Source organism: Girardinichthys multiradiatus, chromosome 12 (genome assembly GCF_021462225.1).
Source record: "Girardinichthys multiradiatus isolate DD_20200921_A chromosome 12, DD_fGirMul_XY1, whole genome shotgun sequence".
Classification (NCBI taxonomy): Eukaryota; Metazoa; Chordata; class Actinopteri; order Cyprinodontiformes; family Goodeidae; genus Girardinichthys; species Girardinichthys multiradiatus.
This window is the reverse complement of record NC_061805.1, coordinates 10,208,482-10,347,139: the sequence shown is the minus strand read 5'-3', so window position 1 is coordinate 10,347,139 and position 138,658 is coordinate 10,208,482. Positions and strand designations below refer to the sequence as shown.

The window sequence follows — 138,658 nt, the reverse complement described above, 5'->3', positions numbered from 1 at the left end:
AAAATTGACTTCTATAGTCTTACAAAATCAGCAATCTCAAAAACGTCACTGTTTCTGCGGATGCTTTTTCACAAACGTTTGAACCATTGTTATGTTATTTACACAGAAACTGATGAATATCCAAACAGGAAAGGTAGGTAGGAGGCGGTGTGCCAACAGTGATATTCCTGTGTGAAACACATACTGAGAACAAAACATTAAAAAAAAATGCTGGTCAGAGTCACTACTCAAAGGTTACCTATTATACTTTCTTTGAAACATTTGAGATAGGTGTACGGGCTTTACAAAACATGTTCACTACATTTTTCGCACAAAATCATTCTCAGATAATGAGATTTCACTTCCCCTTTTTTGAGCTCCTTTCAGAATGAGCTGTTTTAGAACTCAGGCACTTTTATACAAATTAGCTGTATTTGGCGTAAGGCAGTGTGAAAACCAGAAAAAGTGTGCTCACTTATACCACTTTAATATTTAGCTTTCTACAGGGATTCAGGTTTGTTTCAAGATTAGTTGGTCCCAAAGGCTGAAGCTAAAAACTAGTACCTGACCAAGACTAAAGCAGACTTCTAGTGTTGTAAAACAACTCATTTCATTTTCAGATTTTTATCATGAGGGTCCCGGTACATTTCTTCATTCATCTTTCCTTCAGTTACAGGAAACGTCGCATTTGGCATGGTGTTTTAGTTGCAGAAGCATTCTTCCTCCAAACATGGTGTGTCCAATGACATCCAAATAGTTCTGCTTTGGCCTCATGAGACCAGACTATGTTCTTTTAGAATTACACTGGCTAGTCTAAATCTTCTGCAGCAAACTTTAAACAAGCCTTTAAATATTTTTTCTTCAGCAATGAAGTCTTGCACAGTCTCATACAATCTTATAGCAGTTTGTAAACCAGAAAACCGTTGTCACATTTGCATTGGTTGGTTTTTTATACAGACGCTGATGATCATTTCCACTACAAATGGGGGTCGAAGATGGCACTGCACCAATCATCTTCCTGGAGGAATTAAATACAGTGAACTGAACATGTAAAGCGCTTCTAGTCAAAGTATTTCTTTGAAAGTAAAGCTGTGAAAAAAAAATCTATAAAATAGCATTTACAGCTATACATTTTTTCTATTAATACTAATTTTCGTTTAAATCAGACAGTATAGTGTATTAATTTAGAATAGATGCAGATGAGTTGGCCCCAGGTTGAAGCTAACAGCAATCTGAAAGGGGCTAAAACCAAAAGTAAATATCTGTTGCCTGTCACCCCGACAGGCAACAGATATTTAGGGAAGGACCAACGTGCAGGCAAGAGCTGGACAGCAGCATGTTAAAGGAAAGCTTCTTCTTTATTCCAAGGTTTTTTACAAAACTTAACAAAAACGTAGCATAGTCGAAATCCTTAACGTTTCCAAAAAACAACGCAAGACGTAGCAAAATCATTGCAGGTGTACAAAGGTGCCAGGCCAAAAACTCACAAGAAGTCACTCTGCAGGAGCGAAGCAACAAAACCTAGACGTGGAAGGGAACGGAGTAGTAACGGAAGGAACCAGCGAAGAACAATCAAAACCAGAGAGCTTATAAACAGAGGGGAGTGAGGTATGAACCAATGAGAAACAGAGGCAGGTAATCAGAGGAGAATGGAAAACAGGTGTGAACCAGGCTGCAGAGAACTGAGGGAATATGAATGGTAGCTTAGAGGACCAGGCTATAAAACAAAAGGGAACATGAGGGAAGCTAGGCAATAACATAACCAAAGGAACTTGACTACAAAAACAAAACTATAAATAACAAAACTCAGGGAAACAGAACTAAGCAAAACTATGGACAAAGATAATAAACCAAAAGAAACATAAGAACCTTGAATAATGATTAACTAAAGTAAACAGAGAAATTAGAATATGTGCGAACCAAAAGTAAACAATAACTAAAGCTAACCTATAAGGGAGGCTGGAACTATAGAAACTAAACCGAGGAACTAAACTAGAAAAGAGAACAAATACCTAACATAAATAAACACAGAGATACTAAATGAGCAACAAGACTAAAGAATCCAAGGAGAACAAGAAACCATAATAATAACAATAATAATAATAATAATAATAATAATAATAATAATGAGAAAACCATGCAAAGTAATAAGAAAGCAGCCATAAAGAAAACTTACTGAAAAGGAAAGAAAACAACAAAACACTGGGAGGCAGTAGAAGGAAATAAACAAACAACCATGACTAGAAAACCAAACTAAAGTCAAAACACAAAACCACAACTAAGACCAAAATGTTGCACCTCAACATTGCCTTAACTCCGATCTCAGAAATACAGGCTTATGTGGGAGGAATAAATGCTGCAAGAAACTGACTCGATGCTATCTGCTGGGTTTCCTTAGTTAGAAAAACCTTTTAACAAATAATAAATAATAAACTGAATTTGACAGCACTGTTTGATAGGATTAAATGGAATGCATGTACCTGACTTGAAATCTGTATGATTCGATTGTATTGACTTTGCAAAGAGCCTTGAGACGACATGGATTGAGAGTGGGCGCTATATAAATAAACTAAAATGAACTGAATATTGCTGTTTACGCAAAGACTATTTCACGAACTTTTAAATTGTTATAACCTTTACATTGGGTTGCTATTTTAATTGAAGCAGCTGATAAATGAATGTAGGAGGTGGTGTGCCACTAATGATCTTCCTGTGTGGAAACATGTACTAAGAATGGAGCATGTAAAGTGCTTCTAGTCAGAGTAACAACCAAACAGATAAGTAAGGGTGTATAAAAAACAATTAAGTAGTGGGTACTTAAACTCCTTTAATATTTTTTGACAACTGTCCCTTTAAGAAGTTCATGTGTGACTAAAGCACTTAAGTCTTCAATTTCAAGAAGGCCTCTCTTACGTTCTTCTCTAATTCTCCTGATCTGTTCTCAGCTTCCTGTTTCTTATTTTCATTTGGGCCTCTCTTCGCACTCCAACTTTGGCTTATTGCTGTAACATCTCTATCTCTACTAACCCATGCTGTGCCTCTTACCAGATGTTTTTAATCTGAATGTTGGTCCCTTTTTAGAAAACTTGTTATCTCTTCTACTCTCATTTCCTATTCCTCTCTGTGATTTCTGCCCCCTTGCTTTAACTTGTGCTTTTCAAGTTATGTTTACATTGAAGTGCACCTTCCAACAGTTTGGTGGTCATGTTTCTCTTTAGCAGATTATCTAAGCTTCCTAATTAATGCTCTTCTTTACTGTTTTCAGGACTCCATCTTCCTGATTGTCAGCACGATGAGTCAGCAGTTTTCTTTCCACCCTGCATTTATTGTATTTCTGGCTTAGCTTCAGTGATGAGGTGCACAAAGCTCTTTTGTACCCTGTTCCAATGTGAAAAGAGCAAAAGTACCAAAATAACAAGTATCAATGAGTTGTCCCCCACAATCTTGACTGATTACTGCAGAAAACAATAAGAATTTTGTTGCTGCTTCAACTTTTTGCACAGATGATAATCAATGTGCAAAACCAGAAAGCAGCAAAAGCAAATGTGGTTTTGACTACGTAATACTCCCAAGTAACTGGTTTGATGTGAAAATGAGACAGCAGAGTGGCCCAGGAAATCAAACTTATTGACTCTAGCAGGAAAACCAAAACTTGTGGCAATATATAAAACATTAAGTCTGCCTTGCCTTTATGTAGTTTTATTATAGTCAATAATATAAAATATCTAGCACTGAAAGGTCCATCTTACAATGAGTCCTTTTCCATTTCCCAACTGCCCCACCACTACATTTTGCCAGTTCATACCGAAGAGCAGCTACTATTGGTCCAATTCCATTTATCCATATATTTTCTAAATGTTGTTTTTAAATTAGGGATTATGCTTAGTTTCCTAGTTAGGTTTAGAGGTTTGGGCCCGAGAGCAAATATTTTGGTGCATATCTGTACCAGAAAAAGACGTGACAGTCTGCAGTTGGATACGTTAGTCTTTTAGCAATGTGGGGAATGTTGAAGGGCAAGGAGTCAGGACTATTGAAAGAAAAAATTGTATTTTTGTAAGTTAAGCTATGCAAATTTATTATCAGTTTCCTTACCTGTATTGTAGTAGACATGTGCAATATTGATATGTTTGTTGAAAAATGAAGAGCAGTGGAAGGCCAACAGTGAGTGCAGAATATTAGCTGATTTTAGCTTTTCAAAACAACTTAAATTGAAAATATTTACCATGGGGTACATCAGCAGATAGTGACCCATCCAGTCCACCTGGATAGTTTACTAATAATTACGAGAACTGGAAAACCACAGGAATGTACCTTCTTTGGTACTTCTGCATAAATGGCAGCCAGTCGCAAAATCCAAAGGTTTACTCAACCCTTGGTTACATCTGGCTAGCTGTTATTCTTCCACTGAGTATTTCTTCACTTCAAACTCACTATGATATGATATTTCTCTTCCACAGGTGAGGGAACAATTGCTAATATTAAATTACTATTATCATTACTACCATTATTATTTTATTATTTAGAACTGGACGATTTCAGAGATCTTAGGGGTTCAGTTTAAGCGAGGCATGAGCTGCTCCAGCAAATACTCTCATGATCATTTAGTATTTTTTTCTGTTTAGCAGCAGTTTTTGATATGAGCGACACGGCTCATCACCAAGAGTGCCAGTCTGTCAGGGAGCGGCGTGAGCACTCGGAGGGGAGAAAAACAACTAGTCTTCTGTCAGTTACACCATGAACAAGTTTTATTTTGCTTATTTAAATGTCCCATCTGTGGGGAGTGGGCGCCACCCTGTGTGGTGCTACAGTGTAAGCACTGTGTGTAAAGATATCTGTGGACCCCGTCTGACTGGAGTTGAAACCAGATTTGCAGCTTCCTCTGCACTAGATAACAGGTCAATTAACCGTAATTTTAATGAATCTGGAATCCTGCATCTTTAGTTCAAAACCTAAAATACTTCGACTGGTCAAACCTGAGCTGGATAATTCTACCCTTAACAGAGATCACCTAAAACACAGACATCTACAAAACGTTTATTCAATTTGTGAAAATACAAACAAAAAAAAACAAAAAAACTTTTTCAATGGGTTTTTGGCATCAGGACAGTTTTGGCAACAAAAGTATTAACAGTAAAAAACATTTGCTAATTGCCAATACTAGTTGCATTAACTTTGTGTCTTTTAATGTAAAACTGATTTGATGAGAACTGATGATGTCTCAACTTTAGTGGAGTGATGTCCAAAGAAACATTTAATTTTAGGGACAAGAGATACTGATAGGGTTAAGAGTAGAAGCAGAGGAAACACTAATGGGATTTGTCTTTTAGGTGTAGATGATTTAAATAAAATGCTTTTAAATATAGAAATAAACAGGGGTGAAAGTGAGCCGGTACGGTCCGGTACTGCGTACCACTAAAAGATTCTGCGGCGGTACGCGGTACCAGGAAGAGGGAGGAACGGCTGTATGCTATGAAGCCCTCATCCAGAACCAGTTACGGCTGCAAAAATTCACAAGCACACAAAGAATATCAGATCCGCTACCAAAAGCCAGTCTAAAACATAAATATAGCTTTTTTTCCCCTCATTCCACATTGTTTCTGAACTGTTCTGCTATACTGGAGCCTCAATGCTCTTGCTTTGCTTCTCTCCCCTCGAAACCTGAGGTTTTTGTGAACGGCCAGCCTTTAAACGAGCACCGCTACGTTTAATGTCTGTCTGCTCGCTGCTAAATAGCCCAGTTAAAAGGAAAGGGAGAGTAACTAGTTATGGTTCATGTTATTTTGCTGAATTACAACAACACAATTACACTGGTGGTGCACAGACATACAAAAACACCCCTTGAATTAGGACAGGACGAACAATAAATCACTTACCATCTACAGACTTTTAAATAAAAATCAAGAAAACAACTGAACTTTCTAATTTTTAATTTGAATGAAATCAAAACTTGACCACAATGCAGAGAACAATAACTTCTTTGTTCAAAAGAAGACGGAAACTGAAGATGAAAAGTTATGCATCAGAAAATGGTTTATCATTGCTTCAGACATGGCAGCTCTTTAACAATTGATATATATATATATATGCATGCATATATATATATATATATATGCATGCATATATATATATATGCATGCATATATATATATATGCATGCATATATATATATATGCATGCATATATGCCCCCAGTGCCTCCCCAGCCCCCCCTCTAGCTCCGCCCATGAGTACAGGCAAGAATTTAATACTTTCACCCCTGGATATAGACATATATATATATATAGTGTGCTCTCATTTACTGTTTTAGATGCACAATCCAAAAATATCAGTAATGTTGAAGAAGTAATAGGATTTTTTTCTTCACCCAAATTAGCTGCATTTGCTCATCTTCCTGGAGAGCTCACACGTCTTTTTCCCCATGCAATGAAACATGCCAAAGTCAAACAAAATATGCCTTCATATGAGTACTTGACGATAACCACTCTCCTAATTGCACAAACACACACAGATAAATGCAAAGTCATAAGAGCATATCAGTTAAGCTGTTTTCTCAGGTTCATTAATTTGATTTCTCCTCGTTTGTCTTTAACTTCAGATTACATACATTTCTGTTCATAACTGCACAGAAATGTCTCATTCTGAATGAAAATCCAGTGCTGATTTACAGTAAGTACCAAAAAGGTAATCCCAGTGGGTAAAGTAGGGGGCGAAGTTGATGCTCTGTTTCTTGTGATGGGTTTGGTGGTAAGGGGCTCCTCCCATGTAGGGAAGTAGTTTGTGTAGAGCCCAGGGCAGGTTGTAGCCACAATGGTCCTCCACTGCCAGCCAGCTGTTGAGGAAGTGAAAGAGGGTTTCACTGAGAGGGTGGCAGCCCAGCAACCAGGCACTGCTCAGAGCAAGCAGCAGCAGTGACAGGAGTTCAGCTGAGCTCGCATCCTGGGCTGCTAAGGCAAAAGGCACATGGTGCTGGTGATGCATCTGGTGGATGGTGCGATACAACCAGGGAACCCTGAAGAGGAACACAAACACTGTAAATGTACTGTTTGTTTCAGCACATTTGTGGGAACATTCCAAGGATAAAATCTATTCAACAATCCATTGTGCTGTGCTGGTTAGATCTCAGTGCTACCTTTGACACCCATGATCACAACATCACATGCTTAATTTTGCAGGCACTGTTTTCAAACTGGTCTAAGCCACTGTCATCTAATAACTTTTCAGTTTACATGTGATTGATCAATTCAATTCAATTCAATTTTATTTATATAGTGCCAATTCACAACACATGTTGTCTCAAGGCACTTCACAACAGTCAGGTACATATATTCTAATTAATCCTACAATTGAACAGTGGAGTCAGATTCAGTTATTTATTCAAATTGGATAAAAAGTTTTTCTGTCTAAGGAAACCCAGCAGATTGCATCCAGTCAGTGACTTGCAGCATTCACTCCTGGATGAGCATGTAGAGACAGTGGACAGTCACTGGCGTTGACTTTGCAGCAATCCCTCATACTGAGCATGCATGTAGCGACAGTGGAGAGGAAAAACTCCCTTTTAACAGGAAGAAACCTCCAGTAGAACCAGACTCAGTGTGAGCGGCCATCTGCCACGACCGACTGGGGGTTTGAGAGAACAGAGCAGAGACACAAAAAGAACAAAGAAGCACTGATCCAGGAGTCCTTTCTATGGGAAGGAAAAGTAAATGTTAATGGATGTAGCTCCTTTAGTCGTTTCACCTAGAAAGAAAGAACAGATAAACTCTGAGCCAGTTTTCAAGATTAGAGTCTGAAAGAGAGCACATAGAGTTAGTCACAGTAAAAGCTCAGTCAATCGCCATGTCTAGGAGAGAGAAAGGGTTAAACACTAAAAGACAGGGCTATGTGTATCATTGGTAGAGAGTGAGCATTAAATTGTTGCCAGCAGAAGCGCGGACGATTCCCCTCTCCAGAAAGGTGTCACAGGTAGACACAGAGTCAGGCCAGGTGTAGCTTCTAGGAAGAGAAAAGAGGGAGAACATAAAGTTAAAAGCTGAAATAACAGCAAATAATGCAAAATTGGAGAGTAGTGTAAGAATGTAGCAAAGAGGGTGAAAGTGGTCATTATGTCCTCCAGCAGCATAACGACACAGATAGTTTTAGTTCAGATTAATTAGTTAAACGGCGCTTATTTACAACAATGCCGTCTCAAGGCACCTCACAAAGGGTCCCACTGATGGTCATTGTTATACTAAAAACTACAAAGATTGGGATACCTCCCTCTGTCAGACTGATTATAACCATTGGAAAGGAGAAGGGGTCATACAGGTAGCAGAAATGGAGGGTGTGTTTGCACCTCAACCATAACTGAGCCGGTTTAGGCTAAATCTGACTCCCCCTTACTCCAACCAACAGAACAGGGAGGGAGGAAGGCTCCCTCCATGATAACCTAAGCCACTCTAACTATAAGCTTTATCAAAAAGGAAAGTTTTAAGCCTAGCCTTAAAAGTAGATAGGGTGTCTGCCTCACGGTCTAAAACTGGGAGCTGGTTCCACAGGAGAGGAGCTTGATAGCTAAAGGATCTGCCTCCCATTCTACTTCTAGAGACTCTAGAAACCACCAGTAAACCTGCAGTCTGAGAACAAAATGCTCTGTTAGGAACATATGGAACAATCAGATCTCTGATGTATGATGGAGCTAAATTATTACGGGCTTTATATGTGTGTAGGTTTTGTACACGCCAAAGTAATGTACGGTGATCCACAGGGTTCTGAACTTGTTTCTATATATAGTTTCTATATTTTCATGTGTTGCATATTTTGTTTTAAAAAGTCTTAGAAATTTGATATTTAAATAAATTCTTAATTTGGACTTCATATATATATATATATACTATATATGCACTATACATACAGTACATATACACTCGCCAGCCACTTTATTAGGTACACGTGTCCAACTGCTCGTTAACGCAAATTTCTAATCAGCCAATCACATGGCAGCAACTCAATGCATTTAGGTATGTAGACATGGTCAAGACGATCTGCTGCAGTTCAAACTGAGCATCAGAATGGGGAAGAACGGTGATTTAAGTGACTTTTAACTTGTCATGGTTGTCAGTGCCAGACGGGCTGGTCTGAGTATTTCAGAAACTGCTGATCTATTGGGATTTTCACGCATTTCCATCTCTAGGGTTTACAGAGAATGGTCCGAAAAAGAGACAATATCCAGTGAGCGGCAGTTCTGTGGGCGTAAATACCTTGTTGATGCCAGAGGTCAGAGAAGACTGGCCAGACTGGTTCAAGCTGATAGACAGGTAACAGTAACTCAAATAACCACTCGTTACAACCAAGGCATGCAGAAGAGCATCTCTGAATGTACAACACGTCGAACCTTGAGGCGGATGGGCTACAGCAGCAGAAGACCACACCGGGTGCCACTCCTGTCAGCTAAGAACAGGAAACTGAGGATACAATTCGCACAGGCTCACCAATGGACAATAGAAGATTGAAAAAACATTGCCTGGTCTGATGAGTCTCGATTTCTGCTCCGACATTCAGATGGTAGGGTCAGAATTTGGTATCAACAACATGAAAGCATGGATCCATCCTGCCTTGTATCAACGGTTCAGGCTGGTGGTGGTGGTGTAATGGTGTGGGGGATATTTTCTTGGCATGCTTTGGGCCCCTTAGTACCAATTGAGCATCGTGTCAATGCCACAGCCTACCTGGGTACTGTTGCTGACCATGTCCATCCCTTTATGACCACAGTGTACCCATCATCTGATGGATACTTCCAGCAGGATAACGCACCATGTCAACCTCTAAACAGGTGTACCTAACCATAGTGCGTGGATGTAATTGTCAGGTATATTGCCTGTGCAATGTAAGCAAGTAATAGTCAGTGCAAAACCCATTCTGAACATCTATTGACCTGTATAGTATACTCTACTCTATGAACGATTTTGTATTGTATTCATTGTAAACTGGGGTTACTAGTTATTTTAAAAGTCCTTAAACCTATCTGATACCAGAATTTTTGGTCAAAGTTGGCTGATAAAATCCGCCTCACATTTCATAATATTAAGGGATATTGATTCATCTATCTATAGTACTATTAAAAACCTCCAGTTTTTTGTTTGCCGAGAAATGCAAATTTCACAGATCTTCTGTTATGTTTTTGTGTTTTGTCCTAGAGGTTGGACAGGTTCGCTCAAACCCAGATAAGGTAATAGCAGTTCTCGAATGGCCAGTACTTGACTCCCGCAACAGTTATGTGTCCTGGGGTTTGCAAACTTTTACCAGAGTTTTATAAAGAACTATAGCCAGACAGCCGCTCCCCTTATTGCCTTAACCTCCTCCAATACCACATTCACCTGGACGCAGGAAGCAAACACAGCTTTTCTAGCCTTAAAGGGAAAGTTCTTTCAGGCTCCCATCCAGGTTCATCCTGACCCCTTCAAACAGTTCATTTTGGAAGTTGACGACTAACAGGAGTGGGGGCAGTTCTGTCCCAGAATTCTCAAACAGATGGAAAACTACACCCTTGTGCCTTTTGTTTCCCACGGACTCAGCAACACCGAACAAAACTGGGGACAGAGAACTCTTAGCAATAAAGTTGGTCCTAGAGGAATGGTGTCACCGGCTAGGGGGAGCTGAACATCCTGTTTTGGTCCGGACAGATCATAAAAACTTAGCTTACCTGCAGTCAGCCAAGCGGCTGAATTCTTGCCAGTCCCGTTGGTCCTTGTTTTTCTCTTGTTTTGATCTGTCCATCTCTTACAGACTGGATTCTAAGAATACTAAGCCTGATGCCCTTGTGATAGGTTAAACGGTACAGGTTAGAAAAAGGTTAATAGAATTTATAGTCTCACATTTTCTAATTATTATTTTTGTTAGAATTCCATTTCAAATGTTGCTAATGCACTAGAGAAGGTTTAAATACTATGTACATTAAATACAATTAATTAAGAATTAAAAACCATCGCTAATATGGTACAAGAGTTATTCTATGTGTACTAATTACAGTTCAGTAAAAGTTTGATGATTCTCAGATCAATTGCTTTTGTTAGAACTGGTTGTGCGCCTGCGCAAAGAAGTGTGGGAGGTCTTTTGAATAAAGCATAATGGAGTAAAGACGTCGGCTGCGTCTCTGACCTTCATTTTAGCTCAAACGTTACCACTTACCTCTCCAAACACATCGGAGCAGAGGCTGCAACACCCTCTCCCGACAGTTATCTGCAGATGACTCAGAGAAGGAACCTGCGCCTATTCTGCCCCTCAATTGGACTATTGGTTCACTTACATGGGAGATTGAAGATCTTGTTACTCGAGCCCAACGTGATGAACCCAATCCAGGAACTGGACCACCCAATTGAACCTTTGTGCCTTCATCTGTCCGCCCTTGACTCATACACTGGTTCCACACTACAAAATCTTTAGCCCATTCCAGAGCCAGCAGGATTCCCGCATTGATCTCAAGAAGATTTTGGTGGCCATCATTGCACAAAGATGTCAAGGAGTATGTTCATGCCGGTACTATCTGCACTAGAAGTAAGTCTAATAATCACCTCTGGTCTTCTCCAGCCCCTTAGCATTCCTAGAAGGCCCTGGTCCCACATCGACCTTGACTTTGTGACCAGCCTCCCTACCTCGCAAGGTATGACCACCATTATTGACCGTTTCTCTAAAGCCTGCCATCTTGTTCCTCTAAGGAAGCTACCATCCGCCCTCCAGACAGCTAAGCTACTCACCAAGCACATCTTCCACCTGCATGGCATCCCCCAGGACATACTTTCATATCGAGGACCCCAGTTCATCTCACAGGTTTAGAAACAGTTTTGCTTAGCTCTCTGGGCTAAAGAGTCATTAACTTCTGGCTACTGTCCACAATCAAATGGACAGGCCAAGAGAATGAACCAGCAGCTGGAGTCCACTCTCAGATACCTCACTTCCACCAGCCCAACAGACTGGTGCTCATTTATCCCTTGGATAGAATATGCACATAATTCACACAAATCCTCTGCCACTGGCTTCTCGCCCTTCGAGGTTTCCATCGGCTATCAACCACCCCTTTTTCCTGCAGACGAGGAAGAAATTGCAGTCACCTCAGTCTGTCACCACATCCGCCGCTGTAAGAACATCTAGGGATCGACCATTCAAGCTCTTCACCGCACTGCAGAATAGAACAAGAAATTCGCTGATAAAAGGCACAGGATGGCTCCTGAATATCGCCCCGGTCAAAAGGTCTGGCTGTCATCTCAAGACATTTCCCTCAAGTCCATGTCGAGGAAGATTTCTCCCTGTTTCATCGTGGCCTTATGAAATAGAGTCTGTGGTCAGTCCCATTGCGGTCCATCTTTGTCTGCCTTCAAGTCTTCATATCCATCCGACATTTCACGTCTACCAGATCAAGCCCGTCATGACCAGCTTTTCTTCCAGTTCAATTCCTGACTTCTGGATTAAGTGTGTTTCCTGACTCCTGGATTAAGAACCTTCTGGATCTAGATTCAAGCCTCCAGTTACCTTCTCCGGACAAACTTCAAGCTGGCAACTTCCTGGCTCTGCGATCAACCGGCCTCAATCATAAGCGAACCCTGTTCACCCTCCAATGTGCTCTCGTGCAAGTACCTCCACCCAGCGCTCCACACCACCATCTCACACACCACGGACTGTGCTTGACCTGACTTTCCAAGAACCACCTTCGAGTATCCAGAGACCAACTTACCTTGGATTAACTTACCTCCTCAGTCATCTCCGGTCCTGTGCTCCCAGACTCCACATTTCTCTTTCTCCCTGGCGGTTCAGTCATCTCTTCCTGTAAGCGACACATATTACTTTAGTAACTATATTCATATCATCACTCTGGACTTACCTGTTCTCCCCTTCTCTGTGCAGTTGGTGATCTACCGGTCCTGGTTCTCTCGCCATAATCACTCCTGTGAAAATAAACCTCTTTAAATCTGTGAACTTCTCCTGAGTGTATTTCTGCATGTGGGTCAAATCCGTACCTAGAATCATGACATTTTTAATGGTTTTATCAAACAGCTCAGGAAATGGAGGGGGCATCGGCTGAACAATTGCTACTAATAACTTTATGTTCTTTTGCTATAGGTGATACTCTTGTTCATGTCTTTCTGCTTATAACTCTGTCTCTTTCCTAGACAAACTGTCATTCGCTGTTTTTCACCCCATAGATTTTACTACTGCATCAAAGCTTCTATGTGTAGCCGTGTTTCTTTTCTAGAAAAGGCCACTAATGGAGCTACTGTTGCCATGAACGCTTCGCTTTTTAATATAGAAAGTACTCATGCACCAGTGCTTCTGTATTTTTTTGTGTTTGTATGCTCTGTCTTCTCCAACCCTCTGTTTGTGCAGCTGGAAGTTTCTTCCCTTCTGTTAAAGGGAAGTTCTTCTTTCCACTGTCGCTACATTCTCATTCAGGAGGAGGGATTGCTGCAGATTTAATGACACGATAGAATTGGTTGGATTTAATTTTTACCAACTGGAATAGTAGGCTCACCATTTTTGTTATTTAACTTTTTTATGTATATTAACAGATTTTGAAAAGCAATGTTTTAAATATTTGATAACATGTTTGAAGGCTCTGTATTTTGCATTATTATAAAATATAACTTTCAGAGTAATTTATCCATTTTTTACTTCCTTCATACAGATAGCATAGCTGATATGGATACACAGTAGAGTGAACCGTATCTAGAATGACGGATTAATCTGCAGATTATTCCCACTGTTTTGTCATGCCACATGCTGTTTGTGTGCTGAAACTTGGCACATACTCTGTAAACTTTAAATCACTGAAACAAATACAGCTGTATTTCCAATTAAACAACCAAAACATCAGTTGCTGAAAAGTTTTAATCTCAGGTTCATTATGTAGGATCTGTACCTGCATGCACTATTATGTTGTAACATGTTGCCTAAGCTAGATAGACTGTGACACGCAATAGTTTGCTGGCGTCCTGGCAATAGGCTTAACTATAAGTGGAGTTTCGAATAAAATTCTGCTTAGGTCCCAATAAGAGCAATTAGATTCTAACCAAAATCAGACAATTTAAAGGTTGTCTGGATTTAATCTGTGATTGGCCTGATGGAAAATAAACATCTGATATTTTCCATTGAGTGAATACACAAGATACACATTATTTACTACCAGGTTGCAGCAACACTTTTATGTGTAGAAGACTTATTTAGCCATTTTCTATATGTAAGACGTTTAAAAATTAAGTTAGAGGGATGTCAAAGCCTGTAAGAAGCTTATGGTAAAGAACAACCTGTATTTTCTACTGAAGAATGTTGCCTGTTCATTCAGACTTCCACAAAAGGGAGTATTACATATTACAACATATTACAGCAAAATATGCTGTTTTTTCTGCTCGAAGAGTTCAAATCTGTCTGTCATGGAACACGGTGGTAAAAGTCTACTTAAGGCTTTACCACCGTATAGTAACACTAGATAATAAAGGATTTAACAATCTGACATATGGAAGTAAATTGGAGATTTTTTTCTTTTAAATATTAACTTGGACCATTATTAGTTATATTAAAATAATCTTATAGAAAAGAAAAGTTTAGAGAGCTACCCTCTATTTTGGAAAGGAGCAAGAGCAATAAACTGTGATTCCCTATACAGATACCTTGTCCCATAACCTAGAGGATTTTATAGTATTTGTGGATTTTCAGTCAAAGTAAGAGACAGCTCTGTATCGCTGGGGGCTTGTTGAGAAAATCTTTGTTTATTCACTGATGAATGTTCAATTTGATCAGAAAGCAAAAATAAAGTAGTAAAATTGATACTGGCAGGTCAGAGCGATGGGGAAAAAATGCTGAATGGAAATCAGCCACAATATCTTTGATAGGTGTAACTCTAATCCCAATACAACCTTGGTCCAATTCTGCTCTAACATTTAATGGGAGTGCAGGTGTGATTTTGAATAAATGAAATAGGAAGTGTCATAGAAAATCCATTTAAGGCCTACCATTAGCTCTAGCCTCCACCATTCCACAAACTCTATCCCCTGCCATATCAGAATTATTACTGGTGCAACCTAATGTTCCATTTGATTCAGAGGCGCCTGCATTTAACTTATTTTTTTTACTCGTTTGTTTTCTTTTGACAAGATTGAAGTGATTCAGGCTACACACAATTCACCCTATATCACAGTGGGCTTATTTTAAAACCATATTTCTTACCTGTGCATAGAGTAGTGCCATATGAAAAAGAGCGTGTCAAATAGCAGGAAGCATGCCACCACCTCCACAAACAGCTGCCAGCAGGACGGGGCCAGCTCCGGTAAGTTGGGGCTCCGCAGCAGCTGGAGGAGCGCCGCGGCGGGCAGCACCGCTGTGGTGTATTTGAAGAGGATACTGCAGAAGCACTCGAACCACCGGCGCAGGGACGGCGGGGGGCCCGAGCCCGCCGCGATCCTCCACGAGCGGACGCGCTGACACACGCTCCCCAGCGCGTCCAGCACGAAGAAAGGTGCGCAGAACGCCAGGTGAGTCAGGAAGGCGCAGGATGCGGCCAGGTAAGGAGAGAGCACGATCTGCTGCTGCCCCACTCTCACGCTCTCCCACAGTCCCTGCAAGAGGGGCCCATGTGCATCCCCGAGTTCTGCGGTGGGTTCGTTCATTACGGTGTCCACGTCTCGGTCATCTACTTCATCTTTCGTGCGCCGTTGCCTCTTCCGGACAATGTGATTTAGGTTTTCTCTGTATTCTTTCTTCAGCTGCTCCCCTCACTGCAACACAGACTCATTCTTCAGCAGCACACCAAGTCATTCTACACTGGGGTAGGAGGGGCCTTGGGGCCAACACGCTATGATTACACATGTCTGCCATTAACAAGTTTTTGTGGTAAATTCCCGTATTAGTACTATGTAAAGGCACCAGCGTAAAGACAGAGTTGGTATCTGGAAACGTAGGGGAATTCAGACTATGGAGGCGAGGTCAGAACAGGACATGATCTGCTTATGACAGAACATTTATTCACAGCCTTCTGAACATAGCAAGTTTCAGGAAATAAATCCTCCTCTATAGGGTGACAGAAACTTACTTAGACCATACCTGCAAACAGTTTCTACACCACAGGTACTTTCTATTAACTCTATTAAAATAAGTTCTTGAGAAAACCTTTACAACTGCTGTGTTGAGGTAGGGGGAAAGTACATTAAAACAGATGTTTAATTCTGTGATGTGATTCAGATTTACAAAGTGAAATCTGCTGAACTGCTCTTCTGCTGTGTTAGGAATAAACTTTATTAATATGACTCACAGCTGTTTTTCCCATTTATACCATAGTGATATAAAATACAAGTTCTAATGTTTCCCTGTTTTTAGAATAGGATAAGAAGCTCATAAACACACATTACAAGGATAAATGGCCCAAGGTTTGTCATAAATGACCTGAAGCTGGGGCACTGGGTTTGATAGTGGAGCAGCCGGTATAACTGGTTTGATTAGAAAGCTACAGCACACTTAGATTAAGTATGGACACCCACCACTACACAACCTAACAGATAGACACCACAATGGTGACACATAATCTACTGATAATCACTGAGGGAGGGCACATCCATTGCATTGGAGAACCAGATATAAAACTATATGTGACCTTCCATCGAGGCTCTTCGTCATCCTCTAACAGACGGCGACGGTCCGAGACGGGAGCCTCAGCGCTGATCTCTGTAAACATTCCTCTGCATTAATTTAGATTAAAAGAGCTCATAGAAACTGATCCTTTAAGAGTCAGTGTTAGATAAAGTGTGTGATTGCTTCTGGGGACCAAGTACAGGAGGAGCTCCGAGGCATCTGACCGCCAACAGGTTGCGGTAGCTCGGACAGCTGTAAGTACATGTTTATAGGAATTGTGCTAAATTTAGTTTTATGTTCTTTGTGCTGCACGATTATTTCATAATCAGAGCAGTCACTGTGCTCACCCACTCATAACCCCCACAAATTTTCCTCAGAAGATTAAAGCACATCTGACACATTCCTGGCTGGTTCTCTGTCATTTACCTATATTACCTATATTTTCTGTGTTATTAAAATAAATGACAATTAGATGTGGAAAAAAACAGCTATCACTCCTGATACAATTGTGTTGAAAGCCTTAACTAAATTTAATGTCATCATTTGCTATTTTAGCAGGATAAGAATACAAAATATATGGCCAAACCAACACAGAAATGGTTCACCATAGAGACACCAACCTTCTTGAGACCTCAGTCCTATAAAACATCTGTTGGCTGAGCTGAAGTGAAGAGAGCACAAAAGAGTACCTAGACTTCTGAGAGGAACAATCAAAGACTCTGACTGCCGCCTGTTTAAGCTACTTATTCGACAGAAAATTATTACGAAAAAAACCATGAAATGTTTATCTTCTACCTACAGTTATATCTATGTTTTTTCTTTATCTTTAACTGTCTCTCCATATTTCTGACTTTTTACCACCTCTTTCATCTGTTTCTGTCTCTTTCCATCTCTTTCTTTCTTTTCTCTATCTATCATGTATGTATTTAATTGCCAAGCTCAGTCTTATAGATCCAGGGGGATAATGTCACCTCTGACAGAAAGGATAATGATAGAAAGTAGAGTGGCAAGGACGCAGGGACAGAAATCCTTCACGACGTGATCTATTAAAACGAATGACATTAATTGTTAAAACATACTATTACTACATCCCGTGATCCTCTTGGGTGGGGCGGGACGCCCCCCTTGTTAGGGGAAACGCTGCAGAAGCTTCCTCAGATTAGAAGTAATTCCGCCGCTGGTCTTGCACACTGCATCACAAATATTGCAGTGAGCGTAATCTGCATCGCATTTTGAAAAGTGGAGCCATACTTTCCAGCGCCTTTTATCAGCCATGCTTGCTTTGTTGACGGTACCAGCGGCTAGTGACGTCATTACGCTCTTGTGCGTGCAATGCTGTGTTCATGTCCGGCATGGAAAGTCGCCCTCCCTTCCACTCCCTCAATGTCACAATGATGCGTTTAGGTACCGAAACATGGTACCGTTTGATTTGACGTGAATCGGTATTTGGTAGTACCGACGGAATTCACTCGGTACCTATGAAAGTACCGAATTCGGTACCCATCTGTTATGGATGTATGATTCTGTGGCCTTTTCTAATCATCTCTTTGCTGCCCTAATTAAATATATCTGCCCTTGTTGCTTATCTGCCGCACCGCTCACTGCTACAGCTTACACAACATAACTGTTGATATCAGATAAGATGCAACACATAGTCAAGGATAAACTGATACAAGAGGATGACACCTTTTAGGAGGGTTAAGAACAGGCACAGATAAAAGTAGGACTCACGCTCCATTCTTTGCTCCTCTCGGTTCATCCCTAAGATGGGCCAGGTGTTACGTCGATTCGCGTTTCCCCATCAGATACGGTTTCCCCAGCGTCTCCTTGCCGCTCACGCGTCAAAAAAGGCGCGTGCTTGTTGCAGGCTCGGAACCGTCGCGCTGTGCTCGCGCCACAAGGGAGCTACGGTAACCCTGAAAGCTCAAATGTCGTGTTTCAGAGAAGTCGATCTACATTTGTTGAGCTAGTGTGTTGTTATTAGATAAACTAATATATCATCATTTTATTTATATATATATATATATATATATAGATAGATAGATAGATAAATAGATAGATAGATAGATAGATAGATAGATAGATAGATAGATAGATAGATGTAAATATAACGACACATATTTATATACACACACACAGACGTATATATATATAGATATATATATATATATAGATAGAGAGATATATATATATATATAGAGATATATATATATCTATATATATATCTATATATATATCTATATATATATAGATATATATATATATATATATATATATATAGAGAGAGATATATATATATCTATCTATATATATATATATATAGATAGATATATATATATATATATATATATCTATATATATATCTATATATATATATATAGAGAGAGAGAGAGACTACAGATATCTATACTGTTGTGATCCTATATGGTCCTATAAATGTACTATAAACCCCGTCAGATTTCCCCTGTATTAAACAGGGGAAACGCATCCTGATGGCCCAATATCACCCATCTGTATTGATTTTCTGTTTTCTGCCACTTTAAAAGATTAACCTCTAATGTCTAATTGTGATTTCTTTTGGCATATCCATATCATCTTGGATAATTTGTTGGATATTTCAAAAATATTCTATACATTTAGGTAAAACAGCATCCTTTATCAAGTCATGGACTTCTTCCAAGTAATGTTTTAGTTGAATACATCTGACCGGTCTATATTTTTATTTTTTTATTCTTTTTAGTCAAGGTTGTTCTCGAATTATGGTTTACAATTTTTTTTAATTTTATTTAAACACATCAATACAATTTTCTTTAATACGTTTTCTGTATATTGTACTTCAAGAAAGATCCCCAGTCACTGCTTCACAGTTTTAAAGCAGACGCATTTTTTTTTCTTACTTTTAATATTTAGAGCTTGAAATTTCCTATTTGTTTCAGAAACTACACGAATCTTGATTCTATGTATAAATCTGGGGAACGCCAAATACCACTAGAAAGAACGTGAAAATTCGATAATTGACGAGGTTCATTCACATCGATAGACACTGGTGGCTGCGTGACCAATTAGCTATTATTGTACATTTGAAAACCTTTTAACGTTGCTTATGTAATTTTGGTACCTTGGTAAATTTCGCCCGACTCTTAAAAGTAGCAAGAAATGGATCCATTAACATTTAGCAATGTTTTCCAGTATTTATCGCTTGGAAGCTACCCTGAAGGCTCTTCTAAGAGTCAAAAATATTTGATAAGACGGGCAGCTGACTTTGCAGTTGATGGTGAGTACCATATTTTCCGCACTATAAGGCGCACCGGATTATAAGGCGCATAGAATAGAAGCTACTGCAGTCAAACGTTTGACTGGGGTTGCGTTATGCATCCACTAGATGGAGCTGTGCTAAAGAGAATGTCAACAAAACAGTCAGATAAGTCAGTCAGTCAAACTTTATTAATACACTACAAACCAGCGTTCTGATAACTCCATTCACTCTCATGGTAAGGTCTCCTCTACATAGAATTCTATTGAATAGAGCCAACCGCACGTTAGGAATGCATTGGAGTCTATGAAGTTGAAGTTGAAATCAAACGTTAGTTAAAACGTGAAAGGGAACTTTTCCCTGATTCAGTAAACACGTAAAAGAAACAGTTTGATGCACTAAATCAAACATTAGTACTGTTAACCTTTCCTGTTTCTGTCCCCTGACCGTAGTCTGATGACACAGGGGAGACGCTTTCTCCAGGGCCGAAGTTACTAGTTTCCTCGGGGTTAACTCCCTCACTCATACGTTGCTGAGTTGAGCAGGAAGAAACAGCATCAAAACACTGAGTTGTTGACGAGATTCGGGGTTCTTTTTAATGACTTTGCAGCACGTAAAAACACAGGGCTTACAGACTCATACACCGCTGCTCCGGTCGCCGTCTCTACCCACCCCACACACACAATAATACCGACGTCACTCCTTCACTCTTGATTCTCAGCTACGGCAGCACACAGCGCCACCTCTGTCCGGAGGAGTAATGTCAACATCTTCCACACACACACAAAACATACACCCCACACACTGAGCTTCTAATCACATATAGTTCAGGCAATTCCTGCAACAGTACATTCAAACGTTATACACACACAAGTGGTGTTGGACTAGGAGTAAGCACAGTACAGGTGTTTACCGCTATTACTTCGGCGACGCCCCTGACTACGGTAGCCGTAATGCTGCAAGCGGTGCGGCTTTGTAGTTTACCAGTCGTACTGAAACATTTTGACAGAGCGCCGTGTACAACCAGTATGGATCAACCAATTGATCTATATATAAGGCGCTCCGGATTACAAGGCGCACTGTCATTTTTTGAGAAAATTAATGGTTTTTAAGTGCGCCTTATAGTGCGGAAAATACGGTATATGTTTTCTTAAAATTAACTGTTGGAGAAAGGCCTCTAGTCTTTTCCTTACCTAATTTATACAGCAATAAGTTCTTTCGGGTATGTTGAATTGTGTTGCACCAATTGCATAGCCTTATTTCCTTTTTAAGCATACATTTGAATTATCTATAACACCACAGAGCCACAGTAAAAAACGAAATTCAATAATTACTTCAAGGTATTAAGCCTGTCGCAATAAGCAATTAAGAAATAAATCGCATTGAAAATCTGTATGTGGGTTAGAAAATTATTACCCAACATGACATTTATGTCATTTCTGTCTTTCTATCTATAGCAAACGCATCAAAGTAAAAATATAATTGCATATTTGAAGATTGTTACAGAATACTTACTGTTTATGTTTTTTGCACAACACCAACTACATCAGGAACCCCCATTCACATACATTCATATTGAAGTAGGTTTTTATTTGTTGATTAAGCACGGAGTTTGCTTTGTTTGAATTTTTTTCTCAACTTGTGATATTTTGACAGGTGGAGTACTGTATTACTGCAAGGGAAGCAGTCAGTCAAAGCGGAAGGTTGTGAATGCAAAAGACGAAGTGGAACAAATATTTAAGGAGTTTCATGCCAGTGCTTTTGGTGCCCACTGTGGCATAGTTAAAACCAGAGATGCTATCACCAGAAGGTTTTACTGGCCAGGCATCACAAAAGACATCGATAAGTGGATATGTATTTCTTATAAATCAAGGCTCACAAACAGAAAACATTGTGACCGTTACATTGTTAATGTACAATATTTTAAAGGGTACACTGTAAACCCGGATAAGTAGAATCTACTTAAAAAAATCAAGGTAACTCGTTGCCTTAAAAAAGTTAAGTAATGAGGCATTAGTTGTATGAGTGAAGTGAACTACGTTCAATGAACTTGAGCCCCTATTGGAATGGAATAGAATATTTAAGTTGCTTTTACTAGTAACCAAGTTATAGTAACTGAAGATATCTAGTTTAAACAGTAATTTTCCACCAGTTAATTTAACTCAGCTTGTTAAGCAGGAATTGCAAAATACATACAACTGCAACATTTTATTGAATAATTGTTTTTATTGAACATTTTCTTTTTAGCATCAAAAGAAACAGTCATGGCCCAAAAGGCTTTTAGTGAGCATATTCTGATCTGTAAAAAAAAATTTGTCTAATGTATTGGCACACAAAGCTCACTCACTTCCACTCATTACAACATCATACTGTGCCTCTTCAAATTTGGCAGAGATACAGGCAAGATAAGCCGAAGCCCTACTGAAAACTGGCATTTTAACGTTTCGAAATAACAAATTTGTCTATGAAGAAAACAAAAAAGGGGTTGAGACTGAAAAAGGAGAGAACAGGAGGGTAAAAAACAACAGAGAGCAGATAACAGCCATACTCTCCCCTCCGCCTCTACCCCACACCATCATCTTGGCATTTGTGAAGTTAACAAAAAATGTTTTTTCAGGATAACAAAAAGTGAATGATACAGAACAATGTTGAAAAATAAAACTAACAGTAGATGCCCCATCTAGAGCCCACACTTTCCCACCTCTACCTTCCCTCCTCGTGACCCCCCCTTGCTTTCTCTATCCCACACATATTGTTTTTCAGTCCTGCCCTCTCTCCTTACATCTATACATTCCCTTCTATCAAACTTTTAATTAACAAATGGCCAGATTTATTATTTCCTTTTTCTTCTTTTACGGCCAGTTGAAAATAAATAATTTTACTGCCAATTGATCAAAAAAAAAAAAACCTGACATGTAAAAACTTGTGGAGAAGAGATCCTGGATCTTACATTGCAAGCTGATTCTTAAGTGTTTGAAGTTTAGGTTTCAGATCTGTCTTACCCAATTTCAGAAGTACCTGTTGAAAAAAATCAAAACTGTTCTTCATGTACTTCGGGTAGTTGAGATGGAGTGCATAGGTAAGTCCAAAGACAATGTACACGGCCTGGGGAAGGCTCTCAGCATCCATCACAATTTTTCCCTCCAAGATGATTCCCACCGAGGATGCGTTGTGGTGAAGGGACTGCTTTTGTGGAGTGATGTATTCCTGTTCATGGTAGAGGATCCCCACAGGGATATCATTGTATAAACCCTCATCATCAACGTCCTGAAAAAAGGAACAGTGCATGACCACGTCAACATCTTGTTATAAACAGCCTTTATAGGTACACAGCCCAAAGTCTGTCCTGTCCATTGTCCACCTACTGCCTTGTTCAGAAATTACTACAGAAAATCAGTCAGGACAGGTGCAAAGAGAATTTTTTTAGAAAAAAAAACAACATTTTTTTTAAATAAACACCTTAAAATGATATGTATGGGAGGGATAGAGATGGAGAGAGAGGAAGGCAGGTTAAGAACGGGGGAGATATAAAAAGCAGGTGGTAAGAGGAGAAGGGAGAAGAGGTAGTAAACGAGGGGAGGGGGAAAGAAGGGAGAGAAAAATCATAGTTGCTTACAACGCAGGCCTTGAAGAAGGTGGAAGGATCATCGCCGAGAATTACAGGAAGCCCCCTGAGGACAAGGCATCTGATTTCTGTCACATTCAAAGTCTGGTAGATTGAGGGAGAAGAGAGGACATCACAAAATTAAAATAGGGTTTATATGTTACCCTGAAAACTATGAGCACACATCCATCTATCATCTATAGCACTACTCTATTAAAATTGGGGGTGGGGGGCTTCTAAGACTTAAATATAGAGGTGCAAATTACCAAACCTTCGTTTGTTGCATCATGTCAGCCAACACCTGCCCTGTGAGGTCCCTCTTTGTCTTGAAGATTTCCATGAGCCTGGGACTATGATGGTCAAGGGCCTCGTAGAACTCCTGCTTCAGACTCTTACCAACCACCCTGCTGAACTCCAGACACACCTGAAACATGCAAAAGAAAAAGAAAAAACATGTTCATGTTCAAATGAGCTGACATCATAATGTGATCTCTTGATGCAACAACTCCGACTCCAATATTACACTTTAATACAAGTTTGATGAGCTCCTCTGGTGACATTGGGATTATTTTGTAAATGCGTGGCCATAAATTAGTACTGTAATCATTTCCATGCAGACTGTTGATCATTGCTTAAGCCAACAAACATGAACATGTCATTGTAATTCAATTCTATATATGAACTTAATTCCAAGTTGTCCATACTTTTTGGCTAAATCAACAATCATCGGTGTGCACAGAAATGAAAACAATAATAATTCATAGCCATGCAGTAAATTTTAAAAATCCAATGTCACCAGAGGGGCCCTGTAGACACAGTATGTGAGACAAGTCTACAGGTCTACCTGTTGTTCAGTAAAGAGAGCAGGCCAGCGTTCACATATCTGTGTGATGGCAGGCTTGTCCTTTACAACTTCACTCCTTCGAAGAGCAAATGTCAGATCCATCTTCTGCTTGATGAGGGCTCCATTTGGGGTTTTCTTTTTCATTTCATCCACCATGGTCTGTCGAGCAGTTGGGATCTTTAAACTGTAAGCTGAAGTTGTAGTTTAATTGAACATATTTAAGTGACCTAATCAAAAGGTCGACTGTATCAGGCTTTGTTGCCAGCTCCACCTTCCGTATGTCTGCTTCAGTGATGATAACTCTTACAAGCATTCTCTGTTGCACTGCCATCTGATGATAAAGAGAGATATTGTTCAGCACAAAATAAAACGTTTGAGAATTACCATTAGTTTTCCACCTATTCTGTATACTGACAGGGGGAAAACATCATTAAGCTCTGACAATGGAACCACACACAGAGGCGTGGTTATATCGGAGTAGCAAACTTCGTATGATCTAAGGTGCTCGTGGTACCATGCACTCATTACTCTGCAGACACACAATATTTCTGTGTGAACTGCAACTATCTTAGTGATCTGCCTAAATTCAGGGAGACCTGAGCAGGATCCAGAAGAGACTACCATATCTGCCTTGTATGTAACTCCATCCACACAAACGGACGACGCTACAAGAACTGCTGCTGGCTTTTGGATTTTCGGACTTAGTATCCTCTCAACATTCTCAGGAAAAGATGAGACAGAGACAGTAGTGACCTTTTCCATCTCGATTGAAGGTTTGAAAAATGAACATGAGTCCAAATGATAGCTGACTGCTCTCTGGTGTTTCACAGCAAGTGTAAGGGCTATATTCCTGTAGTTCTGAGCATCACGGATAACCTTTTTAAAAGATTTGTGCTTGCCCTCAAACGCATAGTCCAGACATCACACAGTGGACCAAATGCCTTAATGAGCAAAGTGTAGTGTTCAATGTAGAGGTGTTTCGGTCGTAATCTAAACTCTGGGAAAGTAGACTGCAGTAATTCTCTGTGCTCTGCTATCTTGCACTCCAGGAAGTACAGTGTCTCTTCAGTAAACTTGGGAGCAACTACTAACTCCACAATATCTTTGACAAGCATGAGAACTTCCCATGCCTTTTCCTCTGGAGGAATACACTCACCAACAAAAAATGGTAAAAGCCTAATTAGGCACCAGTTCTCATGCGCATTTCCCCCGATTGTGCGTTTTGTGGAAAAGCCCTTCGTGGCTGTGGTCTATCAGTTTTGTCCGTAAATGTGTATGTAAAGGACCTGATAGCCTGATTCAGTGTTCCTAGACTAAAATATCCCTTGGAAATCAGATATGAAAGGCACAAAGACAACTCCATGGGGACTATGCCCTCCAGAAGATCATGCATGAGGTCAGGAGGGTAACCTTTAACAACATGAAAGTGCTCCAATTTTGCAGTGAAAGGGCACTCTTTTTTCACACCATATGTTCTACCGAGTTCTGGGTCTTCCATAACTTCCTGCACTTGTCTGTCATGCCTGTCTTTGTCTCTGAGCTCAAAGGCACCAGAGCGGACCTCTTGTTCTTGAGTTTCACTTCTACTTGCCATACAGAATCTGCAGAACGTATCAACAGAGAAGCTCTCATAGAATCCTGCCACTGCATGAGCACTTAGGTTGTCAGCAGCTACATACAAAACAGTTCCTTTCACACTTGCACCCAAGGCCTCTATATAAACACCATCCTTTTCTAGTGACATAAGATCATGTATAAGTGGGTCCAGGACTTTAGCATAACCAAATTCTTTTACAGTGGTTGTGTTGCATATAAGAGCAAGTTGGATAGAGTTGAGTGATGCTCTATATTTTGCTGGCATATTGGCAATTACCCAGTAGGCAGCACACATCTTATGCTTCTTCTTCGACGTTCCTAACGGATTGGCAACTTCAAAGTCATCAATATACAGCCCAATGGCAATTGTGAACTCATCAATAGTAAGAATACAATTTTCTCTGAAGTATGCACCGTCTATATGAGATTTATATTCATTTGGAACATGTATCTCTTCAGACATTGCTTTGTCCAACACATCTGTCCTGCTCAGCAACTTCTGCAGCATTTGCTGTATAGGAACATATACAACTGATTTCTTATCTTTGTCAACTACATACTCAACATGCATCACCAGGGGAAATTCTTTAGACACATAGGATGCTTTCTTTTTGGTTGTTGCTAAGGAGCCATCTTTGCCGCAAAATGTTGTCATAACATTGGTCTCAGAAACAGCAGTGCTCACTTGTTTCACAACTGACTCATCTATCTCAGAATCATACTTCTTGAGAATCATCTTCACCTTGTGATGCAGAAGTGGCTCAGACAAATAATGTATATCACAAAGCTGTTTGATAACTTCTTGTACAGAGCTCTCAGGTACATGGAGGATAGTCCCCCATGTGTTCAATTGGCATTTGCTCATTTGGAAAACCACACTCTATTTTCATCACGTATTTCAAAAATAACTATTTCTTTCTTGAACATCTTCAAGTTGTCCTCTCTATGTGCTTTACTTTTATGTGCATTGAAAGTTGAATACACACTGCTCTCAAATATACAGCCTGCATACGGACACTGAACCTTTTGGTTAACTTTCAAGTGTCTGCTTCAGAGGTGGCTGAAAAATTCAGCTTCAGAGCAGGGCTCAGTGAACTCACAATTGACAGCAGACTTTTACAGCTTCATATTGTCCTGGTTGTTCCTCATTAGTTTTAGAGTGTGTGCTTTAAGGCTGTTTAAGGACTTGAATGTACACAGACAGTCCTGATGCAAACAAGGGAATGGTACTGTCCTTGTGTAGCTTCCATGTTTTAGGCAGTAGTGTTTAAATAGCTGCGCCCTCTTCCCACAAATAAAACCACAATATTTACACTTCCAGTCCATTTTTCTGGTTAAAATTACGTGAACTAAGTAAAATTGCAGTTAGCTAACAGTATAAAGCTTCTCAAGATGAGTAGTTGAAATTGCTTTTCCAACCGAACAGGTTAGCTGACAAGCTAACATTAGCTAAGTAGCAAAACAGAGTTCCAACTAACTGTTTTGAGGCTGAATTTGGTTCTTTCACTCACTGCTTCAAATGTCCGTCGAATGACTTGTTTGTTAAAACTTCACTTGCCGAAAATATCAAAATCGCTGAATTCTTTGTCTCTGTTCTGTCCCTAAAACCTTCAGAGCTCCTCAATGCCAGCTCCTCCCGCTCCACTCGTTCAAAACCGGTCGAAACTGGATTTTTCGCGGGCATGTGGGTGACGTGAAAGGCAAAACTTGATGATATTGAGTTGTTTGAGCTCAAACACATAATTACAATAAGCTACGCCATCAAAAAGTGCAGTTTACTCAGAAATATTAATTAATATAAAGAAATTACATATATTTAAGTAATACTAATTCAATGTGTTTAAGTAAAAACAATTGATTGTACTTAAAAACATAATTACACTAAAAAAGGACATAAAAAATTCAGCTTAATCAAAATAAACAAGTAATGTCAGTAAATTAGACCTGTTTAAGTAATATGAACTAAGTCTCTTTGAGTTCAAACAAAATCTGGGTTTACAGTGTACATTGTTACAACAAGTCATTGTCTAGTTAGTAGATGGTGTTGAACACAAATGTAATAGGTGGATGTGGAGAGTAGTTAATTGGTGGATGTTTAATGAACTTTCATACAAGGAGATGACAGCGAGAACAAGGAGCACATGGAGAATAACTAGGCTTATGTGAGAAGTGAATCAAGGAGAGTTGCTTAAAAACTGGAGGTTGAATGCTGAAATAATGGACCAGTGATACTTAGAAAAGAAGGTGCAGGTGTGAGGAGACAGCTGAGGGAGAGAGAAAGAGATAAAACAGTGGAGCTAGGAGGATTAACACTAACAGGGAAATAAGAAACACGAATCCAAACTCAACTAACAATAACTGAAATAAATGCAAAGTAAAAAGAAACAGAAATAGCTTGATTTAATCAAGACAAAGAATAATTTGGGCAAAACACAAATAACAAATTATGAAATTATGAAATCTCTAAATCCAGAATAAACAGAAAACACATCAAAATCCTATTACATTAATGTATTGTTTTAGCTTATAACAGCTTTTTGATGGTTGACATTTTATTAAAAAATGTGGTTCTTTAGATCAATCAATGTGTGCAACACCAGCAAAGTGCAGTGACAATTAAGCAGGAGACAAAACCCATCCCAATTGAAGTAAGTGACATACATATCAAAACACTACAAGAAGGATATTTTATAATCCCTGGTCAAAAGTGCTATTCTCTGTTTTCTTTTACTTTTTCAGGTGAGTCAACCATTTGAGCTTGTTGGGATGGACCTTATAGGAAAGGTGGTTAAGACAGAGGCTGGGAACCAGTACATTGCAGTCATGGTTGACTATTTTACAAAATGGTCTGAAGCCTATCCTTTACCGTCTAAAACAGCAGCAGATGTTGCACAATGCATTTTGAAGTTCTTTTATCGCTTTGGGGCCCTTAAGCGAATCCTGACAGACCAGGGGAAAGAATTTGTCAATGAGGTGTGTTGCTAAATACTTTTGAGTGTTATGGACCGATGTATGATGCAATATGAAAATGGTTAGTAATTTAGTGATCAGTTATTTCTTGTTGATGTTTATCTGTTAAAGCATTTATTCATTTTTGACCAACAGTTGAACAAGGACATTTGCAAAATGCTGGACATTGAGCGCAGCCTTTGTGCTCCCTATCATCCTCAGACCAATGGGCTAGTAGAAAAGCTCAATGGGACAATTTAAAGGTAATTAAAATTTCAGAATTTAACTGTAATTATTCAAAAGTGGGTTTTTTTTACATTCTGCATGAACATTATGCCAGTACATACTTTGTCCTCTTTGACAATGTGGTAAAGTACGGCCTGTGTGCTGATAGTGAAATACAGATGTCTTCCATCATGTACAGAAACATAGATTGGACTCCCTTACATTCTTCTCCAAGTGTTGATGCCATTATTCTCTGTGAAGTTGGAAATTGTTCATCTTATGCTGGTGTGATCTTCTGCTCCCCTGGAGTTAATGGCCTGCTGCAGTGGAATCCCCTTTGTGTGACCCCGCACTTTTTTGTGACTTCAATTACTGAATGGGTTATCATTTTCTTTAGGTCGAAAACTCCCAAGACTGGATTGGTAAATTTGTCCACATTGGCACAGTGGCTGGGAGCTTCTTTCAGTTAATTTAGCAAGCAAATGATAAAATGTTGTTTTTCAGAGCACTGTGCAAACTTGTGAGCGAGCGACCAGACACTTGGGACACCTACTTGGATGCTGTGATGTTTGGACTCAGAACCAAAAAACAATACACAACAAAGTTTTCACCATATTTCCTCCTCTTTGGAACAGAGGCTTGTATGCCATGTGAGGTTCCAGAGAACATCCTGGTGAGACATGATTTCGTCTGTCTGTCTGTATTACATTCTACATGCAGAGCCCTGTAGATGTAAAGACAATATTTTAGGTCATGTTTAGTTTTGACTCTTGATGGAAATTTTTTATAAATGTACAAATAAAACAGCAGTATCTCTGGTGGTATTTTGTGATAAGGTAACATATTACATTAATAACAGACAAAGAAATTGCAATCATAATCTAAATTTTTGTAAGAGAAATTTCCAATAATTCACAATTAATGTACCAAGTTCATCCACCTGTTTTATTTCCTTCTGTCCTAAAACACATTAAATGTTATTCAAATTTTTTGTGGTTATGGATAACCACCATGTTTATGGTTTTGGAAAATATTGGTCTGCCAGATATGTTTTCACATCTGAAATATCCAATATTCAACAGTGGACACCTTAAGGTATTTGAAATCTGCTTATATATATATATTTTTTGTTCTTTTTACCCAGATTGACAGCAAGATTGAAGACACTCTGGGGAAGGAGTCGGTGTTGGAGGCAATAAAAAAACGGGACACAATTTTCCAACTAGTTCAGCAAAATATAAAAACAGCTCAGCAAAAATACAAGACCACAGTGGCTGGGAGCTTTTAAGGTTGGAGAAAAGGTTCTACGACTCAACATAAGAAGCCAACAGCGTAAGGGTGGCAAACTTGAGAAAAACTGGACGGGCCCATACACCATTGTTAACTTAATCCACAAAAGTGCAGATCTCCAATCCCCAACCGCTTTTCTGCCAAAAGTGAACATAGATCAGCTTTGGTTATTCATTGAACAAGAACCAATAATCCCTCAGAACATTATAAAAACTGGAAAACCTGCTCCCCCCAGCCTCCACCCCTCAACCTGCTGGGGACCTTGCTTCCTCCACTCAACCTGCTGGGGACCTTGTTTCCTCCACTCAACCTGCTGGGGACCTTGCTTCCTCCACTCAACCTGCTGGGGATCTTGCTTCCTCCGCTTCCTCCACTCAACCTGCTGGGGATCCAGCCTCCACCCCTCAACCTGCTGGGGACCTTGCTTTCTCCACTCAACCTGCTGGGGATCCAGTCTCCATCCCTCAACCTGCTGGGGACCTTGCTTTCTCCACTCAACCTGCTGGGGATCCAGTCTCCATCCCTCAACCTGCTGGGGACCTTGCTTCCTCCACTCAACCTGCTGGGGACCTTGCTTCCTCCACTCAACCTGCTGGGGACCTTGCTTCCTCCACTCAACCTGCTGGGGATCCAGCCTCCACCCCTCAACCTGCTGGGGACCTTGCTTCCTCCACTCAACCTGCTGGGGACCTTGCTTCCTCCACTCAACCTGCTGGGGATCCAGCCTCCACCCCTCAATCTGCTGGGGACCTTGCTTCCTCCACTCAACCTGCTGGGGACCTTGCTTCCTCCACTCAACCTGCTGGGGACCTTGCTTCCTCCACTCAACCTGCTGGGGACCTTGCTTCCTCCACTCAACCTGCTGGGGATCCAGCCTCCACCCTTCAAGGTGTTGAAGCTGCTATGGATCCTGCTGTGCCACCATTTTCAGGCTCTACAAAAGTAGAGCAGGGTATGTTTTTGGACACTTTTCAATGTAAATATAATGTACATGTGTATTGTATGAGTTTCACATCCAAAATCTCAAATTCTTTCCTGTTTTATTTTAGATATCCGGAAAGCCTGGGATGGCATGACAGCGGCTGTTCTTCTTTCTAAAATTGGGCCTTATAAGCTGTTTTACTTTGATATTTTCAGAACAGCACCAGGAAGGGAACTCGAGAGCGAGGTAAAACACATAGTTTTTCTAACCATCCCCAATTTAGAAATGTCACTGCACTGGATGGGTATTCTTATAATAATATGATTGTGCAAGTTAACAAAGACCTATCTTTTTAGTTGATCAATGCCTACATGAAATTTTTGGAGAGAAAGCATAATACATCCTCAGCAGAGAAAGTGCTGTGTATCGACTCGTTTGGCATGTCTGCTGTGTGGCAAAAAAAATTTCCACGCTTCAAGGTTGGTTGTTTGAACTGTTTTACAATTACCTTAAAAGGCATCATGATGCTGACATCAGTGTTTCAATTTTTCAGTGGGATCCAACAGACTACAGCACTCTGTATGGCATTGTTAATGACAACCATCACTGGTTTGTCATTGTAAGTGTTTGCATATAATCAATAAAGACACCGTTCCTCCCCAATTCCTTTGTTTTAATCAAAGTTTTAAAAAGTCCATCACAGGTGTTGAATTTCTCAATTCAAGTATCTTACATTCATGCGCCTTTAAAGCAATACAAGGCAGACAGTTAGTAGCCAAATCATATCTGTTGATGTCTTTTCAGATTATATTTCCAAAACAGAGAAAATCTCTTCCTCTGGACTCACTTGGGGAAAGTAGTCAGAAGTTGAAGAGATGTCAAGAAATATCAAGGTATGTGTATGTTTTGTGATTTTTTATTTTCATGACAAAGTTTTATTATTTTTGGGTAGTTGAGAATGAAATAATTTGGATACTTTTTTGAGACCATCAGTAGATCTACATCAGACAAACCTAAAGGCGTTTATTTTTCAATATTTTCGATGACTAAGCATGCCTTTTCAAGTGTGGATGCAGGCGGTCCGTGGTATATTGCATCACATTGTAATTGCTGTGATATACAGCCTTTTTAGTCTATAAAATGGCGAGACTTTTAATTGCAAACATCAACATCATAAATGGCACATAATTGTCCTTGAAAACAAAATGTGTATCCTTTGCATTATCAGTTATTTCTCCTGTCATGCTTTGTATTTCTTTGAGTTGTATCAATAAAAATGTGATGGCAGGATAATTCTATAAATTTAAATTGTGTTTATTTATATGGCACAAATCCTCCAGGATGAACCATGAAGCAAAATTACATAACAAATTGGTCAAATCATATACACAAGTAAATATCTTTGATGTATGCAATTTCTTTTTTGGTAAGTTAGAAAGGAACGCAAGGAACTAAATATGTTTATTTTTAAAAGTTATTTGTCAAAGCAAACTTACTGTTCTGCATGAAACAGGCATGTTTCAGTTAATTGCTAATACCTTGCTGTTTTTTAGAGCTCTTGTGAAGAAACGGCATGAATGTGTCAAGGTGGGAGTGCAACACACTTCCACACCCCCTACAACCTGACTCCAGCTCTTGCAGCGTGTTTGCCATAAAGGTATTAAAAAATGTACTCCTATATTCACTTGAGATACATGTTGGGCTATATGTGTTTTGTGTTTGTACTTCAGTTTGTAGAGAAAATACTTGAGGGACAACAGCCTGTTTTTCCTGCCGGACGTAAGGATGTGGAAATGCTACGTTGGCAGATTGCAGTCACTGTGCTGGAGGCATCAGGTGGGTAACAAAAGTAGCTCTCATAAAAGATAACAACTACATCAATTAAAGGTCCATTTAGCTCCATAAAGTAAAACTATCTGTGTTTCTAGGGTATGTACTAAAGTTTGCAAACTGGACAATTAGTTTATAACCACTTTCATCCTTGCAGATGACTTGACAGATATCTGCTGCATCTGTGGACAGAAAGACGATCCCAAAGAGAAGAAGAGCATCATTTGGGTATAATCATATTTCTCAATACAGTGTTCTAGAAAATGTTGACACTTTAAGATAAATATTTTATACATGAAATCATAAAGTACAAAAAAGTTAATAGGTAATATTATTGCTGCTAGAATTATGTTAAAATAAAAATTAAACACTTTAAATAAAATTCAGAGGTGCAAGGAAAGTGCTTTGTGTAGCTCCTGGACCAGACTGTCCAGGCTAAGGAGTTCCCAAGTGCTTATTTGGCATTTGAAGCAGACATGTGTGACTGTACCTCCCACGAAGACATTCATTGGGATATGGCCTTATGTCACACAAAGAAAGAAGGAAGCCCCAAAATCCAAACATTTACTTTTGTGTCAGTGTGTATATGAAAGACAGCTACATATATTTTAAGTACATTGAAAGAAGGCTAATTATTCAAAAATGTTTTTGGATTTGTTGAGTCCCAATTATTTGTTGGATTTGGCACAGAATAATGTTTGCCTGTGATGAAGGATTATGGATGGAGAGGGTCTGTAAGAGTATTGTAATAAGCACTGACACATACTATGATGTTGTCAGTGTACATAAGTTCCAGATATGGCTTGAAGAAAACAGTAAACAGACAAGTTAGTTGCTGTGACTGGGACTTTCTCCCAAAGGGCCACAAAGGAGCTCCTGTATAAAATACAGATCATTCAAGGTGAGCCTTGCATCAAATCAGTCAACTACAAAAGGAAGTAAACTGATGATTAACTGACTTTCCCTATTAACAGTTAATCTTGCATATAGATCCCAAGATCAAATATTTTACACTCTTAGGCAATAAGTCTTAATAGTAGATGAAACATTAAAATATATGCTATGTGTGTACCTACATGACAGATGAAATATTACAATAAATTTTAATCTTTTTGTTCTGCAGATATCCTGTGATGTGGGCTTGAGGTGGTTTCGCCATGTTTGCTGCGGATGTCCAAACACATCAGCAGCTTTTATTTGTAAGGCCTGTTGAGGGAAGATGACTTGTTGAAGTTTTTCACAACTCTGCAATTTGTTCAGTGTTTATTTACAGGTGGAATTACACCAATTGTTGTTATACTATTATTTATTTTAGATTTTAAAAATAAGCACATTGTATTTATGTTGAATACTTATCTTAATTGAATGACCTATGTTTAAGCATGTTCTTGAAAGTTTGACAGTATCTTTTAATTTTTAAGCCTAAAAACAATTATTCCTGTGGTGTTTTGTAATGAGGTATGTGTAAATTTGTCTAGTTTTAATTTTTGTCCAGCCAATATGTCTGTCTATGGTCTTCTTATGTTGAAGCTGTAAATAAATATTATCTGGACCAATTCAAAGTATGTATAAAAATGTTACTGTTGTGGTAAAAGGTGTGATCATTCATTTCTAATAGGCAAGGGAGAGAAAACATAATGTTAAGTTAGGGGACATTAATGGGCAAAAAAAAAAAAACAGACATGTTTTTATAAACTAATATCCAAGTGATGATTCTACTATTTCAAAGAGATGGCACCATTCATATCACCCAGTTTAACACAAGAGGAAACGTGTGTGTGTGTGTGTATGTATATGTGTATATATATATATATATATATATATATATATATATATATATATATATATATATATATAATCTCGGATGAGAGCACAGTTGCAAAAAAGTGAGACAGCTTCGCCGAAACACGTTGTTTGAGCTTTCACGGTGTCCGTAGATCTCCTGCGGCGCAAGCACGGCACACTGGTTACGAGCGCTAAACAAGCACGTGCCTTTTTTGCCGCGTGAGCGGCAAGAAACGCGAATCGACGTAACACCTGTACCAAAGGTGAATGTCACTCTGTATCTGTTCAATTGTATACTCTGTACACTGATCATTTTGGCATTAAATCTTGATTTTATACTTAACCATTTCTCATTATTTCACAAGGTAAATACTTTGCTGGTTTTACTGGTTGGGTCTCGGAACTGGAGAGAAACGGACCCAGTGGTGCACAGGGAGGAAAGAGAGTAAAAACTCCCATTTTACAACACATCCCAACTTAGAACTCTTATGCTTTATAACCCTTTCCAGACTGACGGATGTCCATCATTTAGACAATGTTCACACTGCAGGTCTTGATGGTCAATTCCCGATTTTGCTGAAACCCGATTTTTTTGAGTGGTCAAATAAACAGTTGAGCAATAGGAGCCAACGATATTATGACCACATAAGACGACGATAAGAAAAAAAGAAAGAGAGCAAAACTAATTACAATGGCCTTTTGCAGAAGGACATAAAAGTTGGATGAAATGCGTCATGACAGTTCAGACTATGAATACGTATCTGATTTAGTACGATATACATAAATGGCACAAATCTGACATTTCTGGAGGTGATCAAAATTGTAATTGAGCTGTTCTCACTGCCAAGAAAAAGTCGGATTTGGGCCGCATTGCCTACAGTATTACGTAGCCTTTGTTTCTGGGTTGATTTTGAAACCTGTTGGCCTAATTCCTGTTAACAGATTGTATTCTCTGATTTTAAAACACACTTTTCGTTTACTACATGATTCCATGTGTGTTCATAATTATGTTGCTTTTGGTAAGAATCTACAAAGTAAATAGTCATGAAAACAAACGAACCCATTAAGTGAGAAATGTTTCTAAAACCTTTGACCGGTTGTGTGTATGTACGTATATTTTATATATGTATATATATATATACACACACACACACACACTACCGGTCGAAAGTTTTAGAACGCCTTTTTCAGGCGTTCTAAAATAAATAGCCACCCATTGCATTCTCTCCATGATCTTCATCAGGTGGTCACCTGAAATGGTTTCCAAAAAGTCTTGAAAGAACTTCCCAGAGATGCAATGAGACGGCCAAAAGTTAATATTTCAGTCATTACAGCAAAGGGCGGCTACTTTAAGGAAACTAAAATCTAAAACAAAGTTTTTACAATTTTTTGTTTGCTACATAACTGCTTGTGTGTTCATTCACAGGTTTGATGCCTTCAGTGAAAATCTACATACAATGTTAACAGTCATAAAGAAAACCATTAAATGGTGTTCCAAAACTTTTTAACAGTATTGTGTGTATATATATATATATATATTTTTTTTTTTCAATCAGGCTTTGCAATTTTTAAAGGTCAAAACACTTGGAGCAGTTATTAGCTTCTGTGGAGTTTATTGTGTGTTAGAACACAGGCTTACACTCCGTCAGTGAAAAAGGTTCCCTAAATATATATTACTGCACTTGTTAATAGAAGCTTCTCATTGCTATTCATTTCTTGATTAAAACAGCAGTTTATCAGAAGACATCATTTTGATTGTACATTTATCACTAAAACCAGTGCAATGACAATGTTGTGTAGAGTCAGTGTCTTTCCCACCTGAGACACTGGAATGAATATTAGGGCATGTTCCCATAGCTTTAAAGGGTGCTGTCCATTAACAAACAAGCTTAGCTCTGGATATACAATGTTTTTTTTTTTGGAAAACCCAGAATTTGGTTTTTAATTTCTTAATCCACCATGGAACTAATGTCACTTAAAAAGTAAAAAAAAAAAAACAAGATCAAAATAGAAGTAAACATGAGACACCACACAGCAAGTGTAACTTCTCACAGCAAAAGCAGAACATTGTCTAGAGGCGAGCAATGTCGAATGTTTAGTTTGGATGTCAAAACTAAAGTAAAAAACTGCTTTCTGTTTGACAATCCAAGATGCTCTTGGCACAACTTTCTATGACAAACAGAATAGTCAACAGGAAAAAGTGTTGCACACTTACAAAAAAATGATTAAGTTAGTTTCACAAATGCAGTGAAGTAAGTGTGCACAAAAAGCCAATAATACAAAACAGTGATTTGAAATGAGCCAGTGAGCAGCTACCACAGTACATTCATTGAGCTTGCAGTCTGCTGTTATTGTCAAAGCCCATTTTTATCAAGCAGGTCAGAAATGCAGCCTCACCCCCCTGAGGGGTGCAGATGGTGCCTCTTCCAGGCCAACAGAAACATTTTACCAGCAGATCTCACTATGAGGAACAAGGACATTTTATTTGTTTCCATGTTTCTGAAAAGATTGGGACCCTACTAACTCAGGCATTCGTCATTTCATCCTCCTGCAGTTCCTGTTCCAGTTCCAGTTCAAACGGGGTTTCTGCCAGGAGCCATTTATGTGCCCGCTACTGGGGCATTTCCTACCCGGCTGCATCACAGCATAGCTGTGAATTGGTCTTGAGGGTGTTCACAAACTACAAAATATAATAACTGATCAAAAATACCTAACTAACCAAAAAATGAACCACGTTACAATAGTTGACAATGTAAGTATGGAAATGATTGCTTGTAGGAAGTAGACAGGGACAAAATGGCATCACATGAATATAAAAAAGTCCTCTGATTGGACAGACAGTCAATTGAGCTGTAGAAACACTCCTGTTTTAGTCAACTCTATCAAGATCACAGTGTATTTTAAGTTTGGAGTCTTTTGGGTTAACTTTAAAGCCTCGTGGCTAATGATACTGCATGTTTTGGTGTATCCTAAAGTTATGGGATGTTTAGACATTTTACAAGACTGTAAAGGACCAATTCTAGATGATTCCTGAATTGAAATGAGTCCAGTATCTGCCGTAAACAGGAAATTGTGGGATGGTGCTCAGCATCTAACTCCTGAGCCAACATTGATTTAATCTGCTAAATGGCCTGAGAAATAGGCTACAAAAATAACCAATTTAATCCCATTTTAATTAAGGAACATGTGCTCTAAATTATTGGATTGCCTTTGTCTGGTTTAGACCACCTAAAAGTTTCAGTTTACTGTAGTGACAGCTGGACAGGATGAAAAACGGGATCACACAAAAACAAGATCATGTTAAAATAATTAATAGTAAGCAGCAAAATACCTGATATGTAACTACACTGACTGTTAGTACAGTTCTAAGAAGTGCAGCAGCATTAATAAATGAACAAATCTTCAATGCCATTTTTTAGCTAAACTTCATTTCAATGGACCTTGGATTGATGAACATTTTATCTAACCTACAATTTAGTGTTAACTGAAGTTTCTGCATTGGAGCTGAACTTTTAATTGTATCCTCTTCATCCGTCCAGTAGGATTTCCTGTAGTGGTTCTGAATTGTCTGAGAAATACCGGCTCTCGACAGCAGATTACGTTGGGAACAGAGAGCACCTTTGCTACCTGCAAAGAGTCCGCCACACTTGAGTGGTCCCACTACTTTCTTCATTAATCCAGGTCTATAACCTGATCGCTAATGACATCCAGGGCTGCGGAGGCCTTGATGGAGCTCGCTGTGGAGCCAGAGTCCACAAACATCTGAGGTATGTCGTTTCCAAAATAGATCTTGCTGTTGGCTGCGATGGCACTGTACTTCATCAGCTGCAGATACTCAGGAGTTAACTTCAACTGCAAGAGAAGCAACAGAGTTCAGAAAAAGGAAGAACAGTCTGGATCCTCCAGTCCCTGCTTTGTCTGCATGGAGATAAAATGAAGCTATTTGAACTGCTCACTCACTCAGCTAAGCATAGTATTAGAAGGATTTAGGAGTAGCAGCTGTTAAAGCTGTTTGCAAAGTACTTCAAGGCAACAATGTTGTACTCTTTTTAGAGGCAATGGGCAGCATCATTTAGCTGTTCTCTGTCTGAGAACAGGTACTTATTATCCATCTCTATAACACTGAAGTTAATACACTAAATGGACGCTTTATTAGGCACACCTTGCTAGTACCGAGTTGGAGCTACTTTGCCATCACAACTGCCCTTATTCTTTGCAGCATAGATTCAGCAAGGTGTCTGAAACATTCCTCAGCAATTCCACTTCATAATAACATCACAGTATACAGGTCCTTCTCACAAAATTAGCATATTGTGATAAAGTTCATTATTTTCCATAATGTCATGATGAAAATTTAACATTCATATATTTTAGATTCATTGCACACTAACTGAAATATTCCAGGTCTTTTATTGTCTTAATACGGATGATTGTGGCATACAGCTCATGAAAACCCAAAATTCCTATCTCACAAAATTAGCATATTTCATCCGACCAATAAAAGAAAAGTGTTTTTAATACAAAAAACGTCAACCTTCAAATAATCATGTACAGTTATGCACTCAATACTTGGTCGGGAATCCTTAGGCAGAAATGACTGCTTCAATGCGGCGTGGCATGGAGGCAATCAGCCTGTGGCACTGCTGAGGTCTTATGGAGGCCCAGGATGCTTCGATAGCGGCCTTTAGCTCATCCAGAGTGTTGGGTCTTGAGTCTCTCAATGTTCTCTTCACAATATCCCACAGATTCTCTATGGGGTTCAGGTCAGGAGAGTTGGCAGGCCAATTGAGCACAGTGATACCATGGTCAGTAAACCATTTACCAGTGGTTTTGGCACTGTGAGCAGGTGCCAGGTCGTGCTGAAAAATGAAATCTTCATCTCCATAAAGCTTTTCAGCAGATGGAAGCATGAAGTGCTCCAAAATCTCCTGATAGCTAGCTGCATTGACCCTGCCCTTGATAAAACACAGTGGACCAACACCAGCAGCTGACACGGCAGCCTAGACCATCCCTGACTGTGGGTACTTGACACTGGACTTCTGGCATTTTGGCATTTCCTTCTCCCCAGTCTTCCTCCAGACTCTGGCACCTTGATTTCCGAATGACATGCAGAATTTGCTTTCATCCGAAAAAAGTACTTTGGACCACTGAGCAACAGTCCAGTGCTGCTTCTCTGTAGCCCAGGTCTGGGGAATGCGGCACCTGTAGCCCATTTCCTGCACCCGCCTGTGCACGGTGGCTCTGGATGTTTCTACTCCAGAGTCAGTCCACTGCTTCCGCAGGTCCCCCAAGGTCTGGAATCGGCCCTTCTCCACAATCTTCCTCAGGGTCCGGTCACCTCTTCTCGTTGTGCAGCGTTTTCTGCCACACTTTTTCCTTCCTACAGACTTCCCACTGAGGTGCCTTGATACAGCACTCTGGGAACAGCCTATTCGTTCAGAAATTTCTTTCTGTGTCTTAACCTCTTGCTTGAGGGTGTCAATAGTGGCCTTCTGGACAGCAGTCAGGTCGGCAGTCTTACCCATGATTGGGGTTTTGAGTGATGAACCAGGCTGGGAGTTTTAAAGGCCTCAGGAATCTTTTGCAGGTGTTTAGAGTTAACTCGTTGATTCAGATGATTAGGTTCATAGCTCGTTTAGAGACCCTTTTAATGATATGCTAATTTTGTGAGATAGGAATTTTGGGTTTTCATGAGCTGTATGCCAAAATCATCCGTATTAAGACAATAAAAGACCTGAAATATTTCAGTTAGTGTGCAATGAATCTAAAATATATGAATGTTAAATTTTCATCATTACATTATAGAAAATAATGAACTTTATCACAATATGCTAATTTTTTGAGAAGGACCTGTAGTGGCAGATTTGTCAGCTGCACATCCACAATGAGAAACTCCAGATTCACCACATCCCACAAGTGATCAGTTGGAAACAGATCTGGTGACTGGAGTACAGTGTACACGGTCATGTTCAAGAAACCAATTCGAAAGGAATAGTTTTAAGACATTGTGCATTAACCTGCTGGACGTGGCCATCAGAAGATGGATAGACTGGTCACACAGGAACAGACATAATGAGCAACAATAATCAGGTAGGCTGTGACATTAAAATGAAGCTACTGAGGGGCCCAAATGTGCCCAGGAAAAAATCCCTCATACCGTTATGACACAACGACCAGCATGAACTACTGATACAAGGCAGGATGGATCAATGCTTTCATGTTGGTTGCACCGAATTCTGACTCCACATCTGTTAACGCTAAAATCAAGACTCGTTTGAACATGCAATGTTTTTCAGATCTGTTATTGTCCAATTTTAATGAGCCTGTATGAATTTTATTTTCCTGCACTTGGTTGTCTGTGGCGGCACCTGGTGTGGTCTTCTGCTGCTGAAGCCAATCTGCTTCCGGGTCTGACGTGCTGTGTGTAGAGATGGTGTTCTGCACACCTCGGCTGTAACAAGTGATTATTTGAGCTTCAGTTGCTTTTCTTTTTGTTTCTCTTTTTGAGTTTTAAGTATCTGGAAATAATGAAACTGATCTTGCTGTGATTTGAATCTCAAACCTAGTGTACAAAAAAAACACAAAACAGATTCCACACTTTCATTAATTCAACACATATAAAACCAAAATGCTGTGTAAGAAAAACAACTAGTTACCCAGTTGTAGACCCACCTTTTACGAATTGTTGTGGAGAAATGTTGTCCTACCCTGATTTTTCTCTTAATTCCAGCAGAAGCTTTAAGAATGAACTTAGGTTTTTCCAGTTTTGCTTAATCCTTTGATTGATAATGACAGTATGGACTCTGCTGTGAAATTTTGTAAACTTGATTTTTACATTTAAATAATTTTAGGAACCTGTCAGAGATAAGATTGTTAATATTGGGCCCCAATACGTCAAAACCTAAAATGAAGAGGGTGAACTCTCTTGTTCCAAGGACTGTAGACAAACTCATCCATGGATGAAAAGTCATGGCAGGAATTTTGTTTAAAAGAAAAAGGCAGATTTACCACGAAGAAAAATATATGCTGAATGAGTGAAACGTGCGGCCGGAAAAGATGTTGTCGGTTTACCTTATTGGCCTCAGCAGCTCTCAGTGCTGTATAGAACTCTGCATCTGCCCTGGCTTTCTGCCTGGCCAGGAATGCGTTATCTGTCCATAACAAACAAACACAGGTTTTACACTGCAACTTCACTGAAGGACCAGATTTTTATTGTGTTTTTTTTTTCTTCTGTACTGTCTAGCTTTACATCAGGACAACATAAAAGTCAGTAGTTACCATGTAAGACCTCAAACTACAGGCAGGAGCACAAATCAACTGTTTAGGTTCTTTAGTCAGCTAAAAACTAAGACCTTTCAAATCCAAAGCCTCCATACAAACCTTCAATTTCAGAGATCTTCTTTTCAGTTTCCTTCTCCATAACTTTCTGCTCAAACTTGATTTCTGCGACTTGTGCCATTTTCTCAGCCTCTAGAAAACAAAGCAAGTACTATTCACGTTAGACCTGTAGTGTGGAAAATGCCACTGGCAGACCGTGATTCTCTGATTTCTTCCTCACCTATGATAGCTTTAATCCTCTCAGTTTCTGCCTCCTTTTCTACAACCTTCTGTGTCTGCTGGGAGATCAGCAGTTTTGTCTTTTCACTCTCCCTAACAAAAAAACAAAAAACAAGCACATTATTATGTTACAGGTTGACAATCACATTGTGCTTTCTACCACTGAACAATAGAGGGATCTTGTTTTAAATAAGTCTGGAGATTTCAAGAAAGCATGATTTACGAGATGGGCACAAAACCGCTTTTGATCACTGAATGATTTCACAACAACTTGGACTCAGAAACCTTTTGGCAAAACAAGTGTTTGGGTCACTTGGAGGCATTAGTTTCAAATTCTAAGGTTAGACTTTAAATTCTGCATCGTCATGGAAAAACTGACCCAAATGTTCTGTCCACACACTAAATCTGGGGTTTTACTTTCAACTGCAGGGAAATAAATTGTATTGCTAAAAAGAACACGTACATTCTGGAACATACTTTAAGTATAAAATGTAAACATGCCATCATTGTAGTCTTGTGCAAAGCAGTTTAAATGAACTGCTGCGAAATGTCTGACACTGGAGCAGTGTTAAACAACACAGAAACCACAGGAAGTTAGCTTGTGTTGGTTCCAAACAGTGTATTATTAGAGTGTGTTTTATTAGAACTGGATCCAGCATAAACATGCCACGGTCCAAAACCACTCTGCATTAAAATTAAAGATGACAGTTGTGCTGATTGCAAATCCTTCATACAATAATTGAAGTGAGAAGGAGAGGCTTATAGCAGCCACAAAACGAACACGAGGCCTCAATAACTCTTTCTTTTAATAAGATGTATTTATTACAGATTGTCTGAATAGGGTCCTACCAGTGGTTATCTATGTAACAAAACTTAATTTGAAATAATTTGAAGGTGTGAAATACTGAACATGGTAAAATTGAGTGCCGTAACAAACGTGGTTAATTTCGCATCTGTGAAAATTAGAATTCGTGAATTTGGAGGTCATTATAATGATAACATGGTAAATATTAATGTTATAAATACTAAGGTTATCAAATTTAACGTCCGTTTTCATTCACTGCCTTGATTTTGGCGCAACCATTTTTATTACTTCAGTTTCATCATTCATTGCGTTCACAGTGTAATTTTTTTTACTTCCGGTAGATCTGAATACGGCAGCAGCCCCGGCGCAACAGCAGAGTACTTGTAGTCCATAGCCATTTGCATGCATTTCAACAGCACGGCAGTGATCTTGTTGGCCACGCGGTGAGCGCCCAGATTGAGTCTCCAGATGAACAAATAGCCTCAGGATTATTTTCAGGCTACGTGTGGTGACTATTTGTCAAAGGAAACAAATCAACCAAACTAAGGACTTGACTCAAATAATCACTGATGCGCACCATGGGCTTGTAGTTTAGGCAGTAACCTGTTATTCAAAAGAGTCCAATATACAAACAAGAGTATATCTTTTCAAAGGTTTATTTCCAGGGAAACAAGGAAAAGGACAAAGAAAATGTGGGTTCCACTCTTCCACGTAGTAGTTAAACCCAGTGGTATGTTCAACACGATGAGCCGGGAATCAGGCGCATTCTCCGGAAGAGGGAGGGAACGCTGCTCAGTCGGCTGACAGCTGCCCAAGTGAGCTGGCTCACAGATTCTAATTTTCACAGAGTCGAAATTAATCACGTTTGTTACGGCACTCAATTTTACCATGTTCAGTATTTCACACCTTCAATTCAGTTACTTTGACCCTTCATAGTTATCAGCCAATATTTGTTGTAAATGACACTTTGATCAATCATCATAAATAAGTTTAAAGAAAATGGCAGGCTTCGTTGATGAAAGGAGATATCCAAAGTCTTAAAATCATTTTCCCAAAAGTAAAATGCATACAAATGTCGATAACATCACAAAGAAAAGACTTACTGAGGAACTTTCCTGGTTCCCAGAGGTTCTGAGGGACCCATTTTTTATGAAAAGATCCTTATAAGTCAATGTTGTTGTGAATTGAAGAAATTGCTTTTTCTGAATTGTAGAGATTTATTAGGGAGTTTGTATTCCCTCTGTTCATCTTGTTCAGCCATATTTCCCTTATGTTCCTGTAGCTCCAGCTTCCCTCACAGCTTTTTCCCTCCTATAATCACCACCATCGGTATTTATACTCCCCAGTTCAGTCAGTCACAGCCAGATACTACTGTTGTATTCCTGCTTCTTACAAGTTATTTCATAAACGGTCTTTTCTGTTTCTTTATTCAACAGCTTCATACCATGTTTTGCATGATTCCTGTTTGTGTTTGGGTCCTCCACTACCTCCACACACAACATATGATCACTAAGTATTTTGTGTAGATAACCAATAAGCAACTATTTGAAAACTTTATGGCTCCACCTTTAACCTAGCATTTGACCCCAAACAAGTCACACGTAACAAGGCTTAAAAACATGCTATGCACCTCCTTTAATTTTTCTTTTTGTTTTATAGTTGCATCACCACATACAGGCCTGACATAGAAACTGCAACATTTTGATCATTTGTGTATGAAAACATTTCGAGACATTATGCCATTATAGTAAAAAAACCTCTTGTTTTTGAAAAGACAAATAACTATTGTTACAGAAAAACAATTTCCATGTGGAAAAGGAATACAACTATAAAGCTGTTGTCTTTGTAGATTCAATTAGTTGTAATTTGCTTGGGTAATCACTGTATTGGAATTTGCAGGCATAAAAGAAACTTGTGAGGATAGGACAGCAAAACTGGTTCTAGCCCAAGAGCTTCTCCTGAATCCAGATCTGTAGATAGTTGTCAAGCACCTTAGACAGTAAATGGAAATAAATGTATTAAAGTCAACCCTGGACAAATGGAATGAAATTGTAACAATAGAAAAAAGTAGGGGATGGAAATTTAGCATTTTTCTTTTTTAATTTGAAACAGTGTTATGGCTATGTTTAGGCTTGCTCTATGTCAAGTTACGTAACTTTAATTGTTACAGAATTAATTTTATTTCTCAGCTCTGAGCTGTCTTCTAGTAAAGTTTAGGTTGCTGCTTCAAAGTAATATTGTGGCCTGTAACTTCACTGTTTATTCGAATACTTTCAATTAGGGATGGGCATTTATCGTACAATTTATCGTTTTTATGAACAACTTATCACGATAAAAATTTTGATTTATTCTTACAATGATAAATTCCAAAATAATGATGTCTGAAAACCTCAGAAACTGACTGTATTGTCAGAATGGTTATTTTTACTATTTTCTCCACTGTTGGTTCCATGAGAGCATCAGTACATATCAATACATTTGAAAATGAGATGAAATGCATTTACTGTTTGCAACTTAGTAATAAAAATCACACTTTGGTGTACCTGGTGTCCTGACGAAGCCCATTTTAAAAATGGAAATGTTTTTAAGAGCAGTATGTGTATTTGTGGGGTTTTGATTGCTGTGACATGAAGTCACAGCCACAGTTACATAAAAAAAGGGTGAAGTAAATAAATACTCCTTTATAGTTGCTTTTATCCTTATAACAATAGTACCACAAAATATGATAAAATTCCCCTTTGCAAACCCCTATTTCAATAACATATAAATAGATGAATGTTTAATGAGGTTGGAAGATAGTTCAAAGGTTTTATAGAAACTTTTGGAAGTATTTATCTTTGGTTGGTACCTCCTCCAGGAATGTCTGACCAGATGAAGACATCCTGAGCATTTATTAACCTGAGGATTGTATCCAGCTTCATGTCTTATTACTGCGCAAAGCATGCACCCTTTGTTATCTCTTACAGCAGACATTATGGTCTGGATTTGACAAACCCTAAAATGTTTTGTTTTACTTTAGTTGTTTGGAAGTAATGGTACCCTGCCTCTCGCCCATAGATTGCTGGAGATAGGCACCAGCTCCCCCGCGACCCACTATGGAATTAGCGGTAGAAAATGACTGACTGACTGACTGTTTGGAAGTAATGGTGATGCCTGTGCATGCTTCCTTTTTAAAATACATCCATAGTTAAGTTCTTTAAACACTACCAAGCTGCAGTCTCATTGTGTGCTTCTCACTGGATGAGCATCATTTACGGGAAGTCTGTGTTTTTCCATGACAAATCCCATGCGGTTGGTCACGCTGCAGCATTACAGACAGACATGAAACAGCTCCGTCTCCCGACCACAGAACCCAGCAGCAGGAATTAAACATAACCTTCTATAATTTACGAAAAAAAAAAAAATCATTCAGGGCCAACTTTCTTTTGAGAAAGAAAAAGAGAACCTACATGAGCTCGTAGTTCCTGCGAATGCTCTCAGGAATGTTGGGTTTAGTGACACGCACGGCCTGAGGAACAGAGAGAGGACAAACAGACAAAACATTCATTTTTGTGGAGATGCAAAATAAGCACAGCTTAATAAAAAGACTTAAAAAAAAACCTCAAGGGCAATGTTTATGTAGTCACAATTCCAATGAACACCCCAGACCATTAACTCCTCACAGAAACTGTTATTACAACTGGTTCAAGAGACAGAAAAAAAAAAAACAGAAATCTCTTTATGCCCAGTGAAGCAATTAATGCTATTAATAATAACAATTAATAATAAACAAAGAGGTGGAATAGGATGAGGCTGGTTTTGGTTGGGTCACTTAAGAGCTTGAGAATGTTGTGCAATATTTAACTTCCTCGAAGAAACAATGACCTTAGTCAATGAGATAAGTAACACAGGAGATTTGGAAAGTCTGGAAACCATAAAATCTTAGTTTCTTCCCAATACAGTAAGGCCTGGTTCACAGAGCAGGATTTTTTAGGCCGATTTGTGACTCGATCTTCCCCATGTCACACAGTTAATCTTTTCCCTGAAATAGAGCGAATAATCACAAGTTTTGTCTTTTTAACAACTTTCTCTCACAGCCCAGTCAAACCTCACCACCTGCTGCTGTTTTAAAACATACACAGAAGTCCTAAAATGAATTAAACACAAAATCAGTTATTCGACTCATTACATAGTCATTATTGGTTTACAAAGCAACATGCAAAATGAATGAGAAAATTTGTGTAAGTAAATTGCTTAAACACTACATACCATTCTCATTTTTCAGTAGCCTAAACCAATGTATCAAATCAGTCCCCTTGTGATAAAAACCCAAAGCATGTTACTCATCACTAGACACTGCTTGCAAACACATTTGCATTATGATGGACCTGCTGTGCAAAATAGTAAATACATGCCGCATACTTTGATCAAAATTAAGGCACAGGTGCCAGCAGCTAAAAACAATGACTCAAAATTGATTCCACCTTTGGCTAATGATGAGGGAGCCAGTATAGGCCAGTTGAGGAAGGTGTGGAGGCATGCCAAGAATGGACCCGGCATGCTAAAGGGTGAATGTGGCCTGTGATATGGCTGAGGTTCTGTGGCCTGACCCAGCTAGAAAACACGATGCTGTGGTCGAATGACATATGGCATAAAATGTTGGCTCGTCTTAACCTTATTTCTTTGTTGAGTCCATAACTTCCTTTTGCAGCACATGTTCACACAATGTCAGGGTGGAAAGACATCAGCAGTGATCTCAGGTACAGTCTAATCATGGTCTTGTGAAAGCAGAGAAGCTGCTTATTGTTTTGCTCTTATGTCCAAATGGATTCATATATTATATCTGTAAGATTACGTTAGCGCTGTAAGGATAAAAGGATAAAGAGTTTATATCGGTTTACATTTCCACCCACTCCCTTGAATGTGTAAATCATAAAATTTCTGACATTATGTTACATGCTGTAAATATTCAGCCAAAAAAATTCCGACATTTTACGAGCACCCAAATGATACATCTATAAAACCAGTTCCAGGGGAAAGAATTTTTTTGGCCAAACTCTGAACCTGAAGTTCTTTAGTATATTAGCTTTCCTGTCTTTGATGTAGTTCTGTGGTAGTGTAACAGCACCACTTACAGGCATAGTTATTACACAATTCTGGGTAGTTTTCCTTCTTTTTCATACAGACAAAGATATTTCTAGAAACAATGCCATGTTTATGAGAAGCTCTTTTCAGAAAAGACAAACAGACAGATCATTTTGGCAAAAGGAGAGTGACGGATGTATGTTGCAAAGCAAACACAGCAGCAGCAGGAGAAATCCAGATGATCTTCCAGTGTCTAATTTGAGAAATATGTTGAACAGCAGAATCTAATGTAGGTGCTAAGCATAACTTAGTATTCAAAGCGCTACATGAATTTGAACAGCCTGCATGAGGACCTCGACACAGCACTAAGCTGCAGAAAAGGGAAATTGCTGACATACAACTCTTTGCAAATTACCTAGAGTGAATGCTGTGGGTTGAAGGCCACACACATTTAGGTTTCACAATCCAGCTGTGAACCTTTTGGGGTTGGACTTGTTCGTGCGGATAGAGGTAAACTAAGCACTAAGAAAAAGAGGGAGGTTTTGCTGTCTTTATTAATTCTAAATGGTGTCATTGTGGGCGTGTTGCATTGAAGAATGCATCTGCACCCCTGACAGTGAGCTCCTGTTAGTTGGCGTAAGCCCTGGTGGCTCAGGTGGTAGGGCTTCATCTTGTAACGGTGGGTTGCTGGTTTGAACCCCCGCTGTCCATCCGTCTCAGTCGTGTTCACTTCTGTCAGTCTGCCTCAGGGCAGCAATGTAGCCTACCACTGTCAGTGTGTTAATGTGTGTATGAATAGTTGAATGACTGATTGTAGTGTAAAGCTCTTTGGGGTCCTCGGACTAGATAAAGCGCTTACAAGTGCAGGCCATTTACCACGTGAATTCTCACACACCGCCATTGTGACTATGTGTCTCCGTCCACGACAGCAGCGAGAGCATGTGACATCATCCACAAAATTATCGTAGGACTTCTGACTCAGGCCCTGTTTAGGCGACGTCTGTTAACACAGCTACATGACGAGGTTCTAATCTCATTCACATGGCAAAAGTAGCGGGGGTGGGTGGAGCTTGCACTGTATGGGTGTGGTTTCGTTGGCTTTTCTGGGATGGAGCTCACCTGTGGTGGTACGCCTCTGTAGGGAGGGGATGTCCGAGTGCTGGGTGCTTTGGTGTGTGCCGGCTCACTCCTGTTTGCTGCTTGCCGGGGCCTGGACCTCTGGGATCTGTTGGGCCTCTGCTTGGGGGGTTATATGTCCCAGGGTCTTGGGTCTCTGGGTCCATGGTTGGATCTGCTCTGGCACAGACGGCTGCCAGCAGGGCCTGTGGGCTCGTCGCTGCAGCTCCTTGGGGCTTCTGCACTGTGGCTGCTAGTTGGTTCGCCTGGGACTCTTTTTCGTGTTTCGTAACAATTGAAATAATCCCAAAGCAGTTTCAAATAAAGTTTCTTTTATAAATATCAAACAGAGCTTTAAAGCGTTAGCTGTAATGCTCCACTTGTGAAAGTAAATCTGTTGGGCTTTTTCTTGGCACTCAGACAACAATTCTGAGCACTACTCTGCCAGAGAGGACACGGTTAAAAAAAATAGCTTTGATCCTAAAAAATAGAGTGTAGCCATTGCCAGTATCTTGAGAAATTACAGATTTATTTTCCATATTTTTCCAGCCAAAAGGCTTCCTCTTTGGAACCATCAGTCATTTACGGTGGTCTATGTGTGCTACGCGACAATCTGTCCTACATCTGTGCTACCTGAAAATCAATCCTACCTTGTGGAAACGCGCATGCGCACACCAATGATACGTCACAGGTTGCTTACCTGAAAGCCCTCTTATCAAGGCATCCTACCTGTGAAAGCTTTTACTCGGCGAAGGTTTCGGAAAGTTTCAGTTAATTTATTTTATGTCTTATTTTCCTTAAGTATTTGCATTACTTCTTTTTTTAAGTTTACATGACAGTGAGCTTCTAGCATACTTGTAAATGACTTTAGTATTGACGTCTATTGTTATTATATTGTAAACCACAAATTACTCCCATTGTTTAGCATCAACCACTTGAATCACGACAAACACGGTCTATTTTGCAGGCTATTTTGTGCTTATAATTATACTACATTTCTATATTTTTGAGTAGTGATTATTCTGTATCTGTCACTTTGTCATTTCAGGTGCACTGTGGCCTGTGCACTTGATGGGCACATTTTCACTGTGCCAGATATAATAAAGACTCTCACACAACTTATTTATGCACAAATTGTTTGCAGGGATAACCTGTATTTGTAGATGTCTATTCAATTTATTTGCAATAAAAGCTCTTCTGATACTGTTTAATATGCATGTGAAGAATGAAAAAATAAAACAGGTAGGATACTCTAGTGGTTTTAGAAAAGTTTTCATCTTTCAGATAAATTGTTCCAATGCTACGCCTAACAGCTAAACTGCCACTTCAATCCTGTCACTTGAAGAATGTTTCCTGATGATTATATTTAACATCAACACTAACAATGAAAGCATGAAAGGGTAGCACCGTCTAGACGCACTGCGGTAGAAAAATCTGACGAGGTGCAGAGGCACAGATCGTCCAGTGGAACAGTGTTATCGCTATAAATTAAAACAACAGCCGCAATTTTAATTAGTTTGATATTACATTTTTACATTTAGGTTTTAAAAACGGAAAAACAATAAAACAACACGGTTATTTTCCTTTTGCCATTTTGTTTATTAACGGGAAAATCAATCAACGAAACATACATGGATTTAATTTCTACTTTCTACACGTTAAGAGAGACTTAGACCTTTTCAAACCGTTACTCTGGAACCCGTCCTCAAATTGTGCCATTTTTAGAGAAAACGTGCGCAGCTGTCGTGTAGACACAACTAAATCATACAATTTTCACTAGAAAACGTAGTTTAAACAGGGGCTCAGCATCCTCGTGCTTTGGTGATGATCAGCAGGGATTTCAACCATCTCTCCCTTTATACAACACTGACAAACTTTAAACAGTAGGTCAGTTGTGCAACTACAAAAATGTCCCTTTCACATTTACACAAAAGAGATCAAAATTCCCATACTCCCCTCCCTCCCCTTGCTGGGTCTGAACATTACCTCAATCCAACTGCTGGGTAGCTACAAGCCACTGGTCATGCAATGCAGGTGGCCAGCACAAGGTCTGTAAAGATTTGAACCAAAGATAATTAGGAGGCCTTTCAGGAGGGCTTTCAGGAGGGCTTTCAGAATACAAACTTGGTGGAGCTGTGGTGTTGGATTGTGGCTCTGATGATTTGGGGGGGGGTCTCTAAGTGCCGATATACAAGAATGTGAATGTGGATTTAGGCCTAATGTGTGGTGTGTTTCTGTGAGTGTAGGTATGCATGTGTGCAGTTACATGTACATATGTGGAGGTTCATGTTTGTCTGTGTGTGTACATATGTATATGTATGTATGTGTGTATGTGTATATATGCATGTATGTATGTGTATGTGTATGTATGTATATATGTGTAGATATATATATGTGTATATTTGTGTATATGTATATATATAGATAATTGTGTATATATATTTATTTATTAGTTTTTGGTTTGTGAATTCTGGATCAAAAACATAGATGTTAATTAGGAAGGTTACTCAGTTAATTTAAGTGCAATTAGAGGGAGAAGGGGTATTAAAAATAAGTTTTACTTCTTCATACCCCTTTTCAGACAATTTATATTAATTAATAATCAATGTCAGATCTCAAGTTAAATATACTGACAAGTTTGCTTGTTGGAAAATGTTTATTTTACTGGTTGCTATTTGTGTTTAAGTTAATTTAATTTATTTGGAACTGGAAATTTAAGTTAATGCTTACCAAACACTTTTTTGTATGGTATTTGGATATTTGTTTGTTTGTTATAAGCATTTCTGAAATTGATTTATTTACCGAAATCATTGTCTGAAAAAAAAAAAAAAAAAAAAAAAACCAAACTTAGAACTATTCCCGGATTCTGGGGAGGACAATGAGGGGCTCTCTTGCTGCATCTCTGACTAGATACAAGTCTGTGAGGGCTCTATTGTACCAACCGGGAATGTCCATGTTTTCCCTGTTAACTTTGGGTTAACAGGGAAATTAAGGGTTTGCTGAGAAGAAAAGTTTTTGGCAAAAGAAAGAGTGAGGCTACAGACTGTCCTAAAAGCACTCAAGAAGAAGAAAAAGGACGCAAAAAACATCAGTTGAGAATAGGGTTGAGACAAAGCCTGGCCCAAAAAACAGCAAGGAGCTGTATAACGTGTTATAGTCCATGACTAGACAATGTCTGTCTTCACAAGGTCTCCAGGGAGATCAGCCATTTGCTTCTGATCTGAATCAAGTCCCACTCTGGTGAACTCAGATAATAGGAAGGCTGGGACCCATTGGGACCCATTCACACCTTTGGATCCATCCACAGCTCCACAAGAGTTTCTCCTATCTTCTCCTCTGGCCCCTCTCGCAAAAGGACATAGAATCAGGATCCTTCAGCTTCCTCTCCATACACTCCTGCTACACATTCTCTGGCAACACCTCAATGCTTTCAGATCCACCCACCAGCTCACCTCAAACCCATCACCTACCAGATACAGCAGGAGCTCTCCAAGCTTCAGAAGAGCAAAGCCAGGGAACCTAAAAACATCTCCTCCCGGTTACTAAAGCTTTGCTCTGAAGAACTACGGCTCCCATGCAGCATCTGTTCAATCTCTCCTTGAGACTAAAGATGGTCTCTGTGGTCTGAAAGGCATCCTACATTGTACCTGTGCCAAAGAACGGTCACAGAGAGGTCTGAATGACTACAGACCTGTAGCTATGACATTCCATCTCACGAATACCTTAAAGAGGAGCTTTTTACGGCATCTGAGGACCCAGTTAACAGCATTTCTGTGCCAACTGCAGCTTGCATATCAGCCATGCATCAGGGTGAAAGATGCCATCGTTTATCTGATTCACATAGGCTCTCTCTTACCTAAAAAGACAAGGAAGCACTGTGAGTCATGTTCTTTGACTTTTCAGTGCTTTCTCCACCACTCAGACCTTCCTACTAAACGAGAGGCTGCTGGACATGCAACTGAACCCATACACTACTTCCTGTATCACAGAATATCTTACAGCTCAACTAAAATATGTCAGTGTGGGTAGCTGTGTCTCTGACATTGTAATCAGCAATGCTGGAGCACTTCAGGGTACTGTATTAGCACCATTCTTCTTCTCTTTCTACACCTCTGATCTCAACTTCAACTCTGGTTTCTGCCACCTTCAGAGATTTTCTGGTGGTTTCTTTTTAGTGGAATGTATTACTGAGGATAAGAGGAGAAGTACAGAAGTCCGATTCAAGACTTTGTGGAATGGTGCCGCAGAAACCATCTGAAGCTCAACCTCGGTTAGACCACGGAGCCAGTGGTGGACTTTCATAAGAACAGAAGACTGTTCCTGTTTTCATTCAGGGTGAGGAAGTAGAGAGGGTGGACAGGTACAAGTACTTGGGCGTGCACATTAACAAAAACTTGGACTGGCTGCATAACACAGACGTCCACCACAAGAAAGTATAAATCCAACCGATCGTTTGCTGTGGTGTCCTGGGTAAGTGGGATCAAGACTTGAGAGGCCAACAAACAGAAGAAGCTGGTGAGAAAAGCCAGCTCTGTGGTGGGTCTGCAACTCGAGAGTTTAGAGTCGGTGTGTGAGAAAATGATGGTGGATAACGTAAGAACATTCCTTATTAACCTTCTTTCTCTCTGCCAGTGCTTCATACCACCAATGATTTAGAATGAGCGCTATAGACACTCATTTGTACCTTCTGCTATTAGACTGTACAACAAGAAGTGATCATGTTTGTGGAACATTGTGTTTTTATTAGTTCTGATTTTTCTATTACTACTACTATTATAACTGCTATCATTACTACTATTACTACTAATATTGCTACTGCTATTATAACTACAACTATTAATACTACTGATACTACAACAGATATTATTGCTACAGCTGTTATTACTCTTCTTTTCTCGTTGTTGTTGTTGTCTAGTGTATTGAGCTGTGTAACAACTAAATCCCACAGATTAAACAAAAATAAAATATAAGCTTTCATCTTCAGTGTTATATAGCTGCAGGATCTTGGGTCAGTCCATTAAGTCAGTACACCTCAAATATTTAGTGTCTATCAAAACTGACACAAGGTGTTATTGTACCTGTATTATAAGGCCTGGCGCCATAGATGTTAGATCCTCTTGTAGTGTCAATTTGAGATTTTCATCGATTTGGTCTGTATGGAAAAAAAAAAAGAAACAGAAAAAAGAAACGGGCTGAGCTCTGCTGAATCATTAAAAGAAATATTATTTTTCGGCTTCCTTTATACCCAAAAGGAATCTTCCGTCACATTGTTGTCACAACAACAAAACTCTTATAAAAAGTACTACTTGAGAAGAGATTAGGTTGGCCCCTGCAATACCTTCCATCTGCTTTTAGACCACATTCAAAGTGTTTTTTCTAGATATACAGTAAGGAATGTCAAATAGTCACATATTTCTCTTGGTTAGGCAGACAGATTGTGAAAATAAAAGAGGAGATTTAATATAGCCAAAGGACTTAAAACACACCAAAGGCAACATACATATGAATAACATCTGAAATTTAAAGAACAAAAAACATTTTTTGAAATTACTAGTTTATTTGTACTTAATCTGTACCATTTCTCTACTCACCAAACAAGCCGATGTAGACTTCTTGTAGAGAGTGAACGCTGCAAAACTGGTTGAGTTCGTGGTGCACTTTGTTGAAAATCAAAGCTTTGTCATAATCTGCTGTGAAGTTCCTCACTATGTCATATACTGCAGATGAAAATAAAAACGCTGGTGTTACACAACCGCAGACACAGACAGATGATTCTGGGTGTGCAGCAACACTTAACATCTGTGTTTAAACTGCATCCAGAAAAGATGGCTGTTTTCTCAGTACCTGCTGAGGGAATGAGGTAGTTCACCACTTCAATGCGGTCAAAGTAAATCATCACTCCTCCACTGAAAGAAGATACACATCAAAGGTCTTTCTACCAAACATTAGTGGAAATTGAAAGACAATATACAGGTGTATGTTTGCTACATCAACCAAGAGAAATCTATGTAAGCTAGCCAGAACAGACTACCCACCTTGTCCCACATGGTACATTCTTCACCTCATCTGTCTGCAGTGTCGTCTGCAGGTCAAAGCACATGGTTACAAGTTCTTCGTAATATATTCTTATGTTCTGCATCTGACTTTTATTTTGCTGAGATCATTACTAAAACAAAAACAACCCTGTAGCTGGGAGCAAACCTATCAGCGCTGCATAAAACCAGAGCTAATGGTGCATTAAATTAATAAAAGCAGAATTCCAAGAAAATAAACATCAATTAGAGCTAACCTAGTATCAGAAAATACTAAACCAAAACTAAAACCAATGCATTACGGGCCTGTTGTACTAGATTGCCTTAAAGCTAATGAGTGTGAAGAAACAACTGAAAAGCCATAAATTTCCTTCCTGAAGCAACATAAAAGTGGTGCTCTGCTGTCTACTTCTTGGCAGATTATAATTTAATACAGATTTATTTTAGACTCATTACACACATCTTTCTTCTACCCTTGTCAGTGTCTGGGAAACAGCTTCTCACAGCAGATCTACAGTTGCAACCAACCAATTTGCTCAATTTTGTGCTGATAATTCTATTCTTGACACAAAACCCTACAGCCTTATTCAAGCTCACAACGTAAGCACAGATGGAGTTGTGAAATAGTCCAGCTGAAATGACTTTATTATCCTGATTACCAGACTGATTGATTTTAAGTTGTGCAGATGTGCTTGAAATTATTTTCATGCTGTTTTAGCAATGGTTAGCTCTAAAGAAAAATGTGCACCCCAGAAGAGCAGTTTTCTAAATGACCACAAACTTAATCATGAGTCATTCAGTGGGAGCCAACAAGGCCTCAGTTTGTCCAAAAGTTTCCAGAAAGGACCAGTACTGTCTCCTACTGAGCAGTGTTCTATGGAAATATGTTGTCATCATTACAGAGCTAGCCGAACCTCAGCAGAGGGTAGATTTGAGTGGTGGCAAGATGTTTGGGTAATGGCCCTGTGCCAAGAAAAACAGTAAAGATGTCTCTTATGTTCAGGAACATGTTCCAGGACAGAATTATATTCTGCAGGTAGAACAAAGATGAGCAGCTGAATGTTCGTGTAACTTTGTTGCATCTGGAGAATCATTTGCCTAGAGAAGCCAAGGTGTTAGTAACCACGTGTGGTGCCAACAGTATAGCAGCGAAGCCAGCGAAGAGGGGTTAGTCACAAATCAGCCTAACAGAGTGAAATCAAAACATCCTCCAGAGAGCAAATTCTTCCAACAAATCCAGGCATGATTTGGTGATAACTTTTGTTCTCTTTTCTAGCATGATAAAGCTCTGTTACAAGACAAATAGATAATGTATGGGTGCAGAGATTATAACAGCAAGCTTTTGGCATACAGCCAGGTATCTTAACAGATCTGGACAACCTGTGTTCAGTTCATAAAAAGCACATAGATTAACAGAAGCTACATTTTAATACAAACAATACAGATCCTTGAAAAAGCAACCACACCCCTTGAACTTCTTGTTAAAACCAGGAACTTCCATGTATTTTAAAGGCATTTTATGTGATAGACCAAAACTAAGTAGCAGTTCACTGTGAAGTGAAACGTATTATTTTAATTTTTTGCAAAAATAAATCTGAAAGTAACACATTGTGACAGTGTTACACTTAAATTAAAACGAATGCCAAAAAATTAGTCTTAGAAGTCAGTTAATTAGTAAATAGAGTCAAACTTTGTAGTTTAATCTCGGTATAGACACAGTTGTTCTATGAAGGCCTCAGAGGTTTGTTGGAGAATATCAGTGAACAAACAGCTTCATAAAGACCAAAGAGCACAGCAGACAGGTCAGGGAGAACCTTTTAAAGTAGGTTAAAGCAAAGCTAGGGTATAAAATAATATGCCAAACTTCAAAACACTCAATTTATCAGCCACAAATGGAACGAGTATGGCCCAACCACAAACCTACCAAGACATGGCCGTCCACCTAAACCGACATTAGTCAGGATAGAAGCAGAGGTCCATAGTAACTATGAAGGAGCTCCAGAGATCCACTTTCCAGGTGGGAGAATCTATTGATGGAACTGTTAATGTGCACTCATTAAATCTGGCCAGTTTGAAAAAAAAAAAAAAACATTTTTGAAAGAAAGACATGAATTTGTTTGCTATTTAAGGGACACAGCAAAAGCATGGAAGAATATCCTCTGATCAGATGAGACCAATATTGCACATTCTGGCTGACATGTAAAATTCAATTCAATTCAATTCAGTTTATTTATATAGTGTCAATTCACAACACATGTCCTCTGAAGGCACTTTACAAAGTCAATTCAATCAAATCATACAGATTTCAAGTCAAGTTCATACATTCCAATTAATCCTAACTATCAAACAGTGCAGTCAGATTTAGTTTATTATTCAAATTGGTTAAAAGGTTTTTCTATCTCAGGAACCCAGCAGATTGCATCAAGTCAGTGACTTGCAGCAGTCACTCCTCCTGGATGAGCATGTAAAAATACTACATGTGGCAGAAAACTAATACTGCACAGCATCCTGAACACACCATCCCGAGCGAGAAACATGGTGGTGGCAGCATCATGGTGTGGAGGTACCTTTGTTTAGCAGAGACAGGGAATCTGTCCCTGCTAAACAAAAGCTGTCAATCAAATTTTTGAACAATGCATCACTTTTGTTCCACTTCACAATTATGTGCTACTTTTGTCTGTCAAATTAAGTCTTGATAAAGTACTTTGAAGTTTCTGTTTGTAACATGGCAACATGTATAAAGGTTTGAGGAAGTATGAATACTTTTGCAAAGCACTGTATTTTATTTTTGTGTTAAAAATGACAACCAATATCTTCATATAAAACAGAAATTACTGACATGATACAGATAAATATAAAAACATACACCTTATCGGTCTCTGTCAAAGAAGTATTTTTCGCACTGCTTTTGATCTCCCATACGAAAACCAGAGAAGTAAAGACAAATCATTTGTAGCATATGTACATATATGCTTTTGTATATCACCGATATAGGTTACTTTAAACTTTTACCACATTTGTGTTTGAAAAGATAAATACAGTAAGGAGCCCGAGCTGCTTGATCTAACCCAACTCACCTGTACAGACTTGTATGTGGTGATGAATGGAAGCATAAGGTGGAAACCTGGGCCACTGGTGGTAGTGAGGAGTGCCCCTCCCCTGCGACACACAAGCAAGGCACATTATGAGTCATATTCCTGTGGAAAAACTTATCTAAAGACAGATAACTCTCAGAGTTCCCCGCGTTTTGGAGACAAGAACCTAGAAAACAATTTGCACCTAATGTGGTGCTTCACTTCACTTCTATTCTGCTGGTCACTGAATCTAAATTTGCAACACAGACAATTTGTACAACCTTAATCAACCTACTTCAATGGAAACACGATAAGAAACAATTCCTGGGAAAATATTACAAAACCAATTCTAGAATATGTGCCAACAACAACATAAATCAGAAGATAATGATGTTTTTATGAACAGTCCCCCAAAATCAAAAGAAAAAAAAAAAGTTTAGTCATTCCAGCACAGACAAGGCATGTCTTTGCTGGTGATTACAATTATTATTATTTGCCTAAAAGCACAGCTGGCATGTGGAGTAACCCTAATGTTATTCATGATCATCACTGTTCAGCTATGAGGATGCTTAAAAAAAGAGACATCTTTTAATCAGACACTTACTTTTACTTTCACAACACACAAAATAAGTAATCCTTCAGGCTCACCTGTAGTACACTCCTGTGTGTCCTTCATCAATTTTGTGCACTGAGGCCAACATTGCTGCTCCTCCAAGAGCAGCAATTATAGAGAAGATGGCCCCCCACTGAGCCATCCCTGCAAACAGAGAGGGCAAGACAGCATGTGAAAAAGAGCAGGTGGACTTTTAAGACAAGCCTTCACCATGTGACTGTAAAACTTTCCCATTTAACCAGCCAGGTAATACTCAATGCCCTAACGGTGAAGGGCTGGCTTCTTGCTCCCTGGTTTATCTCCTAACAGGCCAGGCTTTGGAGGGTATTAGCAGGGACTTCCACCCCAGCCCACACTTAAAGAGGATTGAGATTAAACCACAGAAACATAACCTTTCAGGACAGAGTCCTAGCAAGGAATAGCAAATTTTGTGACCATTCAGGGCCCTCTCCTGGACTGGGGCAAAGCAGCTGAATTTATAATATAAATATATATATAAATACCTTAAAAGAACATCAAAAGTGTTTAATGCTAGTGTATTTATCACTGCTATTTGAGCTGGAGTCCCATTTTATTCACACTGTAGCTGCACAATAGCAAATCACAGTAATGGCCTTCTTGCCATTTTAAATATCAGTGAGATCGGGTCACAGGAAGCACGGAGATGTAAGAAGCAATTTAAAAGGGGTTTTCTATGATATGCAAAGACATGTCTGCAGTTATTTCAGGCTTTGAGAGAGAGCAACAGTTTCAGCAGATAACAGGAAGGGTGAACAAGTAAAGCAAACATGCTTTGTTTTCTCCTTTTGCCCTTTCAACCTTTGACATGGAGCAAGCTGGATTTAGGGGTGTTGGTGACCTTTCGAAAATCAAACATTTAGGGCAACTATCTACATTCTCTACAATATACACAAAAAGACTACTGTTTTAGTAGTGCTAACCTGGCTTACAGCTAATATAGGATGCCTAAAAGTTTAAATGTCAACTCCATAATATTTTTGATTTTGTTTTAAGAGAACATTAAATCCTGTTTTACATCGACTGGTCTCTCACATAGCCGTTTTGGCTCTACTCTTAACATACATCATTAATGACCGATGACCACAGGAAAAACAAAGAAATCCGGTTATGTTTTTATATCAATATTCTTAAAGAGAACTCGGAATGCAAAAGTTCTCAAGAGTTCAACAACACTTTACAGAAAACAGAGATTCACAAAATTATAATTAACGACTCTCTTTTTCTGTGATTGCTTATGAATAAAACATACAATTTTGCCCAAGTCTGTTCAAATGCCATAACAAACTAAACAGAAGGATAGAAGGAAACATTCTGTTCACCAAGGCTGAGCAGAGGGTGACTGATGAGCAACGTCAGCTTTGGCTAGTAGGGATTTGCAGATGCAATCTGGTGGAGCTTATGGCAGATCTTTATTCTAGCAGATGTTTTACAGCACCCTGTGCTCTCCTAGCTACACTTTTATTTTAGTAAAATTTGTTTTTGCCTCCGTTTGTGGTCTGATTTGGTTTTAATAAGAAGCTGCTTTTGCTTCGGAGCACAGCTTTAAAACAGGAATATAGTTCCATACTGAAAGTTTAACACAGCATCAAAATCAACACATTACGGTAATTTTTGCAAGCCGAAAGGATGGCATGACTGTAAAACTTTAAACAGAAGCATAACAGCATTAACATAAAATCCCTGTGTAGGATTCAGATGAGAAATTTGTGCAAATTTCACCTAACTTGAATTCAGAATATTAGCTTTTTCGGCTAACAGCGTTATCGGCATACAGGGCCCGGTTCTTGGTGACACACCTCTTCAGATAATACACTTGCAAATGTGTTGTAAAATGTCACCTAACAGTATTGCAAACGCAATTTTAGGACGCGTTTTATTTTACCTTCTGACTATGTTTTAAGAAAGCAATGCAAATCCAGCACGTTTCGCTAAAATGAGCAGGTTATAGTCATAATTAAGAGGTCCTGGAACAGCAGCAGGTATATCAAATCGCCTTACCTGTAATTTTATGTTAAAACACGGCAAAGCAGACAACATACAGGAAGTGCCTTCTTCTGCTCTGCTTAACTACACTACTCAGGATGTGCAGTGATGCATTTGCGCCCCCTGCCGGCAAATTCCCGAGTATCCCAATGACATTTCCCACCACACTCACCTTAAACCTAAGCCCCAAAAATACTAACTACTCATTGATAATTGGCGTACTATATGTCTTTTAAATAATGATTACAAAATCATGGCATCAGTATTTGCAAAACAACTTAAATGGGTCCTAAAAACAATTATTAGAGAGACACAATCTAAATTTATGCAAAATATCCACATTTCCAATAATAAATGGCTTGTTCTTGATATTCTGGATTTTTCAGAGTTAATCACAGATAATAGCTTCATACTCTTCTTAGGGTTTTACAAAGCTTTTGATTGCATTAATCACATCTTCAGCTGTCTTCATAAATTCAGCTTTGGTCTTTTCTTCTGCAATACAATGAAAATATTATATAATAACGCTAATTGCTCTGTCAAATGAAAAACGGTACCACCCCTAGATTCTATCCTGTAATCAAGGAATTAGGCAAGGTTGCCAAATTTTCCCTTATCTCTTTATTTTAGCCACTCAAATCTTTGCTGACTACATTTCTAGAAATCATCTAAAAAGGTATTTCTACTTTTGGTAAAGAAATGCAAATTAGTTTGTTACCTGAAGATATTGCTTTTTTTTTTTAAGAGACAGCAGTCAAGTTTAACCAGCTTTAAATTTAATCCAAACTTTATAAAACAAAAAAGGAACCCATGGAGCAAAGTGTACCGGAGTCAAATTCCTTGTTTGTTGTATGTACAAACTTGGCAATAAAGCTGATTCTGATTCTGATATGATGGAGTAGGACTTCACTTGAATATTAAAAATATGAACTTTTTCCATTTAAAGATTGTGCTTTAGAATCTATATGTAATATAAGTGTCACATATTTAGGCATTTTGATATGGAATGCAGCATAATTCCCCAAGGTTTTGTGACTTTACAGTGATATCACCATCTAGAATTGCGCCGCTCAAGGTGGCAGCAGGTTGGAGTAGCTCTGTTACTTTTGATTCTGATTTATTCTTTTTTGGGAACTATTCCTATTGTGGTGGATACAGTTGATTTTTTTTTTTTTTTGGACGACTGTCCTCTCCGGTGTCGGATGCTGTGCAGCTTGGAGGATATTTCCTAATACTTTTCTACTTTTGGACATTTGTTACGATGCATTGCCATGGCAACGGGTTTGTTTCTTACAACCAGGAGCAGCTGATTAATATCTCAAAAGCTCAAATAATACTTCAACTACAACCCCAAATCCCTGATGAGTTGAAAAGGAGACGCCGTAGATGCGGAGCAGGAGCTAAGAGAAGAGAGAGAAGGAAGTTCAAACCATGTCTTCCGTCAGTTATGATGGGCAATGTGAGATCGTTGGGAAACGAGTTGGATGAACTCCAAGCCCTACAAAGGACCCAGCCAGAGTGCCGGGAATATAGTATTATGTGTTTCACTGAGACATGGCTGCAGGATCATATCCCCGACTCCAGCGTCTCTCTGCAGGGCTTTTTAACCATATGAGCAGACAAGAGATTTAAAGAGGAGCGTCAAATGTAAAGGAGGTGGACTGGCAGTACTTGTGAACAACAGATGGTGTAATCCAGGACATGTTACTGTGAAGTGTCATCTCTGCAGTCCAGATATTGAACTCTTGGCAGTAAGTTTTTGTCCATATTATTTACCCAGAGAGTTCACCAGTGTTATTTTGGCAACAGTTTACGTTCCACCTTCCGCTGTTGCCGACACTGCATGTGATGCCATCAGCTCAGTTGTTGTTAAGCTACAGACATAAAACCCCAATGCGTTTGTGGCAATTTCTGGTGATTTTAACCATGCTTCACTCTCTGCTACACTTCCAACGTTTCAACAGTTTGTCAGCTGCTCTACCAGAGAAAACAAAACATTGGATTTGTTTTATGCAAATGTCAAGGACTCTTACATCTCTACAGCAAGACCTCCTCTAGGCAAATCAGATCACAATCTTGTTTTTCTCTGCTCAAAATATAAGCCCCTTGTTCAGAGGCAACTTGTAATATAGAGGACTGTGAGAAAATGGTCACAGGAAGCTGAAGAAGCTCTGCAAGGTTGCTTTGAGGCTACAGACTGGGACGCACTGTGCCAGCCACATGGAGAGGACATCAATACCATGACTGAGTGTGTAACTGACTATATAAACTTCTGTGTGGATAACATCATCCCCACCAGAACCGTGAGATGCTTCCCCAATAACAAACCTTGGATCACCAGTGACCTGAAGAACCTGCTTAACAAGAAAAAAAAAGCCTTCAAAGAGGGAGACAGAGAATTATTGAGGAGTTTACAGAAGCAACTTAAAGTCAAGATAAGAGACAGCAAGGATGTGTACAAGAGGAAGCTGGAGAGCAAGGTCCAGCAAAACAATATCAGAGATGTGTGGACAGGGATGAAGAAGATCACGGGCTTCAAGCAGAAGGAGGATCAGACCGATGGAGGTCTGGACAGAGCCAATGAACATTCTAGAATTGCGCCACTCAAGGTGGGAGCAGGGAGCAGGTTGGAGTAGCTCTGTTACTTTTTAAATGAGCTACAACAACAGTTAATTTCCCTTTGGGATTAATAAAGTATTTTTGAATTGAATTGAATTGAATTGAATACTTTTGGTGAAATAAAGTCATTGCAAAACATGGAATGTGGTGATGTCACAGTCACTGATGTCACTATTGGAGTATGACACCAGTCACATTACATTCTAAAGGAATCTAGCTAAAACTAACTGAAACTGTTTCCTTGCTGCACAGGGCTGTTTGCTGGGGCATTTTCTCCATATTCTTCTGACTCATCTTGTTTAAAATATTCTGTGTATATTTAGTACATTTAACATAATCTGATTGGATCTGCCAAGTTATATAGGAGGTGACATTTAAAAGCATTAAAGGTAATCTATCTCTTCTTTCCTCAGTAGTTCATGCAGCAACAATATAACTTGTCTTTGGGATTAAGCATTACATAACTCAGTTCATGAATTTGGGGGAAATTGGGCTTAAATCATCATATAACAAGCGACATACATTTCAAAATGTTTCAATCATTTAATTCTGTTTAGACCAAAGCCCTGTTGAGGTCAGAGAAGAATGAGAAACTGCTTATGGAGGAAAACAAAAAGTGTAAAAGGGAAATTGTTGAAAAAAATTTAAAACTAGAAAAAGACAATGGCTGCCTTAAGGAGGATCTAAAAATGCATAGCTCTTCCAATAACAAAATAAAAGAATTGCAAGAGGCAATTGAAGACTTGCAGAAACAACAACAGGAAAATGCCCAAAGTCTGAGCAGAATTCAAGAGCAAAAAATGGCTCTTCAAAAGGAAATCAAGACACTTTGCGACAAAAATGCTGTTCAAACTCTATGGCGGGAGCAGCAGGCAAGAGAACTTGAAGATTTTGACAAGTTAAAAAAAGAAGCTCAAATAAGGACATCAGACATAAGTGAGTTAAAACATCAAAATAAAGATCTTAAAGCGAAAGATCAGCAAAAGCAAAATAAAATGCGGGAACTACAGAACCTCTTACAGAATGAGGGCACAAAGAGTAAGAATGTCCAGGAGGCATTCAATAATGAAAAGCTGAGCACACACCAATTGTCTGAGAAGGCAGAGACTTTGCCAGCTTTGAACAACAAATTACAGAGCTTACAAAGTGAAAAAGATGGACTCCTGGGTGAACTGATGAAATCTAGAAAACAAGCAAAGTCTTTTGAAAAAGACATTGAAATGTTGAAAGAAGAAATTCAGGGTCCAAACCTGAAAAGTAAAGAGCTGTTAGAGTTACTTCAGATAAAAACCTCGGTGAGTGACAATCTTCTGAGAGAATTGCAATCAAAAGATGTGCATTTAGCAAGTCTGGAAGAAGAGGCTGTAAAGACTTGCAAAATCATAGATGGGATGCAGCTTGAATTAGAAAAACTCTATCTTGAAATTGAAAATGACCGGGAGAGAAACACACGTGTGGCGTTGACCCTAAATCAGGGGAATCAATGTTTGAAGAAGGAAGTGAAAGGAAGGAAGGGCAACGAACAAAAGCTTGCGATCCAAGTATCAACCTTCAAGAACCAGATCAAACATGTTGAGGACAAATTATTAAATGTTCACATGTATCTCAGTAAATCTGAAAAAGAAAATGCTTCACTAAAGGAGCTCAACATGACCTTAGATCATGAGATCAGCGTGATTAAAGCAGAGCTGGAAGGCAACAAATCTAAGAATCAGTCTTTAGATGATTAGCTGGAGCAGATGGGGAAGCAAAAGGAAGAGACAGAAGCAAGAGAGATGGAGAAACTGTCAGTAGTTCATAGCAAACTTATTAAGGTGAAGGACACAGTGTTATTGACAGAGGTAGAAAGACAAAGGCTTGCCAAAGAATTGGAGGACTGTAAACAGAATGTTTTACAGTACAGTGGAAAATTAAACCAAATAGAAAATGAAAAGTCCATGGTGGAAGAAAAGGTAAGAAAGCTAATTAAGGAAAACAACAACCTCCTTGAGGAGAATAAAAAACTTGAGCAGTTTGAGTATTATTGGTTGTTTTTGTCCGAATCAATAATGGGCAAAAAACAAATTAGGATTCCCTTTCTTCTGAAACCAGGATGTTTCATATTTTCTACTAGAAAAAGATTATATCCCCAAAAACATATGTATGTATGTAATACCTACATGCATGCATGCATGTATGTATGCATGAATGCATGTATGTATGCATGTATGTATGTATGTATGCATGCATGTATGTGTGTATGTATGTATGCATGTGTGTATGTATGTATGTATGTATGTATGTATGTATGTATGTATGTATGTATGCATGTATGCATGTATGCCTGCATGTATGCATGTATGCATGTATGCATGTATGCATGCATGTATGCATGTATGTATGTATGTATGTATGTATGCATGTATGCATGTATGCATGCATGTATGCATGTATGCATGTATGTATGTACAGGTCCTTCTCAAAATATTAGCATATTGTGATAAAGTTCATTATTTTCCATAATGTCATGATGAAAATTTAACATTCATATATTTTAGATTCATTGCACACTAACTGAAATATTTTAGGTCTTTTATTGTCTTAATACGGATGATTTTGGCATACAGCTCATGAAAACCCAAAATTCCTATCTCACAAAATTAGCATATCATTAAAAGGGTCTCTAAACGAGCTATGAACCTAATCATCTGAATCAACGAGTTAACTCTAAACACCTGCAAAAGATTCCTGAGGCCTTCAAAACTCCCAGCCTGGTTCATCACTCAAAACCCCAATCATGGGTAAGACTGCCGACCTGACTGCTGTCCAGAAGGCCACTATTGACACCCTCAAGCAAGAGGGTAAGACACAGAAAGAAATTTCTGAACGAATAGGCTGTTCCCAGAGTGCTGTATCAAGGCACCTCAGTGGGAAGTCTGTGGGAAGGAAAAAGTGTGGCAGAAAACACTTCACAACGAGAAGAGGTGACCGGACCCTGAGGAAGATTGTGGAGAAGGGCCGATTCCAGACCTTGGGGGACCTGCTGAAGCAGTGGACTGAGTCTGGAGTAGAAACATCCAGAGCCACCGTGCACAGGTGTGTGCAAGAAATGGGCTACAGGTGCCGCATTCCCCAGGTCAAGCCACTTTTGAACCAGAAACAGCGGCAGAAGCGCCTGACCTGGGCTACAGAGAAGCAGCACTGGACTGTTGCTCAGTGGTCCCAAGTACTTTTTTTCGGATGAAAGCAAATTCTGCATGTCATTCGGAAATCAAGGTGCCAGAGTCCGGAGGAAGACTGGGGAGAAGGAAATGCCAAAATGCCAGAAGTCCAGTGTCAAGTACCCACAGTCAGTGATGGTCTGGGGTGCCGTGTCAGCTGATGGTGTTGGTCTTAATACGGATGATTTTGGCATACAGCTCATGAAAACCCAAAATTCCTATCTCACAAAATTAGTATATTTCATCCGACCAATAAAAGAAAAGTGTTTTTAATACAAACAACGTCAACCTTCAAATAATCATGTACAGTTATGCACTCAATACTTGGTCGGGAATCCTTTTGCAGAAATGACTGCTTCAATGCGGCGTGGCATGGAGGCAATCAGCCTGTGACACTGCTGAGGTCTTATGGAGGCCCGGGATGCTTCGATAGCGGCCTTTAGCTCATCCAGAGTGTTGGGTCTTGAGTCTCTCAACGTTCTCTTCACAATATCCCACAGATTCTCTATGGGGTTCAGGTCAGGAGAGTTGGCAGGCCAATTGAGCACAGTGATACCCTGGTCAGTAAACCATTTACCAGTGGTTTTGGCACTGTGAGCAGGTGCCAGGTCGTGCTGAAAAATTAAATCTTCATCTCCATAAAGCCTTTCAGCAGATGGAAGCATGAAGTGCTCCAAAATCTCCTGATAGCTAGCTGCATTGATCCTGCCCTTGATAAAACACAGTGGACCAACACCAGCAGCTGACACGGCACCCCAGACCATCACTGACTGTGGGTATTTGACACTGGACTTCTGGCATTTTGGCATTTCCTTCTCCCCAGTCTTCCTCCGGACTCTGGCACCTTGATTTCCGAATGACATGCAGAATTTGCTTTCATCCAAAAAAAAGTACTTTGGACCACTGAGCAACAGTCCAGTGCTGCTTCTCTGTAGCCCAGGTCAGGCGCTTCTGCCGCTGTTTCTGGTTCAAAAGTGGCTTGACCTGGCACCTGTAGCCCATTTCCTGCACACGCCTGTGCACGGTGGCTCTGGATGTTTCTACTCCAGACTCAGTCCACTGCTTCCGCAGGTCCCCCAAGGTCTGGAATCGGCCCTTCTCCACAATCTTCCTCAGGGTCCGGTCACCTCTTCTCATTGTGCAGCATTTTCTGCCGCACTTTTTCCTTCCCACAGACTTCCCACTGAGGTGCCTTGATACAGCACTCTGGGAACAGCCTATTCGTTCAGAAATTTCTTTCTCTGTCTTACCCTCTTGCTTGAGGGTGTCAATTGTGGCCTTCTGGACGGCAGTCAGGTCGGCAGTCTTACCCATGATTGGGGTTTTGAGTGATGAACCAGGCTGGGAGTTTTAAAGGCCTCAGGAATCTTTTGCAGGTGTTTAGAGTTAACCCGTTGATTCAGATGATTAGGTTCATAGCTCGTTTAGAGACCCTTTTAATGATATGCTAATTTTGTGAGATAGGAATTTTGGGTTTTCATGAGCTGTATGCCAAAATCATCTGTATTAAGACAATAAAAGACCTGAAATATTTCAGTTAGTGTGCAATGAATCTAAAATATATGAATGTTAAATTTTCATCATGACATTATGGAAAATAATGAACTTTATCACAATATGCTAATATTTTGAGAAGGACCTGTACATACATACATGCATACATGCATACATGCATGCATACATGCATACATGCATACATACATACATACATACATACATTCATACATGCATGCATACATACATGCATACATGCATACATACATACATACATACATACATACATACATACATACATACATACATACATACATACATACACTCATCCTCTCTGGTACTAGAATCAGCTGTTAGTGGTTTTAGCTAACAAAGGACGGCTTAGCCTATAGCTTGATGTACAGGGGTTGGACAATGAAACTGAAACACCTGTCATTTTAGTGTGGGAGGTTTCATGGCTAAATTGGACCAGCCTGGTAGCCAGTCTTCATTGATTGCACATTGCACCAGTAAGAGCAGAGTGTGAAGGTTCAATTAGCAGGGTAAGAGCACAGTTTTGCTCAAAATATTGAAATGCACACAACATTATGGGTGACATACCAGAGTTCAAAAGAGGACAAATTGTTGGTGCACGTCTTGCTGGCACATCTGTGACCAAGACAGCAAGTCTTTGTGATGTATCAAGAGCCACGGTATCCAGGGTAATGTCAGCATACCACCAAGAAGGACGAACCACATCCAACAGGATTAACTGTGGACGCAAGAGGAAGCTGTTTTAAAGGGATGTTCGGGTGCTAATCCGTATTGTATCCAAAAAACATAAAACCATGGCTGCCCAAATCACGGCAGAATTAAATGTGCACCTCAACTCTCCTGTTTCCACCAGAACTGTCCGTCGGAAGCTCCACAGGGTCAATATACAAGGCCGGGCCACTATAGCCAAACCTTTGGTCACTCACCAATGCCAAACGTCGGTTTCAATGGTGCAAGGAGTGCAAATCTTGGGCTGTGGACAATGTGAAACATGTATTGTTCTCTGATGAGTCCACCTTTAATGTTTTCCCCACATCCGGGAGAGTTACGGTGTGGAGAAGCCCCAAAGAAGCGTACCACCCAGACTGTTACATGCCCAGAGAAGCATGGGGGTGGATCATTGATGGTTTGGGCTGCCATATCATGGCATTCCCTTGGCCCAATACTTGTGCTAGATGGGCGCGTCACTGCCAAGGACTACCGAACCATTCTTGAGGACCATGTGCATCCAATGGTTCAAACATTGTATCCTGAAGGCGGTGCCGTGTATCAGGATGACAATGCACCAATACACACAGCAAGACTGGTGAAAGATTGGTTTGATGAACATGAAAGTGAAGTTGAACATCACCCATGGCCTGCACAGTCACCAGATCTAAATATTATTGAGCCACTTTGGGGTGTTTTGGAGGAGCGAGTCAGGAAACGTTTTCCTCCACCAGTATCACGTAGTGACCTGGCCACTATCCTGCAAGAAGAATGGCTTAAAATCCCTCTGACCACTGTGCAGGACTTGTATATGTCATTCCCAAGACGAATTGATGCTGTATTGGCCGCAAAAGGAGGCCCTACACCATACTAATAAATTATTGTGGTCTAAAACCAGGTGTTTCAGTTTCATTGTCCAACCCCTGTACATGTTTGACTTCTTTGAAGTCAAACATGTACATTTAACTACAATTAATATCATTATTAATGTGCGCATGAGTGCTGGCAGCACATTAGGGCCGATCTTTGTTTAGTTGTTTGTGTAGGTTAAAAACTATATTTAAAGGTGCAAAGTTTCCTATCTGCATTTTTGTTTGTGCACAGTTCTGGGTCCATGTTTCATCCATGTTTTTATTCGTGGCTGGGGCACAACACATGGTTAGGCTTCAAAACTTGTGGCTACGTCTTGAGAGGGATGGAAGGAGAAGTGTTTTGGGGTTTTCTCTGATTCTGATTATGTTTTCCAAGTTGTGTTAAGTTTGACATGTCCTTGTATTCCTGTTCAGTTCCAACTATGTCTTGTTCACACTCCCTGCCACAGTCAGCTGGCAATCGGCATCATTCCATCCACCTTTTTCGTCCACCTCCTGCCTGCCTGTAAGTTTTTGTTTGATTATTAAAGTGCCCATGTCATCGAATTTTCATGATAAATCCAATTACATTTATGCAAAGGAAACATTAATAAAATATTTCAAAAAGTAATTTCTTGCCACTGAAATGAAGTTGTTGTTCATATACATCTGTACAATATGGTCATAAATTTCACAAGAAAGGAACTTCCAGATTACTCCTTTGTGCTCTTTTATGACATAAAAGGGGAGCCTCAGCATGTAAATTGACCACTGCTACAATGGCTGACAGCACAGACAGCAGGAAAAAATCTGATGTTTCTATAAACATATTTCAGTCAATATCAGAGAGAGACAAGGCAGAGTCAGAAGAAGAAAGTCATCTGTCATAAGATAGCAGAGCAAAAGTGCTGCGACATGTGTACGGCTTCCAATTCAACCATTCAATTTTTGCTGGAGGAGCACGGTCAGAGTCAATATGTATGAATTGGTCAGATTGCTAAGCCAACTGGGTGTCTGAATGGGGTCTTTCCCATTAACCGCTGCCTGATCTCGGCCCAGCACTCTTGGATTTCCCCCTACCTGTTATCCATTTCTGGCGGATAACAGGATCAGTTTAGGCCCTCCATCAAATGTGGGGGTTATTTCCTCCCCGCCACACTACCTGCCGGTGGTTAGTGTCTCTGCCTGCCGGTGTACTTGTGGTTCTTGGTGTCCGGGGCTGGGTGCTTTGGTGTGTACTGGCTCACTCCCGGTGGCTGCTTGCCTGGGCTCTGTTGGACCTCTGGTTGGGGAGTGATATGTCCCGGGGCCTCGGGTCTCTGGGTCCATGGCAGGGTATGCCTGGGCATAGACAGCTGCCAGCAGGGCTTGTGGGCTCGTCGCTGCAGCTCCCTGGGGCTTCTGCACTGTGGCTGCTGGGTGGTTCTTCTGGGACTCTCCCCTGCTCTTCTCTTTCTCTTGGGGGGGTTGCGGTAGTCCCGGCGGTGCTTCTCCTGGGGTTCCTGTGCTCTGGGGGGCCTTTGGATGTCTGTGGCTTGGATCTCCTCCTTATATGTCCCAGGTCCAGGGTGGCAGGTCTGTGGCTCCTCACACTCAGTCTTGCATATTTTTATGGAGAAACCGTGTATACACAAGCACGCTCACACTCAGACCCACAGGTGTTTAGATTCAGGTTTTAACAGATACAAAAATGTTGTACAGGGGTTGGACAATGAAACTGAAACACCTGTCATTTTAGTGTGGGAGGTTTCATGGCTAAATTGGACCAGCCTGGTAGCCAGTCTTCACTGATTGCACATTGCACCAGTAAGAGCAGAGTGTGAAGGTTCAATTAGCAGGGTAAGAGCACAGTTTTGCTCAAAATATTGAAATGCACACAACATTATGGGTGACATACCAGAGTTCAAAAGAGGACAAATTGTTGTCCTCTTTTTGACATACCAGAGTTCAAAAGAGGACAAATTGTTGGTGCACATCTTGCTGGCGCATCTGTGACCAAGACAGCAAGCCTTTGTGATGTATCAAGAGCCACGGTATCCAGTGTAATGTCAGCATACCACCAAGAAGGACGAACCACATCCAACAGGACTAACTGTGGACGCAAGAGGAAGGCGTCTGAAAGGGATGTTCAGGTGCTAACCCGGATTGTATCCAAAAAACATAAAACCACGGCTGCCCAGATCACGGCAGAATTAAATATGCACCTCAACTCTCCTGTTTCCACCAGAACTGTCCGTCGGGAGCTCCACAGGGTCAATATACACGGCCGGGCTGCTATAGCCAAACCTTTGGTCACTCATGCCAATGCCAAACGTCGGTTTCAATGGTGCAAGGAGCGCAAATCTTGGGCTGTGGACAATGTGAAACATGTATTGTTCTCTGATGAGTCCACCTTTACTGTTTTCCCCACATCCGGGAGAGCTACGGTGTGGAGAAGCCCCAAAGCAGCGTACCACCTAGACTGTTGCATGCCCAGAGAGAAGCATGGGGGTGGATCAGTGATGGTTTGGGCTGCCATATCATGTCATTCCCATGGCCCAATACTTGTGCTAGATGGGCGCGTCACTGCCAAGGACTACCGAAATATTCCTGAGTACCATGTTCATCCAATGGTTCAAACATTGTCTCCTGAAGGCGGTGCCGTGTATCAGGATGACAATGCATCAATACACACAGCAAGACTGGTGAAAGATTAGTTTGATGAACATGAAAGTGAAGTTGATCATCTCCCATGGCCTGCACAGTCACCAGATTTAAATATTATTGAGCCACTTTGGGGTGTTTTGGAGGAGCGAGTCAGGAAAGGTTTTCCTCCACCAGTATCATGTAGTGACCTGGCCACTATCCTGCAAGAAGAATGGCTTAAAATCCCTCTGACCACTGTGCAGGACTTGTATATGTCATTCCCAAGACGAATTGATGCTGTATTGGCCGCAAAAGGAGGCCCTACACCATACTAATAAATTATTGTGGTCTAAAACCAGGTGTTTCAGTTTCATTGTCCAATCCCTGTATATTGAGCCGCATTTACCATTAAATACATCTTGCATTCATAAGTAGCATGCACTTTTTGGTAAAAAAGCTGTTAATATATACGTTTCTGCAGATGTAGAAGCAAGCAGGGTGTTATCTCGTATTCTCTTCATCCTTCTTTCTTTCCTCCATTATTTTTTTTTTCTCTCCCCTTTTCCTTTTTGCCCCACTTCTCTTTGTTTCGTGCTTCTTATTTTTTTCTTTTCATTTCTGTCTGTGTCCGTAACAATTGAAATAATCTCAAAGCAGTTTCTAATAAAGTTTCTTTTATACGTATCAAGCAGAGCTTTAAAGCGTTAGCTGTAATGCTCCACTTGTGAAAGTAAATCTGTTGAGCTTTTCCTTGGCATTCAGACAACAATTCTATGCGTTACTATGCCCAACAGGACACGGCAAAGAAGAAAACAAATTCAATAAAAAACAAAATAGGGCGGTGCAAACAACTTTTGCACCTGTTATCCATACTTTGTAGACCCAATCTTTGTAGATCACCCGCAACACGGCCACTTATTGCACGTGCAACATTTTTTTTGCACAAGTAATTTACTGCTTCTTATTTGGAATCTTTGACGATCAGGCCCTTAACATTCTCCTTTACAATTAGACTTTGCCCTGTGTTTGAGTTTTAACCCTGTCTCTCTCCTTGACATAGCTATTGGGTGAGATTTTGCTGCAACTAACTGTTTGTACTCTCTTTCTTTCTCTTCAGAGTTTATCTGCTTAGCTGTTTTTCTCTCCTAGGTGTCACTGAAGAAGCTACTAAAGCATTTAAAGTTTTGTTTTTCTTTCACATAACAAGTACACCTAAATTAGTGCCTCTATGTTTCTTTTGTGTGTAAGCTCTGTTCCTTAAAAACCCCCAGTCGGTTGTGGCAGATTGCCTTTCACACTGAGCCAGGTTCTGCTGGAGGTTTCTTTATGCTAAAGAGGAGTTGTCCTCTCCAGCATTGCTACATATATGAGGGACTGCTGCAAAATCATTAAAGAATGCAAGCGAATGCTGATCCAGGAGGAGTGAATTCTGCAAGTTACTGACTCAATGGAAGCTGCTGAGTTTCCTTAGATAGAAATACTTTTGAACTCTTTTGAATAATAAACTGAATTTGACTGCATTGTTTGATAACGAGGATCAATTGGACTGTATGTAGTTGTCTTGGAATCTGTATGGTTTGGCTGAATTGACTTAGTAAAGTGTCTTGAGGCGACATGCGCTGTCAGTCAGTCAGTCATTTTCTACCGCTTATTCCATAGTGGGTCGCGGGGGAGCTGGTGCCTATCTCCAGCAGTCTATGGGCGAGAGGCTGGGTACACCCTGGACAGGTCGCCACTCCATCGCAGGGCAACACACAAACAACCATGCACAAACTCATTCATACACCTAAGGGCAATTTAGAGTGACCAATAAACCTAACTGGCATGTCTTTGGACTGTGGGAGGAAGCCGGAGTACCCGGTGAGAACCCACGCATGCACGGGGGAGAACATGCAAACTCCATGCAGAAAGACCCCCGGCCGGCGCTGTTTAAATAAATTTAATTGAAGGACCAATCCAGAGAATAAAATTGCAGCTCACATTATGATGTTCCTTCCTCTCTGACATGGTACATTTCCTGTGGCCCTTTAGCCATTTTTAGGTCATTCTCTACATAGATAAATTCATTTGGGATGTCAACGCCCAACTTAATTTCTCTGAAAAAAATAAATAAAAACAAATGATGTTAATTTCCTTCATCATATCTAACTGTACTGGGAGCTAAATGCACACTTGCATTGTGTATAGTTCATAGAACGGGAGACTGAATAGACATCATACCTGATGCAAGGGTTACTTGATCCACCCACTGATCCTTTCAAAGGGAAGAGTGTAGATTTAATAAATTTTTACTTTATTTGAATAGAGTCTGAACAAAGGTTTGTCACACTGATGCTGCCCTCATTGACAATGGTTTTTCTTCATATCCGGTCTGAACACGTGAGGTTCAGACCAGTTGTAGTAGTGTATAGCTTTAGTAATGATAACTATTTGAATACTTGTAGCTATAGCTCCTAATCAATACTGAGGAGCTCTCCTCTTCCCCCTGAGGAAGGAAGACATTACATCCTTTACAGGGCAAAAATCAGACATTAGCATTAGCACTGGTGGGTTGAGAATAGAAGCAGCCAATGTAAAATGCATTATTTACCTGCTGGTTTAGTTGAAGATGTGGATAATTGAGGCAACAGTTTAACACCTGAGATTTAGCTGAACACTCTCACCAGCCTCTTCTAGTGAGAGACCATGGTTTACAACATGGTCTATGATGGTGACATGTATTTCATCATTTACTACTGCACTTGTGGCCCTTTTAAAAACAAGCCCTTTTTACTCCTCTCCTTTGTCCTCCCCATAGGCCACATCTCTGGGCCAATGGTCCCTCTCCCTGTCCCATTCCTCTTTCCCTCTACCGGCTCCATTCCCCAGGCCCCTTTCTTTGCCTGGCCAGCTCTTCCTGTACATTTCCAGGCATAATTTGTCTTCTTTATTTTCCACACTGAACATCATCAGCCCCAAATGTCCCACTTTTATGAGTGTTACTGTAACTGAAAGAATTTCCAGGCCTGCCTTTTTGTCCTATTTGGACCTCAATCAACTCGGGTTATTCCAGTTTAACCCATAACATTCAGCTGTGTGTCAGTTATTTAGTAAACATTATATTATCAGCTGTTAAACTATTGCCTTTGAACAGAGATTTTTTAACTGTATCAAATGTTTACAATATTGGGTTTTCTATTCTGCTGTGCTTTGTGTAAACATCTGTATACAAGCCAAAAGTTATTGTTTGACCAAGCCATGGGGAAACAGAAAGGACTGAAATGCACACAGAGATAAGACTGGTAAAAACTATGAATCTAAGAATCCATTTTTACAACAGTTCTGAGGAATGAGGAGCTTCACAGCTGGAGTCACTGTGACCTCATCAAGCAACAAAACTCTGAGTAGAACAGCGTTCTTCCTCTTTGCCCGCAGCCCTCCACAGATTGCATTGGGGAGGGCATGCATGTGATCGTCATGATCTCACTGTCTGAGTAAAAGACGCCATCTTTGAAGGTACCTTGGATCCAAATTAAAGTACAGTCTGCTGTTTGTGTGTTCGGTGACTGCGCCCCTCCTGAAGACTATAGCTGCATGAACCTGTCTGCCTGGCTCCTGCAAAAAAGAATCTTAAAGAATTATAGATTCCCCAAGAAGAAAAGGTGCCCTTATTATGCTGAGGAAGAAGTTTTGTCCTACTGCCTGAAGAGGATGACACTGAAACCAAAGCTTCGCTCACCAGTCTGAGCAGACTCTCACCCACAGAGTGGCCACCATGCAACACACTGGCCGTATCGGACGTCCTCCTGTTCATCAGAACAGTTCATGTGAGAGGTTGTGTCTGGGCAGAAAATTGGTTTTGGATGAAGCAATTTAAATATTGTATATTTTATTTTGTTTTGCTTTGTTTGTGGTACTTAACTGCAAGAAGAGGCTAGCGAGAGTGTAGCATTGAACTTAATGCTACAAATCTGCTTCACAAAGTTGATGAGTGGTAATGAGTCACTTTACTCCTGCAAAGTGAGCTTACTCTGTTTTATCAGCGTTTCCCTTTATCTCCTCTTAAATAACATGCAAATGTCCACATAGTCCCTTTAAACATTCTATATAGTGTCTCCGTTATCTCAGCTGTTGATCCTAAAGTTAGAATTTGCTAATGCTAAGACGGTAGCCACCCTTACATCTGCTGTGTTGTCATCACAGGCCGCTCTGTTCACGCTGCAACCAGCTGTAGTATTGGTACCACCAATTGGTACCTGTTACCACAGACAAAATCACTGGATGCCAATTTTTCTCAAGCTCTAAAAGTCAGTCAAACACTGGCAGATTTTTTTTTTCCTAAATGCCTCGAAATTCTGAGCGCTACTCTGCCGGACAGGACACGGTTAAAAAAAAAGAAAATAAAAGAAAATAAAAATAATTCAGGTGAAGAGACAACTAGAGAGACTGAACCAGAATATGGCTGCAGGTCCCTAGAGTCCTGAAGGGCTGTGCAGAGCAGCACTGTGGAATTCTGCAGCACTTTTTTAATCTTAACCTGGCCCAGAAGAAGGTTTCAGTGTTGTGGAAGACCTCCTATCTTGTTTCGGTACCAAAGAAAACTCACCAATCATTTCTTAATGACTACAGACCTGTTGTCCTGACATCCCACATCATGAAGGTCCTATAGAGACTCCTGTTGGTCCACCTGAGTAAGCAAACAATGAACCATCAGGGCCGCCTTTAGCTTGCTTATTGCTGTGGAGTAGAAGATGCCATCATACACCTGCTTCAACAAATCCATTTGGACAAAGCCAGCAGCATTGTGAGGATCATCTTCTTTAATTTCTCCAGAACATTTAACACAATTCAACATGATTTGCTTTGTCAGAAACTCCAGAAGACTCAGGTGGAGACCTCAACAATCTCCTGGATCAAAGACTGCCTGACAAAGAGACCACAGTTTGTGAGACTGAAGGGTTGTAAGTCTAACCAGGTAGTCAGCAGCACAGGAGCACCACAGGGGACTGTACTCTCACCATTCCTTTTCACTCTGTACACCTCAGACTTCCAGTACGAGACATACTCCTGTCATCTGCAGAAATAATCGCATGATTCTACAGTTGTGGGGTGGATCAGAGATCAGAGAAAGCTGAGTTTTCCCACTATTTCCATCATGGGAGAAGAAGAGGAGGTGTTGGAGGGTGTAAATACCTCTGGTTCACCTGGTCAACAGACTGGAGTGGAGATCCAATTGTGAAGTCGTCTACAAAGGGACAGCGTAGACTGTACTTTCTGAGGAAGCTTAGGTCCTTCGGTGTTTGCAGCAATTTGCTGCATATCTTCCACAAGCCTTTTGTGGAGAGTGTGATGTATTCTGCCATCATCTGCTGGGGTAGCAGCATCAGAGCCAGGGACTTAAAAAAAGCTCAACAAGCTAAAAAAGGAGGCTGGCTCTGTTCTGGGGACTCCTCTGGAAACTGAAGATGATTGTGCAAAGAAGAATGCTTCATAAAATGAGAAACATTATGGAGAACCCTGAGCATCCTCTTCATGAGACTGTTCCAGTCTCATGAAACAGATCCAGTGTGATGACTGTGATAGATGGGTCCATGCCCAGTTCCTCAACAGAAACATTACAGAATATGAAAACGTAAAGAAAGGCAGCATGAAATGTCCATCATGCAAGTAAAGTGCAAAGTGTGTCTAATGTTAGAAAGAAATTGTTATAAATTATATGTTGCAAATAAATCTCTAGATCTGTTAGATTGCTTTAAGACTATATCTCATCTGTCATGTTTAGTAGAATAATTTAACATTCATTTTCTTAAAGGCACCTTACCTGAAAACTATTGACAAAATAAATCACGACATTTGAAAAAATAGAAAATGCCATTAATGGTTCTTAAATTTAAAGCTAACTTGAGATTTATCCCAATTCCTCAAAACACACCTTTTTTAAACATACATATTCACACAGAACTGTGATATAACTGCATTGTTTATACACTGCCTGGCCAAAAAAAAAGTTCCCACCTGGATTTAACTAAGCAAATAGGTACGAGCCTCTCATTGGATAATTACTGCATGGGCGATTATGTTTCAGCTGGCAACAAGTTATTTAACCCCAACTGCAATGAGTTGCTTCTCATTTCTTAAACAAACATGATGAAAGACACATCCCGTGGTCGTGGAAAAGATGTCAGTCTGTTTCATAAGGGACAAATCATTGGCATGCATCAAGCAGAGAAAACATCTAAGGAGATTGCAGAAACTACCAAAATTGGGTTAAGAACTGTCCATCGCATTATTAAAAACTGGAAGGATAGTGGGGACCCGTCGTCTTTGAGGAAGAAATGTGGCCGGAAACAAATCCTGAATGATCATGATCGTCGATCACTTAAACGTTTGGTGAAATCAAATCGAACAAAAACAACAGTAGAACTCCGGGCTATGTTTAATAGTGAAATAAGAGCATTTTCACACGCACAATGCGAAGGGAACTGAAGGGATTGGGACTGAACAGCTATGTAGCCTTAAGAAAACCACTAATCAGTGAGGCTAACCGGAAAAAAAGGCTTTAATTTGCTAGGGAGCATAAAGATTGGACTCTGGAGCAATGGAAGAAGGTCATATGGTCTGATGAGTCGAGTTTACCCTGTTCCAGAGTGACGGGCGCATCAGGGTAAGAAGACAGGCAGGTTAAGTGATGCACCCATCATGCTTAGTGCCTACTTTACAAGCCTGTGGGGGCAGTGCTTTGATCTGGGGTTGCTGCAGTCGGTCAGGTCAGGGTTCAACAACAGTATGTGTTCAAAGAATGAGGTCAGCTGACTACCTGAATATACTGAATGACCAGGTTATTCCATCAATGGATTTTGTTCTTCCCTGATGGCACAGGCATATTCCAAGTTGACAATGCCAGGTGTCATCGGGCTTGAATTTTGAAAGAGTGGTTCAGGGAGCATGAGACATCATTCTCACACGTGGATTGGCCACCACAGAGTCCATAGCTTAACCCCATTGAGAATCTTTGGGATGTGCTGGAGAAGACTTTGTGCAGCGGTTAAACTCTATCATCATCAATGCAAGATCTTGGTGATAAATTAATGTAGCACTGGGTGGAAATAAATCTTGTGACATTGCAGAAGCTTATTGAAACAATGAAACAGCGAATGTATAACACGCTCTGAGTGGTAGCTGTGTTTCAGAGTACCATTGTAAAACCTGAAGGTTTTGTCTGTTACTCTCCTGTTGCAGCAGAAAAATAAATGTTGGTTCTTACTCTATCTAACTGGCTATCTCACTGATCATTTAAAGGTTCTAGTTCCACCAGTGTATTTATTGTTTTTATTTGTTATCTAGGTTTCTTGTCAGAAATGCTTAATATAGAATATATAGAGTATAAATATGGATAGTTGGATTAATAATAAATGTATACTTTTGTTTCAAGTAGTAGCTTGGGGTGTTTACTCTTGTGGATGATACACTTGGCAACGATTTCCAATCTTTAACCCTGTGTTTCTCCTAGACATACAGGTCCTTCTCAAAATATTAGCATATTGTGATAAAGTTCATTATTTTCCATAATGTCATGATGAAAATTTAATATTCATATATTTTAGATTCATTGCACACTAACTGAAATATTTCAGGTCTTTTATTGTCTTAATATGGATGATTTTGACATACAGCTCATGAAAACCCAAAATTCCTATCTCACAAAATTAGCATATTTCATCCGACCAATAAAAGAAAAGTGTTTTTAATACAAAAAACGTCAACCTTCAAATAATCATGTACAGTTATGCACTCAATACTTGGTCGGGAATCCTTTTGCAGAAATGACTGCTTCAATGCGGCGTGGCATGGAGGCAATCAGCCTGTGGCACTGCTGAGGTCTTATGGAGGCCCAGGATGCTTCGATAGCGGCCTTTAGCTCATCCAGAGTGTTGGGTCTTGAGTCTCTGAAGAATTTCCTTTCACCCGAAAAAAATACTTTGGACCACTGAGCAACAGTCCAGTGCTGCTTCTCTGTAGCCCAGGTCAGGCGCTTCTGCCGCTGTTTCTGGTTCAAAAGTGGCTTGACCTGGGGAATGCGGCACCTGTAGTCCATTTCCTGCACACGCCTGTGCACGGTGGCTCTGGATGTTTCTACTCCAGACTCAGTCCACTGCTTCCGCAGGTTCCCCAAGGTCTGGAATCGGCCCTTCTCCACAATCTTCCTGAGGGTCCGGTCACCTCTTCTCGTTGTGCAGCGTTTTCTGCCACATTTTTTCCTTCCCACAGACTTCCCACTGAGGTGCCTTGATACAGCACTCTGGGAACAGCCTATTTGTTCAGAAATTTCTTTCTGTGTCTTACCCTCTTGCTTGAGGGCGTCAATAGTGGCCTTCTGGACAGCAGCCAGGTCGGCAGTCTTACCCATGATTGGGGTTTTGAGTGATGAACCAGGCTGGGAGTTTTAAAGGCCTCTGGAATCTTTTGCAGGTGTTTAGAGTTAACTCATTGATTCAGATGATTAGGTTCATAGCTCGTTTAGAGACCCTTTTAATAATATGCTAATTTTGTGAGATAGGAATTTTGGGTTTTCATGAGCTGTATGCCAAAATCATCCGTATTAAGACAATAAAAGACCTGACATTTTTCAGTTAGTGTGCAATGAATCTAAAATATATGAATGTTAAATTTTCATCATGACATTATGGAAAATAATGAACTTTATCACAATATGCTAATATTTTGAGAAGGACCTGTAGCTATTGGGTAAGCTTTACTGTGACTAACTATGTGCTCTCTTTTATCCTATAGACTTGAAAAATGGCATGATTTTCTGCTTAGTCATGTTTCTCTGCTAGATGAAGCCACTACAGGAGCTATTACTGCTATTAACTTTTTACTTTTCTGTTCTTCGACATAGCAAGTACTCCAGGATCAGTGCTTTTGTGTTTCTTTGTTTTATTTGTATGCTCTGTCTTCTCAAACTCCCAGTCGGTCATGGCAGATGGCCGTTCACATTGAGCCAGGCTCTGCTGGAAAGGTCTTCCTGTTAAAGAGACGATTTCCTTTCCACTGTCACTGCATGCATACTGAATTGAATTTTTGTCTTGGAGATGTGTCCTTATCTCTGATAGACAGGTAGCAGTGCTGAATAGATTGACTCCTGGGCTTTTTACATGTCTAATATCTTATTGGCCATTGGATAAAGGAAAATAATTTATGCCAGATTCACAATTAGATTATTCAAATAACGGTGAAATTTATTAGACAAATATCCCTCCTGTTCTATATAGTACTCATACTCGTACTCGTTGTCTACCGCTTATCCGGGACCAGCTCACGGGGGCAGCAAACTCAGCAGAGACACCCAGACGTCCCTCTCCCTAGACACCTCCTCCAGCTCCTCCGGGGGGAGCCCAAGGCGTTCCCAGACCAGCCAAGAGACATAGTTCCTCCAGCGTTTCCTGGGCCGTCCCCTGGGCCTCCTCCCAGTGGGACATGCCTGGAACACCTCCCGAGGAAGGCGTCCAGGAGACATCCGGTATAGATGCCCGAGCCACCTCAACTGGCTCCTCTCGATGTGGAGGAGCAGCGGCTCTACTCTGAACCCCTCCCGGATGGCCGAGCTCCTCACCCTATCTCTAAGGGAGTGCCCGGCCACCCTACGGAGGAAGCTCATTTCAGTCGCTTGTATCCGGGATTTCGTTCTTTCGGTTAAAGTTCATGGCCATAGGTGAGGGTAGGAACTATATAGTAGTGTGAATTAAAATAACCCTAACCCGTGCTACTTTGTGCACAAATAAATATTCTCCTAAGAAAGGCCAAAGCTCGCTTTTACTCTTAGGTTTATTAACATTATGGATTCTCAATGACAAAATTAATCACCAAAAATACAACTCACCTAATATATTGCATATAGACATACAAGATTTGTGGTTTTACAGTAAGAAAACATGTAAAAGTTCAATGGTATGAATTTTGAAAAATCAATGTTAAATACATTACTATGTAGATATTATGAGTTAAAATTATCATGGTTAGTTCAACATATGTCAATAAATATTGATTTGTATCATGGCTATTTGATGAATATAATTATTAGATTTATTATTTGAACTATAAGCTCCTTCTTCCGGTCAATTAAGTGGATTGTTCAAAACCTCATCACGTCATTGTCATTTTATGGACCTTCATTTTCCGAACACTGAATCTTTAGTATTTTTTTATTTTTTTATGGTCTTTTAGTTAAGGTGGCTTGAAATTTTAGACTAGGCTGCACTGGAGTACAATAACTTTAAACTGCAAGATAAACAAGCAGACATACACAGACAGACACATAGCTCAGTGGACTTGAAACCTAACTGGAATTTTAATGACTGATACATAGCAACCCTGCAACACTCACATAGACATTCTTATATAAAATTAGTTCAAACCAATGAGCCAACATCACACATCAGCAGTTGGGTAACAGCTACTAGTTCAAAATTGTTACTTGGAAGGAGTGATTTTGCGCATGTATGTTTTTAAACCAAAGTGGAATGTTTACTACTCTCAGTATAATCAGCAGCCATTTTTATCCATTGTGATTGGTAACATTCATTGCAACATGTACGTAGCCAATGTTTTCCTGCTTTCCTTTAGCTTTACTTTAATAACTCAGAGCACAATCAATAGCTATCAGTAGGTTTCTACACGTACTGCAACTGTCCTCACAGACAAAACCTGTGACATCTATCTGATAACTACAACAAAAAGCTAAGAGAAATGTATAATGATGAAAGAATAAGACGTGCAAGAACATCGATCTATCTATGTTAAGTGCTATACATGGATAACAGACTTTACCTTCCAATGTGTATTGTTAGAAAAACAAAAGTGTCACTTGTACAGGATCCACATTGCAGGCCTGATTTGAAGAAGAAACATTGTTGAATTCCTGTACAGTGAAGTGATTTAACAAACTTATGGTGCATATGTGGAGTACAGAAACCGTGAGAGTGATTTCAAAAAGTGAGTCAAACTGGGTGGGTGAGTTGTATCCGATCTGGATCAAATAGTTGGCGAAAAAAATTACAGGAGCTCTTTAACTTAATGAATCACCACAAACATCAAATTCAGTGGCTAGCAGTGGTACTCTAAGATACCTTGTCTGGGTTTGACATTGAAATTGCTCTGGATGATTGTGATGCAGTTCCATCTACTGCTCCATCACACATGATGACCTGTAGCACTTCACCAAGGTCTGACATGTCTGTGTGACCATCTCAGGTCTCTACTTTCTCCTTCTCCTTCTGCTTCTTGCTCTTTTTCAAGAATGATGGCGGCTTGAACTTCTTTTTCTTCTTGGACGGAGACTTGCACGGCGAGCCCTCTGGAGTGCCACCTTGCAGTTTGATTGGCACCACAGTAGGAGTGGAGGAGTTTTCGTTGGTTGAAAGCGCCTTCATCCCTTCCACCAGTTCTTTTGCCACCTGCTTCTCCTCTTCCCCTCCATTCTGAATGGCTGGAGAGTTGCTCTGTACATCCAATGCTGCAACAATGGTTGAAAAGGGAGCAAAGACAGCATCAAACAATAAGCAAACATATGACATACAAACATACAACACTTGACCGTGGTGCTGCTGTGGGAAATGTTTCTGCAGATGAACATGCTCTCCAATAGGGCGTGGGTTTCCAAATTACCTATGTATACTTACAATCACAGTCAATAGTTTACATGCAGTCATGATGGAGAAGAATGTCATATTCATTTTTGAGCTTTCAATGATGCAATTGCTTTGAATGATGCATTTGAACTATTCTTTCTCCATGGTGGAAGGTTTATACATTATACCACTTCAGTGATTTTTTTAAATGAATTGTATGCACAAGTTTAAATTAATGTGGATTTTCTCTAATTTACAAAATCTCATAATTACACATATACAGTGGGGGCCTGATCTTCAAAGATCGTGTACTATAAAAAAAATTGCACATGCTATAAGTGGGCGTGTTGCGTGCGATTTTCAAAGCATCTTTATAAATGATCCAGTTGCTGATTTTTTCCTTCTGTTCTGTTTGGCCCTTGCTTTTCTGGACTGTTACAGTTTGTTTACTTTTGTTGTGCTACTCACAGCAGGTTTATCATCTGCCCTGATGAGATTATTTCTTGCTCTATGTAACGCGCAACAAATTGGCCAATCAATATTAACAATATAAAAGACAAATATGTCTGTTAATTAATTTGTCTCCCTTGATCTTTTAATTCTTTTTGAAGACTCACGAGCTTCTGTTGTTTTTTTGAGTATATGTCTGAAGAGTTCGAAGTTTATCATAAACAGTCACAATATTTAAGCCTGAATGTAATATTAGCAACATAAAAATAGATTGTTGTAGGAGTTGGCAATCTGTATGCTATAGCTTTGCTAATTTTAAAACATAGCGTCACATAACTGTCCAGCAAAAAAGTCAAATCGAACATTTATGTACGTAAAAATAAATTATTTTCCAATTTACTAAATTAGTTTTGTTTGTTTGCCAATATTTTAACGATATACAACGTGTTTGATTGTTTAAATAGTTTTTTACATAAACAAAACCCTCCCCTGGCATATGTTCACATTTAAACAATGTAATCAAACTGATCCAGCTCCGATTGCCCTGCAATGACATAACATTACTGTCAATAAAGCTGGCATAAAGTGATGATTTTTCACCTGCTAAGAAGTTATTTTAGCATTCAATTTGCAAATGAAGGATTCAATCTGCCTTATAATGTCTTTAGTTCTTTCCTATTAATTGTAGAATCATCATCAGAGCACAGTGGGTCTTTTGTATGATGTGCGTTTATAGGCTATGCACGATGATCAGTTATGTGTCATTTTGCCATGATCAGGTTTGTGCGCATTCAGCAGATGATCACCGGCAGCGATGTTACGCTGGAATGATGATGAATGAAATGTTGCAAGGAGTTTTACCATAGAAGAGATACCATGGCGTTGGTTTGTGATTGGTTCAAAATCAGAGTTTAGATAATCCTACATATAATCCTCTATTCTCATCTATTTTTAATATTTTCATTTTTGACAGCCCAAATCTTTTGGCAAATGTACATAAGATTCTCCCTCCCTGTCATCTGTTATTCTATCTATGCCTCCTTCTGGCCAAAGTGACAGCAAACATTTTTGCCTCCCAGTTAGCGCCTGCATTTCAAACGTGCTAATGACATTTGCATATTCTCCTCCCATGAATTTGCGAGTTTGGGTCATTATCATATGTTTTGCATATTCATGAAGGCAGAAACGCTAAGAAGTTTGCACCCGCAGTTTCGCAGATTTTGCACATGCAAAAAAGTGCATATTCCAAGCCTTTGTTTTTTGTTCGTTTGATTACTATGGATTACAGGTAAAAAAAAAATCATCATATCATTGGTGGCATACATACAGTTAAGACCAAAATCATTCATGACTGAGAAAAGTAACCGTTTTCCTTTACCAACGTGTTTCTGACCCAAAGTAATTTTAAGGTTTTCGCCAACATAGCCAGAATCCTGACTTTAATCTAATAGAGAATCTGTGGAGACATTAGGGTGATGTATAGAGGCTTTCCAGTCTCAAAGACTGTTATGATTTGTGGGTGTTTTAGGGTTTTGTTGGTCTGTTTCACAGTTAAGGTTTTGAATCATGTTTCTGTTTATTTTTCTGGTCATGTTTTAGTCTTGTTCAAGTGTTGTCAGGTTAAGTTTTTGGATCTGGTAATGTTTTTGTTTCATGTTTTTCTAGTTCTGTTTCTATTAGTTTGTATTCTTGAATTCCTGTTTTGCTCCAGTCACGTTTGTTCTCTCCTGTCAATTAAGTTCATTCGGTTCACCTGCACCTAGTTAACCTGTCTTGCTTCACCTGGTTCACACTCCATAAATACACACCGGTTCAGTCACACATCGCGGAAACATTTTTCATGCTCAAGTCTTGTTTTCAGATCATGCTCTTGTCCTGTTACTCACGCCAAGCCTGCTTTGCCAACCTGCCCATGTCTGGTTTTGCATATCTTGCCTGTCCATTTGTTGTTTTGGTTTCTGCATCCTTCTGTGAGTCAGTTTTTGTTTTTTAGTTATTAAATCCTTTTTCACCTACCGTCACTCTGCCTGCTCGTCTGCATTCTGGGGTCCTACAGTGCCTTGCGAAAGTACTCGGCCCCCTTGAACTGGTCAACCTCTTGCCACATTTCAGGCTTCAAACATAAAGATATAAAATTCAAATTTTTGGTGAAGAATCTACAACAAGTGGGACACAATCGTGAAGTGGAATGAAATTTATTGGATGTGTCAAACTTTTTTAACAAATAAAAAACTGAAAAGTGGGGTGTGCAATATTATTCGGCCCCTTTACTTTCAGTGCAGCAAACTCACTCCAGAAGATCTCTGAATGATCCAATGTTGTCCCAAATGACTGATGATGATAAATAGAATCCACCTGTGTGTAATCAAGTCTCCGTATAAATGCACCTGCTCTGTGATAGTCTCAGGGTACTGTTCAAAGCGCAGAGAGCATCATGAAGACCAAGGAACACACCAGGCAGGTCCGAGATACTGTTGTGGAGAAGTTTAAAGCCGGATTTGGATACAAAAAGATTTCCCAAGCTTTAAACATCCCAAGGAGCACTATGCAAGCAATCATATTGAAATGGAAGGAGTATCAGACCACTGCAAATCTACTAAGACCAGGCCGTCCCTCTAAACCTTCATCTCAAACAAGGAGAAGACTGATCAGAGATGCAGCCAAGAGGCCCATGATCACTCTGGATGAACTGCAGAGATCTACAGCTGAGGTGGGAGAGTCTGTCCATAGGACAACAATCAGTCGTACACTGCACAAATCTGGCCTTTATGGAAGAGTGGCAAGAAGAAAGCCATTTCTCAAAGATATCCATAAAACGTCTCGTTTAAAGTTTGCCACAAGCCACCTGGGAGACACACCAAACATGTGGAAGAAGGTGCTCTGGTCAGATGAAACCAAAATCAAACTGTTTGGTCACAATGAAAAACGATATGTTTGGCGTAAAAGCAACACAGCTCATCACCCTGAACACACCATCCCCACTGTCAAACATGGTTGTGGCAGCATCATGGTTTGGGCCTGCTTTTCGTTAGCAGGGACAGGGAAGATGGTCAAAATTGATGGGAAGATGGATGGGGCCAAATACAGGACCATTCTGGAAGAAAACCTGTTGGAGTCTGCAAGAGACCTGAGACTGGGACGGAGATTTATCTTTCAACAAGACAACGATCCAAAACATGAAGCCAAATCTACAATGGAATGGTTCACAAATAAACATATCCAGGTGTTGGAATGGCCAAGTCAAAGTCCAGAACTGAATCAAATCGAGAATCTGAGGAAAGAGCTGAAGACTGCTGTTCACGAACGCTCTCCATCCAACCTCACTGAGCTCGAGCTGTTTTGCAAGGAAGAATGGGCAAGAATTTCAGTCTCTCGATGTGCAAAACTGATAGAGACATACTCCAAGCGACTTGCAGCAAAGGGTGGCGCTACAAAGTATTAATGCAAGGGGGGCAAATAATATTGCACGCCCTACTTTTCAGTTTTTTATTTGTTAAAAAAGTTTGACACACCTCCCACCTCCGGGAGAGCTTTGACCAGATCCCGGGGGATGTTGGAGACTTAGAGTCCGAATGGACCATGTTCTCCGCATCTATTGTCGATGCTGCTGCCCATAGCTGCGGCCGTAAGGTCTGCGGTGCCTGTCGTGGCGGCAATCCCAGAACCAGGTGGTGGACACCGGCAGTAAGGGATGCTGTCAAGCTGAAGGAGGAGTCCTATCGGCTGTGGTTGGCTTGGGGGACTCCTGAGGCGGCTGACGGGTACCATGAGGCCAAGTGTGCTGCGGCCCGGGCTGTGGCAGAGGCAAAAACTCGGGCCTGGGAGGAGTTCGGTGAGGCCATGGAGAAGGACTACCGGTTGGCCTCGAAGCGATTCTGGCAAACCGTCCGGCGCCTCAGGAGGGGGAAGCAGTGCTTCGCCAACACTGTTTATAGTGGGGGTGGGTGGCTGCTGACCTCGACTGAGGACATTATCGGGCGGTGGAAGGAGTACTTCGAGGATTTCCTCAATCCTGCCATCACGCATTCCGAGGTGGAAACAGAGGCTGGGGACTCGGGGTTGGACTCTTTCATCACCCAGGCTGAAGTCACCGAGGTGGTTAAAAAGCTCCGCGGTGGCAAGGCTTCGGGGTGGATGAGATCCGCCCTGAGTACCTCAAATCTCTGGATGTTTTTGGGCTGTCATGGTTGACACGCCTCTTCAACATTGCGTGGCGGTCGGGGACAGTACCTCTGGACGGGCAGACTGGGGTGGTGGTCCCCCTTCATAAGAAGGGGGACCGGAGGGTGTGTTTCAACTACATGGGGGATCACACTCCTCAGCCTCCCTGGTAAGGCCTACGCCAGGGTATTGGAGAGGAGAGTCCGGCCGATAGTCGAACCTCGGCTTCAGGAGGAGCAGTGTGGTTTTCGTCCCGGCTGTGGAACACTGGACCAGCTCTATAGCCTCTACAGGGTGCTCGAGGGTTCATGGGAGTTTGCCCAACCGGTTCACATGTGTTTTGTGGACCTGGAGAAGGCATTCGACTGTGTCTCTCGTGATGCCCTGTGGGGGTGCTCCAGGAGTATGGAATCGGGGGCCCTTTATTAGGGGCCATCCGGTCCCTGTACGAGCGGAGCAGGAGTTTGGTCCGCATTGCCGGCACTAAGTCGGACCTGTTCCCGGTGCATGTTGGAATCCGGCAGGGCTGCCCTTTGTCACCGGTCCTGTTCATAACTTTTATGGACAGTATTTCTAGACGCAGCCAAGGGCCGGAGGGGGTCTGGTTTGGGGACCAGTGGATTTCGTCTCTTCTTTTTGCAGATGACGTGGTCCTGCTGGCCCCTTCTAGCCAAGACCTACAGCATGCGCTGGGGCGGTTCACAGCCGAGTGTGAAGCGGCTGGGATGAAGATCAGCTCCTCCAACTCCGAGGCCATGGTACTCGACCGGAAAAGGGTGGCCTGTCCTCTTCAGGTTGGAGGGGAGTTCCTGCCTCAAGTGGAGGAGTTTAAGTATCTCGGGGTCTTGTTCACGAGTGGGGGAAAAATGGAGCGGGAGATCAACAGACGGATCGGTGCGGCTGCCGCAGTAATGGGGGCACTGTGCCGGTCCGTTGTGATGAAGAGAGAGCTGAGCCGAAAAGCAAAGCTCTCAATTTACCGCTCGGTCTACGTTCCTACCCTCACCTATGGCCATGAACTTTGCGTCATGACCGAAAGAACGAGATCCCAGATACAAGCGGCTGAATGAGCTTCCTCCGTAGGGTGGCCGGGCACTCCCTTAGAGATAGGGTGAGGAGCTCGGCCATCCGGGAGGGGCTCGGAGTAGAGCCGCTGCTCCTCCACATCAAGAGGAGTCAGTAGAGGTGGCTCGGGCATCTATACCGGATGCCTCCTGGACGCCTTCCTCGGGAGGTGTTCCAGGCACATCCCACCGGCCAGGGGACGGCCCAGGACACGCTGGAGGGACTATGTCTCTCGGCTGGCCTGGGAACGCCTTGGGCTCCACCCAGAGGAGCTGGAGGAGGTGTCTGGGGAGAGGGACGTCTGGGCGTCTCTGCTGAGTCTGCTGCCCCCGCGACCCGGTCCCGGATAAGCGGAAGACAACAAGTACGAGTACAAGTTTGACACATCCAATAAATTTCATTCCACTTCACAATTGTGTCCCACTTGTTGATTCTTCACAAAAAAATTGAATTTTATATCTTTATGTTTGAAGTCTGAAATGTGGCAAGAGGTTGACCAGTTCAAGGGGGCCGAATACTTTCGCAAGGCACTGTATTTCGCAAGCCATAACAAAGACTTGGAGCTCATCACCTAAGATAAATCAAAACACCAGTGGAAACTTGCAAAAAGCAATGAAGAGAAGGGGTTCATTGCTGTAAAACTCCAAAAGATTTGGCATGCTATTTTCTTCTATATAAACCAGAAAAAAACAGATACATTATTTTTTCAAAACTGAAACTTCTTTTACATCGTTTAGTATGCTTTTAGAGATCTCGTTTTCTGCCAGAAAGTATTTTAAATTAAAATCTACCAGGAGTATGAATAATTTATAGGTGTATATATTTGAGCCTGTATGTATAATTTTTACCCTGTATTTATTAAAGATAAAAAAACAGTATATTTTAACTTGCAAACTTGGTTCTTGTTTTTAAAATGCATTAAAGTTGTGTCTTGCATAATCAGTCCAGCCAAATTAACCACTAAAAGACAAAAATGAATACGACATCAATGCTGATAATGAGTGGATATATTGTTCTGATTGGAACTGCAATCACTTAGAGCAACACAACCAAAAATATGGATCCTAAGAACCAGTGTGGAGCAATAGAACAGGCCAGACAGACACTAAAGAAGAGAATATAGCAGCGGGACAAACACATGGGCTGAAATGTGCCAAACGAAACTTAAAAGGGAAACATCATCAGAATTCAAACATTTTTAGCATGATTCCGTTTATAGACATGTAGCATGCTTTATTGTTGCCTACAGATGCAGAATATGTTTGCCTCATATTTAAAGGTAACATCACCAGCAACAGCTGACAACGTTACTCCTCCAGGTGTCTAAACAGGACCAACAAAACGATATTCTGTTCAGCATGACTATTAACAACTTTTAAGAACATGTAAGAGTTCCAATCAATCTGTCTTTAACACATTGCCTTCCAAAAGTATGCACCTGGAATTGTTCCACATTTGGTGCATTATAATCACAAACTTGAATGCCTTCTGTTTGGATTGATGTAAACTACAATATACAGTAATGAGTAATCGAAATTGTTACTATCAAATAAATGCCTTAAGAAGTCACCTAATAGGTAAATAGAGTCGACTTGTGTGTGATTTAATCTCAGTGTAAATGCCGCTGTTTTGTGTATGACAAAGCAACGTAGAATGAAAACAAATTATTAAACAGAAGACTTGGGTCGAAGTGATGTAAAGATTTACATTACAGAAAACAGACGTCCTTCTGTTTTATTGATAGGGACCTCCAGCATCAGGGAAGTGTACCCTTTGAACAAACTTTATTTTTTTTTATACTTACTAATTATTCTATTTAATGCAGTCATTAGAGTGAACACATGATCTTAGTTTCATTCACTTCACATTGAGATGGCATCATTATGGCCAGAGCCTGAGTCACAGTTTCCAAGTTCAGCAGTGCCAAGCTCCTGAAAAGGCAGAAGATCCAGTTATCTTCAAGAAATTAGAAAATGTGTGACGATTGAGGCTTGATGGTCAGATTAAAAGTACCTTTTGAAAATAACAATCTTAAAGCAGCAATAAACGACTTTTAATTAATAACACATTTCTGTGTTAAAAATGTTTTTTAATCTGATGTAATATTCTAAAGTTCTAATGAAAATCATCATCGTGATGGACTAAAATAAACAAACTTTTTATAATAATATTGTAATTTTTTGAATATGACTGTATTCTTCCTAATTTAGTGATTTTATTTCGTCTGGAATTATTCCATATAAAAACAAAATCTACCAACTTTGCTGCTCGTGTCCCGCTGTGTGTAGTGTTGTGAGTCGCTATCTGCTGTATAGAAGGAGGTGTAACAGCTGTCATGAATCCCAAAAGCAGAGCTCAGACGCAAAAGTCCATGAGAGAAAACCTGAAGCAAGCTGTGCGTCAGATAAACAGCATGGAGCGAAGCCGGACACACAGAGTGTGTGCTCTGCCAAGCCTCACCTGAGACAGGAGGATGGCTAGCTGCTGGGCCTTTTGTAGGGGAGGCAGCAGGGGCAGAGTCCCTGTCAATCTCCACCTCCTCCCCTACTGTTACACACACATACAGTGAGGGACATTAAAGACTCAGCTGTGCACAGGGATTTGTGGAACAAACATGAGTGAGCACAAATTACACACATTTGTAGCACAGTAACAGATGAGCCCTTCTTTGTTTAAAGGAACACCAACAATAACTAAAAATAAAACACATTATTTTTGACACTCAAATGTTCTGGGATTTCTAACTCATTTTTTGGGCCAATTTGTACACCTTAGTACAAACCTTTACCTTAAGGTCATAGTAAATGATGGATAGAGTCTATTTATTATCTCCACCCTCCAAAGAACATGAATACAAATACATTTTTGAAGAAAATTAAATAAATAATGAAACTGCTTTAGGCTTATGGTCTTCCTGACAGGGTGCGGCTCTTCTTCTAAGAAACAATATGTTTTTTTCTGAATAATACTATTATTCAAGAGTTAAATGAAAACCAACATGTCAGTTTGGGCTCATCTACCCTAAAGTTTCACAGTTAACTACTGTGCAACATTTTATTGGGTTTGCCAGGTTTAAACATTGTTAATGAAGTTATAGCATTTTATATTAAAGCCTTTTTCTTTTTCAAGCAGTGCAATTTAAGAAAATCTGACTGTAACTTTAGACAGTTTATATAGAAGCAAATCTGGAAACAGTTTTTTTAAGCAGATTTGACTCCAGACTTATCCATACCTGGAAAATACTTCAAATAAATTGTAATTATAGTTTGGTGAAATAATAAACTGTAATTTATTAAACTTTCCGGACTGTGCACAAAACCCAAAGAAAGATCAATGAACAGGAAATGAAAGTGAGGGTCTTAACCACACCTGAGTGGATTTACATGAACTATGATGGATGTTCTACACTCGCAGAAACTAGCTTAAGGGGAAAACAGGTTCTGCTACAGCACAGTAACAATGAAGAAGTAACAATGAAGAAAAGACTAACATAGAATAGTCAGTAGCAGAATTAGATGCTTCTTTATTTTATTTTTTACCTAAAGTTTCATTGTTTTGGTCTCTATCCATTTTTTGTGCCCTTTTCATCCTGTTCCATTATGAAGCCTAGCCCAACTTCACTGGGTGAGAGGTGGGTCACACCCTGAACAGCTGACCTATCCATCATGCAAGTCACATAACCATGCACAGGCCTGTTTTAGGGCAGTAGGAGAAAGACACTATGCACAGGAGAACATACTGTACAGACACCACACAAAAGGCCCCAGCTCTGTTTATTTAGTATGGGACACAATTGTTTTATTTTTTAATATATCTTTAACTGATCTCAATTTATTTTTTGAAACATCACCTTGTTTTTATTACTGTATATTAGCTAAGAAACCCCAACCCCCCGAAAAGAAAGAAAGAAAGAGAGAGAGAGAGAGACAGACAGACAGACAGACAGACAGACAGACAGACAGACAGACAGACAGACAGACAGACAGACAGACAGACAGACAGACAGACAGACAGACAGACAGACAGACAGACAGACAGACAGACAGACAGACAGACAGACAGACAGATAGATAGATAGATAGATAGATAGATAGATAGATAGATAGATAGATAGATAGATAGATAGATAGATAGATAGATAGATAGATAGATAGATAGATAGATAGATAGATAGATAGATAGATAGATAGATAGATAGATAGATAGATAGATAGATAGATGGATGGATGACAAGTTATCACATCAGTTGGGAAACTAAAGCAGAACAATAAAAATATTATAGAAGGCAAATATATAAAATACAGGAATAATATTTGTTTTGTAATTATTATTATTCAGCACAATAAAACATTTTCCTGTTCCCCTTTTGTCAAATGATGTCTACCAGTTCCTAACTAGCATCAGTATCATAAATGATAAAAGTTTGGGTTATGCTTATGCTCTAGCTGGGTTGTATAAAACTGCCATCCTGTCTCACGTGTGAAATGAGAAAAACATCCATTATATGCAGGTTAAACCTTGCTTAAAATGAAAGTGAAGGATTTCTGAAGAGAGGTTCCGTTAAAAAGTTAGAAGCTGTTAACATTTGTGAAATTAGTTAAACTTGAACAAGTTTAAAAAATGGCTCCTTTAAAACAAAAAAATTAACTAAAGTTGATGAAGGACTTTAAATAGCTATTACCGTCGGTCCCTCCATCCTGCTTTCGCTCGACCTCCTTGCGGTACTCCTCCAGCTCCTTGTCAGTCAGCTCGTTGAAGGGGTTGGGAGGTTCTGGCTCTGGTGGAACTTTGGGTGGGCTCACTGGGGTCTGATGGACATGCAGAAACACAAAAGCACAGGTTTTCAACCGAGATCATAAGTTGGGGAAAAGATTAAAAGTTCTGGGAGCAGAGATGTGTGTACCGGAGGGCTGTCCTCTGTTATGACACTTGCAAGGACTTGTGACTGTGGTCCTGCAGTCTTCATATCCTGACGATTCTGTTGTCGAATCTGAGAACAACACAATGGGCTTTGTGACTATATTTAATTCATGGGACTGTATTTAGAAGGAAAAGGGGGTGAGGACAGATTCACCTTATTTCGTGTCTCAATCACCTCCTGAGGGTTGGTGAAAAGAGGCACAAATTGGTTTGGATTCTCTATCTTGATGGCTGTGCTGCCAGCCTGTGTCACCTCTTCTGTTTTCAGCCACTGCTGGAAGGAACAGAAGCGTGCAAGCACTAAGTTAGAAAAAAAACAAGCGGAGTAAAAAAGGTACCAAAATAAGCTGAATTTCAGTCAAGTAAAAACCCCTATGTTCTATTATAATTAAAAAACATGGCCAAGAGAGATTTGTAAGAATAGAGTATGTGTGGCCACCAGATGGCAGAGTTTTTTCTGTTGTATTGCTCAGCAAGCTAATGGGTTTTCCTCTGCAATGCAGAGAAGAGGATGAAGAGGATGAAGAGGAGGGTGGAGGGACTGTGAAGCTCCTCCCGCCAATCTAAGACTGCCTCTTTCCTTTTTCATGTAATTGAAACTTTGCTCTTTCCGTTTTTTCTACCTGCCTAATCTTGTTCAGGGTCAGAGGATGTGTCATATTTCCTTTAGAACATCTGAAAACAAAAATAAATCCTCGTGACTCTGAAAAAGCATCCAAAAGTCAGATAAGAGGCTGTTCACTCAGGATGCAGAAATATGCTGGGCAAGTGTACACTAAATATTAATGCTCATAAAACCTTGCTGAAACTCTTGAACTCCTAAAGCCTTTTCCACTTTTCCTTTTACTCATTTGCTTTTATCCTACCCCTGGCCCTGGTCCTTCTGCTCTAATGGCCTTCATCACTTTAACTTCTCCAAATTCATCACAACACAGTTAAACCATTCTCCTGTAGGTCACAGAGTTCATGACCCAATCAAAGAAAAGGGATGAAATTATTACAAATACAAATCTAAGAAGTACCAGCTTTGCACATATAAAAACAAATGAATGTCAGTCAGTCATTTTCTACCGCTTATTCCATAGTGGGTCGCGGGGGAGCTTGTGCCTATCTCCAGCAGTCTATGGGCGAGAGGCGGGGTACACCCTGGACAGGTCGCCAGTCGATTGCAGGGCATCATTGAAAATCTGTTGTATAACCTTTCCACAAATACTATATGAAAATAGTTCTGGACTTTGACAGGGCCATTTTAACACATAAATATGCTTTGATCTAAAGCATCTCATTGTAGATCTGGTTGCTATAACATTATCAAAACATTCACCAGCATTATCACATGTTTTGCTATGATTGTGCAGCCCTACTGTCAACCCATTCTCCCATCTCAGCCATGGATCTCTGTAGCTCCTCCTATTTATGTTATCAATGCTCTTCTGCTCCGACCACAGTCATGTCTTGGTAGGCTTGCAGCTCTGTCATACTCCATATTTTAATTTTAGATGATGGAGTGAATAGTGCTCTGTGAGATGTACAAAGCTTGGGATATTGTTTTATAAGCACACCCTGCTTTAAACTTCTCCACGTCATCCAGTGGAGCAGTGTTCCTTGGCTTTCATGTTCTCTAAAAAATGTTTGAGGCCTTCACAGAACAGCTGGATTAATCCTGAGATTAAATTGTATTTTATTTAGGGGTGTGAGAATAAAAGGGCTGAATAAAAATGTATGCCAAGCTTTTCAAAGTTTTAGTGGAAAAAGTTGGAAAACCACGCATGATCTAACCAGTACTTCACATGACTTAACTGTCACTACTTTCTGATGGTCAATCAACTAATTTCCTAAAGAAATACTTTGCAGTTAATGGTTGTAACAATGCAAATAACGCAAGGGGATTGAATATTTTTGCAAGGCACTGTAAATCAGCATGTTTCGAATCAGAAGCCTACAGGTCCTTCTCAAAATATTAGCATATTGTGATAAAGTTCCTTATTTTCCATAATGTCATGATGAAAATTTAACATTCATATATTTTAGATTCATTGCACACTAACTGAAATATTTCAGGTCTTTTATTGTCTTAATACGGATGATTTTGGCATACAGCTCATGAAAACCCAAAATTCCTCTCTCACAAAATTAGCATATTTCATCCGACCAATAAAAGAAAAGTGTTTTTAATACAAAAAACGTCAACCTTCAAATAATCATGTACAGTTATGCACTCAATACTTGGTCAGGAATCCTTTGGCAGAAATGACTGCTTCAATGCGGCGTGGCATGGAGGCAATCAGCCTGTGGCACTGCTGAGGTCTTATGGAGGCCCAGGATGCTTCGATAGCGGCCTTTAGCTCATCCAGAGTGTTGGGTCTTGAGTCTCTCAACGTTCTCTTCACAATATCCCACAGATTCTCTATGGGGTTCAGGTCAGGAGAGTTGGCAGGCCAATTGAGCACAGTGATACCATGGTCAGTAAAACATTTACCAGTGGTTTGGCACTGTGAGCAGGTGCCAGGTCATGCTGAAAAATGAAATCTTCATCTCCATAAAGCTTTTCAGCAGATGGAAGCATGAAGTGCTCCAAAATCTCCTGATAGCTAGCTGCATTGACCCTGCCCTTGATAAAACACAGTGGACCAACACCAGCAGCTGACACAGCACCCCAGACCATCACTGACTGTGGGTACTTGACACTGGACTTCTGGCATTTTGGCATTTCCTTCTCCCCAGTCTTCCTCCAGACTCTGGCACCTTGATTTCCGAATGACATGCAGTATTTGCTTTCATCCGAAAAAGTACTTTGGACCACTGAGCAACAGTCCAGTGCTGCTTCTCTGTAGCCCAGGTCAGGCGCTTCTGCCGCTGTTTCTGGTTCAAAAGTGGCTTGACCTGGGGAATGCGGCACCTGTAGCCCATTTCCTGCACATGCCTGTGCACGGTGGCTCTGGATGTTTCTACTCCAGACTCAGTCCACTGCTTCCGCAGGTCCCCCAAGGTCTGGAATCGGCCCTTCTCCACAATCTTCCTCAGGGTCCGGTCACCTCTTCTCGTTGTGCAGCGTTTTCTGCCACACTTTTTCCTTCCCACAGACTTCCCACTGAGGTGCCTTGATACAGCACTCTGGGAACAGCCTATTCGTTCAGAAATTTCTTTCTGGGTCTTACCCTCTTGCTTGAGGGTGTCAATAGTGGCCTTCTGGACAGCAGTCAGGTCGGCAGTCTTACCCATGATTGGGGTTTTGAGTGATGAACCAGGCTGGGAGTTTTAAAGGCCTCAGGAATCTTTTGCAGGTGTTTAGAGTTAACTCGTTGATTCAGATGATTAGGTTCATAGCTCGTTTAGAGACCCTTTTAATGATATGCTAATTTTGTGAGATAGGAATTTTGGGTTTTCATGAGCTGTATGCCAAAATCATCCGTATTAAGACAATAAAAGACCTGAAATATTTCAGTTAGTGTGCAATGAATCTAAAATATATGAATGTTAAATTTTCATCATGACATTATGGAAAATAATGAACTTTATCACAATATGCTAATATTTTGAGAAGGACCTGTATATTTACGGCGAGAGCCTCACAGTGGTGCGCTGGTGTCCCGGGCTCGCCTGCTCCTGGCTGACTTTCTGGTAGGTGTTGGGGGTGTTGAGCCATCGGGTCCTCTCCTGCTGCTGGCGCTGAGCAAAAGGGTGCTGCCTCAAAGCGGTGTGGACGCAGTCATCGTCAAACTGGTGGAAGGCTGTTGCGGTCGCCGGGACCTCTACCTCCCTCCGTGTCCGCGATCGCTCTAGCAGCACAGGGAACCGGTAGGCATAGCCGGTACGATAGCCCTGAAGACAACAGCAAACTAAATGTTTTAAGATTAATGCATGCACTGCACATCACTCATTTCCAGCACTTTTGTTGCAATGACCATTAGGTTTCATAATGTTGCACCAACAACAACATCACCTAGGGTTTTAATAAGTGAGCCTTGTGGGTTGCTAAAAACCTTTTTAAAACTCTCCCAGTCAGCCTGCTGAGTTTTTGTGGTTTAAGCTTTTAGTTCATATGCCAGTTTTGTGTGCTACATTAAGCTGCTGCTTCTGCGCACTCAACATTTCACAAAGCTGCGCTTTAAGACTTCAATTTGCCATTTGAACTTGTATATCGCTTTTTCAAGTCCCCAGATACCCTAGTGCACTTTACACTACAATCAGTCAGTCACCCCCTCACACACTGAGGGTGGTGAGCAACAATGTAGCCACAGCTGCCCCGGGGCGCACTGACAGACGTGAGGCTGTACACAGGTGCCACCGAGCCCTCGGACCACCATCAGTAGGCAAGTCAGGTGAAATGTCTTGCCCAAGGACACAACTGAGAGGGACAGACCAGGGGTTCAAAATGGCAACCCAACGGTTACAGGACGAACTCCTAACACCTGAGCCACAGTCACCCCAAACCATACGACAGGAAAACAGCAGGTGCCTGACATGAGTTCATTGAAGACGTACGCTATGTTCACTAGGATACATGATTGGAAATGTTTTAGGCGATGTGTTGTTTGAACAGTATAGCTGTCTTAGCTGAGGTCAGCTTATATTTATGCTCAGATAAGCATTTGCTTGATTAGGTAAATCAAATGCTCCTCTGTGTTGGAACAAAATATTTGTTGCTGTCAGGAAAAAGAAGAATAGAAAAGACTACTGCTTCTGGAACATCAATGGTGACATAAGTGTGATGAAATGTGAGTCCATACCTCACATATTTCTAGATATGTTACTATGGTAAATGGTAAATGGCTTGAACTTGTATACCGCTTTATCAAGTCCCCAGAGACCCCAAAGCGCTCCACATTACATTCAGTCATCCACCCATTCATTCACACACTGAACATTGTACATTGTAGCCACAGCTGCTCTGGGGCACACTGACAGAAGTGAGCCCCAGAAGATATAATCATTATATATTTTCAAGGGACAACACCGAAGATATGATAAAATGTGAAGTAGGGGGGGGGGGGGGGGGGGGCATTCGGGGGCCATCCGGTCCCTGTACAAGCGAAGCAGGAGTTTGGTCCGCATTGCCGGCGCTAAGTCGGACCTGTTCCCGGTCCATGTTGGACTCCGGCAGGGCTGCCCTTTGTCACCGGTTCTGTTCATAACCTTTATGGAGAGGATTTCTAGACAAAGCCAAGGGCCGGAGGGGGTCTGGCTTGGGGACCAGTGGATTTCGTCTCTTCTTTTTGCATATGACGTGGTCCTGCTGGCCCCCTCTATCCAAGACCTACAGCATGCGCTGGGGCGGTTCGCAGCCAAGTGTGAAGCGGCTGGGATGAAGATCAGCTCCTCCAAGTCCGAGGCCATGGTTCTCGACCGGAAAAGGGTGGCTTGTCCTCTTCAGGTTGGAGGGGAATTCCTGCCTCAAGTGGAGGAGTTTAAGTATCTCGGGGCCTTGTTCACGAGTGAGGGAAGAATGGATCGACAGACGGATCGGTGCGGCTGCTGCAGTAATGGGGGCGCTGTGCCGGTCCGTTGTGGTGAAGAGAGAGCTGAGCCGAAAAGCAAAGTTCTCAATTTACCGCTCGGTCTACGTTCCTACCCTCACCTATGGCCATGAACTTTGCGTCATGACCGAAAGAACGAGATCCCGGATACAAGCGGCTGAAATGAGCTTCCTCCGTAGGGTGGCCGGGCACTCCCTTAGAGATAGGGTGAGGAGCTCGGCCATCCGGGAGGGGCTCAGAGTAGAGCCGCTGCTCCTCCACATCGAGAGGAGCCAGTTGAGGTGGCTCGGGCATCTATACCGAATGTCTCCTGGACGCCTTCCTCGGGAGCTGTTCCAGGTACGTCCCACCGGGAGGAGGCCCAGGGGACGGCCCAGGACGCGCTGGAGGGACTATGTCTCTCGGCTGGTCTGGGAACGCCTTGGGCTCCACCCGGAAGAGCTGGAGGAGGTGTCTGGGGAGAGGGACGTCTGAGTGTCTCTGCAGAGTCTGCTGCCCCAGCGACCCGGTCCCGGATAAGCGAAAGACGACGAGTACGAGATATTACATCTGACAAACCAAATTTACAATGAAAACACCCGTTTATCATTATTCTACCGGTTTGTGTATCAATGTATAAAATTGTTGTCGGGATAATTTGTGATGTAATAATAGTCTAAAACATGAACATATTTGTCCACCATTATTATTTCCCCGGCTATATTTGATCTCAGTTCAGTGACGTGCGGTGAGGTCCATCACTGGTGAAGCCCTGAACCGTCTAGAGTCGGATGTACAAACATATAAACCCAATACAGGGACTGATATTGAATTGTTTTCAACTCAGTTAAAACTGTTGGTTTAAAAGCTTTTAATTATGCTTTAATTAATTCTATACTGTTCAACAATATGACAGCAAGAAAAAATAAATATTTCATATAAGGTTTAATTTGATTATCTAAAATTATTTTTTATTTTCCGCTGCTCCTGGATGGGTTGCAGGAGTTTGTTAAGCTGTGTCGTCATTGTTTACAGCAGCAGGTTTGTCATGTCAGCCTCCACCCTGATGAGATTATTTATCCTCCCTGTTCATTTGCGCAGAGTGCCTCTGACTGCGTATTTACGCGCTCGAAACCTTTACGCTTCTCTTTATGCTTCTCTCTTACGAATCTGGGTTACATAACCCTAGATTCTATGAGAATAGGGACAGCCCTTCAGGGTCTGGGGTTTACTGATTGCTAAAGGCTGAAGAAAAAACATATTCTTTGGGAAACAACTTGTCCAGTCTCATCATTTATACTGAGACCGGGGTGAGCCCCACTCAGCAGGTAGCAGGAGGAATAAACAAAGTGGTCAAAATACATAAACAGACACTCTAAAGGGCAACTCTTAAAGAGGGAACAGGAGGAAGGAGGGTTCTGGACTAAAGCCCCCAATATATCAAGACCCTAAAAACGCCCCTTAAGTACGCACCAACATTATAGTGTAATAAAATTGAGTATGTGCGACGCAACACCCCCCACCTCTAAAATGAACCCAGCGCCGCTGACTGTAGGCAAGACACACTTGTCTTTGTATTCCTCACCTGGCTGCTGCCACACACACTTGATACCATCGGAACCGAATAGGCTTGTCTAACAGGGCACAATTCTGACATTTTCACTTAGGAGTGTACTCACTTTTGTTGCCAGCGATTTAAAAATTAATGTCTGTGTGTTGTTATTTTTAGAGGACAGCAAATTTGCACTGTTACGCAAGTTGAACATCGTATCAAAGTATTTCCAGTGTTGTCGCATGAAAAGATATAAAATATTTACAAAAATGAGAGGGGTGTACTCACTTTTGTGAAATACTGTATCTCACTGCACTTTAAAGCTAAGTTTTCAAGCATAGGCACGGTATTGATTTTAGGAGGTGACTGTGGCTCAGTGGGTAGTCTTGCAATTCGAAAGTTGTGGGTTTGATTCCACCTTTCTCCTGTCACATGTTGATGGTACTTAAGGCACTTAACCTCAAGTTGACTATCTGCAAATTGGTGTATGAATGTTTGTGAGTGCAATTGAGTGAATGCGGCTCTTGTGTGTAGCACTTTGAGTGGTTGGTATGACTTGTAAAGCGCTATATAAATTCAGTCAATTTTGCCATTCATTAACTATTGGACTGGGATTTCTTTATTACTAAATGATTCAGATTGGTCTCTCAGCAAAACAAATCCTGATCAGTAAATCCCTACAACACACTATTTGCTTTTTACCAATAATGTCATGTCTGTGGTTCTTGATAGAGAAGGTGCAAACTAATCATAGACAGTTCAAAACAGACCTAATTGGATTGCAGAATTCATTTGTAAAGGAGTTTGAATGTGTCATTCATTAAATACAGTTAAGTACCATCTTACCGAAGTACAAAATAACAGAAGGCAAACAACAGCAAATACAGACTGAACCTTTGCACTATTTGGTCACATAGACAGAGGCACAGTATTGTGAGGGTGGTTCTGCACTTTTTGGAAAATGTTTTTAGCAAAACCAAGCAGCCAAAACTATTTCATTTTTAAACTCATTAACAGAAAAAAAGCTTCAGCATACCAGATTTTAATTCCAGCAAGAGTTCCAAGTGGTAATCTGGGACAGTGATGTCACGCTGCTCCAAAGTGAGAAGATTTGTCAGTGACACATTAAAATGGATTGTTTAAACCCACAGCATTGCAAACTGAGATATTGTCACTTGTGGAGAATGTGACTCCTCGCTGTGAGGAGAAGTCATCTGGCAAACAAAAGGTTGTAATTTCAATTCCATGTTCCTCTCTGCCACATGAGCAAGGCACTAAATCCCCTCTTGCTCAGCAAATGAACAGATGAATTCAAACTTGACAATTTCTGACTTTGTTTAGTTTAAATGTTGCTTACCAGGTTATCCAGAGTTCTCATAAGAGCTTCAAACTCATGTTCTCCATTACGGCTCTTATGCAGAGGTCCGAAGGTGGAGCCGGCCCAGCTGACGGTGCCGGTTGGGTTGGGTTTATGGATGGCCCGATCCAACATAATGAGGTTGTGTTCCCCTCCAGAAGAACACAAGGCTGTCACCTGCCAAAAACACATACAGAGTTATTTGAACTCTGTATGTTATGTCTGCAGCTACCTTCTTTAGAAAGGGACAGACTGGAAAAAAAAAAAAAAAAAAAAAACTAAACACATTCTCCTTATGTTAAAGTATTAGCTACTCCTGGCACAAAAGCCTCTACTACATTACAAGTACATTAAAACCGTTTGTCCAATAATGAGACCAGAAGTTATTGTATAGATAAAAGACAGTCCAAAATAAAGCAAAGTATAATTTATCTTGCCTTTCTATGGGCAAGGATTAAGATGGGAATTGAAGCAACATAAAAATTAGGATTTGTGGTTTGCTACACAGTAGATACAAGTCACTACAATGTTCATCCAAGTACTTCCGAGCCACCTTGCAAGTGGTACCTGGATCTGGCAGGCTGCCTGTATGTGGAAGATGGTGTAGAAGGCCTCCTCCACTGATTCCCCCAGAGCCACGATGCCATGATTCCTCAGCACCAGAACCTGGAGGGAAGAAAAGCTGAGGGTAGTAGTACAAGCTTCAATCATTAATCCAGTGTAAGGCTACATCACCTCGTGGAACCTCTGCTTTAAGTCCTAAAGCTCAATACCGTGGGTGGAACACACAAGAAAGGCTGTATCAGTGTTTAATTCAGTCTGGTCTCTGGTGGTCTGCTCACCTTACAAGTGGGTCCCAAGCTCTTCTGCAGCTCCATTCGGTCCTCTTCCTCCCCCATAACCCCATTATAGTCGTAGTAGGCCACATCACCAACCAGCAGAGCCTCGTGGGACAGAGGCAGCAGGCCGCTCTTCATAGCAGAAACCTGGAGACAGTAAACCGTCAGCCTTGGAATGTAATAAAAGCTCATCTTTACAGAATCCAAGCATGGCTGCAGTTTGCGATTTTAGATTAAAGATGGATAACAACTGTAATTTAGAAATAGTAAATCACAGGAAAAGTGTGAAGGTGTCTCTTCTGAGCAAGTCAGAGCAGAGTTGGGTAACAACGTCACCCTCAGTAACGGTCATCCCACATGGACTCACCGCTGCTGTTGCAGGTGTGTGGAGGTGTAGTAGGCAGCGGACATTTGGCCGTGCTGAGTAGATGGCAGAGTGCAGGCTGAACTTGTCCGTGCCCACCTGTAGGTTGGTGCTGCCCTTCTCCACCACCTCACCCAGAAGATTCACCTTCACCTGTTAAAAAAACACAGCATCAAATTCAACATCACAGCTTAAATTAACAAGGGCTCAATCTGACAAAACAGCATCCTGTTTGTGGCGACTAAAGTACTGGTAAATAGTATCACTGGTAATATTTGGATTAAGTGTCTCTAAATAGAAGCAGATTAACCCAGCTAAAGGTTGTGCTATTTCTTTACAAATTTGCGTCATAAAGATGTTCTGCTGAGTACATAAACAGTGCAGCTGATAACAGGTCTGAATAAAATGACCAAAAGCAATTATTTTTGCAATTTAGACCAAGCGAGGTCTGAACTACAGTGATGTGCCATTTAGTAATTATTTATTACCCTATCCTGTCTTTAAGGAGTGACTTCCTTAGACAGAGCACAGAGGATGCTGTTTTTATAAAACACTGTAAACATACAGCACACAACCAGAAAAAACACTGTCACAAACATTTGTTTTTATTTACTAATGGATACCTGAACAAAGGGGACTCGATACAAATGCACGCCACCCTTTTCAGAATTTTATTTGTAAAGAATTTTGTAAACCATGTATCACTTCCTCCTCTATTGTAAAAAAATACAAAAAATGTTCACGTGTTTGTAGCCCTGCTGGTAAATTAAGGTCAGTGTTACACTAGGATTTTAAAGCTAGGAAGTTGTTAGAAGCCTTAGGAGAGCCATCCCTGCTCAGTGGCATTCAGCTCAAGCACAGCTTCACACTTACATTTGATTGGATGTCATTGTGTTTTAAAGTGATTTTGATAAAGCTTATAGTTAAAGTGGCTTAGGCTATTCTGAGCCATCTCTGTATGCTGCTATAGGCTTAGACTGCTGGAGGACAGAATGACCACTGTGTCACTCTCTCCTACATTCCCATACTACTCTTCAATTTTGTGTTATTTGCTATTATTTCAGCTTTTAACCTTATGTTCTCTCTGTGTGGCTAGAAGCTACTGGAGGGGGACATCGGCCAAGCTGCTGCAGCCAACAACCTAACAACAACTTCAACAGATGATATAATTCAGTGTTTAACCCTGTCTCTCCTAGACATAGCTACTGGCTGAGCTTCTACTGTGAATAACTGTATGTGCGCTCTTTCATACTCTAGATGTGTTTAGCCATCTTTCTCTCCAAGATTAAGCCTCTAAAGGAGCTACAACTATTACTGTTTCACTTTTCTCTCCCATAGAAAGTACTTTTGGATCAATGCTTCTGTGTTCTTTTTATGTCTCTGCTCTGTTCTCTCAAACCCCCAGTCGGTCGTAGCAGATGGCCGCTCACACTGAGCCTGGTTCTGCTGGAGGTTTCTTCCTGTTAAAAGGGAGTTTTTCCTCTCCACGGTCGCTACATGCATGATCAGTATGAGGGATTGCTGCAAAGTCAACGCCAGTGACTGTCCACTGTCTCTACATGCTCATCCAGGAGGAGTGAATGCTGCAAGTCACTGACTGGATGCAATCTGCTGTGTTTCCTTAGACAGAAAAGCTTTTTAACCAATTTGAATAATAAACTGAATCCAAATGCACTGTGTGATAGTTAGGAGTAATTGGAATGTATGTACAGTACCTGACTTGAAATCTGTATGATTCGACTGAATTGACTTTGTAAAGTGCCTTGAGATGACATGTGTTGTGAATTGGCGGTATATACATAAACTAAAATGAAAATTAGATTTTACCAATTTTGCTTTATTGTTTTTTTACTGTTCTTACAAGGAATGATTACAGTGGTTTTGAGTATGGTACATTTTGAAGTGCAACATTAGTTCAACTTTATAATTTTTCATTTTATGTTAGGGAAAATTGTCTTTAGTTGAAGAACATTTAAAATAGCAAATAATCTCAACTGAAACAATAGGTAAGATTTGCCAGCTTGCAGAAATTCTATTTGTACATGTTCAGATTCCTGAGAAGAAGGCTTGTTGCTTTTAATTAATCAATATATTTTCATTCTATCATTAACACTGGAACAGGAACTGAGTCATTTCCTGTATGTTCAGCAGAAAAATCCTGACTCACCAGACTGGATCCAGTAACCTCGCTGTAGGCCAGGCCTTCTGGAAGCACCAGGAAGTGTTCCTGTTCTTTACTCACACGTAGCTGCCAGAAAGTAAGATACACCAGTAAGAGCACCAGACAGGACTAACAATAAGCATATTGATCATCAACACACAGATAAATGGCTCTTCTGACTCCTGTTAAGACAATAGTCAGAAAACGGAATGTAAAAGTAATGTAATATAAACTGGTTTGTAAACTTACTGTGAGAAGGGTTTGGCTAATCTGAGCCCAGCCGTAAAGGTCAAACAGTCGGTGGGTGCTGGCCAGTTTGCAGCGCATCAACCGTTCCCCTTTCACCAAGCTGCCAGGCTCCCATCCATGCAGGTCGTTGATGGAGGTCACCATCATCATGTCTACAGAGAAGAAATGTGGTCCAGACATGAGTAAAGGTTGAAAGGAAAAAATCTAATATTTTAATTTAGTTTTACCAGTGCAGTGATGTTCCTTCTCTTGCTCTTCTCAGTAAGCTTGTTTTTATGTGATCAAGATCACCTCTGATTGGTCACCTCTGATTCTACCCATACAATTTCACAATAACCCACCTCCCCAGCCTTCCCCCCAACCACCACCACCAGAAAAAAAGGACAATATACCTTTTTTCTACAGTTGGATAAAAACTGTATATCGTTCATTTCCTATTTCTAGTTTAAGCACTGTATGGGACAGGCTCACTAAGCTGAATGCATGGTAGTGTTAGACTTACGGCTGTGTTAGGTATCAAATATTACATCAAGAAAATTATGAGGTAGTGAGTACAGAGGGGGACTTTATATCAGATGGACAGAAAAACATTCTATACCTGGATATTCGTCTTAACATATACTGGGGGGGCAATAAATGTCTGAAAAAATCTCCTGCAGTACAAATATTGCCACCCCTAACAATCTTTAAAATAAATTCTCAAGCATTTTTTTTATCTATAGTTTATCTTTTAAGTTCATCAGAGTGTCTAGGAGCTCCCATGGTCAACTCGGTCCTAAGACTTAAATCCTACACAGAACTTTTGGGGTAAAAACTATGCGATGTTACAAGAGAAGACTAAGTAATGTGCAATAGGTAAAACTGGGTTGTACAAACAATGACAAGTAGTGGTGCCAAAAATTCTTGCATCACATGTAGATGCAATCGTTTTATTTGCATGTACAGTATTTACCATATAAATGTTTGTGACTTTTTGCTGCAGTTCTCTGACAGTGCATTTAAGACATTTTATTTACCATCTTTATCATCCTGCACACTGTGCGTGGTTGCACGGTAAAGGTGGGCAGAGATCCTGCAAAGTGGTCAGTGGTTAAAAGAAGTCATCCTCTATGGGATGTCACATCTGTACACCAGGGAAATGTAAAATCCTGCAATACTAATTAGTCGTTCCTATAAACTGTGTTGAACTTTCAAAGGTAAAGTATAAATAAACAAATGCATTAGTTACATTTATTTTAAGGTTTGTGGAGCCCACAATTGTGCCACTGGTAATTTTGTTAAAAACAATTATTTCTTGATATGGGACTTCTTTTCCCATGAAGATTAGGTTTTTCTACCTTTGTCAGTCTCAGATTTTAATAGTGTAATAAAAGGCATGTATTTGAAAGCTTTTTAAACATCAGGGATGCCAACTAATTTGTTTGTCTTCACCCAGCTCCTCTCCCTACTCCCTGGCTCCTCCTCCTGCTCTATTATATGTCCATGCACTTGGATCTAAAAGGTGGTCTCTGTGGTTGATCCATAAGATCGCCTGTTTCCTGCTGAAGGAAGTTCAGCACACTGTCACAAATTGTATTGAACACATTAGTAAATTGAGTGTAATGTTTTCAGTTAGTTAATTTTTGCGGTGGGTTGACTTTTGGTATCTCTATCTCTGCAGCCAGAACAACCTTGAGCTCAACGCTCTAAAGACAGTGGAGATGGTTGTGAACTTCAGGCAGAACCCAGCCCCACCTGCCCCCATCACCCTCTGTGACTCCACAATTGACACTGTGGAATCTTTCCGCTTCCTGGGAACCATCATCTCCCAGGATCTCAAGTGGGAGCCAAACATCAGCTCCCTCATCAAGAAAGCCCAGCAGAGGATGTTCTTCCTGCGGCAGCTGAAGAAATTCAACCTGCCAAAGACTATGATGGTGCACTTCTACACAGCCATCATTGAGTCCATCCTCACCTCCTCCATCACCATCTGGTACGCCGCTGCTACAGCCAAGGATAAGGGCAGGCTGCAGCGTGTCATTCGGTCTGCTGAGAAGGTGATTGGCTGCAGTCTACTGTCGCTCCAGGAACTGTACACCTCCAGGACCCTGAAGCGGGCAGGGAAGATTCTGGCTGATCCCTCCCACCCCGGTCACAGACTCTTTGAAACTCTCCCCTCTGGCAGGAGGCTGCGGTCCATCCGGACCAAAACCTCACGCCACAAGAACAGTTTTTTCCCATCTGCCACCAGCCTGGTTAACAAAGCCCGGAAACCACCCTGACACTCTCCCTTTCACCCACACCCCCCCCCTTTTTTTGCTGACAGGACACTTGTAACCTGTAACTCTATGCGTTACATTAACGCTCAGCTTGGACTCCTGCTTTACTTGCACTGCTTTACTTGCACAATGATCACCTGCACTGTTGTATTGCTCTTGCATCTTATACTGCTCTATATTTACTCTCACTCACTTAAAACTGTGCACATATATTTATATTATATTGTAGATATGTTTATACTGTTTAATTTGTACTGTATTGCACCGACTACGCCAAAACAAATTCCTTGTATGTCCAAAAACGTACTTGGCAATAAAGCTTTTCTGATTCTGATTCTGATTCTATAAGTTACTGCCCTTTGTGTGCCCTACAGTGTTTTGTGACGTTTTCCTACATGCACTGCATGTTTTTTTCCTTATTATTGTATCATGTGTTCTTGCTTTTCTTTTTTAGGGTTAATGCTCTCTTTGACAGACATTCTGTGTCAATTTTAAAGTGCCTGTGACACGCTTTTCACTCAAATGCAGAAAGGAAATAATTAATATTTAAGAAACTGGACATCATATTAGCATTAAAGACAACTGTGGGACAAAATAGACATAATTCGTTGTTAAAATTGCAAGTCCAAAGTCGCCAGGAAGTGACGTCAGAGGGGAAGTCTCCGGTCATTCACTGTGTGAGCACCAATGATAAACTGTTCAGGTAGAAGCCAAGTTTTTTTGTTTTTCTTTTTCAAAAAAGTTTGTTTATTGCTTTTTTATTTTAAACAAGATACAAAACATGTATCTCACAAGCATACAGAACAGTAAGTTAAAAAAGAAAATGCATTAACATCAGAGAACATCAAGGTGGCAAACTTATGTAAATTGCATTGAAACTGTGTAATTTAAGTTTGTTATAGCCGGGCCCTCCGCATACTAGAACTAAGTCCAGGAATTCTGAGCAATGTCCACCAGAAGTCTCAGATGACTTGTTTACATTGATAACGTGTCCTCCTTGAGCATGGCAGCTGTATATCAATGATTCAATTTCTACGCTTTTCATATTATATATAACAAAATTAGCCCAGCTACATTCAGTCACTCATTCATCATTGAAAACAATTCCATGTTTCCAAAAAGGAAAGAACTGTTCCCATATCTTTTTAAACACAGAGTATTTACCCCTAATCATAAAGGTAGGCTCCTCCAGGGCAGGAGAGCTAGATAGCATAGATAGCCAGGTTTTCAGTTGAGGTCCGGCAACAGATTTCCAGGATCTGGCTATAAAACACATTATAGCCATGATCTGGCTATAATGTGTTTTGCCGGTAACAAACAATAGATTATGGTTTTTTTTGTCAACCTTGCTTAAGTGAGTCCCAGTGAGAAAAATCCATAAGATACAAAGTCTAGGACAATAATTTAGTTTAACACCTGCAATATGTGAAACTTTATCCAAAACTACCTTCCAAAATATTTGGATCTCAGGGCAATCCCACAAGCAATGGATCAACGTACCTTTGGCCCCACATTTAGCGCATATATCTGGAATATTAGAATCAAATTTGTTTAATAATGTTGGGGTAATATGTGTTCTCATAAGCCATTTGTACTGGGTTAATTTAAATTGGGTGTTAATAAATTGTCTGGGCTTTCAGACAGGCTGCCATTCATCTACTTATATACTACATTTCAAATCTTCACACCATGCAAATTGTTTAATATTTGAGGAAGCTTAGGAACTGTCTTTGATGGTATTGTAAATCAGGACAATAAACTCTTCCTCAGATGGTGGTTTATTGCAAAATCCTCCAGTGAAGTGCGAGTGGGTAAAGTTAGAGATTTTTGTGTAGCTAAAATAAAGCTTCTACTCTGAAGAAACTTAAAGAAGTGCTTAGTGGGGATATCAAATTTATGTTTCAAATCCTCAAAAATCATCATAGTGCCTTTATCAAATAAATCTGCAATTTTATATTCAATTCAATTCAATTCAAAGATACTTTATTGATCCCCGAGGGGAAATTAGAATTCCACTACAACCCATCCAAACATACATCACGACACAAGACAATGGGGGGACGGGTCACCGAGGCTTTGCTGCCCACTCACAGGCGCTGCCCTTGCTAGATGAGAAAAGAGGCCACATTAGGTAAGTAGAGGGAAAAAAAATCATATTTCACACTTTATCCTTAGCAGGATACAGTTTGAGATTGCAAAAAAACCTCAGCACAAAGAAGCAACAAATTTACAAAACAACATCATGCCGGGAACGGTGAAGGTGGTGTGAGGAGTGCAAATGTTTATCTTGAGCATGTGAGTGTGTGCAAGTAAGTCCATGAAGCACTGTCACAGAGGCCATTGTCCTTGATGGTTCGTTGGAATGTACATCAACCGGCCAAGTTCTGAGCAGGTCCACAGATGTCCTCAGGGAAGGGAGGGGGCAGAGGGAGCAGAGCGTCATGTTTACATAATTTCCAGGAGAAGTTGAAGATAGCCAGCCATCAAGGCCGTGCAGGGGAGCCAGATTCAGAAAAACAATAATTATTTGGGTTAGGCTGACTCTTAATTTTCCGTCAGCCTTGAGAGTTTCACTGGTGCTTCTCAAAGGCAAATTCAAACAGCCAAATTCCTGGTCTTTCTGCCAGATCCGAGCGAACAACTTTCTCCAAGATTTATCCCATTTCACCCCTGAGTCCAGGAACCGCAACCCGCTTGCGATCCTGTATAAGGATCACATCCAGTCTGCGATTCAGCTCACGTAACATCTCAGTCTGAGTGTTGATCGCTCTGAAGATCCCATCACACATGCCAGGCAGCCTTACAATGGCCAGAACAGCTGCTGACATTCTCCGAATTTCTCGATATGCCAGGTAACCGCTGACTCCAAAAAGCAGAAATCCTGATATGAAACATCCAATTATATACACATCTTCCACATCCTCGACTGACATTATCGACAGACACACAATCCTCCACTTCTGCCAGGAGTCCATCGTGTATCCGGAGAAAAATGTCCCGTCCGGGCAAGTGGGCTCTCCCGACCCCTGTCTTCTCGTCGAGAAAATTTGATCAATTGCATTGAGAGACCAGCTGACCAAATCCATATTTTGGAAGAATTTGGAAGATGTGCAAAAAGAGGCTCCAAAAAAAAGACAAGACACAGAGCTGAAGCAGGGCAGATATGGGAGGGGTGCTGGAGACAGAGAAAAAGCGTCCACCTCCACCTCCTATACACCTTTATCATACCATGTTTTGAAACCCATATCTTTTCTACCTGGTTCAAATGTCATATTACCCCAGATGGGTGAAAACTGGGATAATGCTGGTATTTCATTTTTGAATTTATGTGCGTCAAACCAAACCTGAATAGTATTTTTTACCAGGGGGTTTAGTGTATTTTTCAACAAATTTTTATATTTTCTTGAATATATGTATGGATTTAGGGAAAGGGGGGTGGTGTGAGTCAACCCAAGAGTCAACCTAAGATAAACCTGTCGCTGAAAACCAGCAGGAGGCGCTAGAGAGCTGAGCAGCCCAATAGTACCATTTAAGATTTGGCACCCCTAGTCCTCCTCTATCATATGGGAAATAAAACAATGATAAACGCAATCTGGCCCGTCTGTTGTTCCAGATGAGATTGTTTGAGTCTTTTTGAAAAAGCCATCTGGTGGATTGAGAGGGATAGCCTGGAAGAGATATAGAAATTTTGGGAGCACATTCATTTTGAGAATATTTATATAGCCAATCATAGAAATGGGTAACATAGACCATCTGTTAACTGATTCTGTAATTGAGTTAACCATTCGTGTATAGTTTGCCTGGACCAGCTCATCTATGTTTGGAGTAATCTTTATACCCAAGTAAGTAAGGCTGTCTTTTGCCACTTGAAATGTAGTGTGAACTGGTGGAGTGCTTCTTTCGGATTGTTTTAAAAATAGAAATGGCAGATTTAGATTCATTCAGTTTATAACCGGAGATATTGCCAAATCCATTAACAGTTTTAAGTAGCTGGGGAATTGAACTTTTTAAGCATTAAAATTATATCATCGGCAAATAGTCCAATTTTAGACTGAATATTATTTATTCTAATGCCAACAATATTTTGATTATTCCTTATGGCAACAGCCAATGGCTCAATTCCCAAAACAAAGAGCAAGGGCGAGAGTGGGCAAACTTGACACGTGCCTCTAGATAGATTAACGGGTTTGGATACAATGTAATTAGTTATAACTGATCCTGTAGGCTTATTGTAAATTATTCTAACCAAGTTTATAAAAAAATTGCCAAAGCCGAAATGAGAAAGCACTTTATAGATGTAAGCATGCTCCACCCAATCGAATGCTTTTTCTGCATCTAGGGATAGCAGAGCTGTATCCGGATGTTCGTATTTTACATAAATTGCATTCAATACTCGGCGAATACCATGGTGAGCTTCCCACCCTTTTACAAATCAATTCTGGTCAGGGTCCGAGAGTTTTCAAGCCTGATTGCTAGTACTTTTGCTATTGTCTTGGCATCAGAATTTATTAGTGAAATTGGTCTGTAGGATTCGCACTTTGTAGATGACTTCCCAGGTTTTGGTATTACCATTATGATGGCATTTCGCATCGAGGGAGGTAGTTCCATTAGTGTGTAACTTTCCAGTAACCTATCGTATAGGGGTAGTAGTAATTTGTTTTAAAATATTTTAAATAGGTCTAAAGGTATCCTGTCTGGTCCGGGTGATTTTCCTGATTTTAGTGAGTCTATGAAAGTTGAAAGTTCTTTTATAGATATTGGCGCATCCAACTCTGCTTGGCTTCTTCCCCAAGTATGGGGGTATTTATAGACTCAAAAAAGGAATCCATCAAAACCTGTGTTGTGTGTCCCTTAGATATATATAGCTCTGAGTAATAATCTCTAAAGAGATCGTTTATTCTTTGAGAATCTGTAATCTTTTTATCTGCAGTTGTAATTTCATTTATCACCATCTCATTGTGCATAACTTTTATGTGCCATGCTAAGAGTTTTCCTGCCTTCTCTACCTGGCCATATTAGGTCTGTTTCAGTCTGAATAATTCTGCTGAAGCTTTGTCAGAAGTTAGTTTATCATATTTTGCTCTCAGGATCAACAGTTCTTGTTTTTTTCTTTAGAATTATTTGAGTTTATCTCAAGTCCAGCCTCTTTTATTTGTCCTTCAAGGTCAAACATCTACTTAATAATTTTATTGGATTTGTTTTTTGTGTAACTTATCATCTGGTCATGTACAAATGCCTTGAAGGCTTCCCATCTAATAGATGATGTAGTCTACGTTTTTATTGAAGCTGAAGCAATCATCAATATTTTCCTCTACATATTTCAGAAACTCAGGTGTTTGCAACCATTGAGGTTTTAAGCGCCATATGGGACTGTATTTAGAAACATTTGAGGCTGAGAATTTAAGCATGTACATTGCGTGAGATCACTATGCTTTTATATGTACAACTGTTAATTCGGGTGACCAAAGAATTGGATATCAGAAAGTAATCTATACGGCTGTAGCTATTATGAGTAGTTGAATGACAAGAATATTTTCTCTTTGTTGGATTCATTACTCTCCATATATCTTTTAAGTTTAGTTCAGACATGAAGTGATGTATAACTTGTCTACTTTTAGGATGGGACAAATCTGAGCCTGATGATTGGTCCAGTTTAAGGTCTAGAGTACAATTAAAATCCCCGCCCATGATCACATTACCATGTAAAGCAGCAATGGAGAGGAAAAGATTACTGTAGAAGTCGGGATCGTCGATATTAGGACCATACAAGTTAACTAATATTAAGTTATGGTTCATCAGAGAGCCCTGAAACATGATGAATATTCCGGCAAGATCTATGATGAGTTTTTTTTAATACTTATAGGAAGGGATTTGTGAATAAGTTTGCCACCCCACTAGCAAGTGAAGAGAATGAACTTGAAAATACCTGACATGGCCATCTTCTCTTTAGTCTAGCAACTTGATTCATAAGTAAGTTTGTTTGTTGAATAAAGACCACTTTAGGTTGGAATTGTTTGAGCCTATTCATTATTTTTTTAAGTTTGATCAGTTTCCCAAGGCCCCTTACATTGCAGAAAGCCATCTCAACAATCGACTCATTACTCATTTAGTTAATGCCCGAGTATCCACCCAAAATGCATTTTGTCTTAACTGCAGGAACCCGCAATTTACAAGTTGAAGAACACTCCACCTTGAAAACATCGAACATTTACAAACAAAAACAATCTTGAGACTCCCCTTCAGTGGAAAGCCCATACTCCCCTTTCCTCTTAGTTGTGTGACTTGGTTATACTACTGATCCTAGTTCAACAGGAGCAGAAAAAACGTCCACTTATGAACCTATACTGTGATTCCAGACTGCACCTCAACCGTGTAGTTAAATAGTTATTCCCCATTGCTGGAAAGAGAGGGCTGATTCACAATAAATATTGTCCAAGGCACAATCACATGTGATCCCAAAATGCTGTTCATGTCGAGTTTTATTGAAACCATCTGAAGTGGAAGTGCGATTACCCATTAGCCTGCTGACCTATTTTTCGTATGAAATCCTTCACTTCTGTAGGCGTCTGGAAGAGTTAAAGGCTGCCGCGTTGGAAAACCCTCATCTTTGCTGGGAATATCAGCCGGAAGCTAATCTTCAGATCACGGAGCTGCTGCTTTACCCGGCTGTACTGTTTCCATTGTTTCACAACTTCCGTAGGTAGATTCGGGAAAAACATCACATGGCAGCCGTTATATATCACCTTCCCCTTCTGATGAGCTGCGGCCATCACCGTCACCTTGTCTTGATAATCGAAAAACTTCACAATGATCACACAGGGAGGTCCACCATGAGCATTCTGGCCATATAGTCTATGTGCACGCTCGATTATGGGGGGTCTGGAAACGTGTCCCGTCCCAGAACCTCCAGCAGCCAGATTTGCAGGAATGTTGGGATTTCCCCATCCTCAGTTTTCTCAGGTAATCTGGCGACTCTCAGACTCTAATACTCTCTCCGGTTTCTGTTTTCAAGGTCGTCCACTTTCAGAGTGAGTTCCTGAACCATCTTGCGCAGAGATGCTTCCTTACTTGTTAGCGAAGAGAGACTGTCTTCCACATTACCGATATGGGTTTCTGCTGAGTTAAGCCTTTCATGGAACACTCCAACTGTGTCTTTAATTTCTTGATTTGATGTTACAACTTCCCGTAGTTGAGTTGAGAAATGTATTTTCAGGGCTTGGATTGCATCCAGGACGTTAGTCTCGGTCGGTTGGGAGTTAGCATTAGGACTGGCTTCCTCCATCTGCTCAGTTCCCACTTTGTTGCAAGCGTCGTCTTCAGGACCCTCTTTGCCAGTTGCTTTCACTTTTATTCTATGCTTGTTTGGCATTCTGGTATATGGAGTTGAACAACTGACTCGCCTTGGGAAGTTGGAACAAGTAAAGATGGTTTAATCAGTGGAGTGGATATATATATATAAAGGATGTGTTGGTCGGAGCACAAAGTTTAGCAGCTTCTCAGTTAGACACCATAACGGAAGTCTAGGTAGAAGCCAAGTTGCGATAAAACAGCGTTAATATGGTAAAACGATGCAATGCTGATGGTGGCAGCAATCCTACGACAGCAGCTGTTAGTCTGCACTATTTTCCTGAAGCAAAGAGGACCAGAGCTGGAACACTGAGGAGGGACAGATGGGCTGGTCCCACCAAGCACAGTCTGCTGTGATCGGAGGACTTCTCAGCAAACTGCTTCAAACAATAAACCTCACAAGAGATTCACAAGAGAAATGATGGCAGAGGCGGGATCTTGAATCATCCTTTGTGTCTGTTGCTCCTGCTCCATGCTGCTCACTTTGTCTCTGGTTGTTTCACTCAGTGCCCTATTTACTGTAACACTGGATTTACACTGTATCTGCTCCGGTCCGGTCCAGTCCGCTGCGAAATACAGAGGAGCTCCAAGAACCAAATGCAGATCATGCAACAAAGGCAAACAAAAGATCAATGTGGTAGCAAGTCCAAAACAACAAATTATGTGGAAGTTAAACCAGTTAAACCGCTTCATTTGTTGTTTTATGCATCCAGATATTTTCATGTGTTTTGTTCTACAATGGGTGAGTACCCTGAGTTAATGTGTTGCTTAATTTGGTGCATTTATGTTTTAATTGCTCAGTTTATAATACCTTAGTTAACCCAGTAACTGATCAAATTTATGTTAACAACTGCTAATAACCACATCCTGCAGGATTTATCAGAACGTGCATATATAAATTTATGTGTGTATTTATTAATACAGCAAGATCTAGTCCGTCTTTAGTGCATTATTTTGAAAATCTGGATGTTGTGCTTGCTCCGTTTCCTGGTGTATGATTCATTCATATGGACTCTGCCCGTGTCCGGCATCCGGCAAAAATAGACTCTGGTCGACGTCTGCAGGCCGCAGCACTTGTGCTCTGCCATCTGATGAAAGCTGACTTTCTTCTGACTCTGCTGTGTCGCTCTGTGATAGTGACTGAAATACTGGTCCTTCTCAAAATATTAGCATATTGTGATAAAGTTCATTATTTTCCATAATGTCATGATGAAAATTTAACATTCATATATTTTAGATTCATTGCACACTAACTGAAATATTTCAGGTATTTTATTGTCTTAATACGGATGATTTTGGTATACAGCTCATGAAAACCCAAAATTCCTATCTCACAAAATTAGCATATCATTAAAAGGGTCTCTAAACGAGCTATGAACCTAATCATCTGAATCAACGAGTTAACTCTAAACACCTGCAAAAGATTCCTGGGGCCTTTAAAACTCCCAGCCTGGTTCATCACTCAAAACCCCAATCATGGGTAAAACTGCCGACCTGACTGCTGTCCAGAAGGCCACTATTGACACCCTCAAGCAAGAGGGTAAGACACAGAAAGAAATTTCTGTACGAATAGGCTGTTCCCAGAGTGCTGTATCAAGGAACCTCAGTGGGAAGTCTGTGAGAAGGAAAAAGTGTGGCAGAAAACACTGCACAACGAGAAGAGGTGACCAGACCCTGAGGAAGATTGTGGAGAAGGGCCGATTCCAGACCTTGGAGGACCTGCGGAAGCAGTGGACTGAGTGTGGAGTAGAAACATCCAGAGCTACCATGCACAGGTGTGTGCAGGAAATGGGCTACAGGTGCCACATTCCCCAGACCTGGGCTACAGAGAAGCAGCACTGGACTGTTGCTCAGTGGTCCAAAGTACTTTTTTCGGATGAAAGCAAATTCTGCATGTCATGCTGAAATCAAGGTGCCAGAGTCTGGAGGAAGACTGGGGAGAAGGAAATGCCAAAATGCCAGAAGTCCAGTGTCAAGTACCCACAGTCAGTGATGGTCCGGGGTGCCGTGTCAGCTGCTGGTGTTGGTCCACTGTGTTTTATCAAGGGCAGGGTCAATGCAGCTAGCTATCAGGAGATTGTGGAGCACTTCATGCTTCCATCTGCTGAAAAGCTTTATGGAGATGAAGATTTCATTTTTCAGCACGACCTGGCACCTGCTCACAGTGCCAAAACCACTGGTAAATGGTTTACTGACCATGGTATCACTGTGCTCAATTGGCCTGCCAACTCTCCTGACCTGAACCCCATAGAGAATCTGTGGGATATTGTGAAGAGAACGTTGAGAGACTCAAGACCCAACACTCTGGATGAGCTAAAGGCAGCTATCGAAGCATCCTGGGCCTCCATAAGACCTCAGCAGTGCCACAGGCTGATTGCCTCCATGCCACACCGCATTGAAGCAGTCATTTCTGCCAAAGGATTCCCGACCAAATATTGAGTGCATAACTGTACATGATTATTTGAAGGTTGACGTTTTTTGTATTAAAAACACTTTTCTTTTATTGGTCAGATGAAATATGCTAATTTTGTGAGATAGGAATTTTGGGTTTTCATGAGCTGTATGCCAAAATCATCCGTATTCAGACAATAAAAGACCTGAAATATTTCAGTTAGTGTGCAATGAATCTAAAATATATGAATGTTAAATTTTCATCATGACATTATGGAAAATAATGAACTTTATCACAATATGCTAATATTTTGAGAAGGACCAGTATATCTAAAGAAATAAAAGATTCTTTGCTGCTGTCTGTGCTGCTGGCCATTGCAGCAGCAGTAAGTTTACATGCAGGGGTTCACCTCTGACACTATAAAAGAGCGCAACAAAATCGCAAGGAAGTAAATGCCTTTTCAGTGAAATCTATGACCATATGTCTCAACAACCATTTATTTCAGTGACACGTATTTACTTTTTAAAATATTGTATCAATGTTTCCTTTCCATATATGTAATTGGATTTATCATGAAAATTCGATGCCACAGGCACTTTAAGGACGGTGATTGTCCTCCGAGTGGTTGAGGTCTGCGGGGGGGTGTTCATTTGTCGTTCACATCAATCTCCATTTACATTTTAACCAAAATGTTTTGCACATTTCAACTGTAATGGTTTTATTTAGTGGAATTGGTTACTGATAAACGTTTATAAAGTACATACAAAAAAGATTTATAGCAGAGTGCACGTACTGGAAGGTGAGACTGGTAGAGTAGCCGGAGAGCCATGAGAGGCCATGAAATCAGCGAGCTGTCTCAGTGCCCATAGATTGGATGAGCTGCCACCCTTCTTCATCTGTTCCTGGATCAGCACATCCAGCTCCTCTCTGAATGACTGCATGAAAACACAAATCGGAACATCTACCATCACACACATAAATCACAGATCTCAAGTTTATAAACAGGATTTGAACAGTAATAATACAACCCAGTCTCATTTTCAGTTAAAGCTCTTTAGATAAGATCCAAAATGTTTTCAGGGGAACTACGAACATATATTATAATAATAACAAAAGTTAGGCCTTTGAAAAATGTCCTTTCACTTCACGGTCATCATGAAATTTTATCAGCAACATGTTGCTTCAATGCTGACATCAGCAGACTCGACCAGGCTGTCATTTTACTACAATTACATTCCTTCTATTAAAGAGGCAATTCAGAGGACATTTTTTTCTAAGGATATCTTCACAATTATGGAGAACAAAAGTAAGAAAAAGGCAAAAACTGTTCTAAAGACACAAGAAGCATGCTCACCGGACTGTGAAGGAGGCTGGAGATCCGTTTCTTATGCTGCGGTCCAGAGACAGGAGTTGAGTGCTGTGGAGAATGGAGGCCCTCTGGAACCCCATCACTGGGGCTGCGCTGCACTGGAGTGCCCTTTGGGGTGGGAGATTTGCTCATCTTTTCTGTTCTATAGTGGGTGTACTACAGCCTGGTGGAGACCTGCAACAAAAAGGTACATGACATTTGAAATGTGGTGGGACCTTTAAGAGATGTGTTCACAAGCTGCTATGAAGATAACCAAACTGATAAGTGAAAAACCTGCTACTTCTAAGATGAGTTAATGTTGCGATTACTGGTGCTTAATGAGTTTCTGTGAATGAACAATAACAAATCATATTATCACAAATCATTGACAGAGCCCAAATAAGCAGAAACAATGTGACTATTTTTAATCCTTCTATAGGACTTCAATTCAGCGTTTGCAGCAAGATGCTGCATATCTTATATAAGTCTGTTGTGGAGAGTGTGATCTCTTCTGCCATCATCTGCTGGGGTAGCAGCATCAGAGCCAGGGAGTTGAACAAGCTCAACAAGCTAATTAAGAAGGCTGGCTCTGTTCTGCGGACTCCTCTGGAACCTCTGGAGATCATTGTGCAAAGAAGGATTCTTCATAAAATGAAGAACATTATGGAGAACCCTGAGCATCCTCTTCATCAGACTGTCCTACAACAACAGAGTGTTTTCAGTTAGATGCTTCTTCAGATCTGCAGTAAGTAAGACCGCTACAGGAGATCCTTCCTGACAGCATCCATGTAAGGCAGCATGTATTAAGGGATTTTCCAGTTAGAGTTGATGATTTAAAACTAGGGACACGCTGCTACATCAGTGTAACATCCAGTACCTTGCAAAATGATTCATACCCCTTGAACCTTTTCAAATTGTGTTACTTTGTTATTTTACTTTAACAAACTTCAATGTTTTAGTTTTTCTTTTTACTTCATCTGATAAGCCAACAACAACTAGTGCATAACCATGAAGTGGAAAGAAAATTATACTATTATGATTCTGCACTGTTAGGTGTTTGAACTTTTCTGTTTCTGTTTCTTTATTTTTCCGTTGTTTATTATGTCTTATATTAGTTATTCCTTCACATTATGGTTCCTAGTTCATTTCTGTATTCCGTTTATATTATTATGTGATAGATTCTTTCATTTGTCTCTCTGTTTTAATCCTGCTCACTTTTCTCTCGCTCTTTCAGCTCCCTGCCTTAATTCTTCTCAGCTGTTTCTCATTTCCACCTGGTTACTCTCACCTGCACTCCATCCCCTTTTTCCACACTTTGCTAGTATTTATGCTTCTGCTTCTCTCTGTTCCTCAGTGGTTTCTTCTGTTTGCTTGTCTCCTCCATGTCCATTGTTTTGCCTTATGGTCTGTGGTTTTTGCTCCATGTCTCCATTGTTCTCCCTGGTTCTCTGCACAGGTTTTAAGCCCTGTTTCTGTAAGTTTTTCTTATTTTGTTTTTATAAAAATCTTTATATTTTGCTACTACTACACTGCATGTGGGTCCTCCTTCAATCCCATCATGAAAGATGGCTTTTTAGAACAAGGCTTAACTTTTTTTTTTTTCTTTTGTTTTACAAATAACAATATTAAAAGCGTGGCATGCATTTATATTCATCCCCGTGAGTCAATACCTTGTTAAACCTCCTTCAACTGCAACTACAGCTAACAGGTCTTCTGAGGGATGTTTCAACCTGCATTACCATCTAGAGACTTAATTTACTGCTCCACCATGTATCACCATGGAGATGGCGTGTTCTGTATGAAATGCAGTATTACTTTCCAATGCAGAGAAGGCATTTCAAATGTCATGCAAAATGTTCAATTCTCGTCTCTTTGGTTTCATCAGCACCTTTTGCCACATGTTTGCTCCGTCCCCTACATGGTTTCAGGAAGACTGGAAACGGGAATTCTTATGGGTTCCTGTTAGCAATTGCGTTCTGCTTCCCACTCTTTAGTAAAGGCTAGATTTATGAAGCGAGCAACTAATAGTTGTCCTGTCAACAGATTCTCCCACCTGAGCTGTATGTCTGCATCTCCTCCAAGGTTACCATCAGACTCACTGTGCAAGTTGAACAGAGCTCTGTGAGATGTTTAAAACTTGGGATGTTGTTTTAGAACCTAACCCTGTTTTAAAACTCTAAAAGCCTTTCTTCCTGACCTGCCAGATGGGTTTCTTGGTCTTCATGATGCTGTTTGTTCACCGATGTTTTCTAACAAATTACACACAGGTCGTCTTTATTAACTAATTGGTTGACTTCTGAAGCTAAATTGTCTTTGTTTATTTTGGGGTATCAGAGTAAGGGCATAACACACCTTTTGGAATTTTATCTGTAAAACATTTTGTAAGCCATGTATCATTTTCCTTACAGGTCACAGTTATGCACTATTTTTCTACTTCTATAAAAGCATTGATGTTTGTGGTTGTAAGGTGACAAAATGTGGAAGCTTAAAGGGTTATGGATACTTTTGCAGAGGCACTGTCGGTATAAGTCCCCCTATCTGCAACAAACAAGAAACTATCCTTATTGTGCAAATCGTAACCTCTTTGTTATTACCCTTTTCTTTATTAAAATTATCATTACTGATGGAATAGATGAAATGGTTTCAAGTACTTTCTTTTAAAAGATCATGAGAATCCTATCTTCACATCAACCTTGAGAGAATTAAAGTCCATGGAAGATCCAACCAGTTTGATCAATTATTCAAAAAACATAAACGATTCAATTAAAGTTCTCACTCATGTACAATGTAGAACAACTATGAATACCTTTGTATATTGTACTGACTTTAAGAATCTCATTTCCTGTTTGCAAGTATAAAGTGAACATTAAGTTCTTATTTCCTCGTAACTTCTAAATGGAGGCATTAAAGTGAATACTATACCATTGCATTAAGGATGCTGTTCCTCTGGGTCCTGGCTGGAGGAAATGCAGCTCAGACAGAAAATGTTGGCATAAGCACTTGGATCTCACATGCAAAGATCACCGCTAAGAGGAAACGACAGCTGTGTTATTGAAGAAAGAGTAAAGAGTTATTGTAAGGATCTCCACTGGAGAGCTGGCCCCTCCCTGATACACACAAACTGTGCTGCAGTGACCAGATAACGTCCCAAACACACCACACCCTCCTATCCTCTGCTGCATCCCTCTAACTGACTTAATGACTTACTCACTTGATTTGTCACAGCTCTGTAAAAGCTCAGCTGACATTCACTCTCAGGTTACGCCCCTCAATTTTCCAAAACTGTTTCAGATTCACAGACGTTGTTAGAGCTCAATGCGCTGCAAAGTGTAAACACCTGACAAATAACTAAACTTTTAACTGCGCTTCCGGATTAAAATACGTACTCGAATCCAACAAGATTAGCCTTATGCAACACAATATTACACCACCTGCCCAAAAAACAGTTAAAAATAGAATTAAAACAGTGAGCCTTTTTTATATTTTAAATTTGATTTTGGATTGTAAGAAAAATAAAGTACTTTGGATGAATTTAGATGAATATCATCAATGTTTTAACAGCAGTATGTTTATAAATCTATATTTCTTCTTCTGCTTCAGACAATAGATTTGATTTAGGTGAAAGAGGTAGGGGGTAGGGAACTAAAGCAGCAGACAGAAAACCAGCCCCCACCTCCCTCTCCAGGGAGTGCCCTAATGACTAAGGGTGATACATGGTGCTCTGGCTGCCAGCCTTCCATCCCTGCTTCTCCTACTTATCTTTAGTCAGCCTGATGGCTGATACTGCTGCATCATCACATTACTTTTATTTCATGGAAGCGCTGCAAGTAATTCATCTGTTTCTCACTTTCCTCTCAAACAGATTGGTGCTCACTAAGTAAATGAACAGGAGATTTGAATTTTAATATTGAGAGTCATTTACATTTATAGGATTTTTTATTCAATTCTTTTAAGCCTTACTTAGTACTCATGCCCGCGTGTGAGAGCTGGTATCCAGCAGCACAGAGGCAGATGAGAGTTTCATTTAGCAGCTTTCGGTTATTTTTTTCTTCTGTTTTAGCTTTTGATTGGTTGATGGTTGACAAACCCAAAAAAAAAGATTTTCTGCTGAGGAATATGTTAGGACACCCACACATTTTTTCCCACTTAAAATATACAATATTTTAAACAGGCAAATTACATGAGGTGCACATGATAAGAAACTCATTACACAGCACTTTGAAAAATATTTGCCCTGTTTAAACCTCAGTTATGTAGTCTGGAGTGCTCCTGACTGTTGAAGTGCAAGTGAACAGCCTGGTGAGATCCTGGTGAGAACTGCCCGAGGCCATCAGAAAGAAGAAGGTATTTAAAAGGTTTCAGAAGAATTGGAAATCAGCCGTTCCACTGTATGGAAAACAGTCTCAGTGCACTGAAAACTGCCCAAGCAAATTCACCCTGAAATCAATCCACAAGATGCTAAAAGAATCTTGTGGATCTAAAATCTTATCACGGCTCTTGGAATTATGTTCTTTGGACAGATGTGTTTAAACCTGGACGCGAGAACAGAGCACATGTTTGGAATAACCCAAATAGTCTTTCATGAAAAGAATCTCATTCTAACTGTGAAGCCTGAAGCTCAAAATGTCATGGTTTGGTGAAGCTTTGCTGGAGCAGCACCTGCTCACCATTATATTACCCATAATATGCCAGTAAATCCACCAAGAACTGGCTGAGACTTAAGAAATGGAAAATCATGGACCGAGTCAAAGCCCAGATCTTAATCTCATTGAGATGATGTGGGGCAAGAAACTCCTCAAATATCTCCCAGCTGAAAGTAAGGAGTAGGGCAAGATACTGTCAAAGCCTGCAAGATGGCTTCAAGAAGCATCTCACTGAATCAATGAACAGTCATTTCAGCCAAAGATTAAGGGGGAAGCGTCTCCTGTTTCTTCAACTGGGAAAAACATTTTGGTCGATGTATTTTTTTTAATGAGTAAGTGTAATTAAATCACATGTAAATCTCCTTGTTTTAAATAAAAGATTAAAAAAACAGACATTGATCTGAACATTTTTTATAAAGAACTAAATATATAAGGAGATGTCCTTATTTTTCACGACTGTACAAACATGCTTACTAACCTTTGCTTAATTGCCCTTTTACTAGTAGCTGAGAAATCACAGTTTCTGTGGCCATAAAGCGGATTCTGCATTAATTTTGGCTGGATATTTTACCACACTTCTTTTCAGAATTGGGTTAGCTCATTTAAATTTGTTGGTTTCCTGTCCCAGACCAATGTTTTATGCATTGCCCACAATTTGTTTGGTATAGCTGAGATCAGAGCATTTAAGATGCTTAATGTTAGTCTTCTTTGTCCACACTTAGCCCACCAGGTTTCAAGTGTCCAGCTATTGCTTTGAGGGTGGTTTAATTAGCTTGAATGGAATCCTTTTAGGTCTGTATTCTACCTATTTTGTGCAGTGCATTTGTACCACTAGCAGAGAAACCACTATTTTTGACAGCTGCTACAATGTTTTTGTTTTTGTAAGTCTCATTTTGACTCTTCCAAACATACGTTGTCATTGTGGTCAAACAGCTCCGTGTTTGTCTTGTCTGACTGGTCTGACTGTATCAAGGTATTTTTCTTGTTCCAAAAAGACAACTATGTTAAATGGTAAATGGTAAAACTTGCATAGCGCTTTATCTAGTCCGAGGACTCCAAAAGCGCTTTTCACTACATTCATACACACATTCACACACTGACAGTGGTAGACTACATTGTAGCCACAGCTGCCCGGGAGCAGCCTGACAGAAGCGAGGCTGTCTCACAATTTGCGCCATAGGCCAGGCAGGTGAAGTGTCTTGCAGAAGGACAGAAGGACACAACGACCGAGACGGGCGGGGTGGGGGATCGAGCCAACAATTGGTTACAGGACGGACTCCTACCACCTGAGCCACAGTAGCCCCCCAAATATGCATCAAAACCAATTCCGGGACCTCAACCTATGCATAAAAGTTGGGTGCCTGCAAGTAAACCATTAAAATAAAGTCCAAATTTATAAATTCAGAGATGAAGAGTGGTCAAACATCCAGCCAAAATGTATTTGATTACCTTGACAATGGCTACAAAGAGTTGATGGTTTCCCTGCAACTGGGTAAACAGAACAAGAAAATCCAAGAGAAGTTCAAGCGTATACAATCAGTTCTAGTTTTTAAAAATCATTGACATGGCTGGCAGCGGGGCCTGTGGCCTCCTCGCTGCAGCTCCCTGGGGCACTGTGGCTGCTGGGTGGTTCCCCTGGGACTCTCCCCTGCTCTTCTTTGGAGGGGGGAGGGGGGGGAGGATCTCCTCCGTATCTGTCCAGGTCCAGGCGGGCAGGTCTGTGGCTCCTCACACTCACTATTGCATATTTTTATGGAGAAACGCTCACACTCAGACCCACAGGTGTTTAGATGCAGGTGTTAACAAATACACAAATTTTCTATATTGAGCCACATTTACCACTAAATACATCTTGCATTTGTTGTGGAATTTCCTTATCAAATGGATAGAAGTTGACTCATAACAAGAGAAAATCCGAACTTTGTCTTTATAAGTTTTATTCAAAGGCATTCAGCGTTTGAATGACTCTGTCACCGAGCAAGTCAGTTAAGCAGAACCCCGATCAACAGTTACACACAGTATTTATACCAAACATGACAGTGTTATCTCAACTTCAAAGAGTCTGTGTTTTATGGCCCAAACCCTTCTTGAGTTCAAAGGTGACAAGGTTATCTAGGAACAGACCTAACTGCCCTTTCTGACATTGTCCTAAAAGATGGGTCTTAACCATTAAACTTCTGATAATGGCTTTTACAGCTTCTTCCTCTAACACAGATGTTCTGAGGAGTAAGATAAAAAAGGTCATACACTTTGAAACACTTACTGCAAGAATTTCCATCACACATTTTTTGTTAAAAAAAGCTGTTAATATGAATGTTTCTGCAGGTGTAGAAGCAAGGTGTTATCTTGTAATCTCTCCCTTCTTTCTTTCCTCCATTCTTTTTTCCTTCTCTCTCCTTTTCCTCTTTGTCCCACTTCTCTGTTTTGTGCTTCTTATTTTTTCCTTTTCATTTCGGTCTCCTTGTCCGTAACAATTGAAATAATCCCAAAGCATTTTCTAATAAAGTTTATTTTTATAAATATCAAGCAGAGCTTTAAAGCATTAGCTTTTTTTCATCTCGCTCTTGATGGAAGACACTCATTATCTCTCCCTCCCTCCCAGCTGATCCCTGCTTCTGCTTTTGTCTGTTTTTTTCTCAGAGCCTCGCTTTGCATATCCTCCAAATTTGTAAATTATGGATTTGGTCAGCTGGTCTCTCAACGTAATTGATATAATTTTTTTGACAAGAAGACAGGGAAAAGGAGAACCCTCTTGTCCAGACGGGACGTTCTTCTCTGGATACACAATAGATTCTTGGCACCAGTGGAAGATTGTGTGCCTGACTACGATGTCGGTCGAGGACGTAGAAAATGTGTACATATTTGGACTTTGATAACAGGATTTCTGCTTTTTGGAGTTGGTGGTTACCTGGGTTATCGAGTGATTCGCAAAACATGGGCGGTTGTTCAAAGCGTTCCAAAGCTGCCTGCGATGTTAGATGGAGTCTGTAGAGCGATCAACACTGAGACTGAAATATTAAGAGAGCAGAATCACAAGCTGGACACGATTCTTGAACAGAATCGCAGCCTGGCAGCGGTTGGACTCAGAGGGTTAAGGATATAATCTTGGAGAAGTTGTATGCTCCAGATCTGCCGAAAGTACCAGAAATTTGGCTATTTGGATTCGCAATTGAGACATACCAGTAAAACTCTTAAGGTAGTTGGAAATTCACAACTGCCTGAACCACAACATTTATTGTTTTTCTAAATCTGGCACCCCAATGTGGCCTTGGCAACTTCTGCTAACTGGCTATTGACAAAATATCTCCTGGATGTTATATAAACACGACGCTCTTCCCCAGCACTTCCCTACCAGCTGTGTGCTGATAGGACTATGCGGCCAATTGATAAAACTTCCACCTCTCTTTTCAAGGACTTCTATCAGTGTTGACAGTCTAATTCTTGCAAACACACTCAGACTTATACATTCGCACCCGACCGTACCCTTACTAAATCTTTACTTATGTGTGTGCTGCTTACCCCTGCTGGGTTTTTTTTTTTGTACTGTTTCAGACTCTATTCTGCTCAGAATAGAGTCTGAAATATGATTTTTTTCCCCTCCTATATTACTTTACCTAAATGTGTGATTTCATTACTTTTCAGATTTCTCAGAAGGATTACCAGCAAAAGCCAATTATTATTAGTATATGAAAACTTGACTAAAGCTGTTTTTACACCAATGACCAGAGATTTTTTGATTTCTTAGAAGGATTGTATTACAACAATTTCATACCAGTGACAGCCAAACATTATTAGTATTTAAAAAGTTTGGACTAAAAATGTTTTATACCAGTGACCCAGCTTATTGAATGATGGGACCACAATTGCCTCATACCAGTGACCTCAGGGATTAATATTATCGTTTTTCTTCTAGCACAGGATGAATTCCTTACCACAGAGGACTTAATGAGCTAATTACCTCTATTAAAAAGATTGGATTAGAACCAGCTCTTACCAGTAAACTCCCAAGGATTATTAATGTCATTTGATTTGTTTTTCTAAGTTTGATTTTCTGTATCATTGGAATGTGTTTCTTCATGTACAGTGCTATGAGTGCCTTGTTGCTGAAAAGCACTATATAAATAAACTTGACTTGACTGTAGTGCTCCACTTGTGAAAGTAAATCTGTTGGGCTTTTTCTTGGCACTCAGAAAACAATTCTGAGCGCTACTCTGCCGGTCAGGACATAGTTTAATAAATAAATAAATAAATAAATAAAAATCATTGACTTAACTTTTTGCATAACTATTTTACCTTAAAAAATCAACTGCATCATTAAAAGCTCTAAATGTGTTTATGTAAACTTTTGACTGGAATGGTCCAATTTTAAGATGAAATCAAGTGTAAAAGAGGTCAGTGTGGTTGAGTAATCCCAGATATGTCTCTTGCCTAAGATGAGATCTGGAGAACTTTTTTTTTTTTAATCCAAGATCAACAAATGATATTAAAAGGGGTATAGGAAATATATGAAGTAGTAGACTGAAATGAGAAGACTAAAGCAACAAATTCTTTCTAATTCTGTGACTCCAGGGATCTGGTCGTGAAGACTATTCAGGTAACTCAAACACATCTTGTTACTAGATCTGCTCTGCCTTACACATAACCTCCAAAGGAAAGAGAGATTCCCCTACTGAGATGATCATATTGGAGCAACAGCCGTGAGACCTGCTGCCAGTCAGAACTCATTGCTCACTAAGCTAAAGCTGACAGAAGGTCATGGTTCCCCACTGACTGTCCTCTAGGGTCTGTCTTAATCTGTTCGACTGTCAGGAAGCTGTAATACTTATAGCCATATAGACACTGTATGTCTCGCACATGTTAGAGAGAAATAAAATTCTAAATGCAATGCATACAGTTACCGGTATCAAAGTATTGAACAATTTTGAAGTGCATTAAATTTGCGCCATAGCGTTTCCATAGTTTGAAGTCTTATTAACGAGACGCCAAACTTACCAGTACAGGGGTTGGACAATGAAACTGAAACACCTGTCATTTTAGTGTGGGAGGTTTCATGGCTAAATTGGACCAGCCTGGTAGGCAGTCTTCATTGATTGCACATTGCACCAGTAAGAGCAGAGTGTGAAGGTTCAATTAGCAGGGTAAGAGCACAGTTTTGCTCAAAATATTGAAATGCACACAACATTATGGGTGACATACCAGAGTTCAAAGGAGAACAAATTGTTGGTGCATGTCTTGCTGGCGCATCTGTGACCAAGACAGCAAGTCTTTGTGATGTATCAAGAGCCACAGTATCCAGGGTAATGTCAGCATACCACCAAGAAGGACGAACCACATCCAACAGGATTAACTGAGGGCGCAAGAGGAAGCTGTCTGAAAGGGATGTTCGGGTGCTAACCCGGATTGTATCCAAAAAACATAAAACCACGGCTGCTCAAATCACGGCAGAATTAAATGTGCACCTCAACTCTCCTGTTTCCACCAGAACTGTCCGTTGGGAGCTCCACAGGGTCAATATACACAGCCGGGATGCTATAGCCAAACCTTTGGTCACTCGTGCCAATGTCAAACGTCTGTTTCAATGGTGCAAGGAGAGCAAATCTTGGGCTGTGGACAATGTGAAACATGTATTGTTCTCTGATGAGTCCACCTTTACTGTTTTTCCCACATCCGGGAGAGTTACGGTGTGGAGAAGCCCCAAAGAAGAGTACCACCCAGACTGTTGCATGCCCAGAGTGAAGCATGGGGGTGGATCAGTGATGGTTTGGGCTGCCATATCATGGCATTCCCTTGGCCCAATACTTGTGCTAGATGGGCACGTCACTGCCAAGGACTACCGAACCATTCTTGAGGACCATGTGCATCCAATGGTTCAAACATTGTATCCTGATGGCGGTGCCGTGTATCAGGATGACAATGCACCAATACACACAGCAAGACAGATGAAAGATTGGTTTGATGAACATGAAAGTGAAGTTGAACATCTTCCATGGCCTGCACAGTCACCAGATCTAAATATTATTGAGCCACTTTGGGGTGTTTTGGAGGAGCGAGTCAGGAAACGTTTTCCTCCACCAGTATCACGTAGTGACCTGGCCACTATCCTGCAAGAAAAATGGCTTAAAATCCCTCTGACCATTGTGCAGGACTTGTATATGTCATTCCCAAGACGAATTGACGCTGTATTGGCTGCAAAAGGAGGCCCTACACCATACTAATAAATTATTGTGGTCTAAAACCAGGTGTTTCAGTTTCATTGTCCAACTCCTGTACATTCTCAGGCTGATTTGAGTGGCGAGTAAAGCAGCAATGCCCCTATTCCGTTTCTTTCTGTGTATGTCAAAAATTGACAAAATTCTGTTGAATAAATTCTTGAAAACTGCTAATAAATTTAGTGGGTGATTATTACATATTTTTGCTTCAGTTTATTTATCAAAAAAATAAATAAAGGTTAAATAAAAGTTAGAACATTTTATAGCTGCAATAAAATATTTTTCCAAAAGTACAACTATTGCTTCTCCGTTTTAAATTAAAGCATAAAGAAAAGCATTGATTATATTATAAATTTCTACTAATTTTTACACAAATTTATCATCCAATGGACCTATGTGTCATGTTCATTTAGAGAAGGATCCAAGTGAGGGTATACTGGCAACAGATTTCTTTAATAAATAAAATAGAAAAACCTACAGGTGGTGTGGAACAAGGGTAAGAGGACATACAGCACGGGCAGAGAAACAGTCAGGCTGATGGAGGAACAGAGTATATGGCAGTTTAACGGAAAAATCCGGCAGCGAACAATGAGAAATCAGGAGCTTAAATATTGAGGGAAAAGTAAAGAATAACAAAAGGAACCCAAAGAGCTAATCGGTAGAGATGGAGAATAGGCGTGGCAGACTGAAGGCAGGGAAGCTGTTGGAGGCAGACTAATTAACACAGAGGGAGCAGAACAAAGACACAAAGAAACTTCTAACCAAAGAGGGAAGACGAACGCTGATCTGACAGACATAAATTCAAATGCAAAAAGAACAGAACACAAGAATAAACTAAAAAAAAAAACTGAACACAAAGGAATGAAATAATATGGCAAAACTCTAATGGTAAAAAATAACAACTGAATGTGGCAAGACCTTTAGAACATAAATAACAAAGAAGTAAACAAAACATAAACACAAGTAGAAACCAAAACCTAACACCCAAGGATTACAAAACTATGGCTAGAAATGATTAACTATTAAGCAATGTACATCATTCTGAAAGTTCTGTTGAGCAGCACATATTACAATCACACCAACAAATAAAATATGATCTCTTTGATTCATAATTTGAAATAAAAGTGGAATTATATCACAACAGCAGCCCACTGAATTCAATTTACATATTTTTCCCTTTCAGTAGAACCCATAATCCAAGATGGACTGTGCTCGCTCCACACTTTGGCAAACAAAACAAGTAAACGTTTACGTCTTGACTAGAAAATAAATAAAAAAAAAACACCTGGAGCTTAACCCACTCAAAACTGTGGGGATGAAGGTGGACTTGACCCCCACACTCTTTCCTCTTTACTACCCTCAACAACACAGTGTCTGCTGTGGATCATACGAGATTCTTAGGATCCATTTTCTCTGGATCTAATGGTGGATCTCACAAAATAAAATTTATTTATTATGACTGCGTTAATATTGCTTCTTACAACACTGCAAAATAAACCCAATTAAAAAATGTCAGCCTGCTGCTATTTGGCCCTTCAAACATGACATACATAAATAAACCAGTGTTTCACATTTCATCTCTACAGTTTCTATGCAGAGGACAGTTTCTGCAGGCATGCATATATACCAAGTTTCATTTGTAATTATTACAAGGTATACATCTGGTTCTTGGTTGGCTATTTCAGTATAGTGGGTATACTGGACTAACTGAAAAATAGTTATAGTCAAATAATTCAAACCAGGACCATCACAAACAGCCAATACAGTCTAATACAGCTACACTTAGACGTATGGAACATCATTTTGATTGTCTTCGTTTTTTGGCTTGTTCTGTCAAATACAAAGTATGGTGGCTGTGTTGCTGTAAAACTAAATTCAAAACGCGCAAAGCCCATAATATCGTGATCGTGAGGAAAAGGGGGTGAAAACAACAACAACAACAAAAAAGGACCTTTTATTTGATCAACTGTTGGCTTTGGTGAGTGCAGCAGATCGCCTTGGCTCTGCAACCCTAACGCTAAATACTGTTGTTTCCCTTCCTCCTGTCCACATCACGACAGCGGCCCGCGCGCAGCATGGCTGCCTAGCAACACTCGCGAGCGCTGCAGCATCAGCACCAGCAGGATCAGTGAATAATGGCCTCCAGCCTGAGGGTAGGCAGGGGCGAGCGGCAGCAGCTCGACGCTCTACAAACGTAGGCTAAATGCAAAAGCCCATTTCGGTCAGCTAAAAAGAACGCTCTGCTCCTACACGGACTCCGACCGTGTCCCAGAGACTGATGGGCCACATTAGCCAGCCTCACCCTGTCTATTATGGTAATCTATAGGCGGCCACATCATCAGACCTAATAAATTTACCACTATTTGTGATGTATTTCAAAAAGTTTAAAGTCAATAAAAACTCGCGCGGCAAAAACCAATGCGCGCGAGAAGACAGTGTGGCTGTAGTGCTCTTTTGTCATGATTTCTATTTTAGTGCACCCACTGGAAGAGATAGGACAGCGACAACACAGTGAACAGAGGAAGAGGATAGCATCTTCTCATATGTGTTCTGTAGAAAGGCGCTCACACTCACAGAATAGAGAACCTCGCACAACGCCCAGTCCTCAACCCGTTCATTACTGTATACAAAAAAAAAAAGACACCGCAGCTTCAACTCACCTCAGCGCATTGCCACGACGGTGTCCAGTATGTGGCACATCCACGGCCCAAAGGTGTCTTAGAGGCACTGATTTTGTCAATTATAAAGCTAATATGTGACGCCAGTGCTCCTATATCAGGCAGCTTTGGGGTCTCAGCTGATCACAGGTCAATAGAGCTTGGTGTGGTTTTTTTCCATCGCTCGGTGCGCCTGGATCATCCCACTGCCACGCCTTTCTTGTCTGACACCCAAACGAACTCAGTCGCCAGTCAGCTCGCTGCGGACTGAAGCTTGGCACAGTGCTTCACCATTGTGTGCTTATGGCCCACACACACAAAGTCATGGTGGATTTATTGAGCTGCCTTCCAAAACGTGAAGCTGCTCAGGCCCACACTAAACAGAGCAAGAATATGCTTTAGCGTCAAACAAGCGCCATCTTCTGTTATAAAGATGAAGAGTACATATACAAAGACTCAAATTAGAATGTGTTAAGATAAAACATCAGATTAAAAGTACATTTTGAATATAATATTTGAGCAGGTATTAAACAAAATTTTCATTAAGCCCAAATTAATATGTTAAAAATGTTTTTTGTTTTTTTTTATTGGTGTGATGTAAAATCTCATGTTTTCATTAGATAATCCTGTGTGTAATTCATCTATAAAATTTGTTTCTCTTAGAGTTATTGGATTAGAGAGAGAGAGAGAATATTTTTTTGAGCAGTGTATATATATATATATATATACACTGTACAGACCAGACGTTTGGACACACTTTCTCATTCAAAGAGTTTTCTTTATGTTCATGACTATGAATATTGTAGCTTCACACTGAAGACATCAAAACTATGAATTAACACATGTGGAATTATATACTGAACAAAAAAGTGTGAAACAACTGAAGATATGTCTTATACTCTAGGTTCTTCAAAGTAGCCACCTTTTGATTTGATTACTGCTCCATGCACTCTTGGCATTCTGTTGATGAGCTTCAAGAGGTAGTCACCTGAAATGGTTTTCCAACAGTCTTGAAGGAGTTCCCAGAGATGCTTAGCACTTGTTAGCCCTTTTGCCTTCACTCTGCGGTCCAGCTCACCCCAAACCATCTCGATTGGGTTCAGGTCCGGTGACTGTGGAGGCCAGGTCATCTGGCGCAGCACCACATCACTCTCCTTCTTGGTCAAATAGCCCTTACACAGCCTGGAGGTGTTTTTGGGGTCATTGACCTGTTGAAAAATAAATGATGGTGAAACTAAACGCAAACCGGATGGAATAGCATGCCACTGCAAGATGCTATGATAGCCATCCTGGTTCAGTATGCCTTCAATTTTGAATAAATTCCCAACAGTGTCACCAGCAAAGCACCCCCACACCATCACACCTCCTCCTCCATGCTTCACGGTGGGAACCAGGCATGTAGAGTCCATCCGTTCACCTCTTCTGTGCCGCACAAAGACATGGTGGTTGGAACCAAAGACCTCCAACTTGGACTCATCAGACCAGATTTCCACTGGTCTAATGTCCATTCCTTGTGTTCTTTAGCCCAAACAAGTCTCTTCTGCTTGTTGCCTGTCCTCAGCAGTGGTTTCCTAGCAGCTATTTTACCATGAAGGCCTGATTCACACAGTCTCCTCTTAACAGTTGTTCTAGAGATGTGTCTGCTGCTAGAACTCTGTGTGGCATTGACCTGTTCTCTAATCTGAGCTGTTGTTAACCTGCGATTTCTGAGGCTGGTGACTCGGATGAACTTATCGTCCGCAGCAGAGGTGACTTTTGGTCTTCCTTTCCTGGGGCAGTCCTCATGTGAGCCAGTTTCTTTGTAGCGCTTGATGGTTTTTGCGACTGCACTTGGGGACACTTTCAAAGTTTTCCCAATTGTTCGGACTGACTGACCTTCATTTCTTAAAGTAATGATGGCCACTTGTTTTTCTTTAGTTAGCTGCTTTTTTCTTGCCATAATACAAATAACAGTCTATTCAGTAGGACTATCAGCTGTGTACTGTATCCACCTCCTGCACAACACAACTGATGGTCCCAACCCTATTTATAAGGCTTGAAATCCCACTTATTAAACCTGACAGGACACACCTGTGAAGTGAAAACCATTTCAGGTCACTACCTCTTGATACTCATCAACAGAATGCCAAGAGTGTGCGGAGTAGTAATCAAAGCAAAAGGTGGTTACTTTGAAGAAACTCAAATATAAGACATATTTTCATTTGTTTCACACTTTTTTGTTCAGTATATAATTCCACATGTGTAATTCATAGTTTTGATGCCTTCAGTGTGAAGCTACAATATTCATAGTGTTGGGAAATATTTAAAATACTTAATAGGGTCTGCATTGCTATGCTCAAGTTAGGTTTAATAATGTGTGAAATAAAATGTATTGTGTAACTTAGTGGCTTGCTCAAAACAGCTGTGTATGTGTGTGTCTGACTTGGCTGTGGTCTGCCTGGCACCAGTGAAGATATTTCTATACATGTCTGAAAATAACAGCCAAAAGTAGAATAACAGGAATGTTGTGAAGGTCGAACAGACAGCTGAATGCCAGGTGTAAGAGTTCAACTGACACTCAGCTAAAAAATATGTGTTTTTTCTTTGTAATTGTACACGCCTTGCTTTTGAATAAAAACCCTGTTCTGGGGAAGAAAAGTCAGAAGTGTTTCTGGTGACTCAGCTGGAACACCTCTCTCCGGCCGGGCAGAAGAAACTGTGCAGACTCTGTGCTTCCTTTTATTATTTAGTTTTACTAAAACTGTATAGCATAGGACTTAGCTTTACCAAAACAAACGAGCACGCAGAAGTTTCTGGGGAACAACTCCATCAATAGTCATGAAAATAAAGACAACTCTTTGAATGAGAAGGTGTGTCCAAACGTTTGGTCTGAACTGTATATATATATATATATATATATATATATATATATATATATACAGGGGATGGACAATGAAATTGAAACACCTGGTTTTAGACCACAATAATTTATTAGTATGGTGTAGGGCCACCTTTTGCGGCCAATACAGCGTCAATTCGTCTTGGGAATGACATATACAAGTACTGCACAGTGGTCAGAGGGATTTTAAGCCATTCCTCTTGCAGGATAGTGGCCAGGTCACTACGTGATACTGGTGGAGGAAAACCTTTCCTGACTCGCTCCTCCAAAACACCCCAAAGTGGCTCAATAATATTTAGATCTGGTGACTGTGCAGGCCATGGGAGATGTTCAACTTCACTTTTATGTTAATCAAACCAATCTTTCACCAGTCTTGCTGTGTGTATTGGTGCATTGTCATCCTGATAAACGGCACCGCCTTCAGGATACAATGTTTGAACCATTGGATCCACATGGTCCTCAAGAATGGTTCGGTAGTACTTGGCAGTGACGCACCCATCTAGCACAAGTATTGGGCCAAGGGAATGCCATGATATGGCAGCCAAAACCATCACTGATCCACCCCCATGCTTCACTCTGGGCATGCAACAGTCTGGGTGGTACGCTTCTTTGGGGCTTCTCCACACCGTAACTCTCCCGGATGTGGGGAAAACAGTAAAGGTGGACTCATCAGAGAACAATACATGTTTCACATTGTCCACAGCCCAAGATTTGCACTCCTTGCACCATTGAAACAGACATTTGGCATTGGCATGAGTGACCAAAGGTTTGGCTATAACAGCGCGGCCATGTATATTGACCCTGTGGAGCTCCCGACGGACAGTTCTGGTGGAAACAGGAGAGTTGAGGTGCACATTTAATTCTGCCGTGATTTGGGCAGCCGTGGTTTTATGTTTTTTGGATACAATCCGGGTTAGCACCCGAACATCCCTTTAAGACAGCTTCCTCTTGCATCCACAGTTAATCCTGTTGGATGTGGTTCGTCCTTCTTGGTGGTATGCTGACATTAGCCTGGATACCGTGGCTCTTGATACATCACAAAGACTTGCTGTCTTGGTCACAGATGTGCCAGCAAGACGTGCACCAACAATTTGTCCTCTTTTGAACTCTGGTATGTCACCCATAATGTTGTGTGCATTTCAATATTTTGAGCAAAACTGTGCTCTTACCCTGCTAATTGAACATTCACGCTCTGCTCTTACTGGTGCAATGTGCAATCAATGAAGATTGGCTACCAGGCTGGTCCAATTTAGCCATGAAACCTCCCACACTAAAATGACAGGTGTTTCAGTTTCATTGTCCAACCCCTGTATATATATATACAGGTCCTTCTCAAAATATTAGCATATTGTGATAAAGTTCATTATTTTCCATAATGTCATGATGAAAATTTAACATTCATATATTTTAGATTCATTGCACACTAACTGAAATATTTCAGGTCTTTTATTGTCTTAATACGGATGATTTTGGCATACAGCTCATGAAAACCCAAAATTCCTATCTCACAAAATTAGCATATTTCATCTGACCAATAAAAGAAAAGTGTTTTTAATACAAAAAACGTCAACCTTCAAATAATCATGTACAGTTATGCACTCCATACTTGGTCGGGAATCCTTTGGCAGAAATGACTGCTTCAATGCGGCGTGGCATGGAGGCAATCAGCCTGTGGCACTGCTGAGGTCTTATGGAGGCCCAGGATGCTTCGATAGCGGCCTTTAGCTCATCCAGAGTGTTGGGTCTTGAGTCTCTCAACGTTCTCTTCACAATATCCCACAGATTTTCTATGGGGTTCAGGTCAGGAGAGTTGGCAGGCCAATTGAGCACAGTGATACCATGGTCAGTAAACCATTTACCAGTGGTTTTGGCACTGTGAGCAGGTGCCAGGTCGTGCTGAAAAATGAAATCTTCATCTCCATAAAGCTTTTCAGCAGATGGAAGCATGAAGTGCTCCAAAATCTCCTGATAGCTAGCTGCATTGACCCTGCCCTTGATAAAACACAGTGGACCAACACCAGCAGCTGACACGGCACCCCAGACCATCACTGACTGTGGGTACTTGACACTGGACTTCTGGCATTTTGG

General features: G+C 40.5%; 6 protein-coding genes across 18 annotated transcripts; 2 read left to right on the top strand and 4 right to left on the bottom strand.

Annotated features, from left to right (window-relative positions):
• Positions 1 to 6,205: 6,205 nt before the first annotated feature.
• On the bottom strand, positions 6,206 to 15,763 carry ch25hl3 (cholesterol 25-hydroxylase like 3). Its single transcript, XM_047382088.1, has 2 exons — positions 15,168 to 15,763; positions 6,206 to 6,987 (listed from the first exon to the last, which is right to left on the bottom strand). The coding sequence occupies exons 1-2, from the start codon at positions 15,605 to 15,607 to the stop codon at positions 6,612 to 6,614; spliced, it is 816 nt and encodes a 271-aa protein (XP_047238044.1). The 5' UTR covers positions 15,608 to 15,763; the 3' UTR covers positions 6,206 to 6,611.
• A 6,261-nt stretch (positions 15,764 to 22,024) lies between these two features.
• On the bottom strand, positions 22,025 to 30,000 carry LOC124877527. Of its 5 annotated transcripts, none has more exons than XM_047380789.1 (6): positions 27,374 to 30,000; positions 24,538 to 24,597; positions 24,267 to 24,425; positions 23,694 to 23,846; positions 23,435 to 23,527; positions 22,025 to 23,085 (listed from the first exon to the last, which is right to left on the bottom strand). In XM_047380789.1, the coding sequence occupies exons 2-6, from the start codon at positions 24,595 to 24,597 to the stop codon at positions 22,765 to 22,767; spliced, it is 786 nt and encodes a 261-aa protein (XP_047236745.1). In that variant the 5' UTR covers positions 27,374 to 30,000; the 3' UTR covers positions 22,025 to 22,764. The 5 variants fall into 5 exon arrangements, with proteins under 5 accessions (XP_047236745.1, XP_047236744.1, XP_047236749.1 ...); XM_047380788.1 differs by having other exon boundaries at positions 27,341 to 29,999; XM_047380793.1 differs by having other exon boundaries at positions 24,267 to 24,457; positions 27,374 to 29,997.
• Positions 25,065 to 31,498, top strand: LOC124877587 (polysialoglycoprotein-like). The gene is made up of 3 exons (XM_047380887.1): positions 25,065 to 25,101; positions 30,562 to 31,278; positions 31,464 to 31,498. The coding sequence occupies exons 1-3, from the start codon at positions 25,065 to 25,067 to the stop codon at positions 31,496 to 31,498; spliced, it is 789 nt and encodes a 262-aa protein (XP_047236843.1).
• A 4,961-nt stretch (positions 31,499 to 36,459) lies between these two features.
• Positions 36,460 to 61,920, bottom strand: erlin2 (ER lipid raft associated 2). Of its 2 annotated transcripts, none has more exons than XM_047381972.1 (12): positions 61,144 to 61,920; positions 59,160 to 59,268; positions 58,515 to 58,596; positions 55,441 to 55,487; positions 55,250 to 55,311; positions 54,997 to 55,122; positions 54,484 to 54,557; positions 46,675 to 46,733; positions 42,422 to 42,513; positions 42,244 to 42,333; positions 41,935 to 42,014; positions 36,460 to 38,715 (listed from the first exon to the last, which is right to left on the bottom strand). In XM_047381972.1, the coding sequence occupies exons 2-12, from the start codon at positions 59,264 to 59,266 to the stop codon at positions 38,536 to 38,538; spliced, it is 999 nt and encodes a 332-aa protein (XP_047237928.1). In that variant the 5' UTR covers positions 59,267 to 59,268; positions 61,144 to 61,920; the 3' UTR covers positions 36,460 to 38,535. The 2 variants fall into 2 exon arrangements, with proteins under 2 accessions (XP_047237928.1, XP_047237929.1); XM_047381973.1 differs by lacking the exon at positions 61,144 to 61,920 and adding an exon at positions 61,028 to 61,117.
• Positions 61,921 to 63,755: 1,835 nt separating this feature from the next.
• Positions 63,756 to 71,523, top strand: LOC124878356 (GRIP and coiled-coil domain-containing protein 2-like). Its single transcript, XM_047382256.1, has 2 exons — positions 63,756 to 65,699; positions 70,469 to 71,523. The coding sequence occupies exon 1, from the start codon at positions 64,347 to 64,349 to the stop codon at positions 65,475 to 65,477; it is 1,131 nt and encodes a 376-aa protein (XP_047238212.1). The 5' UTR covers positions 63,756 to 64,346; the 3' UTR covers positions 65,478 to 65,699; positions 70,469 to 71,523.
• An 11,434-nt stretch (positions 71,524 to 82,957) lies between these two features.
• add2 (adducin 2 (beta)) lies at positions 82,958 to 134,023 on the bottom strand. Of its 8 annotated transcripts, none has more exons than XR_007040624.1 (16): positions 133,696 to 134,023; positions 120,190 to 120,378; positions 119,629 to 119,770; positions 106,839 to 106,990; positions 106,596 to 106,676; positions 104,432 to 104,581; positions 104,068 to 104,211; positions 103,793 to 103,891; positions 103,226 to 103,402; positions 98,434 to 98,682; positions 95,015 to 95,134; positions 94,844 to 94,930; positions 94,622 to 94,748; positions 92,401 to 92,484; positions 91,745 to 91,871; positions 84,040 to 84,149 (listed from the first exon to the last, which is right to left on the bottom strand). XR_007040624.1 is itself a non-coding variant. In XM_047381487.1 (15 exons), the coding sequence occupies exons 2-15, from the start codon at positions 120,334 to 120,336 to the stop codon at positions 83,884 to 83,886; spliced, it is 2,022 nt and encodes a 673-aa protein (XP_047237443.1). In that variant the 5' UTR covers positions 120,337 to 120,378; positions 133,696 to 134,021; the 3' UTR covers positions 82,958 to 83,883. The 8 variants fall into 8 exon arrangements, 6 of the variants coding, with proteins under 6 accessions (XP_047237443.1, XP_047237442.1, XP_047237441.1 ...); XR_007040623.1 differs by having other exon boundaries at positions 92,401 to 92,487; positions 133,696 to 134,022; XM_047381487.1 differs by lacking the exon at positions 91,745 to 91,871 and having other exon boundaries at positions 82,958 to 84,149; positions 95,015 to 95,131; positions 133,696 to 134,021.
• Positions 134,024 to 138,658: the final 4,635 nt, after the last annotated feature.

Bases quoted from the DNA above. Each gene is read 5' to 3' on its own strand.
- ch25hl3 (XM_047382088.1), bottom strand. From the start codon at position 15,607: ATGAACGAACCCACCGCAGAACTCGGGGATGCACATGGGCCCCTCTTG. The intron at 6,988-15,167 runs GTAAGAAATATG...GTTCCTCTTCAG, and splicing joins TGGCACTACTCTATGCACAG to GGTTCCCTGGTTGTATCGCA.
- add2 (XM_047381482.1), bottom strand. From the start codon at position 120,336: ATGAGCAAATCTCCCACCCCAAAGGGCACTCCAGTGCAGCGCAGCCCC. The intron at 104,582-106,595 runs GTGAGTCAGGAT...TTTTTTTAACAG, and splicing joins AGGTTACTGGATCCAGTCTG to GTGAAGGTGAATCTTCTGGG. The intron at 94,931-95,014 runs GTGAATCTGTCC...TGTTGTTCTCAG, and splicing joins TGATTGAGACACGAAATAAG to ATTCGACAACAGAATCGTCA.
- LOC124877587 (XM_047380887.1), top strand. From the start codon at position 25,065: ATGATAGCTGACTGCTCTCTGGTGTTTCACAGCAAGT. The intron at 25,102-30,561 runs GTAAGGGCTATA...TGCTCCCCCCAG, and splicing joins TCTGGTGTTTCACAGCAAGT to CCTCCACCCCTCAACCTGCT. The intron at 31,279-31,463 runs GTATGTTTTTGG...TGATATTTTCAG, and splicing joins CTCTACAAAAGTAGAGCAGG to AACAGCACCAGGAAGGGAAC.
- LOC124877527 (XM_047380789.1), bottom strand. From the start codon at position 24,597: ATGGCAGTGCAACAGAGAATGCTTGTAAGAGTTATCATCACTGAAGCA. The intron at 23,528-23,693 runs GTTTGGTAATTT...TCAATCTACCAG, and splicing joins ACATGATGCAACAAACGAAG to ACTTTGAATGTGACAGAAAT. The intron at 23,086-23,434 runs GTAAGCAACTAT...TCCTTTTTTCAG, and splicing joins CCTTCTTCAAGGCCTGCGTT to GACGTTGATGATGAGGGTTT.
- erlin2 (XM_047381972.1), bottom strand. From the start codon at position 59,266: ATGGCTCAGTGGGGGGCCATCTTCTCTATAATTGCTGCTCTTGGAGGA. The intron at 42,334-42,421 runs GTGAGGAAGAAA...TTTGTTTTCTAG, and splicing joins GAGGATTAAAGCTATCATAG to AGGCTGAGAAAATGGCACAA. The intron at 38,716-41,934 runs GTAAACCGACAA...CTTCTCTTGCAG, and splicing joins GAGCTGCTGAGGCCAATAAG to TTGAAGTTAACTCCTGAGTA.
- LOC124878356 (XM_047382256.1), top strand. From the start codon at position 64,347: ATGGAGGAAAACAAAAAGTGTAAAAGGGAAATTGTTGAAAAAAATTTA.